This window comes from Diadema setosum, chromosome 16 (assembly GCF_964275005.1).
Source record: "Diadema setosum chromosome 16, eeDiaSeto1, whole genome shotgun sequence".
Classification (NCBI taxonomy): domain Eukaryota; kingdom Metazoa; phylum Echinodermata; class Echinoidea; order Diadematoida; family Diadematidae; genus Diadema; species Diadema setosum.
Genome location: NC_092700.1, coordinates 29,455,685 through 29,597,432, shown reverse-complemented (window position 1 = coordinate 29,597,432; position 141,748 = coordinate 29,455,685). Strand labels below are relative to the sequence as shown.

The 141,748-nt window shown below is 38.4% G+C and overlaps 2 protein-coding genes across 2 annotated transcripts; both read right to left on the bottom strand.

Moving 5' to 3' along the window:
* Window positions 1-5,679: 5,679 nt before the first annotated feature.
* LOC140239800 (uncharacterized) lies at window positions 5,680-18,213 on the bottom strand. The gene is made up of 7 exons (XM_072319619.1): window positions 18,089-18,213; window positions 13,681-13,827; window positions 11,539-11,811; window positions 9,855-9,909; window positions 7,355-7,567; window positions 6,610-6,906; window positions 5,680-6,171 (listed from the first exon to the last, which is right to left on the bottom strand). Exons 1-7 carry the CDS (start codon window positions 18,211-18,213, stop codon window positions 5,680-5,682), a joined length of 1,602 nt encoding a protein of 533 aa, XP_072175720.1.
* A 10,868-nt stretch (window positions 18,214-29,081) lies between these two features.
* LOC140239799 (oxidation resistance protein 1-like) lies at window positions 29,082-87,642 on the bottom strand. The gene is made up of 12 exons (XM_072319618.1): window positions 87,567-87,642; window positions 80,434-80,541; window positions 66,152-66,259; window positions 65,307-65,591; window positions 58,603-58,784; window positions 55,321-56,687; window positions 46,312-46,468; window positions 40,960-41,125; window positions 34,241-34,360; window positions 32,677-32,829; window positions 31,215-31,387; window positions 29,082-30,237 (listed from the first exon to the last, which is right to left on the bottom strand). Exons 2-12 carry the CDS (start codon window positions 80,536-80,538, stop codon window positions 30,099-30,101), a joined length of 2,955 nt encoding a protein of 984 aa, XP_072175719.1. The 5' UTR covers window positions 80,539-80,541; window positions 87,567-87,642; the 3' UTR covers window positions 29,082-30,098.
* Window positions 87,643-141,748: the final 54,106 nt, after the last annotated feature.

Sequence of the window (141,748 nt, the reverse complement as noted above, 5' to 3'; positions counted from 1 at the left end):
TAAAAAACGAAGAAGAAGAAGAAGAAGAAGAAAGTCAGAAAGAAAGAAAGAAAGGCGAAGAAATTCAAGAAAAAAAAAAGGAGAAAAGACTAAAGACGAATTAATGTACGTTTGAGACACTTGCCGGCGAGAACACTGAGGATGCATGTACAACTGTAGAATTGTTCGGTTCCTTTCTTTTGGGGGAGGGGGATGGGGTGGGATCGCGTATACCAGCAGCTAATGTTTATTAGATGAGAATCGGACAAGACTTACCAATAACTACAAATAAATGACAATGCTCTTTTTTTTTTTTACTGTATTTTATCTGCCATGCATAGGAATGACCAACAATCGTAATTCAATATTTTTCCAAAACAGTTGATTTTTTTTAGTTAATACCAAGTGATTCTTCGAAGACGTCGATGTCGCACAGTCAGTGACCCTTATTCTGATTGTTGTAGCTTAATGAACATTGAACTTTTGGACATCGTCTTTCCAAATACAAAACAACAAAACTAATCATGTCGAACTTATATTCTTGTGTTGACATGAGCAAAAATCATGATAGTAATTTTGCCTATGACTTTTTGTTTGTGTGTTCTGTACAGTGTTTCTAAGTGTTGAAATAGTCTGTTAGTGTATAGTCTGTCTGTTAGTGTGTAATATGGAATATTTCGTTACGAAATCAGTCATTTCGTTGATGAAATGATTATTTTGTAACAAAATGACAACATTTTGTAATTGAATAATGAACATTTGTTCACGAAATGATAATTTCGTTAACAAAACGGTCATTTTGTTGACGGAATGACAAATTTCGTTTTGAAATATTCCTTTCGACACTTGGCGCTCTATGGTTTTTGTCCATGGTTTAAACCACGGTTTTATTTGTACCACCTTCGTGAATTCGGGCCATTATGTTAATGTCTGCATTGATTGTTGAGAACATTTTCTTTTCATTCTGTTGATTTCTTGGCTCATTTTCTGTTTTGAATGTGGCGAAAGATAGGGGGAGTTATGAAAGAAACTCGATGTACTCGAATATAATTCTCAGAGACCATTTGAATGGTAATATTAAAGTAACTAGTAATAGCTGCGTATCTGTGAAAGGCGAGAGAAAAGCCCGCTTAAATATGGCAAGTTTACAGTTCTCTGAAAGGCAAATTTATGATTCTGTGAAAAGCGCTTGATCGTTTGACTCAGACCAGCAATTCTACCAACCTGGTATCTCTGTCTAAAGGTTGTGGCGTCAGCAGCTGAGAACGATCAATAATTCGTGTTACCACAGGAGAGAAAATTTGATCCATCCTCAAACGTTACCCCAATGATTTTGCCCAATATACCTCAATGAAAATATATTTACGACAGGTCATCTACAACTGGCGAACATCTACTATATTATATATAATATATAATATATAATATGATATGTAATATATAATATATAATATATAATATATAATATATAATATATAATATACAACATATATCATATGATATGTAATATATGTTAATAATTATAACATATTACGTATTGATATCGTATATTATATGTTACAAAGAATATATTATATCTCACACTATATACATCAAATAATAATACATTCATGTGATATAATAGTGTGTACTTAATTTATCTCTCTTCGAACCTCTGTCTCTATATATATCTTTTGCAAATTGTGCTGCAACTGCTGCTCAAGATTACGAGGAGAATAAAATCCTAATATATTTTGTGAATGTTTGAGCAATGTTTGAGGAAAATCGGACAGTTTGTTGAATAATCATGAATTCTTACGGCTTTGGAACAGCTCTGGATGTGAAGATTACAACACGAAAACTTACCTCTTTCAGAAAGCAGGGCGAATGATACTACCCTTAACCTATTATGTCAGTAACAAGTAGAGATAATGTGTATTTTTCATGAAAACGATTTTTTTTTTTAAATTTTTGAATCCTCTTTGTGCTGTCTTATATCGTTGAATATGCCTGGCATTACGAACTGTGTAGTAGTGTTATCATCCGGCGGTGTCAAAACTTTTTTCTGGCTTGTCCGATTTTCCTCAATCCTCTCTGCTGTGTTCTACTATCATATCACTGCATTCGTCTCAATTCAAAAAGCATTCAATATTCATGTTTTAGCTCTCGCCAATCATTTCTTGTCCTCTGATCGGCTGAGGGCACTGAAAGTGATGACAAATTTGCATATTTCAACCTTGGAAATCCTTGATTATCCCGTCAGAGTCCAACTTTTTTCCTACGGAAATAGTAACATAAACACACACACACACACACACACACACACACACACACACACATATATATATATATATATATATATATATATATATATATATATATATATGCAAATATATGTATATATTTATATATAGTGCATAATAAGTGGTCAGATGTGAGTCAGATAACAGCGATATCACCTCAGTTCTTTTGCGTCATTAGGGAGCTTTAGATTTTAGACGCGCGGACGTTCAAAGAGAAAAAAAAAATATTCTGAGCGTGCGCAGTAGCGCGGATCAAGTTACTGCGCACACTCAGATCATGGTTTTTTTCTCTTTGAACGTCCGCGCGTCTAAAATCTAAAGCTCCCTAATATGTAAGGAAACAACGCCCTATTCGACAGATCTACACTTCGACGGCATTCCGAGCACTCTCACCTTCCTCGCCATTGTGCTCGCCAACATTAATGCAGTTTATTGTTACATGTTGGCAATAAAATCTCTTTCTACTCAATATAGTGACAAGGCATAATTTAAGTATAAGTCACATTATAACTCTGCCCTCGTTATTCGACTAAGAGCCGATGATGAGTGTAATCCAAGTAGGCTATTTCCACATCACCCCCTCCTTCACGAGAAGTTTGTGCTATTACATGCCTATGTGTGGCTCATTAATTGTGATCTACCGGCAAAAATTACTTACTGTGTCGTTTACGAACTATTGTGCATTCACCTCTCCATGATATATGCACAACTGACTTGCAACATTGAGTTAAAGGACAAGTCCACCTTCATATACATGTGGATTGAGTGAATGCAACAATATTAGTAGAACACATCAGTGACAGTTTGGGGGAAATCCGACAATCCGTTCTAAAGTAATGAATTTTTAACGTATCTTCGACTTGTTGCTGACATATCTTAATGGTAATATCATTCCCCTTGCCTGCTGAAAGAGAGAAGTGGAGTGTTATTTTGTTATGCGAGAAAAGTGAAAACATGTCGAATTTCCTTTATTCTTTCTTTATATCTTTGTACACATGTGACATAACAAGCTATAGTAGTCTTCTCATCCAGCCGCGACTGAGCAGAAACTTCAAAAATTCATAACTTTTGAACGGATTGTCTGATTTTCCTCAAACTCTCACTGATGTGTTCTACTAATATTGCTGCATTCACTCAACCTACGTGTCTATGAAGGTGAAGTTGTTCTTTAAAGGTGAAGTCCAGACCGTTTAGAAGTTAGTCCGTAAACACAGAGTAAATCTTATATAGAAGCGAAACCAAATTATAAAATTGTGAAATTCTCCTTACTCACAAACCACTTCTTGAGCAGTAAATATGAATTTGCAAATGAACAAGTTGATCATGTCACCTTATCACAATTTGCACAATAGTTTGTACACACAATCATTTAAATTACTTTTTCTTTTGGTCAATATACACCACAGTCTAAATTCATTAATATATATATATATATATATATATATATATATATATATGTACATATATATATATATATATACACACACACACACACACACACACACACATATGTATTATATAATAATTATGCTTCGCCCCTTTTGGAAAACTGTGAGATAATGACATCAGCAGTTCCCTTGTTTGCGAATTGATATTTCCTGTTCTAGATCTGGTTTGGAAAAAAAAATAGGAAAACTTCACAATTTAGACTTCCCTGATCTTTATTTTGATCAAATTTTTGCTTTTGTACTTACTTATTTTTCATGGTTCTTTCCTGACTAAATTTTAACCGGCCCGGAATTCCCCTTTAAAATGATCGAGATTGACGAGCGTAGGTAAGGAGAGTCACTGCGTTCCTCTTCGGTGAGGGCGTCTTCTTGATTCCGATATGGCCGACAAAATCGGGTATACTTTCAATTCATATGAGTTTACACATTTTTCGTTTAATCAATGTATTTCATCCATATCTTCCTTTTTGTCTTGACGGCAGTGAGTACAAAAACTACAATGGATAAGTTAAACAGTAAGAGATAAAATGTTGATATTATGAGACCAAAATATATTTCAGGAATTCTGATTCACAATACATTCACCAACACCATGTTTTCCGTCAAACCTTTTCTGTCATTATCTCATTGTATACTTTCCTTTTCATTTCCTTGCATTTCACAACTACATAGTAGTGATAAGATATGAACATATAGAATCACAATTCGTACATGTTGCCAAAAAACCCCAGCAACAGCAATGATATCTAAGCATTTCCATCTCATTGAATGATTTACCCATTATAAAAGATCGAGTTGTATCTGACTCTAGGTTTGGAAACTTAATACATTTGTTCTGAAATCCCGACTGCAAAATTAAGGGAAAATAACATGATTTTATACAATCCTTCAAAATTTAGGGTGAGTATCAGAAATTAAAGTGCCAACCTTCTATACACGTTAATGTTAACTTTGGCAATTAGAGTGAAACGTCACGCTCAGACCGGTAGAAATTCTATTAAACTGGGGCATTGAATAAGAAGAGTATGGAATGTTTTAATGATTCGTATTCTAATCGCCAAATATTATGTAAATTAGATGTCGGCTCTCGCACTGTCCTCAACAAAAAGATTCACCAGTTTCTCTTCTGTTTTGTTTCGTTTTGTTGTGTTGTGTTTTGTTTTTGAGTGACATTAAAAGAATCAGAATCAGATACCGAAAATATAGATTCTCATTAAGAAAAATGAGAATGAAGAGAACATTTCACAACAACAAAAAAGAATAAAAAATAAAAATTCCTGTGTGTAGCATTGTCTCTAACCAGCCGGTTCTTTGATTTGAAGGTTTATCACCTTGGTTACAGAATTATCAAACATTGCTTCAAATCTGGCGACCCTGTTCATGCAGTACTGCAGTTTACCCTGTTTTTTACTTGTAGATTAATCATTTTGGCTACGTATTAACGTCCGACCTTGTTGATTGTATCAGTTCATATTATCACTGGGTATTTGAAAGTGTATTGCCACAATAATCAGTGATAATTGTGCTCCGTACATGATTTTCTTTTCTTCCACTTTCTTCTTCTTCTTCTTCTTCTTTTCTTCTTTTGCCACGATCCCTTTCATCACTATAATCATTAATGCGAATACAGCGTACTACTATCATCATCATCAGTACAACTATCGGTATTACTGTTATCAGAACTACTATCATAACAATGATTTTCATTCAAGCATTTTGTTTAACAAGGCGCCTCGAGTACTTGGCGCTTTCCTTTTTTCTGTCTCTTTTGTCAAAAAAAAAAAATATTTGTCATCTGTCTTACCACACACTCAGAACAGTTCCGTTTCTCATGTGAGTAGCTGTTATTTGAGAAAAATCAATGAGTTAGATAACTATATTCATCGTTAGCATAATGTGATTACGCGCGTAAGCTCGAACGCCTTCTCATTAAATGCCCTTTACATATTAATACCTGCGCGACTTACAAGCTACATCCCATTATGCATATTATTCAAATCATTGTTGAGAGTTCCACCATTTAAAACCATGCTCGTGCGGCCAGGAGCGATCAGCGGTATCTCTTCGCTATCATTAGAGACTCCCATTCCGTTCTTCCACTTGTGAAGGACCCTCGCCCGGTGTGTCCATGTCCTCCTTACACTGTCCAGAGCGAGTGCGGTCGTGTTGGACACGGCTGCCCCGGTGAGGACCACTGCGCAGAGCAAGAGCAAGGCGCGGCGAAGACCCAACACCGTGGTCGCAGGTGTGACGAGCAGCGAGAACGAGCCCCCGAACGAAAACAGAAAGAGATAGAACAAGGCGAAGATGACTGTTTTGCAGTTCGCTGGAGCGAGGTCGGAGGTGACAGAAAGAACAAGCACGGCCGACCAGTCGATGAGAGCTATGATGATGCCGTACATGATGATGAAGGCCGAGGAATCAACGACGTAAGCAAAGGGGCTGACGACAGCAGCAGTGACCTAGACATGAAGAAGAAAACAATTTCTACACATTTGACAATATTCTGTTCTTCACACAAAAAAAGAAGACTTGTAGTATTGAATAACCCTTGTAAAGCACGTTATGATCATTGCAGACAATTGATTATGCGGAATCATTTACTTTCCTATGTCTGTATGTAACTAATCCTGGGTCTATGAGTGATCCACGTTTGTGGAGACCAATGTTGTGTTGCACTATTCTTTTTCAAGAATGGACAGGAGGTATATAGCGACCATGCAACAAAATATATCATCCAGATTACAACAGACAAATGACATAGTTGTAGGGATAGACTGATGTACTAGCGGAGACTTCACAAACAATTGATTATTGACGAAAAGGCATCCGCCTGCAACCACCTACTTATACGAACAAAATAAAGAATATGAGATATTCATGGGATCATTACGTCTTACCGATAGACCAGCTAACAGCGACAGCGTTGAACGACGACCATAGTTCTTCCGCAGACGGTCACTCAGAATCCCGCCGAGGATGCAGCCCAGAAATCCGGCCACCACACCGGCGTAAAAGAGGTTTTCCACATTGTAGCTAACGAAGTAGGTGAGGGTGTAGTTGGCGGCATTGTAGGCATTGATGTACCCGTAGGCTGAGCGACACATGCTCCCCAGAAGCACGGGAATCAGTACGAGCCATGCAATCTGGCTGATACAAGCGCGCTGCTGCTCTATGAAGATCTTCAGGTACGTTCTCTGAAATAAACAACGTCACACACACAAAGAGAGAGAGAGACACACACACACACACACGCAAAGACAGCAATATCAATGATGAGTGGTGATGTGATTTTCTTTAAGGTTGTCTTATGGTGGTTTCATATCAAGCAAAGTATCGAGCAACTAATGATTATCATGTTTGGACATGGTCGCGTCCTTCTCTAAGTCCTTGTTTCGTCTGTGAAAGCATATTCTTGCTTATCTTTGACAAAAAAGACGAACCATTAGACTATGAATTTATTTGGATATCGTTTGCAAGATCTTTTTTTTTTTTTTGTTAAACAATAAAACAAATCTTTACAGTCGACAGTATCCAAACAGAAGGAAACAGCTACTTCGGGTCCCTAGCATTTTAGTGGCCATATTTAAGTATCCAAACTGAAAATATACATCCTAACTCCGGTTTTAAAAGCGTGATACCTACCAACGAGGAACCATTGTTTAAAGTACGTTGCTTGTCCCGGGGAGGCTTAGTCATCAACAAGGCTGCCAGTCCGAGGGCGATCCCGGCTGTACCCGCGATGACGTAACACAACCGCCATCCCAACACGTTGCTGGCGGCGACGAAGAGATACCCGACGCTGTTCCCGGCGACCCGGCCGAACGACGCGGCCCCGAAGGCTACCGCAAGCTCCTCCTGAAAATGAAGACCATACAGACGACTAACACCATGACTAACACCAGGAAATAAAGCCCAGAAAATGTCTGATAACATCTTGTTGTAATGGCATGAAACATTCAACGTTTAAGTATCATAGCACCAATTGTGTCAGCATAATCTATTTGCACAAAAGATAGTTCTTCTGAAAGCACTATAAGGTTGTTTATGAGCATATAACGTGAGTGTAATTATTAACAAAACACAATAAATTCCGTACACACACACAAGTGAGTATTGACCCTATATACAACAATGAGCTAAAGAACCGGGCCTGAGAGCAAAATGTACCAATTTACTTAACTTCCAGTCATCAGGTCAATATGATTGTTACTGGTAGCCCCCTAAGTATACACACCCAATTACAACACAACACAGGCATGACCATGCAGCATATCTCCATTCTACGCATGTAGGTTGGAATCGTTAATAACTCACAGTTTGAGTAGGGTGAAAAGGTTTATTCAAAACAACAATAGAGATTTTTCGTCAAGTTTCTACATGCAACTCTGTCGTTTACTATAAACTCTTTTAGAACCATTGTTGATGATAAACCAGTCTGTTTACGATTTCGTCGGAAACGATCAATTTCAAACATAAACCGTGAATGCGAGTTTTCATAATGAACAATGTGCTTTGGGACTGTTGTCATCTTCCATAAATAAACATTCCTTTTTAGAAGAAAAAATAGCAACAATAGACAGAATAATGGCAGTGTTAAAACTCATACATAAGTAATAACTGCAGTGCATGTGTTTGCACGTGTTCATTTTTTTTTTAATTGTGTGTCCTAGTGCTGGATGAACCTATCGAAGACGCACTTGCTTCAATGTTTAAAAATTAACAAACTTCAAATCTCATTTTAATATAACAAAAATCAAATTTCCTTATTAAGAAGTAATGAAGAAAATTACCTCAAATGTTATGTCCTACAAGAAATACAGGAATGGATTAATTTTCATAAAAATCAAAATATTTGCTTAGGTGTATTGTTTCGGTGAAGTTTAATACGGTTTTAATGTGCTGAGCCACTATCTTATAAAGTATTTTACTTATGATCATTATTGTAGTCATGTACTGCTGAGAAGCTAAAACTAATGTACCGTATGTCCCAAAAAAATTACTACGGTACCCTCCGCAATGATATCTTTAAAAATAGTAAATCAATCTAAATAAAAATTCATGGTATGAAACTATAACTCATTGCCCATATCTTACAGAAAACCCCGTTCGATTTGCTTCAGTGGTCAAAGAGAAATGAGGAATTTTATAGAGGATGTCAGGAGTCTCTTCCCTCCAAGTTCTGTCTTTTGTTCACGCACAAGATCATCGAAGTGCTAAACTTGGAAGAATAAGACTCATGACATGCTTTACAACAATTCACATTTCTCTCTGACCGCTTAATCAAATCGGATAGGGTTTTCTGCAAAATAGAGCTAAGATATTATATTTTAAGACCCTGAAGTAGCATTTAGACAGTTTGATCATATTGGGTGTTATCAACGCGAAAATCTGATTGTATTTTTTTTTTTTAGGACATATTATATATATGTTGCAAAAAAAAAACAAACCAGATTTTCGCATTGATAACACCCAATATGATTAAACTGTCCAAATGCTACTTCAGGGTCTTAAAATATAACAGCTTAGCTCTATTTTGCAGAAAACCCCATCCGATTTGGTTAAGCGGTCACAGAAAAATGTGGATTGTTGTAAAGCATCTCATGAGTCTGATTCTTCCAAGTTTAGCACTTCGATGCTCTTGTGTGTGAATACAATACAACTTGGAGGCAAGAGATTCCTGACATCCTCTACAAAATTCCTCATTTCTCGTTGACCACTGAAGCAAATCGACTGGGGTTTTCTATAAGTTGTGGGCGATGAGTTATAGTTTCATACCTTGAAATTGTATTTGGATTGATTCACTATTTTTAAAGCTATCACTGTGGAGGGTACCGTTGAATTTTTTTTTTTGGACATACTGTGCAGTAGAAAGACATTGCTTTATCAAATATTAAAAAAAACACAAAAAGCATTTTAGTCCCCGCGTTTAGAAAAGACCCTATTCTCGCACGCAAACACACAAACCCACACACACACACACACACACAAACACGCTCTCTCATGATGAGACGCACACACACACACACACACACACATAGAGTAATTACTAAGGACAGCAACTGACGTGAACTATTGCAACATTTTGGTTCTGAGTTTGTTTTTGAAGTTTTAACTTTCCCCTTTCTCCTCACGTGTTCCATACCGGTTTGACGATGAGAGCAATGTAAGCCATTATGAAGGTATTGAAGGGACCAGTACTGAAAAGAGAAACAGGATCAAAAGAAATATATATACACCTAAGTATTTTTACATGTATATCGTATAGTTATAGGTGATATTCACATAATATGATACAATGTTCATCAAATATAATAAAGTATATAATCATGATAAGGTGTACGCTCATACTTAGTATGAGCGTACTGGTATAGCGGTCTGGTGGTGACATGATAAAAACGATATATTATATCATATAACTGTATACATACATACATACATGCACACACACACACACACACACACACACACACACACACACACACATATATATATATATATATATATATATATATATATATATATATATATATATATGTATATAGTCGGTCCTTTAGTCAAGGTTAATGGACCTTCATCAGGGCTGTATTATAAGAGAAAATGACGCCATATAAATGAAAAAATACTTACCCTTAGGATTACAATGTAAGTGTAGCACAGTTGAAACCTTAAGCTCTTGACTTAACTACATATTAAACCGTGATGTTTGGGTCTCATACAATAAAAAATATACTAACGTATAACATACACAACCTAGGAGGTACAATTGCATCAAAAGTTTATTGGCATATAGTAAAAACAAACTGACAGCCACGTAATTATGTGTGCAATATCCGAATATTCTATATCCTAATACGTGTAGTTAAGTACTGATATTAGGATATTCCACAGCTTTAAGCTGTCAGCTTGCTTTAAATATGTCAGTAAAGTTTCAACTTATAATATACACTACCTAGGAGGCACATTAACATTTCACCTTTACGCACAATGATTCAAAACAGACTCTGACTGACAGCCTATATAGCTGTAGAATACCCTAACATTGGTAGGTGAATAAATAGCAAAGAAAAGTGGGGAATGTGCAGTATGCAGTTTGTATTGTTTATGACTGCGGCTGTTCTATATGCCAATGAAGATTTACTGTAAATATGGTTCCTACATCAGGTCGTGTATGCTAGTGTGTTTATAATAATCATATTTTAATCCATATGTAAAATATTTAGGGCCTATATTGATTTTGTATTGTATTGTATTGTATTGTATCCCCCCTTCTGCACCCGCCCCCCCCCCCCTTGTTGCGCTCTCTCGCTTGGGCATAGGCCTACTCCCTCTCCCGAAATATTTCTGCGTTCGACCATGGTATACTACCAGACCCTACATATCCCTGTTGATCTCTTCACTCCCTCAAAAAGGTCCTCTTATTTCCGATTTTGACCCTCCCCCCCCCCCCCCCCATAAAAAGAGAAAGAGAAAAATTGGTGGTCGAGTATACACTTTTATGTTTGGGAACCCTGCAACGGAATAACAAAGTACAACAATCTAAACTATACGAAGTAACAAAGCAAGGACATCCCGTTATACATCGAAATATCAAAACAAAATCAATGCAGTGTGTAAGGTGCAAAATAAGTCTTTGATGGTAACAATACGTAAATTCAAATCACTTGAAATAGGATTATACCCATTACACAATGCAGGGATATCAAAATGACCGAATTCTTCCCCAAGTGAGATATGTAAGCAGTCATTGTCTTATGAATATATCTTTGATTCTTTTAGCTAGAGAGAATTTATCCCCAAGAGAATTTACCGTACTTGTATGCACTTACAAAATCCCAAACAGGAATCGGAGGAAGGCAACCATCCAGTACGAGTTAACGAATGCTGTCCCGAGCGTGCACAGACTCCACGCAATGGTCAGCGAGGCTATGGTGGCGATGTGCGGGACCCCAGCGGCCTGAAGGAGGACGGTGATGGGTACAGCGGACACCCCCTCGATGATCAGATAAACCGGCCCGGCTAGGATATCGTATAGAGTACCCATACCCGTGTATTCAATAGTGCATGCATCTGGTGAGAAGCTGGTACTATTGACGTCACATCTGTTAATTGGATTTGATTTGATTCGAATAGATTTAATGCAATGCGACAAGAGGTTTTCAATGTCTTGTTTGTTATTCAAAGTGCACTAACAAATACGACAATGCACGCATGTGATACAATGACTTCACAATGTCTATTCTACAATATTGTATTAATATCGAAAATTGTTCGCCTTTTAACATAGAAATATTAGAAAAATATATTAATGTTTTGTTATTATTACGAGAGGCTAAGTATTGAAAATCAATATATATCGTTTCACTGAAATTTTAGAATTTTATTTCTTTTGCGAGAGCGTTATGACTGATCAGTCAAAAAGTATAGCACATTGTTAGCCAGGAGGAAAAAAGTAATGAACAAAAGAAAAAAAGAATGGAAAAAAAAAATTGCCGCATCGCAATAATATCTGATATTCCATACCATGTGCATTTGTCTGTTTCCCATTGTCCACTATTTTTTATGAGCGTTTATATCAGGTCATCTCAATCAGCAGGTACCTATACTCTTTCCATTTTACAACATCATCATTGTTAAGGAAAAAATATTATGTCTGTTTATACTTGCATTCCATTTTCTACATAATACTTTTTTCCATTCTACAACATCACGAAAGGGAGGATTATTATGACTGTTATATTTACATTATACTCTTTCCATTTTAGACCTATAAAAGGGAGAAATATTATGCCTGTCATATAGATTCCATTTTCTTCATGTTATGCTCTTTCCATTTTACAACATCATCATTGTTAAAGGGAGAAATATTATGCCTGTTAGGATCACATTTACATTCTATTCTTCTTCAATCATAACATTGAAAATCATAATATTGAACTGAATGTATATTGACCGGTTTATTAATTTCTTTTTCTTTCTACTGGTACGGTGCCTACATAATATACTTCATACAATACCATATGCAATACTACAATTCCAATACAATAACATATTAGAGTTGATATGGTATATACATGGTATATCATGTCTTTTCTATTTCAGTATGAAATTCATGATCAGAATCAATATCGCAAAAATAGGAATATCATATTGTATGCAGAGACATACAAGGTATTATCAATGACAAGTGAAAACTCATTGGATGCCTATGTAATGCGTTTTCTTATTTGCATTTGTGGTTGACATTGTTTTCATGTGTATGTGTGTGTGTGTGTGTGTGTGTGTGTGGGTGTGGGTGTGTGTGTATGTGTGTGTGTGTGTGTGTGTGTGTGTGTGTGTGTGTGTGTTATTTCTGCAGGTTGAAGAATTCATTAAAGGTACTGTTTACCATTGGGAGCTGCAGTGGTTTAAAACTGTTCGACTTATCACTATCTTGATGCATATATGTGTAGGTCTGTTGTATCAGAAAACATTCTACCATATAAAAATTCTGCAATAAAGCCTAAGATAGAAGGAGATATCACGATTTTTCTCACAAAACCATAACTGTAGACGGTTTAGTCTAGAAACAATTTTATTATAGCTATTGACTATTGTTCGCATTCTGTATATCTAGCAATACTTAAAACATTGATTACACTGATTAATTCTTTTTACACTCCCATGTTGTTTTCATCTCTAACTCACATTTTAGAACTATTTTGAAGCACTAAAGCTGGGTTTTTGTTTCTTCTGCAAATGGTAAACTATGCTTTTAATATTTGGATCTGGTGATATAACGAAGTGATGAATTACAGTGCATAACGTTTGTTCTGCCAATGCTGAGTAACTCATAAGAGCATAATAATAAATCATTACACAATTACGCCCGGAACAAAAGAGATCTATATTTCTTTCTGTATATGCGTACTTCATAGGTCCAGGAGTGCATTAGTGTCAAAACTATGTCGTTTCACTTTTGAACACCTTACCGTCCAGGCAGAGTGCAGAATTCGTCATACGTGATGTTAAGATTCCTCGCGTAGAAGCTGGCCAAGGTTTCGTTTGTCACCATACAAGCTGTCGCCCCAAATTCCAGGTCATTGGCCATCCCGAATATCGTCCCAACCAGCAGATACCTGTTCGTTAATAGCACTATGAAAATTATCATGATAATGATGCTGACACTACTACTCTTAGTGATAATATCAATAACAATAATATTGATAAATTAATAAGTAATGGACATGAATTAGATACTGGACATAAAAACAAAACTAACGATGATAAGAATAATTAGCTTAATAGTTTTGATCCTAGTGAAAATGAATTAAGTACACGTTGTATGATGATAAACGTGATAATAGTGGTAATACTAATAAATAGTACAATGATATTGAAAGTAGTGGCAAATATCATGCTGCCCATACGGCAATTCCTTTATCACTCTGTGCAATGAATTAGATTACACTGACCTACAATAAAAAGCAAAAACGAGCGGGTAAATTTGATACGAGTAATAAAGGTATAGTGGGGAATGGGCAGTATTATATTTGTTATTACTTCCATCATTTTTATTATTGATATGTAAGTATTGCCCTTTTGTATGTTACAGTTCGTTATAAGGAAGTTTCGTTATTCCATTGTTAATCCGAAAATGAAATAAAGTTCGGCATTCTGAAGAATTGTTTGGCACACATTTTTTTTTCCATTTTCGCATCAAGATTAAGGAAAGTTATGTTATTTTTAGATAAGCAAACCTTCGGAATAACGGCACAAATGTTTTGATTGATAAACCTTAAATTCATTTTTTTTCCCTTAATTATCAAACATCGAAGCATAGCGCGTTTACGTCTTTTTTTTTTCGGAATGACGAGCCTTCGGAATAACGAACATCACCGTTCATCAAAATCGGCGTGACAGTGAGATTGTGCCGAAAGGGACTATAAAATATATCTATTTAACCAGGTCTCCTTTCTCTCCCTAAGAATCATCGATATTGACATTCAAACTAAACATAATCATTACAAATCAAAGCCACATAATAATAGAAGTGAATTAAAGACCGATGTGAAGGGCTTGCAGGATCTCAAATTTGCTATTGTTGGGTTATGTAGGAGACAAAGTTTTTAGAAGGCATAAAAGATATACATGCTCGAAAACAATGTAAGACTCCGAATAGATCCGACAATCATGCCGGAGAGAAAGGACAACTATACTCTCATACAAGATAATTATAAACAAACATAATATTTGATCAGATCAAATGCGCGAAATGATTGAGATGAGAGAAATTCTTTTACAGAATGGTTTTTTTTTTTGAATTGATTTGAAACTTCTTTGCTGTTTTATAGTAAATTGTATTACGTCCAGTCGACTTAACGAAATTACGGACATACAAATACAATATTACACTGTATACATAAGATATGTCTGTGGACCCCTCGAAAGAAAAGAGTAATAATCAATTTTCCAAAATCCTTCATTAGAAATATCCGTTCTGTCACATGTTATAATCTCATGCTCCGTAACTTGAACTGCTTTGTGCCAGAATTGTCATGCAGTGTACCAGGTATTATATACTAAAGCGTGTTTGTAATACAGAACCGGAAATGATCTTGATACTGAGTGATTTATGCATACCTGCACGTCTTACGAATCAGGGTGATGTTTATTTTATTACACACACTCGCAAAATACTGGAATATTTATAGAATTATGTGTACACACACATTCTCAATACGTATATATTTGTCTTTATTTTCTTACCATTGTGACAGAAAACATCAACAATATGGTGTATACGTGAATATATTTTACTGGATTATAGGAGTTGAATAACTTTGACCAAACAAAAACAAAGCTGCTTTCATGAGAGTTGACTGGTAATACAATAATCTCATATTTCATATCTTTTATAGTGTATAATCAAGAATAGTTTAGTACCACGTATTTAGATCTGTTGTTAATACTAATAACGTTGAATGGCTGAGAAAGTGTGTATCACGTGTTACAAAGCTGACCGATTACCCAGCATGTTTTAAGGGTATTGCAAAGCAGACTGAAACTTACATTTTATCTCGAATCTGATATCTCATCTCGTGTTAGTGAAGGCAATCGGAAGTAATAAACTGTCTTTCAATGACAGAAAGAAAAGTTCAAAGTTTTCTTTTTTTTTCAGGCAAAATGTTTATTATTGGAGTATTGCTACGCAAGTTATACATTGTGTTAGTTTTTCGCCCGTTTTTTTCTTTTATCGCAGGATACTTTCAGAGTGTCTAAAATACAATTGTCTTTTTTCTTGTTTGGTTAAATAGAGGATAGTGCTTATATTAACAAGAAAAAACTAATTGTTGAGAGACAACATCTAAATAATGTAGAGATAGATAGCGGAATAGTCAGTCTATTCAATTTGTGTACATTAAAACTACTAGTATGCTTCTTCTCAGTTATGATCAAATTCGAGAACTTGGTGGCAAAGGGTAATCACACGAGCCCGACACCCAGATGCCCAGTAGTCATACGGCCCATGGGTTCGATATTGAAAAAAGATCCATCAGTCATACAGCAGCCCAGGAGTCATACAGTCCAGGAGTCACACAGCCCGTGAGCTCGACACCTATGCCAATAAGGCCTGTGATATGAGTTTGACATTAGGCAAACAAGGCCCACGAGTCCGACACTTGGAAAAAAAAAAAAGAAGACCAACGAGACCGACACTCCAGGCTGTGATGAAATGAGACAAATGATTTGCATAGTGTCGGACTCATGGACCCTTTTTTGCCTAGTGTCGCACTCTTGGGCCTTCTTTGCATAGTGTCGAACTCCTGGGCCTTATTTGCCTAGTGTCGAGCTCGTGGGTTGTATGACTCTTGGGACAGGTCGGACTCGTGACGTGCACCTGGTGGCAATACCCGTGACTCTTAATAGCACACCACACTTCCAACACGTGTAGCAATATACATTCAAAGTGTTCCTATCACTCACTATTTCTTATCTACCTATATAGGCCTACCTACCTATCTATCTATACACAAGTATCTATCTATCTATCTATCTATCTATCAATCTATCTCTAATATATATATATATATATATATATATATATATATATATATATATAGATAGATAGATAGATATACTGTACTAGGTACAGTATAGTGATACTATAGTTTTAATACGTAGTCACATGTCCAAGGAATGTGAATTTCCTATTGTAATAAAACTGCCCTTTTTATAGCTTGTATTTCGTTCCGGATGAACTCTTTCGACTGTCTCCCCTCCCCTTCCTGCGCTGAGAAAGGAAATTAACTGATTCGAAAAATGGAGAATTGATGGAGTCTAAAGAAAAATGTAAATGGGAAGAAATCATCTTTTAAAGACCGATTATCTCCGCGAGAACTTCATTATGACGAAGCTGAAGCTGGGCAACACACATCTTGAGCTTTCAAATTCCATTTAAAAATTACGAGTCGAAAACTTAATCGGATAATACCCCCATGCAATCATCTCAAGCATTTTTTGACTTCCTTTCAGTTTGAAACGAAAGGGAATTTCAAGACATATGATACATTTTTGCTTCTAAATAATTTGTGAGTGGTATACACCAAGGCAGCAGTGATTTTTTCAGCCTATTTTTCAGCGAGATGAAATCGGAAGATATGTCAAAGGAACCATACGTTTTCGATTCTTGTAAACACTTAACTTAGGTCAATATCCAACCGAAATAAACTCATATTATTCTAATAATATTCCTTTTAAAAAAAATCTCAATCTGCACAGCTGCAGCTGCATCAAATGTTTACTGAACTCAAAAGTACAAGATAAAGAAAGAGGTAGCTGGAACTTTCGAGTCAAGGCAACTAACTATACAGACCTACGTTTCGTGAGGAATAAAAGTGCAATAGAATTTCATTGCATATGAAATAATGTGTATGATATGCGTGTAATCATAAAGTTATATATCAATCAACATCGCCTTGGGGAATATACCTCAATTCGGGTACTAATTATTGTGGACCTGTGGGTGTATCATATTTCCCTAGTTTTTGCTACGCTTTAGCTGGAACTTTTCGCCTTCTCACATAATATCCCTGTATTGTTTGACTAGACGCCTGAAAAATACGTCTAAAATTAGATTTAGGCCTATATTGCATCTGGGAATTCAATTAAGGGATATTTTGTGATACGTGTTGTCCATGGGCAAAACTTGTAGTTTATTTTCCACATGATACCAGGTTCGAACCCTGTCTCAGGCAATTTTTTTTCTCATGTCTGTTCCTTGATAAATATCTCCCATAAATGCAACCCCAGTTTAGTTATATACCAAAATGCTGACAACCAAATACTTTGACGAAAAAAAAAAGAGAAGGCGAGCGAGATAGGAAAGAGAGAACTTACTGCTGAGTAAAGTTTGTTAGGTTCAGAATCGTCGCTAGGGTGACGGCATACACCTTCTTGGTCCAGGTAACGTCGTCATACTCATCTTCAATGCTCCTTTCGACACCAGTGGTCTGCCGCTTCATCATCAAAGAAAAACTGCGCACGATGATAACGCCAGCATCCGTAAGAAATACACTTCTCTGTACACAGGATATGCAGACGACCTCCTGTCACATGTATCGATACGTATAGCAATCGATTCCTTTTCGAAAAATCGAGTTCGGTCTGACCGAAGGCCTAGCTGATATTCTTGCCGATAACAATTCCTTTCCTGGTATGATCTCGTATTCGTGCGCTACAATCCAACACGTCTAAATATCCCATAAGACGATTGAAAATATCATCTAGTCAATGCTTGGGGCGAGGCGCATACAGGAACATAAAATTTGTTGGTCGTCAACTGGTCATAGAATCAAAAGGGGGGGGGGGGGGCACGCTAGTCTTCACCAAGGACTTTTACTCGATTTATTTCCGAATATGCGTTTTGCTCATAAATTCCGATTCTAGCAATATTAATGGAAGAGGCTAGAGTCACAACGTCACCTGACGAAAGATCTTATATGCAATAAACGCATGTGCAGTGTCTATCTCTGTCAAGATGTTTTGCTGTTGTTGTCTCTTTTTTCTTCATTTTCTGAACTTTAGCTTTGATCATATCCTTCGTTGAGGACGAGTCCTGAGTATACTCGGGCAAGTGTCTATGGGAAATGAGTGTTGCAGCAAAATCAGCCCGTCCTCAACGGGTTAGTGAACAGGAGGCTGGACAGAAAAAGCTGCAGAGAATTGAAAAAAAAAAAATAAAACTACGTAGATTTGTATGAGGGGATTCCAAGAGAAATTGAACCGCATATCGATAAATTGTCACCCCTTAAACATGCTAGACAAAAACTGGACTGACCAATTTTACTGCAGGCCAACAAGCGATACAGTTTACAAATGAATCCTCGTCATGTTCTCATCTTTGGAATTTATATTCTATTACTACTTTTACTCAAAGAAGCTGGTGTACTTAATGGTTTAAAATAGTACATCGGAAAGGGAAGTGCTGTCAGAGTTGGTGAGGGAAAAAGAACCTAACTTATCTATCAAAGTGGCAGGTTCAATTTCATTTAAAGGACCTGTACAGTACTGGTTGAGGTGGGGATTCATGTTTTGAACATTCTTAAGTGAGATAATGAAAAGCCTCTTATGAAATATGAAAGAGCATGTAATTTTAAGAAGGATTCAACGTTTATTTGATGAAAATTGGTTTTCAAATGGCTGAGATATCCCAAAAAAGTGCTAATAATAAAAGGCGACATGCCACAACTTTATTAGGATCTCTTTGTTTCACCTTGTTTTTGCATACCTCCGCCATTTCAAAGCCGATTTTCATCGAATAAACTTTTGATACCCCTTAGAACTGCATGCTCTTTGACATCTCATAGAGTGGTTTTGGAATATCTCGCAAAACGTTAAAAGCTAAATCCTCACCTCGACCAGAACTGTACACACCCTTTAACATACTTTCCGGAACTTGCCAGAGCTGTTGACTGCAAAATGAAACAATCATATCCGAGGGAAAACCACTATATTACCCAATAACAAAATACTGCCATCTGGAATACATCAAAATTGAATGACAATGGCTGGTTAATTTGATTGTCCCCCCCCCCCCTATGTTTACGGAGGTAAACTTGACCACAGGGCGACTTTTATACTTCAAGATTGAATGGAAATACGTACAATTTCTACTGAGAACGAAAGTAAACTTTATATGAACGCATGGACGCTTTCTCTGCATAAGTTGCAGGTAGTTCGAGCTTGATAGAATGGTTAACTGTGACCTGCAATATTACTTGATTTTTGTGATAAGATGAGTAGCAATTTAACGGATGTTTGAGTGACTCGCGACGAGAGTCAATCATTACACACACACACACACACACAGGTACATTGTGGAACTATCCCGTTGTGTTCGATCTCCCGTAGACGAATAATGTACAATGTACAACTGTACTCCCAAAATGTCAAATTTTACTCACATAGTGCTGAGCGACACACAAGTTGAATACCCCATCACAATGTACCTCTTGCTCGTCCACATCAGACAAACAGACATACACACACACACACACACACACACACACACACACACACACACGCACCAACACACATCTCAGGGGCGGATCCAGGAATTCTGTAAAGGGGAGGCGCCTTTACAAAATTAAAGTGGGGTGCAGTGCCCTCATTTTTTCTTTTTATTTCTTTTGTTAAAAAAAAATAAAGAGGGGGCACAGACCCAGTATGCCCCCCTCTGGATCCGCCACTGCATCCATCCATCTATCTATCTATCTATTTATCTATCTATCTATCTATCTATCTATCTATCTATCTATCTATCTATCTATCTATCTATCTATCTATCTATCTATTTATCTATCTATCTATCTATCTATCTATCTTAATACATACATGTACTTGTGTACGTATTTATACACATTGAAAATAATACGCCTGTAGGCCCTACACTGTTGATACAAATACTACTGCTGGTTGATACTGTCATTGACAAAGATGGTTATGGATGAACTATAAGCTGAAAAGATTGAAATAAAAACCTTGCGTCTGCCAGATCATACCACTAACTGCCCTCTGCCGATGAAACTGTCACGCATGTCATATAACTAATGTACTACCTGCACTTTTCCCTTCACCGTCAATACCACAATATCATAATGGTAACTTTCTCCATCAATGTCAGGGACAACCAGCCTCCTCCCCATTTAACCACCCGTCCCCCCCCCCCCCAAAAAAAAACAAAAACAAAAACAAAAACACACACACACTTTTGGCTAAGAGAAAAGAAAAGGGGGGGGGGGAGGTGTAGACGAATATCATAACCTAGCAAAACCCACGACTTTTGGAGGGTTCTGCATGGAAAATCTCATCTATAAGGTGGGGGGGGGGGGGGTTGGCAATGATCCCTAACCTAGCCACAAACACCCCCCCCCCCCCCACCATGTGCATGAGATTCAATGAAATCCTTATGGTTTTACGTTGACAATCCATAAATGGTAATTACATGTACATGTACTAAATATACAGTGGTTTGATTTGTACTAGTGAAGTGAAGTGAAAAGTGAAAACTTTTACTATTATTATTATTATTATTATTATTATTATTATTACTACCAGTATCCTTTCCCCAAAGACCGTAATACGGACAGTGTGCCAATGATACACAACATGAATCTGAGACAATCTGGTATAGTCTCAATGATGATGTTGTTATGAATGGTAAGGAGGACAAACTGAAAAAAAAAAATAAAGCATGGACTGTGAAGAAAGAGAATGCATGACAAAAGAACAGGGACTCTCATCAAGTATAACGATAAAGCCATGGACAAAATATCACCCAAACCCGAAACAGAGCGCATCACATAAAAAGTATCACGCAGGGCACCTCCACATACATTGTACAATAGATCAGTCATTTATTCCACTACAAAGGATAACAATAGTTAATGATACACTTCTAGTGGCAGGGAAACGTCCATACTCGTCGCTACGGCAACCATTCATAAACAATAAGGGCAGGTAAACTCCTTCACTCCACAGGGGCCTCATCGATATAATTATTATGTAACTTTTCTCTACCAATTCTGGCCACAACCGAATTTGCAAACGTCCTTTTCCCAACTGTTGACACACAGGACCTACCATTCCAACCCTGCGTGCAGTTAAAGAGTTGTCACCTCGTGTGTTGGATGGTGATAGAGACTATAGCAAATACCATCATTACGTAATAGATGTACAAATACAAAATACATTTATGGTTGCAATTTTAACGAGTGGGTGACAATGTACAATATACTTTTCTCCTTACGCTCCACAGTTCTTTCCTTGCTACATTTCAAAAACACATATTGAGATGTCTGTTTCAAAAACTTCAAAAGTCTTCTGCAGTTTACTGTACTCTTATTACAGTCAGCTGATACACTGTGATAAAAATTAAAAAAAATATAAAAAAAATATTGAAATCAATGAGGGAGTATTTTGGGAATGCACACTTTCCTGGACAGCTCACACTGTATACACCATGGACTTTGAACGTTTGTTGCTGTGAGAATACAAGAGTATAGCAATGTTCGCCCGGAGGTGGCATTCATGAAAGGTGAATTGTCGCTTGTGCTTATCCCATCTACTCTGGTTGCCATGACACCAAGTGAGGTGACAAGGCTGAAATGGGGTTAGGATGAGGATTTCATTTCTCTCTGTTTTTGTTGTTGTTGTTGTTGTTGTTGTTGTTGTTTTTGTAAAGATTAATGACTCACATGAGGGTTCAGATAATTGATATGAATTTCAATCGAGGTAAGGATTGGGCGGTGCTGAACGTGATAATGATGATGTATAATTGGGAGAGGAACGAGGAAAACAGGGGAGGAAGGAGGAGGAGGGGGAGGGGGACGAAGGGGCTGGTCTGGTGGTTTGTAGCATTTGGAGTTCAAACTTGGGGCACTCAACCACATAGAACTTGGTTGTAAAGACCAGAAGAGGGAAGGTAAACCCCGCTTTACTTGATCTAGATAGCACAGTCTCTTTGCAAAGGCCTCCGCAAAACATCATATCAATGACCAAAACATAAGTGATTAGTATAATTCACCAATTCTAAAAGTGATGTGCATCTGAATATATATGCAAGCATGGTAAATATCGAGTGATGCATTTGAAAGCCAACACATTGCTTTGAATTCATGTGTCTGCTTATTAAAAAAAAAAAGTCTCCACGATATTGCATCCTCATGGAACATATAAACCATAAGAGCTCGACACTCTGAAACCACTGTTGGCATTGTTGAAGACCTACCAGCTTCTAGCAATGATTGAGTTGACTTGATGGAAAAACAAATCAAATCATGAATCTACTGGAAACTTGAAAGAAAAGTCCCTTAATTCTCCAACTTTCTTTACACATTAATCAGTATTTGTCACCTTGTGTGCTCAGAGCAAGTGATTGAGTATTACTCAAGTGCTCAAAAGAGGAAAAAAAAAATCTCTGCACAAGTCCACCAGTTTCCATGTAAAAAATATAAATAGAGCTTACAGGATTTTATAATGCAAGTTCAGGTGGCTATGAAGTTGTTGAAAGAAGGGGGAATACATTGAGTGCTATTCTCCTGTGACAAACATACAAATCAAGAATTGAGAAATGTCGTGAGTTTAAACGTATGAATCAAGAACAATCCCCTCCAGTAGTGCTGTATGATGACGTAACACTGATGATGTCATAATGGTGCTTGCTAAAGCCTGACAAGCATAGTATGCCCAGCCTTTGTACTGTAGTGATTGGTTGGAACACTTTTTTAGGGGGGGGGGGCAGTGTGTAAGAGCAAAAGAAAGTGAAAATTCTTGTTTGAAAAGTAATGACTATCATTAATTCACGCAAATATCATATTGATTGAGCCAAAGTATAAGAGCTTAAAACTTTATGTCTTACAGCTGTGTTATAGAGAACCACTAACTAACATATGTGGTGAACTTTTTGTTGTACCAGCATTTGACTGGATATAAATGGCATCATCTTCAATGCAAACTTATAATGCCCATTTTCTGTGAAAGTACTAACATTAAACAGAGCATATAACAATACTTTAATATGAAATATACTTGACAGAATGACCAACTAAAATATTCACTCCATCGCATGGAGACATCAAATGCAATGTACATATTCCTGCTTACAAGCTAAAGGATGATTTTATGATTGGTGTTACAGACAAAACAACACTGTAAATTGTTGGGGTTTTTTTTTTCTGCATACTTCACATGCAAGGGCTAAGCACACAAATCATTAAACAATTCTGAACATTAATGAAGGAACCTCCTTCAAAATTAACATGGTGAGAGTACGGTATGACATTTCCAATTCAGATAAACACAACATCAATAACACATTTCCAAGCAGCACCCTGCAGGCTGCTGATATACAAATGCATATAGAAGTGCCAGGAATGCAAGCCACGCTGTACTATTAAAACATATATTGCCATCTTGTGCAGGGAAATAAAGTCTCCACGATTAAACACGTCTGTACTGTTTCTGCCCTTTGAATAATGCCTCACTCCATGCCTATGCCGTTTATAACACTTCCATTCATCAAACACTCATGCCTCCCTACCCCACCCCACCCCCAACATGCATACGGAGCTAGCTTTGTTCACACGAAAATGAATGCTAAATTTATGCATACGTACACATGAAAAGCTCATGGCTTAAGTTATGAAATGCACCTTAAAAAAAAAGAAGAAGAAATTGCACAAATATATCCATGAAGGTCAAACTGTATAACTAAAGGAAAGTATTTATATGTCTGTTAATTTACTTTAATAGTTTTAAGAGTGGGCTCCCTCAACCCTCTTTAACACATCCTCCACTGTAAAGCCCATCCCAAACTACAAGATCCCACAGGTCGCGCAATTCCGGTTGCTAGGTCGTACGATCGCTGATTTTGTGGCACAGTTGTGTCGTGTGCAGTGCCTTTAAGATACTACAGGTAGTATACATATCATAGTTTAGCCCATGGTACTGACAAAGTTAATCTGAGTCCTACTCCCATTTCTCTCTCCCACCCTCCCCTTTCCGCCTTTTCCTTGCCACCAATCCCTGAGAACACATTTTGCACCTGAAGACTGCCCTCTCTTGTTACACATACAGCTACTGTATGCATCACTTTTGCCATGTAATTTGTTTGCAAACCTATCCACACCACACACTTTTCAAGAATCTACACAATAGAATTCATTACCACTGCCTCTGTGGAGTGGGCACAACATTTTGCATACAACACACTCTTCACGGAGACACAAAACACCTGTAGATCATCCCGCACTCAACACAACTCCATTCTTGGGTCTTGCGGGAAAGAATTAAATGACGGATTCTTTATAATGTACTCACAGATAATACCTCAGATGGCATTAAACTTTAGGCTTTGGCTACTTGCTCAGACACATTCTGATTTAAACTCTGCTGTGTGATTACCACATAGATCATCGGGAAAGGAAATGCAAGCTCTATGCTGAAAGCTGGAGAAGCTTTTAAGTACATCTTTGGGTAGAAATATGAAAAAACTAGAAATGTCGCTATGGCGACTGATGCCTCTGCCATAATGCATGATTCTCCCAATAGGGGTATAGTACAATGTCTTCACAATGTGTGATCCATGACAGTTTCACATAACTGGCAAAATATTGAAATGACAGGTTTGTCAGAAATGTCTTGAACTGGGTTTGCTATAATTTCCTAAGAGTGCAGGTACACATATTTGGGGAATTTTGGGAAAGTTTATGCAATGAGTAATTTCCAAGGTACGAAGAAAGAGTGTGATGACGGTACAAAATAGATTTTTTTTTTTTTTTTTTTTTTGGGGGGGGGGGGGCATTGAAACCTGGCCTTTGACCCTTAACCTTTGACCTTCTGGCTGGAAATTTCCTGGAAAATCTCCATTAGGTAATGCATGTATTAAGTTTTGAAACTAATAATGCAAGCATTGCATATACTAGTATATGAGGGAAATAGTAAAGTTTTGAGGAGTTGACCTTGACCTTTGACCCCTGATTATTGACCCATGACCCCTAAATTCCTAGATAATCCCTGCCAGACAGTACATGCATATGTACCAAGTTCCACGAAGATACATTGAAGCATTTGAGAGAAAAGTAATATTGCAACATTTTCACCTAACCTTTGACCTTTTGACCTTTGACCTTATGACATGAAACTCTCTCTGGAGAATCTTTACGCAGTAGTACATGTCCACACCAAGTTTCAAGAAAATACCTTCGGGCATTGCATAGATATGGGGGAAATTGCAACATTTGTCGCATTTGACCTTGACCTTTTGACCTTTGACCTCTTGCCAATGTCACTAAAATCTACTCAACTAATTGTCCCATCATACATCATCCTTGGACCAAGTTTGGTGAAAGCTGCTTCATCCAGTTTTGAGTTATCACGTAAACAGATAAATTTTAGGATTTGACCTTGATCTTTGACCTTTGACCTCTGTCCGATTTCACTGAAAAACTAATCAAGTAATTGTCCCATCATACATCATCCTCCAACAAAGTTTGGTGAAATTTGCTCCATCCAGTCTTGAGTTATCGCGTAAACGGATACAATTTCATGATTTGACCTTGACCTTTGACCTTTGACCTTCAGCCGATTTCACCCAAAATCTAATCAAATAATTGCCCCATCATACTTCATACTTGGACCAAGTTTGGTAAAATTGCAGGAAATATTACTCAAGTTATCGCGTAAACGAAAGCGGACGGACGTACGTACGGACGTACGGACGGACGGACGGACGGACAACCCGAAAACATAATGCCTCCGGCACCACTTCGTGGCGGAGGCATAAAAAAAAAGAAGATCTATACCATCTTCATCATGCATCCTTTCTAGCATGATGATAATGAACATATTATAATGGTTATGTGCAGTTGCAAAGTAACAACATCCACAATTACATTCCACATGGCACCAGCAGAAGAAAAAAATACAAGCTCAACAATCATCTTTGAAATTGAGGAGAAACGTACCTACTGACCATTCAATATTTAAACTTAGCATATCTTGCTGCTGACATGCAGATGAACTATCAACAAAACAAATATGGCCTATGCCATTAAGAAAAAAAAAATTATCAGCTCTGGTCTAAGCTTTTGAATGGTAACCCTCTAAGGACTACAAGAACTACAATGCCACAGACATTGTATGACATGACACATTGTAATTTGCCATCAATTAATGAGAGAGTTTAAGATGACATCTAGAATGGCAAGCGTTGGGAGATTTTCCTTCAATCAATTCAGCTTTCCACCAGAGATTACTATAATTGAGTTAAGGCCATGCCCTCATGACATGATAAATTCAATTGGAATGGAGTTTACTGACATTCATCTGAACATTGTCACACAATGCCAACCTGAAGAGAGGATCAGTGCAGTAGAGTTCTCTTACCTCCCCTTAAAATACATCAAAATAGACAAACCCAGACACTGCCATGTCTTCAAAGTTCTGACAAGTCTGCTGTGAGGGACTGAACCACCCACCAGAGTGTGGAGGGTACAGAGGATGCAATGCCCAATGTAGATTAGCACCCTTATAGACTACCAAACTGTGATGTCAGAGTCATACATCACCACGGAAACTGGTTCTACACAACCTAACCTGGCCTGGTTTGTAAACACTAATGTTGCTATTAACCCTAACTAGGCCGGGCTATACCTGGTTCCAACCCAAGCTATGACGAAAGACCGTGACATCATCATCTCAGTACTGTTTTGTTCATCAATTCTATCCTTCGCAATTACTCTTTGAATTCTCCTCCTTTTTCTCTGAAAATCACAAGAAGCAGGATTGCTGCAATGACAAAAAACCTCAAAAAACACAGAAGTGGAACAGAACAGAAGGGGGAGAAAGATAGTCCAGTGAATAAAGAGTAGCGTATCAGGAAAGATGCAACGGAGACAGACAACCAACTTCACTTTGCCATTTGCCCATTACAACATTTTATCGTCCTGTTGGTTGAGGGGGTAGGGGAGGCGCCAAAAGCTTTCGAACTAGAAAGGATTCAATCGTAAGTCAAATCGGCAACTTATTGCACCATCTGCAGCCAGCACACCATTCAATTCTTGGATACAACGCAAATCTGGACCCCGTTTTATCAAAAGATATAATCGATCATAAATTTCCTTAACACACAGGCTGCCATAGACTTATGATAGAAATCAACTATATAATCAATAATAACTCTTCATAAAACAGGGCCCTGGTGTGAAAGCATACACCCTGTCAGCTTTCAGAACCCTTGTAAAATGCTGTGGGCAATCTCAACAGAACAAAAAGACAGCTAAAGAACAGAAGAAAGAAAGAAAAAAAAGAAGACATGATTGATAAGGGCAAGTTAAGTGATACTTCATTTTGTATTTAATTTCGCTAAACCAAAACTCTTGTATTGTGCCGGCGGATTAATCCTGATCACCAAAAGCTTGCAATAACGGATAACACTTCGATGGATAACTTTCCAAGCATCGCTGCAAATATACACACATACTGTGGGGCACCCTCTTTGATGAACGCAATGAGGTTCACATTGGTCATGTGACATCCATCAATACGCAATTGCCGACAGCCGAAGCAATGGGCGGAGAATGTGATCTGACGCACAAAGGAGAACAACATTGCTAAGAACTCTCATACCAACAGGGTGCAAGATCAGATCTAGGGGAATGTGTAAACAACTGAAAAGATGTCCTCTACAGCTGCTCTAAAGCATATTTCACCTGCCCTGAAATACGGCAGCTCGAGGGTTTGACTCGAGGAGTTACAGAATCACTCATATAGTAGCGAGGTTCTGATTAAAGAATCTTAAAAAATCAGAAAATCTCTTCAGAGTCTTCTCAAGCTACAATGATTCGTACATTCACAGATACGATTTGTAAACACATGGATGTTCAACTACATGTATCATAAAACTTTTAACTTCGCAAAAATGAGACAAAATTTCTCCAAGAAAAAAAAAAGTTATTATATACACTCTCTTGAGGCATTCTTGAGGAGCAATAATTGAAGGGGAAAAAATAGAAATTGAAAATCTTTTGACATGTTTAAAACTCATCTGGATACTAGTATATCTTGTTCTGCAAGTTGGCCACAAATTGCCCACTAATATCTTACTCTCAGTTTACCTGAACAGTTTCTTGTGAGTAAATAAAGACAAAATTTGCATCCTTGGTACGATAGCACACAGGTAAAATTCAAATTTTGACACAAAAGATGACAAAAACAAGTTGCAGGATTGGCTATTACATACGGAGATGCATCTTTTAGGTGGCACAATGAAAAAACAAACAAACAAACAAACAAACAAACAATCAAACCAACCTTGGATTAAGTAGCTTTTAATTCTTTTCACTATTGGTCCACCATAAAACATTTCTCCTGCTAATATATTGTATTTACAACCTGGGCTTACTGTACATCAGAGTTTGAGAATGGCAGCATAATGCACCTAGTAGGTTAGAAGGGTGGGTGATTTGAAGTTATGAAAACTGTCTCCTTAAGCTCACAGAGAAAGCTCTTTCCATCTATTTACTTCCCTTTGTTTTTAGTTTTTTCCTCGCACACGACAGACACTACTGTTAAGTTATGGCAATTTCCATCAGTTTGACGCCTTTAAAGCACACCTTCATGAGGCTATAATTGGACAGGAGGTGTTAGGATAGCACAAGTACAATGACCTGGGCTAGGAGTTTACATCTTAAGGTATGTTTTCCAAGCAAGAAGAAAAAAAAAAATCATTTCATCATCATAAATTCATCATCTCCTATTGTCGTCCCTAACATGTCCACTGAGTTGAAAATGCTTCCGTCTTCCAATTTTCGAGTTTTTTTTCACAGCCTGATTTCACGGCTTCTACTGGCATAGGGCAGACAATGAACATGCTCCTCGGCTAGTAACCACTCTTTGCTCAAATGTGCATCAGCAAGCAAGAAACACACCTCCAACACTGGAGCGGGAATTATTTCGCGAAATAGTCCAGCGAGTTCACCCAGCACACTTTGGCAGTATAGCAGTTGACCTGAAATCAGTATTGCCAGGTAATGTATGTCTCCACAAAAATTAAGCTGGATGTGAAAAAGTCAGAATTCTGTCACCACTTTACTGTTCCTCACAGCACAGCGATAGAGAGGTTGTCATTTCTGGGATCGGTTTATGTATAAGTATATTCATATCTATGTATATATGTACAATAATGTCGAAACGCAAAGCCCAAGCATCAATGTCTGGGTGTTCGTGGCGCCCTCTTTCGAGTTCAACAGCCGACGCAAAATGGCAAAAACTGTCTCTTCCTTCCAACGACCCGTTCTTGTCCAGTTCTGAGTGGGATCATGTGGGTGTTGCCATGGTGACATTGAAATCACATGGCGAAACTCCACGCCTCCATGTCGGCAATGATGAAATCCTCCTTGGATGACAGCGTCTCGTTTCCGAACGTCTTGCAGGCGTGGCTACGGCCGTGGTAGAGGTCGCCGTCCAGCCACAGACCAAAGTCGCCCCTGGATGATACACACACAGACAAAGATCAACATGGCCTTGTGTCATATTTTCTGTACATCAATGGGGGGGGGGGGGGAAGGGGGAGGCTACCTTGAGATGGCAAATCAACGTATGTCGAAAATTCATGAAAATAGACTTAGTCACATATTTCAGCTTATTTTAGCATAATCTAACTCTCGACCAAATCTTGAAATCAGAACCCATTCCACTTAATACTGAGAATTGATGCCCCCTCCCAGTGAGAATGATTGTTCAAATTTTGTTGGCAAAACAACGTAAGCAGCGATACACTTGCCCCTGCTCAACACACGTCGGGCATAGACTTGGCAAAACAACGTATCTACATGCGATATGTTGTTTTGCCATCTACATGTTTACGCAGTAATAGGCTGCACGCCATGCGCGCCTGCAGAAGCATGCGCATATCTACGTTGTAGGACATTATACGCGCGCCAGTGATTGAGACTTATTTGTTTTGCTGTATCAATGGCAACAGCGTGGTTATGTTGAGATGGCAAAACAACATATGTTTTGATTAAATGCAAATTATTCTTGAAATAAATGGTCTTGTGAAATGAATTTGCATGAACTGTATTACTGACATTGTTGGTCCTTCTAGGGTAAGATATAAAATGTTTAACGAAAACAGAAAAAGAGCTGTAGATTTGCAAAACTTCAAATTCGATTTACTGGAAATGATGTTGGATGTAGATATATTGTTTTGCCCTCTCAAGGCTGGACAGTGAACCACATCAATTGAATTCAACTTTTCAGACCAGACACCAAGTGCCCTCATACAGAGATACCATTACCACATCAAAATCAAGGGAAATCACTGTTTGAAGATGTTTTGAGGGGCACCATTTCATAAAACAAATAATGCACATCACTTGGTCAGGCATAGGCGTGTGGTGAAATGTAAAAAAAAAACAAAACAAAACAATAACAACAAAAAAACAAGAGTGGTGACACTTACTCTCCTCCACCGATGCATATTGAGTCCACGTCACCCTTCATGAAGAAGTTATTCTCACCGGTCCACCGATACATCTCCAGCTCGTCCTCGTGGAAGCGGTAGAGGAAGCTCTCGCCGGTGCCGTAGTAGTGGTCGCTGACCTTTAGCGCGCAGGAGGTCAGGGCACCAAACAACTGCAAGGGGGGGGGGGGGAGGTGGGGTCATGAAAGGGGAGGGAAGGGAGGAGGAGGTGACTGTCAGTACAGTGTATTCATGTCACCTTCCTGATTGTCATGTTTACGTCAGTTACGTAGGTGCATCAAGGTATCTCAAAGAGTGAACGATGGGATCGTGTTTCTGATAGTACCCTTTAGGTACATAATATATCATAAATAAACTATTGAATCAAATCAAGGGCCCACACAATGTAGCATTACCCTCCAGTATAACAATGAGAGAAATAGTTGTTGTAGTTGTAATGATGATGTTGATAACATTGACAACATAACAATAATAATAAGTGGTAATGAGTACAGAACAAATAATATAGTTATCATAAGCAGAGGAAAAAGAAGAAGAATATACAGATAGCCATTTTTTTGAAGTGCACAGCACTTTCAAATCTCTGTGCTCTTCCAAGTACAACATGAACATTAGAGTACAAATACACACTGAGCTCTTGACTGAACCTTAGGGGCCTTCCTAGACAAGGACATTTTTGGGAATTTCCCTTTTTTGATCCATCCTACCATTTCACATTCTAAACTTAATCTGTATTTCAACTGCAGCTGACGATTCTAAACTTAATCTGTATTTCAACTGCAGCTGACGCATGTATGCAGTCTGGAAGTGTCTGTAAGTGTGGGTGGGGGGGGGGGGGGGGACAGATAATTTGTATGCATTCTTCTCATTCTCGAATTTGATTTTCAGGCCAAAGATACAAATCATTATTTTTTTGGGTTAAAACTCTATTTGGAAATCTTTTGCTAGTCCCCTGCAATCAGATACCATGGCCCAACATACATGTACACTAGGTACAAAAATGTATGTGTACTACCAGGTTTCTTTTTAAAAAGTTTTCCTCACTGAAAGTGCATAATGTCTCCAGGTGTGCCTTAAGCACGAAAACTGTTCACAACATGATCTTATGATCAAATATATAATATGAACCTAATTGACCAACTGGGAAAGGCACGGAAGGGGTTGAAATCTCAATCCCTCGATAGTTAATTTTGTGACCTCTCAAAGACTGTTGCTAACATTACGTAGCATGGTTCTTTGTAACACTTAATTTGAAAGCCCTGCACAGATTTTGGCATCAAATTCACAAACACTAGATCAAACTAACACATTTCCATACCACTGGTCTCCAACAGGGGTGTTTTCAAAATCCAAGCTCTTCTCCGGAGCCTAAGTTGGTGGTGGTGGGTGGGGGGGGGGGGGGGGGGGGAGAAATGAAGGGGGCGGAAGGAGAAGCACTTACGTGGCCCTCGGAGTCCCTGAGGATGAGGAGCATGGGGCTTTCCCAGCCGCCCATGTTGCGGTAGAGGCTGTGCAGGCTGTAGCCATGGGTGGACGTGCTGAAGACCAGCACCCAGCTGTAGCCCTCGGTCCGTGGTGGCAGGTTCTTGGCAAGCTGGAGTGGGGCAGTGGTGCAGAGCAGGGGTGTGGAGCAGAGGTGTGGAGCAGGTGGGAGGGGCAGGGCAAGGCAGGGGGGCAGGGAGGAAGGAGGAAAAATAGACATTTATTCTTAAAAATGGAAACAAACAAAATCCAGTCCAAAATAAAAAGAGACTTTCCGAAACAGTCTACAAAAAAAGCACTCGATTTTGGGAAAAAATTTGTCAAAAATTGATCCATCAATGTGCAAAAAATGGCTTTTGCTACTGAAAATGCTGCTCCGAGGTTCACTAGAAAGCGAACCCTGGCTGCCCTGCCAGATCTGACACCGGAACAGAATGCCTGATATATATTAATATATCATGTAATCATATATCACATATTCATATATTCATATATTCATATATTCATATATTCATATATTCATATATTCATATATTCATATATTCATATATTCATATGTTCATATATTCATATATTCATATAATAATATAATATTTGTGATTATTTGTAAATATTTGTAATTTTACAGTTACAGACAAGCTTGATTTCACATAGACCATGTACAGAATACAGCCGGGCCAAAGGCGGGGCCTAAGGCCGGACCCAAGGCCACGGGCCTTAGCCCGGAACCAGGGGCCCAGAGCCCAAGTGGGCCCAGGCCCAGGGGCCCATAGCCCAAGTGGGCCCGGGCCCAGTGGCCCAGGGGCCCAAGGCCGGGCCGAGGCCAGGAGCCTAAGTGTGGGCCCAAGGCAGGGGGCCCAGGAGGCTGGGGATACAGGACGCCAGGGGCCACCAGACTGAGACCACAAAGAGTCTCGACTTGCTGTGATAATGATGTGACAGGGCTGTGCATACACATATGTAAATACACTGTATAGGGCTGTGCATACACAAAGTCAAGTATTAAGCAAACAAAGCAAAATGTGAGTACTACAAGCTCCAATTACACAATCATTACCAGAACATTATGCATTGATGCAACCTATGGCAAGACTTAAAATGCAAAATCAAAACTGCTACCTGATTTAATTATTCCCTTGAGGGTGATTCAAAAATCACAAAATTTTGCATGGTTAAAGAATAATGTCTCCCACCATTGTGTATGAAATCTTACAATAATACATCTCAGAGTTTGAAAAAAGAAAATAGGAATGATAACCCCAAGTAACTTGAGGATAGGTTCCACTTCTGTATTGAGAATAACAGTTGGGATTATTTTGGTATCCGAATAAATTCACTGGAAATCTACAGTATTATTTTCTCCCAATCATAATGAGGTTTCCAGTTTTATTATTCTGAGGAGAGGTCTTAATTACCTACTTCTACAAAATACCAGCTCATGAAAGGAATCATAATAATTTTCACAGTTGCAAAAAGGGACACAAAAACTTCAAAGTCATACATCTTTCCCCCTTCCCCCTCACCTTTCTGACGTAGTCGTTGCACAGCAGCGTGCTCTCCCCAATCAGCTCGGGCAGTGGTAGGTTCATCTCGCACTCCAGGATTGTCATGCGACGCTTGCTCGCCTCCTCCCGCGTGATGATCTGCAGCAGAAGTCGGAGATAAAGTAGAGAAGCTAGTCAGAAATTTCCCCAACTTCAACTCCGAGACATTCTTCGCTACAGTGACATTCAAAACCACACACATCATTTCCATCGCAATCATCATTTGTTTGTCAACACTATGACTATAACTATTATCATTATCATAATCATCATCATCATTATCACCATCATTACCATTATCACTCGATGACTATGGTGATAGTTAAACCCATAACATCATTTTTATTGTTGTTATTAATACTTTTATCAATATCAGTACTATTATTATCATCATCATAACCGATATCATTACCATGATTTCTTACTATATTATCATGACCATTATCATTCATTTTTATCACTAAACATGTTAGCAATGTGAACACAAAGTGTAAGATAGCAATCATAAGACCACACACTATCTCTTCATTACAAAGAAGGGAACAAATAGAGAAGTCTGCTGTTACGGAATCATGAGAGAGGCGGGGCTACCCTTCAAAATCAAAAAGATTCCAAAGAGGAATCATTAGTATTCCGAAATCAGGAAGGCTTTCTCATGTTTCGTTGGCAGGGCATGAGGATATATCTAAGTTTGATAAGGAAGATTCCTGCAAAAGTAGAAAGACTAGACAACTATGAAAACAGGGATGGATAGATAGATAGATAGATAGATAGATAGATAGATAGATAGATAGATGGATGTAGATAGATACACTAGACACTGACAGAGAGAGAGAGAGAGATACAATGTATATGTAGAGGTAGATAGAGAGATAAACATGACCCACTACAACAAAAGGATCTGAAAGTCAGGAAGGACAATTTTCTGAAAATGACATGACATTATTCCATTACTATTCTGTTTTGATTTCATATAAAACATGACTCATAAAAGTACTTGGTTGCAGAGATATCGATGATCTTATGAGAGCATGTCGAGTGGTCTAGGAAATTAGCATTTCAAGAAAACTGCCTTCAAAGTTTTCCTTCCGACACAGTTTTCACCTCTTGCTAATAGAAGGTATGCTCTTAATAGCAACCTCCGCGATGTTCATTCAAGTGGTCTATGCATGACCAATCAGTAACCAGGATGCCACATACTGACCAATAAGATCACTCCCCCATTACCGGGGGCGGAGTCTATCTGCGGCGCTAAATCTGAATCTTCAGAAACGTTTCTGTTCTATTCAGAGTCAGAAAATCATGGCCCAGAACGCCCAGAATGCTATTAAGTTCCTGCCTTTCCTTGGATCATTCAGCTTTGAAAATTCTGGGTCTTTGGAACAACTGTGAAAACTTCCGGAAGTAAAGACACAAAGATAGAAGTATTCAGCGGAAAACACAAGAGACAACTTCTACATTATTGTTTTCCAAAGGCATGAAAGATACAATAGTACAACACAATCAACTGAGATACTTGCGGGCATTGCTCTTGTTGTCGGTGGTTTCTTTTAATATATTGTAGAATCCATATACAGAATGGAATGGAACCGTGTAATCCTACTACTCTAAATATTTGATTATCAGGAGTGTCTCGAGAGAGAGTTTGAAACCGGAACCTTTGTAAAGTCATCTCATCTACTCATCCAAGATCTCTTCATGCTTGCAAAAAAACCAAAACAACGGTTCACTAATGGAGTTTTTCTTCGATACCAAAATATGTGAGTCTTTCGTGCCTCCCCCTCACTCTTATTTATTGTTTACAAGAATGGACAGACATGCATTATTCTATACCAGTTTTTATTCTATTTTATTTTTTCAAAAGATTAATTACTTTAAGAGTAGCAGTTGATATCCACCTCACATATATGTGAGGCAAGCATTGATACCCAGTATGTATAGAGAGATACAGAGCAAGGCCTGGGGATATAGATCATGGACATTTCATGCACAGGCATCAATGAAGTACAATTCAACGTATCAATGGACTGCTGAGGTATCCACAGACCATTTCCTTTCTGACATCGAAACCCAAAACATGACGTATGCCTTTGTGTTTGCTGATGTGCCCATCTTATCTACAGCATTCAATGACATTATGAAAAGCACTTTCACATCTACGTGACCAGAACTTCTTCAGACTTTGAATGACAGTGTTCTATCAAAACCATATCACACACTTTAACCATTAGCACCTCCACCTCCATTTCCCTGTCACTCTCTCTTCAACTCCCCTTTCTTCTATCTCTATTCTCCCTCTCTTTTATCAAACACCGTATTTTGTTCTTGTAATTAAGTGCTTCCAATAGTGGCACAATGTAATATGACTTGACTAATATCTGTACCTTAATGACATCTAGTACATCACAAATGTAATGATCATGTGGCCATTTGGTAATGTTCTGTACCACGCTTCTATCTACCTGGTTGTCAGTCAGTTTGTTTGTCACAATCTCTCTCTCTCTATCTCTCTCTTTATCTCTCTCTTTCTTTCTAAAAATACCAATCTATCTAGCTACCAATCTATCCATCTGGGGTATCTACTTATCTATCTATTCATCTAATATCTATCTATCTATCTACACTGTATCTATCTATCCATCTATCTATCTATCTATCTATCCATCTATCTATATATCTATCTATCTATCTATCTATCTATCTATCTAATCTATCTATCTATCTATCTATCTATCTATCTATCTATCTATCTATCTATCTATCTATCTAATCTATCTAATCCATCTATCTATCTATCTATCTATCTATCTATCTATCTATAAATCTATCTATCTTACCTATTAATCTATTCATTTATTTCTCTATCTATGTATCTATGCTACCTACAAGTTTATAGTTATTCTATACAAACTGAGGATTCCTTTATCAGATACTGTGCAGGCAGTCTGTTCTTTTTCTCCTTTTTTTTTTCAAAGGCTTGTATTAGATAGTGACTACAAACCTTAATTTCTGCAGCCTATTTCCTTTCCTTTTTTGTCTTTTCCTTGTTCCTCTTACAAACATGAGGTGAGGCAGAAAATTGTTGAGAAGAAAGTTTGTGCAATGTACGCATTGCAATAACATTGTTGTCTCCCCCCCCCCCCCACCCCCCTTTATTTTGTTGCAGTCACAAAACGTTTGCAAATGAAGTGTAGCAGTGAAATGACACCACTGTACTGTCATCACACTTTGGGTATTTGAGCCAGAATAATGATTCCTAGAAATTGATCTGTTGAACGGTGGTAATTGATCGATGCGCCGGCTGTCACAGCACTCTATAGTTCCAGGCCAGCTGTTTGGTTCTATCAACATACATGTACACACACACACATACACACTCTCTCTCTCTCTCCCACACACGTACACACCTACACACACATACACACACACTCACTTACATACACTAAGACACTAAAATGGACCAATACACATTGCAGACATTCACACATATAAGGTTAATATTCTGCATGTATACACACACACACAAATATCTATCACATAGAAATCTCATATCAAACTCTACATACTATACAATATACATAACACGTTTCATTACAATCATGATGATTTGAAGATGCCACATTTGTAAATTGAGCTATCCGTTCTGTACTGATATTCAATTTCATGTACAGCACAAATTGGGGTATTACACTGCCTTAACCCGTTGAGGATGGACTGATTTTGCTTCAACACACATTTCCCATAAACACCTGCCCGAGTATACTTGGGACTTGAACTCAATGGGTTAAAAACAAACAAACAAAAGACCAAAGGAAATAAAATGAAATCAACTCCGATTTGCAAACTCAGACTGATCTTCTGAGCCCATCTATCATGAATGGCACCATGATTATATTTAGCAAGTTAGTATGAACTACTGAAAAGGCATTACTGAATGATTTATTTTTGTTTTTGCATTATGCATGGCTACAATGCCTATCATTTACCAAATAAGTATACTGTTGCCATGGCAACCAGATAAATCATTCAAATGGACACCAGCACACCATGAAAAGAAAAAATGGATTGGCAGTAAACTACACTTGCATGGAGAAACAATGATGCAATGTAGAACTAGAGGACAAATATGTGGTGACACAACATTTGCTCCTGCGACAGTAACTCCGGTTCTATTTTCTCCAAGGACTTAGGGTTAGAATTGTGATAGGGCTCTAGGTTTGGTTTGATGTGAGGATTAGGATTAAGGTTAAGAGTTATGTTTGTGGGTAGAATTTATGTTTGGCTTAGTGCGCAGATAGAGTATTTCGCGGGAGCAATTGTCGCAGGAGCAAATGTCACGGGAACAAATTTGTTGTGTATGAATTTTGATACTCTTCATTCATTGTAACCCTCTTCCATTCCCATCATGCCAACTTGTAAAAAGTTATTTTACAAATTTTCGATCATTTATTGTTGTTTGGCTTACACTGAGATTTGGGTCAAATCTGCAAACTAAATGATTTAAATTCATAGAGAATAAAACTACGAGGCAGTTCTTGCTACCTTAAATAAAAAGATAATTTTCTAACTGAATCCAACTTCCCCCTTCACATCCTAACCCAACTAATTAAGTATTTGGAATATAATATATCGTCAAATTCATCCTTTCCACTCTTCCCTTTGGCTGATCTCATTTTCGACCGAGTGAGGTTGCTGCCATAGCAATCAAATTCTTCCATTAAGGCCTGTCTCATGGACGATGACACCCTTTCCTTCTCACCCCTCTCATAATACCCTCTTTCTTGGTATCACCCCTAGTATTTTTTAACGACCAAACCCTGATTACAAAACTCAGGACAAACCAAAAATGAAGAAACATACATACACCATCAACAACACAAAGATGATAGTAATCCTGCAGATCCCAATGGGCAAACTACTTTTACTTCGGTCCTCGTTCCACAAAAAAGAAAAAAATCATCACATATTATAAATAACAAGGTAACAGATTAAAAAAAAAAAAAGTTGAGGGGATCTGTAGATGTGCGAGAGAGCAGAAGGAAGAAGAAGAAGAAAAAGAAGACATGTGGATCTTATTCAAAAAGTAAATGACCATTATTGTAAAGACGCGTCATCTTTGGCAGATTCACAGTTCCGTTTCCCTGCCGGCGGTGGGAATGATTAAGTGGCATATTTTCTTGGGACTCGCGTCAACATCTGGAGGGGGTGCGCTTTGTCTGAAAGGGACAATGCTTGTTTGTGCACTAATGGTGTGCAGAAAACGGACGAGGCATTCAACTTTTGTCTGCAGGAAGAATCCGGCTCCAAAATGTCAAGTGTGACTCGAATGGAGATGCCACACAGCGCAGCATCCACGAGGGCAATCGGGCTTTATGCTAACGGAGACTAGTGTCAATCACACATAGGATATGGAGGTTTTTGTTTGTATTTTATAGACATAGAGGGCACCACTTACCAGCGAAATTGAAGCAAAATAAAGTGTTAATATAGTGGATTATTTGTTTTTTTTTATAAACATAAAAGGCATTGTTTACAAGCATAATTTTCAAAGCTTCCGTATGCTGGATTTTTTGATTTCATGAATCTGATTTTCATTATACAGCTTGGTCAGCAAAGTTGAACAGTTTCTCAAAATAAGCCAGCATTGATAAAGTTAAAGAGTGTCTTTAATCCTTTGTGTGCTTTGAGTGTAGATGGCTAAGAAAAACCCATAGCACTGCACACACGGGCCAAAGTCCCTGGCATGGAAAGCAACTTAACACTCATCTCTCAACTCAGAATGAGACACAGAAACAACAAACAAACAAACACAACATAGCAACTGATTGACAAATTGCCCTACATCAACGTAAATAAGCACTGAATTGATCAGTGTTTTAGTAGTAGCCATGATAAAAAAAATCATGGGCGTACATACTCGAGCAGGATTCGAACCTACGACCTCCTGATCACCGGACAGGCGTCATCTCCACTAGACCAGCGAGCTTTCACCCGACAGCAAGTGTTGGTTCTAATCCTTATAGCATGCATAGCATGATTTTTTTATCATGGCTACTACTAAAACACTGATCAATTCAGTGCTTATTTACGTCGATGTAGGGCAATTTGTCAATCAGTTGCAATGAAAACATCTCGACGGAAGAATTTCATGAATTTGAAACACACCATAACTGTTATGAAACTCTTCTCAACAAAATGAGGAAAGAGGTTGCAAATAGACCCCATTCACATCAAATGTTAATCCTGTTCACTATATTCAGTGCAATCCCTGAGGTCTTCAGGTTGTGAATGGGTCACATCCTGTCACCTCCTGATAAAGATCATGTCTGGCTTGACTTGGGTGGGATCCAAAGAAGCACGACTATAATGTGACATGTTTCACAAAATAATAATGTTCCCCCCAAAACTAGATTATAGCCCTGTTTCACTAACATGGGAAACTACATCAAGTCAAACATTGAACCAAAAGTTGGGACAGATTCCAATCAGATCTATTTGGGAAGGATAGATAGACATTCAAGATGTATTCTTGAACGTGGCAACGAGGGCAGAAGTCTTGTTCCCTAATGGCTTTAATAGCGGGACAGTTCCTAACTCCTAAGTACTGACTGGTCCCCAAATTGCCCCTAAGATCAGTTGAATTGAACTCAAGATTGACTCTAAAGCTTTGACAGTGAAACAGCCCCCAGTAAGCTCACCTCCCAGTCCTTGTGAATCGGTTCCTTGAAGAAGTCCTCGATCAACTCCAGCTCCTCGTTCTCCTCATTGTCCCGCACGACAACAAAGCCCGCCTCACTCGGCGACACCTCCTTGCCGTAGACCTCCGGCGACCACTGAAGAAAGAAGGCATACAGGTTGTCCGCCCTACAGAAGTGGGGGAGGATGTGTGTGTGTGTGGGGGGGGGGGGCAGGGTAGCAATACGGAAGTCAAAAGAAAACGGAGAAGGAAATGAGGAGAGAGGGAAAAATGGGGAGGAATGAGCAGAATAAGTACGAAGTAGAATGTGAGAGTTTGAGGGGTAAAGAAAAAGGGGGGGGGAGAGAGATGGGAAAAGAGGAGTGAGAGATGGATGGAGAAGGAGAAAGAAAAGACAGACAGATGAGAAATGAAAAGATATGAGAAGAGATAGATAGACAGAAAGACAGACAGACAGATGTGAGAGAAAACAAGACAGAGAGACAAATGGAGAGAGAGAAGAAGGGAAAATGGAAAAGAAGAAGTGATGTATGGGAGGCAGAGTGGGTCAATTGGAAAATTAGGAAAGGAAGAGGGAAGAAAGATAGAGAGATGAATCAGAGTTTGAGATTGAAACGAAGGGGAGAGATGATACAAGCACAGATGGGGGATGGGAGATGGAGCATGGGATTACATAGCGTACGAAGAGAGGAACAGACGAGGGAACAGCAACAGATGAATGGGAGATGGTGAGGAAGAGAGTGGGGGAGGGAGAGGGAGAACGGGAGATGGGGGGGGGGGGGTAGGGTGAGGAGGAGAAAAAGGAAAGTCTCAATTTAGATTTACACTTGTATGGTATGAATGTGATGGTTGCCCGGGTAACCATGATTGCACACTGGCGGGAGCAGTTGTAGCAATCATGATTAGGAGCGGCGAGTGTCGTGTGTGAGTGCCAAAACAGAAAACGAAGGATTCGTTGGGGGAGAAGTCGCGGCAAAGGCGAAGGATTCCTGCGGCGGGATTTCAATCTCCGGCCAGACGATTCTCTGTCGCAGCGGCGCAGAGTCGACACATTAGGAGGCACTAATGACTCTTGATTCGCTCTCGGAGTGATTTGTCCTTCGACAACTCGCCCGCTTTTCCTCCTGCATAGCCAGACAAGGAGTGGGCGTCCAGGTGTACCTGTGTGTGTGTGTGTGTGTGTGTACATTGTGTGTGTGTGTGTGTGTGTGTGTGTGTGTGTGTGTGTGTGTGTGTATGTGTTCATGTGACTGTGCAATATTGACACAGGGTCGTTACATCTCGAGCTAGCCACAAGTAGATAGAAGAGAGGTTTGCATTCATGAATTCAAGACCGTGGCAACATAGCAACACTTCATCCGCAGCAGAGTGGATAATTCACAATCATGAGAGCGTCTGGGTCTGTATGTAGCTTGCAAATTGACTCTCTATTATGCTCTCTGATAATCGACAGTCTGTTTCACTTCATATTACACTACTCCAACTTCCCCCAGGAATCAAAAGATTCGGCCTAAAAACAAGATAACATGTATGACTTCTTCTCAACCACAACCAAAGTCATCAGAGCATGATAACACTCCACACAGAAAGATTTTTAGTTGAAGCAGGCTTTATAGTGTATGTACCCGATATGTACTGTATAGCTGCAAGGGCGGATCCAGGAATTCTGTAAAGGGGGGGGGGGGGGGGGCGCAACTAATATTTCTGGTGCCACTTCCGGGTTTCATTTCATTTTTTTTTCTTTTTATTTCTTTTATTTTTAACGAAAAATAAAGGGGGGCGTGCACCGGTTGCGCCCCCCCTCTGGATCCGCCACTGAGCTGTTATTTTTGCGTACAGATATTTTCGCAAATGAGCAGATCACGGACATTTTCGCAATATATTAATTTCGCGAGTTGACACAGAGGGGATTGTATAGTGCACTGACAACCCAGCGCATGGCGACATTTTTGTGTGTTGTAAAATTCGCAATTGATTCTTGAAATGCTCTAAAATCAAACCCTAGCAAAAATAACAGCTTATACAGTTCAAGTATATAAGTACATGTCTGTACGATTGTATGTATGCATAACGTATGTATTGTATGTACATGTATGAATGTATTGTATAAAAGTGCAAAATTTGTTTGTATTTATGTTTGTTAATTGCACACAGACACACACACACACACACACACAAGGTATAGTTAATGTCATGAAAAGCATTTACGGAATTGTGCTTTTTCCCTTCTTCATAAACATGAACGTTTTATTACTTTTTTGTAAGATGTTGCTTTGTTGTCAGTTTTGCCCTGCTCGAATATATTTGTCATGTTCATAAAGCAATACCGTGCAACTCTCGTCCATACCACTTTCACTTGGTGTTGAGCAGTGCTGCATCATGTTCAAGGACAAGTTCACCTTCACTAACATAAGGATTGAGAGAATGTAGCAATATTAGTAGAACACATCATTGAAGGTTTGAGGAAAATCGGACAATCCGTTCAAAAGTTATGAATTTTTAAAGTTTTTGTGCAGTCACCGCTGGATGAGAAGACTACTGCAGTGTATGATGTCACATGCGTACAACAATATCAGGAAAATGTAAAGAGAATTTCACAAAACTTCATCTTTTGAAAAAAGTACACATTCACTTGACTCGTTCTAATACAGACATATGTTATGGGTAATATTATTCCCATTGCCTTTAGAAAGAGGCAAGTCAAGAGCTCTTTTATTATGCGAAAAAAGTGAAAATATGTTGAATTTTCTTTATATTTTCTTTATACTGTTGTACTCATATGACATCACTAGCCTTAGTAGTCTCCTCATCCAGCGGTTCCAACACAAAAGTTGTAAAAATTCAAAACTTTTGCATCGATTGTCCAATTTTCCTCAAACTTTCACTGATGTGTTCTACTAATATTGCTGCATTCTCTCATTCCTTACATGTATGTTATAATAATGCAGGTGAACTTGTCCTTTAAGTTTCTTTGCGTGTTATCACAGCGTGTTACTCTATCCATGCTCTGTTATTGGAAGCAACACTGTTTTGATTCAAATGGGGCCTTGGAGGTAAACAAAGCTTTGCCGCTGAAACAGTCAACCAGGACAAAAAACACTGAAAAAAAAAAATGATACATCAAATAAATTGGGACAAACTCCCCGATGGATATCTCGGCAGTACCCTAGAACAGCGATCATAAACAGACAAGTCTGCTCGCAAAATTTAGAGGATTCCACGTGCACGGTTGGTCGACGGCATTAATCATCCTCTAATGCATTTGACAATCTGTGGATGATGACCTTGATTGACAAAGATTCCATGTACCTGCTTGCGGGCAATGACACCGTCTGTTTGTCTGTCTGTCTGTTCGTCCGTCTCGCAAAACTAGCAGCAGCGATGTTTTCTGCCAATTTCTCTACTCCATCTCTCTCCCTCCCACTCAAGAATTATTGGCTCAAAAGACTGATTCTGAGTGGGGTCCAGATTGAAGATGCTATATTGGGAAAGCTATAAAATTTTTGCAGCAGCACCGCAGGCAATCAATGTCTGCTACAAAAAAAAACACATCACTGATGCGCCTCTGTCCTATAAAATGTGTTGTAAAAACAATATTCTAGAACTCGTTTACAAACAAACAAACCTACAGTTTGCTTCATCATGAAATGTTTGAAATACAAAGTTGTCAAAAACTGATTTTCTCCTTTTTTTAATGTGTATGACTGAATTGTAGAGACTTAATTTGTCCAAAGTGTGTATTTGTACTGTAAACATCAATATTTCCATGCGATTAGTTTCTCGCACTGAGAAAAGCACATATTCACGTGGGTTCACGAATTCATGCTGCGCAATTGTCAACCCATATGAAAATGTGCAGAGAATATTGTGAAGATATATATTTTTTTTTTTTGGGGGGGGGGGTTAGAATTCGCACTAGCCAAAATTAACACAAAATACACGAAAATGAATGTATTGCAAAAATTTCCGCATTTACTGTATTTGACCTGTCCCACTGAATATCTAAAAAAAAAAAAAGCTATCACAACTATTGGTATGCAGGCCAGCAACCAGTGAAACAGTTGAGAAAAATCAACTTAGCAGTTTAGATGCAGTCAAGAACAATATTGCACAAAGGACATAAGGTATTCAAACACTATAGCTCCATTTAGAACATTATCATGTTGTATATAGCTACATGCTTTCAAAAAAAGATCAAGAATTTCCAATTTCAAAACATTTCTTGGTATCCAAAATTTGGACAGACAGCAGGTAAGATTGTAGACTTTTCGTCTACTGGCAAACCACAATTCATTTATATCTAATTCTATATTGCACAAGGTGCATCATCACAAAAGCCGTAAAATGCCCAAAAAATATCTTGGGGTTTTTGGGCAGTTCAATGCGAATTTGTCAGATGCTAAGCTTTATATTGATATATAATTTGCCCTATGCCATTACAAGGAAATATTCCCCCCCCCCCCAAAAAAAAAAAAAAAAAAAAATTAAAAGTAAGGGAATTGTACAGATTATATTGCCAATAAAGGCTTTACACAGATTTTTTTTTTCCCTTTTGTGATCTCTGAATTAATACAGGTAACATGATGATGCACTACATATATCTATATTCATATCTCTGTATTTCTCTCGCACTTTTCCTCTCTTTAAACATTGCACATAAAAAAGTAAGAAAGAGATTTTGACCTTTTTTTTATCTACCAAGATTGTCCTTAATAAAAGCAAGAGACTATTAAGCAAAGGCGTGAAGATATAAGGTATGAATATTCTTCAATTTGTCTCCCTCTATACAAATGAAGTTTCTAAGATCGTAACATTTTTTTCTGACATGTTTTTAAAAAATGCAGTTCTATCAGCATAACTCTCAGACTACTCGAGTATTGTTAAAGCATGTAAAACTGTCAATTCCATAACTCTCAGACCTTTGCTTTGTTAAAGCATGGGAAACAATAAATTCCACAACTCCCTAATTTCAGGTCCAATTTTGAAGAATCACCCACATTTTGTTTAGTTTTACAGTTTTTGATTATGCAGCATAAAGACAATGTGAGATTGCACTTGAAAAAGGCCGAGAACAGATTGTTATCAAAATAAAAAGATGATGACATGTCATTACAGCAAAATAGGAAAGTGGATACAAATCAGCCTCTATCAATATCTTTAAATCACTGTTGGACAACACATTTGTATCTAATATAGACATTGTCATAATACGTTTAACCTCAGTAGTTTATGTACTGACAGAGTAAAAAAAAAACCCAAAAGTCCACAGTCAATGGCTTGCTGTCAATTTTCCGCAAATAAGGAAGGGGTACAGTCCCTTTATGCAAAGCAAAGTAGCAAATATTCAACTCACTTGACCCGGGGAATGGCAAACCAGTACTCAGGAACCTTGTTCTTCCTAGCCCGCTGGTCCTGGACGGTGGAAAAGGTCCGCTGCATGGGCCTCTTGGTCCGCAGACACAGGTAGAGGGGCGGGTCCTCGTACGATTTGGCCCGCTTCGGAAGGAGCTCTGTGGCATTAAAAAAGATAATAATAATAATCAACATCAACCACTTCACAGTCAATGTTATGCAATGTCTATGTAATTGCCAAGTATATACTGTGTGCAACACAATGGAATATTTTAAGCTGACTGTAAAGGTATCTCTACGATAAAGTGTTAGCAAAGCATCATACAAACCCCTATATAGCACATCATTGTAAGATGTGAAACTATGGGCAACGGATGGCACCATATTAAGAAAACATGTGTGTCTTTCATTGCTATTTCTCTAGTATTTTTGAGCAACATTTCCACTAGGAATGAACATCTCCACAATTAAAATAAAAATAACCAAAAAACTATGAACTTGGAGCATGAATGTGGTTGATGAAACATTTGACGTCACAAGAACAGACAACATCAGTCATGAATCTGCCGAACTTTCTGCAGCTGGTAGTGATGTATGATTTAGATGATGAGAAAGTATATAATTCCATCTACATTTCATTCACAAATGCACATGATGTGATTTGACTGTTCAGACTTGTGCGGGACCCCTCAGATGCACCCAGTGGTTTCAATGTAAGAAATACCCTGCAGCAGTCTATGAGTTTCGAATAAAAACAATAAACAAAATCCCACAATGTAACAGAACTGTTGATGGGTTGAAAGGGGGAAGGAGTTCTAAATGAATGCCCCCTCCCCACCTTTTAATACAATATCATGCAGCCACAAGCCCTGTTTATGGATCAATGCCAGTGTGCTACATTGTAAATGCACAGAAATGCTCACAGCTTCTGCCTGTATAATGCCTTGTGATGCATCCTATTTCTCCCTTCTCTTTCCTTTTGTTTTTCTCTTTTTTTCTTCTCCCTAAATCTGCTAATCAGTGTTAGCATTTTGCTCTTTCCTTTTGTTTTTCTCTTTTTTTCTTCTCCCTAAATCTGCTAATCAGTGTTAGAATTTTGCTCAGGATAAATCCTTTTGTCGGGTTGACTATCCTTGGAATATCATCAAGAGCTGTAATATTCATGTTAACTCTATTACAATGGAGAATGCATGTATTGTACCTAATCTGGTCTGCTAATCTAAACTGAGTAGAGGTCACCTTTACAATTGTTTACATCACAGTGCAGGATGTAAAATTCTTGATGAGCTTTACAGTGAGTCTCCTTCAGTTAGTCCTGCCACAAAATCCTTGGATGTAAACAGAAGTTTGTAAAAACTTTTTGAGAAAAAACCTTTGATACAGAATGCTTTGAATGGACAAGAAATAATGATATTGATAATAATAATGATAATGATGACGATGATAATACTACTACTACTACTACTACTACTACTACTAATGATAATAATAATAATAATAATAATAATAATAATAATAATAATAATAATAATAATAATAATAACAATAATAATAATAATAATAATAATAATAATGTCTCTTGATGGAACAATTTGCTCACATCCATGCAGCCAAACACACATTCATCTTTAAAAGGGAACTTTAGATTTTTGCGACACTGACGTTGAGGGGAAAAAAAAACCCTTGTTCTGCGTGTGCGCAAGACCGCTTATCAAAATAGATATCGCGTCCTCTGAGTTTTCACAATGATTCTGGGTCATTGGAGCATCCGCTAAAATTCACTATGCAGAGAGTTACTTGACACAATGATCATATGGAGGTGCCATTTCATTTTGTGTAGGCTGCGTCCTCGCGTAATCTAAAGCTACTTTGCAACACGACGCAGGGAGAGTAGCTACAGAACGGCCAATGCAATCAGCATCTTAAATGTCCACGTTGCAAACGTACAGCTCCCTTATATCACATGCAGTATAGGTGCCAATTCCTATTCAGACGGTGTTGTCCGACCCTGGGAACTAAAGACAAGAAAAAGGGATTCCTAGACCGCACCGCTTGATGACAACACAAGACATCAGCTCCCTAGGATAGGCCACACAAGAGAGACGACGATGATCACATTGCGAGGTTTTACTCGATACCATGCTTCTTACTCGATACCATGCTTCTCACTTGATACCATGCTTCTTACTCAATACCATGCTTGTTACTCGATACCGTGCTTGAGCAATTCATAATGGTAACACTCTTATAAAGACTCTGTGATTACTACTACTGGCATACATGTAGAGTTGTACAAGACATAATACCATGTTACTGCTTTCTTGAACAAAACCTTTTATAGAAACATGTAATCTGTCATCTTTGACATATCTCTCTATCTCTCTCTTTGTTTGTTTTTTACTCCTACCAGCACAAAAATTGACAGACATGTCCTCTTTCAAAATCCTCTTGTACAATAAAAATGTGAGGGTAAACAACTGAGATTCAAACAAATCACGTACAAACCGCAAACTACCGGTAGTATTCCAAAAGGTACGGAGAACGGGTGGTGCAGCAGAAAAAAAAAAGAAGAAATATATATGATTATAAAACAAAAACCAAAGATGCACATCATGTGGTTTTCAAGACGGCTGAAAATGTCCTTCCTGCCTATCCACACAGCTGTAGGTCCTTGATTTAGGAGGGAGGATACAGCACTGCTCTCTCACAAACCTCTGGACACATTAGCCCAAACAAAAGAATGGAATACCTGTACTTGTGAGAATGGAGAATGTGCAGCAAAAAACCAACTCATACGCTTCTCTGCACCGAAATCAGATCACGAGGTGGAGGCGTTGAACAAGAAACGCTTGGCATAAAGCAGTATTTTTCAGCAAACTGCCGAGGCCGTCGTTAATGAAATCCACACAGTATTTAATCTCCCTAACGTTGGCTGAATCCGGCGAGGATTTTCACGGCAATCCTTCTGGACGGCAAAGGGCTAGAGCGACATCCCAGAAACCGACGAAGCCAGATTTCGCAAACATCCTGGTAGCTCATTGTATCATGTTTGGAATTCAAGAAGAAAAAAAAAAGAGAAAAACAAAGAGACAAGATGAGCTGAATATCAATGCCGTATCAGTTTACGCTGAAATCTGGCTCAACGTCATCAAATATTGCCGCTCCCGCTAATTAAAAATTCTCGCTGCAGAGTGGCAGGTAATACCACTCTGTGACAGTAGTAGCTATTTTTTTTTTTTCTTTTTTGCTGGATTTCTTTTCATCTCCTTGAACTGAATAATTCTTTTTTTTTCCCTCACGGTTTCTTTGTTTTCATCAAGTCGAGCAAGACAAACCGGGGAGACAGCTGCACCGGCATCAGCTGGCAAATAACAAGATACAACGACACAATTGTGACACACTTTTGATGTAGCGAAACAATTGGAGCCATGTACCGGGAGTGTATGGTGGAAAAAAAAATTAAAGAAATTGGCATATTCAGGACACATACAATGTACATGGTCAATAACACATGAGCACACAATGGACATCTCTCTCTCTCTCTCTCTCTAAGAGTGCTTAATATTTGTCACTCTAGTAAATATTAATCTATCAGGGCTTGACGCTAACATTTTTTTTTCTTTGGTACCCCATTCAAGCCTATGAAATCTTAGAATCTGAAATTTTGGTGGCACAAAAGAAATGTAGTGGCCTAAAATAATGAGAAATATACAAAAATTCATTCTGAATTTTAGCTTCCTGTTCAGGCTATGAAAAGAGAGCCTTTCTGAAAATTTGGTGACCCGACATCAATTCATAGTGGCACTGAGTCAATGTCAGAGACATCTGCATCTCTATCTATCTAATACATGTATATCTTTCTATCTATCTATCTATCTATCTATCTATCTATCTATCTATCTATCTATTTTACCTGTCTTTTTATCTATTATATACTTATCTATGAAATATCTCTCTATCTCCACAAAGGTATACCAATTGATGATCACTCATCTCACTTCTCTCTTGAGACTGTCAGAGAAACCTGCATCTCTAGCTACCTATTCATCAATCTATCTTTCTATCTAATATCTCCTTGTCAAACTCACATATATTTCTCTAACTATCTCCAGGTATATCGATATAATCACTCCATCTTTATGTTTCTATTTAGACTGTCAACAGTGTCAGGAATACCTAAATCTCTATCTTTTCATTTATCTGTCTTTTCATTCATTATCTACTTATCTATCTAAGATATATTTCTCTAACTAACTCCAGGAAAGTATATCAATATAATCACTCATCTCATTTTTCTCTGGAGATTGTCAATTGTGCCAGTGTAAGAGATACCTGCATCTCTATTCATCTATCTCTCTATCTAATATCTTTCTGTCCAACTCATATATATTTCTCTAGCTATCTCCAGTAAGGTATATCAATATAATCACTCCATCTTTATGTTTCTCTTGAGGCTGTCAATAGTGCCGGGGACACCTGCATCACTATCTAAATCTATCTATCTACATGTATCTATTTATCTATCTATCTATCTCTTTATCTATTTAGATTTCTATCTAATATTTACTTATCCGACTCACATATATTTCTCTTGCTATCTCCAGGAAGTATACTAATATAATCACCTCATCTTATGTTTCTCTTAAAACTGCTCATGGTGTCAAGAACACCTGCACCTCTTTGCCATATTCCCACCAATTACATGCATGCATGTGTCTGAAATGAATATCTCATGCTTGGATAGAGAGAAACAGAGTGAGAGAATGAGAGAAAGAGAGAGAGAGAGAGAGACTATGAGAGGGAATAAATGTTTTGCAAATTTCCTGCTTGACACTGCATCGAGAGATTTCTATTATGTCTGGACACTGCCCTCGTCCTTGTTCGATACCGTGATTGGAGGCAAATGCTGCATTGAAAAGCCATCGATCTCCTGTGGAGTGCTATGAAAGAGCTTGACTTGGTGCATTCCTTTACGATTTGCTCGGCCAGATGGGAAAACAAGCTATTAAAACAAGTTCTACAACATTCAACACTGTCTTTGTCACATGACTGAGAAACAAATTAAAGAACCAATCTGAAGGCAAGGGGCTCATGGGAAATTAGTCTACAAAAACAGACTTCATAATCCCACCTCACATAGGATGTGATGAAGGTTCAAGGTAGTTTAAATCTGCATATCTAGGCAATCTACCTCCGCTGCAAAGTAGTGCAAAGTGCATCATCTCCATCAACATCACCATCATCATCATCATCATCTTCATCATTACCATCACCATCATCACTACCACCATCATCATCATCCTCATCATCTTCATCATCATCATCATCATTAGTATCATCATCATCAACTTCATCATCTTCATCATCCAAGCTAAAACACAGTATGATGTGAAGCTTCAAAGGCAGTTAGGATGTACTGTATGTATCGGGTGCTGCAAACTCCTGGATCAGCTTGTCTCTTATAGGCATCTAAGACTCTCTATCAGGCAAATACACTGAATGGATGCCTGCCTGTTCAGATCATGGGTTCTTTGCCCGAATGCCCATTTAAACAAATGGGAGAAGTATCTTAAATTGTATAAATGCCTCATCTCTATTAGAGCAATTTATCTACAAGTTAGTACATCTATCTGCATTGTACAGAAGAAGCCTGGCTGAATTGCTGCCCCAAGGAAATAATAGAGTTTACGCCTTTAAAGGCATAATTTACCATTTGCAGATGAAAGCATTAGTGCTTTAAAATAGTTCTAAAATGTGAGTTAGGGATAGAAACAACCACTGTCAAAATTTGAATCCGTATAATCGATGTTAAGTGTTGTTAAATACACAAAATGTGAACAATAGTTATAATAAAAATGTTTCCAGACTAAACCGTATACAGTTACGGTTTACTGAGAAAAACCCTGATATCTCCATATATTTTAGGTTTTATTGCAAATATTTCATATGGTAGGATGTTTTTGATACAACAGACCTACACATATGCATCAAATGTGATATCTTGAACATTTTTGAAATCACTGCTCCAAAAGGTAAACTGGACCTTTAAGGTACAACTGTGACTCCAGTGAAGGGGTAATAATATGTTTATAATAGAGCACCTCAAGCTCCACAACATAGGCGGCAAAAACTTTAAGAGAAAAGAAAAAAACAAACAAACTACAGCTGTATTCTACATGAAGTATGAAAGCTTTATCTAGAGTATTACTCTCCAGAAATCAAAGACTCCGCGGGAAGAGAGAAAATCCATTACAGAGCGATCTCCAATCGAAACTACTGTATATCATCTACTTCTGTGATTTTCTACAAGATGCTCATCAAAATTGAAGGTCGAAACAAAGCTTCATCTTTCTCCTCTTGCAGAGTAATCCAAACCAATCAAAGACAAAATGCCGCAGAAGGTGGTGAGTATCTTGGATCGACCTTTGCAATTCACATTATCCCCGATGACCAATCAAAGTTTAGGTCAGTTAGTGGTCAACAGTACTCAAGATCACACTTGCAAAGACTGCCGGGAATTCTGTGAAATAGATATTTTGCGCTAATCCGGCCAGCAGCAGTTTTCCTGGACAAAACACTCAATAAAGAGAGGGGAAAAAAGCATCTAAACTACCTCTTCTAGATCACTGCTAATAGCAAATCAAAAGTGACTGCTTCACTTGTTTTAGTTTCTTTTTTGTCTTTTTTTTCTTTCTTAATGTATACAGTTCAATGCTGTAAAACAAATATTTTGCCACTCCCAGCCAACTGCTTTTCCTGGACAAAACTCTTTAAAAAAAGGAGGAAAAAAGCATCTAAACCACCTCTAATTGAATTATTCAAAAGTGACCGTTTCACTCATTTTGTTGCTTTCACAATGTATACAGTACAATACAGTAAAGACAAATATTTCTGAAAAAGATATTTTGCCAATCTCCACCGAACAATTTTTCATGGACAAACACTCAATAAAAAGAGAGGAAAAAAGAATCTAAACTACCTCTTCTAGATCACTGCCAATATCAAATCAAAAAGGACTGTGTCGCTTGTTTTCTGCTTTCACAATGTATACAGTACAATACAGTGAAATAGATGTGTTGCTTGAAGGTTTAGATATTTTGCCACTATCCAGCCAACATGTTTTCCTGGACAAACCACTCAATGAAAAAGAGGGGAAAAGGCATCTAAACTACCTCTTCTAGATCACTGCCAGCGACCAATCAAAAGTGACAGTTTAACTTGTTTTGTTCTGTTTTGTTGCTTTTACAATGTAGACACTACAAGCAAAGAAATTACTCGAATGTGAATGCCAATTCCTTGTACAGATTTCAAAATCCCACATAAAAGCCCTTGTTTATTCTTTGAAATTCTGCACAGGCTCAAGTGATGATTGAAATGTAAAGTTCTCCCTTTAACCCGTTAAAGACTAGTCCCAAGTATAGTCGGGCATGTGTCCATAGAAAATGTGTGTTATAGCAAAATCTGCTCATCCTCAACGGGTTAAAGTTGCTTTCTATCCACTTGGTCCGGTAAATTCTGGCCTTTCTTCATTATTCATTGACATTTCCTCCTGTAAATTAAGCACTGAATTTGTTTAAATTTTTGTGTCCTCCATGAACAAATGTGGAATTACTGTACATCTTGGTCAAATGCACTTTACAGGAGAATATTGTGTAGTGAAGGCTGTAAAATAATAGTAACCTACAATATGCCATTGTTTTTGTATCATCAGTTGGAATCAGGCACTGTAGTCAATACAGTACTTTAAAGTTTGGGAAAAGCACAACTTTGACTTGGTGTTTCACATATGTGACAAATGCTAAATGAATATTTCGGTCATCATTAAAGTACATGTACATGTAAGTATTTGACTTAGAATTTTACTGCTTGGTTTTGGTAAATCACCTACAATTAAGTGAAATAATAGGTCTGATTTTTATAGTTTTCAAAGACTTCAGCTCTGGAATTTGCCTTAACCCGTTGAGTCCTGAGTATACTCGGGCAGGTGTCTATGGGAAATGCGTGTTGTAGCAAATTCAAACCATCATCAACGGGTTAAATTATTAAAGACACCAAGAAAGGACACTTGCGCAGTCATTTCAAGACATCACAGAAACCGTGGTCAAGATAGGTGGTGTGCTAGAAATGGCTATCTTGGTTTACCTGTACCACCATCATCAGCGAGCAGCTTCGCTGATAAACGGTGCATAAATGACAGAGTAACAATTAACGTTAACACAGCAATCCCCACAAACAGGCACTACGTAAATATCTATCGCCTACTGCTCATGCACAGCCCTAGTTTGGAAGATATGACATCAGTGTAGTGTAATACCGATAATGGAAAATTGTTTTTTGCTCTTGCTCTCCGCATCAAGTTAAGATTTCATGTCATAATCTATTTCTCACAAGAGACCATGTAAAAATACACGAGGAAAAAGCCTTAAAACTTGAACCTGTCACAATCTGTTTACTGTTTAAGCACCTGCACTACCAATGGAGCTGAAGCCACATCATGGCAGCATCATGTTGAACCTGTACCCGCCTCACCACTTTTTTGCATGCTGTCTGGTCTGAATAGATTAATTCACCAGCCTCCCGGAAGACAAGCAAAGGTACTGTACATGAAGAAGGATTTTTTTTTTCTTCTCCAAAGGATGTGCAATTATAAAATTAATTATTTAATAATATAATCTACTATTCTTACTCTCACAAGAGGACTATGGAGTCAGTCTAATAGCTACCTACACACTGTATGTCTTGCAGACAAAAGGAGCCAAAAAAAAAATGAAGAAAAAAGAAGCGAGGTACCTCTGTTCAATGCAAATGTCAAAACAAACTTTTTCTGACTTGGAAATTTGTGAGAAGAGAGTATATTCAGTACTCCCCATAGGCAGAGGTACATGTACACTGTAGCATGTACGTGTGGATTTTAAAAACTAATGTAAATGGCATTAAACATTCAACACACTTGAATTGATGCTTGAACAAAATTTCAATTTATCTTCAAACAGATTTCTGTCCCACCCACCTCTGAAGTTGGTTTTATTGTATTCCATCTCCCTGGCGGGTGGCTGGTTGACAGGAGCCCCCGCAGGCTTTGACGCAGAGCCACCATCAGTAGCGTCCTCAGCGGATGAAGCGTTGTCGTTGACCTCCCCATTTGGCTTCACGTCCGCAGCTTCCTCCTTCAGTGCCTCAGACTGGGGGTCCTCAAGGAGTTTGTCCTCTCCGGACAGCTGCCTTATTACATGCCCTTCCTCTTGGATCTCCCTCAAGGTCTCCTCGGAGTCCTCCTTGGTGTGGATGCATTCCTTGAGGTCGGGCACAAGGGAGCACTTCCGGCAGTCACTGACAAAGAGCCCCGAGGAGAAATCGACGAAATTCTGCTTGTCGGACGACTCTGCCTGATCCTCTGAGCTCGCGGGTGTGTCGCCATTGCTGCATTGTCCAGGACAGCCCTCTGCATTGTTCGTCCTATCATTGGCTTCGAGCACTTCACTGTCACTGTTTTTACCGGTTCTCACATGTGAGGTGTTCTCCTCCTTACCTTCATGTGCAGGAGCTGCCGAGTCCGATTCAGAAGAACCTGTCGTTTCCTTCTCCTGGCATGCATCTTCCATTTGCTCATCGCTACTATTGAGGAGCATCTCAATTTCCTGCAGTCGTTCGTCCATCTCCCTGTCTACTGGCTCCAAGGATTTCTCTGAGTCATCAGACCCTACCCTCTTCAGAGTCCTTCCATCCACATCCTCTTTCCCTTCCTCAACGTCACCCGTCTCCCCTTCACCACCATCATCACCGGCGACCTCGCCGTTCCTCTTTGGCGCCTTCATTGAGAGTTCGTTGGCGACGGTTTCGTCCGACACCCTCTTCATTCCCTGCTCCCCCTCCGTTGGGGACTGCAGTCTCTCGTACCCCAGGGACGTGGGTGAAGGGGGTTGGTCCTCCTCCCCACTCTGCTCCTTTTGGGAGTCACTCTGGGACTCCTCTGCGGCTATCCCCACATCTCCACCCTTTAAATTGTCCGTGGCAGCACATTCTCCTGTGTCGGCATTGTCAGCATGCGACTGCGCAACATCACTATCGTCAACATTTGGTTCACTTTTAGCATCGTCAGTTCTCTCTCCGTCTGTCCTGCCATCGCCCGCTGAGTTCGACAGGGACAGGGAGTTCAGAGTCTGAGTTGTGTCTTTGGAATGATTTTCTCTGTTGCCCTCAGAGGACTCGTCGCTGTAACCCTTCAACCGCTTCCTGATGTCCTGAGCAAGAATGATACCGTTCTTCCCTTCTGCGGATGAGTTGCTGGTCGTTTCCTCCTGGATGGAATCCTTGGCCCTCCGCTCCCCTTTCTCCGGGATGTACACAGGGCATGCAGGTTTCTCCTTCTCTTCCGTGCTATGATCGCAATGCATGGAAGAATAGTAGAAGGGCAGGAAAACAATATCATGTATTGTAATGGTAATGAATTGTTGTATAATTATAAAACCTTTACTCAAATTTTGCAATTGGATTATCAAAAACCTTTCCTGAGACATTTTACACAACAAAAAGAGGGGCAATGACTTGAGAACATTCATGATACACAATTTTTATCTTCTGTGAAAAAAAAAAAAAAATTACATTAAATGCTACCTTTATATTTCAAAAACATTATGTGCGTTTGGCTGATGTCTTCAACATCCAGTACACAGAAAAAAAAAAAAAACATGTCCTTCATATCACTGAACACAGAAGCCATTTTGCCAGGGCATTACCAGAAATAACTTTCAAACAAATGCATTCACATTCCTCTGCCTAGAGTTCTGCAAGATGAAACAACAAATGCGTGTCCATCCAGAGTTTGTTTTCTTCCTGACCTCTCATGTGACTTCTATAAAGAACAAAAAGCCCCAAACACCACAGAACACGGCTATCTTAGCCAAAACTATGAACATCGAGAATGCTAACCAATTGAACATCTGAAATTTTAAACACGTGTACCTTCTATCCAAATTCCAGTGTCAAACAACTTTGTGTAGGCTACACTCTTCTTTTTCTTTTTTAAAGAGTGTTGTTTTGCAGTTTCTTAACATTTGACCAGACAACAGAAAAGAGGACATTTTATTGTCAGAAATTATTGGGAGCAACTATAAAATAATGTTGACAATCTGGTCTGACAAATGTTATGATTTGTTATCGCAAATAAAGTAAGACAAATTATAAACCTCTAGAAAACATCGAGTGAACAGCAACGAAAAACAAGCCAATATCAACTACAGGGAAACTAAATGTTTGAAGACTTTATCATGGCTTTTCCAATGACACGTCTCGCACAGACATGCGCATGCTTACATTCAACAATAACTATATGGAAATCCCAATTGGTAAATCCCCAGTATGGATTCCCATATGTCCAAATATGACTGCCCAGCTCAAAATACACAAAAAGTAGGCCAAAATGAATTTCCCCTTTTCTACATGTACACTGTACTTAGTTTGAAAGACTAAGATCTAAGCTTTACTATGTAACTTGTTATAATTGGACTATCCTAAACCATTCAAACAGTGATTGAAATACACAAGAGTGTGTCAGGAGGTGCAGCTTTATAGAAAGGGAGAAAAGAGGATTTAAAGATTACGGTCACTCAGGTGTGCTCTGCATGAAGTAGCAATGAAAACACATTCTATTTCCCAGTGAGAGCAGGGCCTGTCAGAAAAGTATGGTCCTATGAAACTGCATATTTAGATCTCAATTTTTTCATTCTGTTTTAATTAGCAGCCAAATTTTGACAGTATGCAGAGAAAAGTTTATCGTCACTGGGGTGACAAGACAGTGTATCTCAAATTTTGGTGATAATGACTTTTTTTTTAATTAATAGTCAGATAATAAGTTAAGTGACACCCTGTCCAAATTCTAGCTGTTTTACCCCCCAAAATGAAGCCACTACGGCATGCCAGAGATAAGTCTATCCCATTTGATATTAGTGCTTTGGCTGCCATGTTTTTTTTTGCTCTCCAGAACATTTGACATTTTGTAGATACGAGGTCTTGTCACCCCAGTGACGTTATACTCTTTCACCTCTACCTGTACCAAAAACATGGTCCAGGAAAACTGCTAATATCTCAATTTTAATTTAGTTTCAAAAAGCAGCCAAATTTTGACAGTACATAGAGAAAAGATTACTCTTCCAGGTATTTAAGACAAATTCAAAAAAATTTGAGTTGGTCAACATGAATGACTAGTTGGTCCATTTACAGAGAATCCTAATCTACAACTTTTTTTTGTGGGTTTTGAGCCGGGTAGTCACATTACTACATTGTATATCCTCACCTTGTCTGAGTTTTGAGGCTCATGGCGCTGATGTCGTGGTACATCGAGGCACCGAGGACCATGTCCATGTTGGTCATGACGCCGTACGGCCCCGCCCCCCGCTCCTTGACCAGGGGGTCACTGACGTTGGGATCAAACATGATCGCATTGGGCGTGACCAGCATGGTGCCACTGACAACTCCCTGTGGTGTGGGGGTTGGGGTGGGGGAGGATGGGGAAGGGGAAGGGTGCAAAATGAAAAGGAATTGGGACAGAAAAGGGAGGGTGAGAGACCAGAGGAGGAAAAGATAGTGATCAGAGATTGCAAACAATTATCTAAACAGCGTACATCTAACTTATGCTGACAAAAACAAATACATTGTATATTCATTATTTGTGGCGGAACATGTCTTTTTAAATACGACTGAATATTCTTTGTTAAACTGTTAATGGTCGCCACAAAAGGAATACGTGTACCTGCAGATGGCTTCTTTCCTGGAAAAAAATATCACAATGAGGAACTTAAATTAATCTCACCAGTCATAAAAAAGAATGAACACACTAAAGGCCCGGTCACATTGCCCAAAAGTCGCGTAAACGCACGAATCATGCAAGAAATTTGGTAGTGCGTGCTTGTCTGTCGAGAATTTTTGCTGATTTATGCGATGAAAATCACCGATGAATTGCGCAAGAACTACGGAAAGATCATGCAAAAATCATTAAAAAACCACACACTGTCAGCGCATCGGCACGCAATGGTACCAAATAGGGCGAATTCGTGGTTGTGCACAAGGACTGAGGTCCAAGGAACACCACGCATATTCTGCGCTTTATCACTAATGAACTGCATATGAATCGTGCATGATTCGCACAAGAACGCGATAGCAGCAACATTTTCGCTAACGATCACTGATATTCCACGCATTTTTCGCGCATTGTTCGCGTAAGAATTACGCAAACTACGCAAAAATTACGTAAGACAGCGCAATACTGTGTAAACTTTTACGCAAAGCCGAGTTTTGAGCTGCTCAAAACCTGGAATCGCGTAAAGCGCTGATCCGGCGCACATCGGGGGACAATTACGAAGGTTCCACGTCAGACAAACTCCTGAAATGTGCAAATCGCGAATGTATCGCGTAAGGCTTGAATTTCTTACGTGATTCATGCGTTTACACAACTTTTGGGCAGTGTGACCAGGCCTTAAGTAATGTCATTGCAAGGTCTTCACTTCACAAAAAAAGAAGAAAAACATAAATCTTAACTTCATGAGCAAGCATGCCATAGATTTACAAAATAGGCCTACATGTAAACTGTAGAACCAGAGGCTTACATCTTGGCAGACACAACCACCCCCTCCCCCCCCCCCCCAAAAAAAAAAAAAAAAAAAAATGCATTTATATGCATAATGCAATGAAATCATTAAAGGTGCATGGTCCCGGTGTTTTAGTCAAATGCATACGCGGGCGCACGGCGCAAGTTTCCTATAGAGACCTACGCTATCGACTCCTCTTTAGCACTTACGCTTTGGCCCACTTCCCCGAGTCCAAAGAAGTCCGATCCACTGTAGTCAGTGGTCCGATCACAGTTCGGCTCATGATTCGGGTGAGGGGGATGACAGCTTTAGCAAACTTCTTTTGTGATGTCATAATAACAAGCACATATGCACGCACCCTGTCATTACTACAGACTGCGCGATGCGCAGAGAAGACAACGAAGGCAACGTTATTTAGCAACACCTTCGCACTTTACTCTTGATGAAAGCTCAACTTCAGTAATCTTCGTATCAATGCTAATGGTGATCGGCAGTATCATCAACAGCGCCCTCTACACTACCGGGACTATGCCCCTTTAACTAATATTAAAAGGGAAAGAAGAGTAATGTGCCATAATAACTAGAATTTTGCATATGTGGATCAATCTGCTTTTCCAGGTAATGAACACAAATCCGTGCTCTGTGGAAAGTGGAAGGCCTTCAGACACTGAATGTGTTTAACCTTTATACCAATGTCAAACATGCCAAATATACAGGCCTTGTATCTTTGCAGTATAGATTTTTTTCATGCCTTGCACAATTCCTGGGAAGTCCAAGACTCTCAGATTACAAAGTTTACAAAACACAAAAATTGGATTCGATTTGATCCTACAAGTCTTCTGTGTACTGACTAATAGTGAAACCACAGAGGGCATCATGGTCAAATGAAAGGAAGAGATCAGGGCCCCATTTCATAAAAAGCTGATATGATAACAACTCTTGCTGGAATGACTATTGTCATGGTAACGACAAGAATGCAGCTTCCTGATTGGCTGTTGTTATTGGAAGTTTTCATTCCAGCAAGGTTTGACATCCTTACATCTTTTATGAAACGGGGCTCAGATGTCTATCCTGGTATTTATACATGTACCTTGAGAAATATGAAACACACTGATACCTGGTGTTCCGAGGTCCCCCCTCGACGTTTCACGCGACGTTTCACGCAATGTATCGCTATCGCGAAAAGCCATCACCGCGCTGTTTCATGACTTTTTCTTTCGAGTCTCCCACATCTTTTGAGACCAAATTTGTGATGCCCGGGCGCGCGGTTCCGAAGTTGCGCATACGTAAATATGTACATGCATGTCAGACCAAAAATTGCTCAAAAACGTGAATTCGTGTACAATTTCAATGCAAACTGTGTTTACAGGCATATTTCATGAAAGCATGATTATATTGGGGATTTATTGAGTAAAATCAATAAAGAACATATTTTCTTGTTCGGAATAATGTCGCGGAAAAATTTCATCGAAAAAACAATGAAAAACATAAAGTCGAAAAAACAAAGAAATACATAAGAAATTAAAAAAACAATAAAATACTTAAGACATTTTTTCTGATTGCAAAATTTCTTTCTCTTACATTTGCTAAGGACACTAAAGAGAATATTTACACAAAAAATGTACCTGTTTTGAGCTTTATTTAGTGATTTATACCAAATTGTCTGATTTCATGCTTCATTATGCATAAATTAGCATAATTTAGCATAAATGATAGTTTTTTACAAAATCAACTTCACGGTACTTTAGATTACATCATAGGCAATGTGTGTGCCAATTTTCGTCGCTTTCGCGCTGTCGACGGCCGAGATCTGGAGGGGGGCCTGGGAGGCCCCCCCCCCCTCGGCCGTATCATCTACCTATTGTAAATAGCCCGGCCTAGTTAGGGTTAAGTACCATATTATCGAGGCAACCAGGGCTAAGAAAAATTGTGCCTGTTCCCATTTGCTATCGTTAATCCCGGACTACTGGGGCTTCGAAAGAATTGGCCGAGCAAAAGAATGACGGTCCAAAAACAGAAGATGTGAAGGTAGCTGGCTTACTCTGGCTGTATTGTGTATAATGTGTCACAGAATAAGACCAGGTATCGCAAAGCACTTTTCAGCCATCTACCAATAATTTATTGTTTAATATCAATTCAATGTATAACAAAGTCTCCTGCTTCCACTGGCAATGACCATTATACATCCGAGATAGTTTATCTGGGATCAAACGGCTTGGCATCATCGTGATCACGTTAAGGAATTGAACATTATGGCTGTCTCATCTGGGATCGGTTGCAATGCAACCTCTTTCCGTTGACTTCCTTAGCTCTGTACTATTTCGATTCTGTTCTCACTGGCATTCTTGGCATCGCAATTTTGAGCTTAGCGCCGCAATTGCAGTGCCAACCCTACCAATTTGCGGTGCTAGATAGTCCCGTACTATTGGTGAGGCTAGCCCACAAAACCAGTGAGAACAGAAGTGGTGCTAAGCTTAACCCCGGTAAATTGGTGGGGTTAAAGGGGGGGGGTGTCTTAGTCCCAGCAATTGCCAAGGCCAAGCAAAATTTTTGCCAGTGAGAAAAGGCCTTTTCTGTTTTTATCTCCTATTGTAGAGGCAGAAGTAAAATCCTCAAAATGACCATCGTCAAAATGAAAGATTTATTCATTCTCGTCAAATATTCACATTACATCATTTCTTTCACAAAAGCCCCATTTTGTTGTTTTTCTTTTAATGATAAACCATTTGTATGTATATTGACATCACAGATCAAATATCTTTAATAACAAATGCTGGTATGGCTCATCTTGCACAACTGAAAAGTGATACCACACTTTCAAGAGAGAATTATCAATAACAGTAAAGAGTGAGGCAACAAAATAGCAATGATGATGTACTTGAGGGAACATACTTTCAACATACACTCACAGTTAGATGAGGTGTATGTCTCAACTTCCACATTACAACATAAAATAAACAAAAACACTGAATATATTCTACAGTGTACATAAAACCTCACTGGCAATGCCTGTTGATGCTGGTATAAAGGAAGAATCTAAATTCAGTGTTGACTTCCAAGAAAGTTGTCGTGAAAAATCAGACTTTGTGAAAAATGCCTTCTTTTATATCTGTCTACACAACATTGATACCGGCATCAACAGACATTGCTGATATAAAGGTACGTACAATCTATATTTAGACTTCCAAGAAAGTTGTCGGGAAAAACCAGACATTGAGGGAAATGCCTTCTTATGTCCTTCAGCACAATTTCGATCACGTAGCATCTAGGTGAACTCCCTCTAAATATGAAAAGTTTATATCTTCCAAATTAACAAGAAAAAAAAAATCTGACAGCCATCTCCTCCCAAAGATTAAACAAACGCTTGATAAAACGGGTACCATTGTTGTTGAAGACAATATGTCCCAAGGAGACTGAAGAGGTTGATAGTTATGAGCAAAATGCACAGGGAAAATTTTTTATTCATTTTCCTCTTTAAGTGTTTTTTTCTTTAGTTCTGATTATTTAACCTTGCTTAAAGACCTACAAGGAAATGACATATATAATGATATATATAATGATACCGGCATCAACAGACATTGCTGATATAAAGGTATGTACAATCTTTGTAGACTTCCAAGAAAGTTGTCGGGAAAAACCAGACATTGAGGGAATGCCTTCTTATGTCCTTCAGCACAATTTCGATCACGTAGCATCTAGGTGAACTCCCTCTAAATATGAAAAGTTTATATCTTCCAAATTAACAAGAAAAAAAAAAATCTGACAGCCATCTCCTCCAAAAGATTAAACAAACGCTTGATAAAACGGGTACCATTGTTGTTGAAGACAATTTGTCCCAAGGAGACTGAAGAGGTTGATAGTTATGAGCAAAATGCACAGGGTAAATGTTTTATTCATTTTCCTCTTTTTAAAGTGTTTTTTTTCTTTAGTTCTGATTATTTAACCTTGCTTAAAGACCTACAAGGAAATGACATATAATATCCTGTGCATCTAAAGTATACTATTTGAGCAATGGTTTTGCCAACAGTTTTCAATACCTGCCTCCCTTGTGCATGGCCGGCAGAACCATGGGGGTCATGGGGGCTCGGGCCCCCATACTTTTTATGCACCATACAAGGGAATACATAAGGTGTCATCACTTTGGGCCACCACACTTTTTTTAACTCGGAAGTACGTAACTGGCACTAAATAGAAATATAGAGAGATCTTTTCCACTGAATTATTTTTGTTTTTGTTTTTGCTTGTCAGCTGAAAAAACTCGTAAATGGAAGGGGAGAGATGAGCTGAGGAATTTTTTTTTTTATTTATTTATTTTTTTTTTTTGCTTGTTAGCTCATGAAACCCGGAAGTGGGCCCCCTTTTGAAAACGCTCCGCCGGCCCTGTTGTGTGCCATTCAATATCAGTAAATAAAAATGCAAGTGTCTTGGAATACTGTGGAAACTTTTGTGCAATCAATGTTTCATACTGGGAAATGTATGTGAGTGTGCAACTTGTAGCTTGTGTAAATAATTTTGCAAATGAGAGCATTTCTCTACGAACTCCTGTTCACAAAAATCTATTAAAATCTGGTCATATTCACAATTCAGCAGCCTCCAGAAAGGAATGTCACACACCTATAAACAGGAACTAATTGTTTGTTTGTTTTGTGGCCCTGCATCACAAAACCAACAAAAAGTCGCCAAACACAGATTTTTAGTTAAGGGCAGATCTGAAAGAGCAGACTCTAAGCTTTAAAATGATGTATAGCTCAATTGAAATGGGCTCTACTAACCTATCTAAATATTGGAAAGAAAGCACACACTCTGGAAAAGTGTGACCAAGAAAAGAGGCTCTGAAGTACAGGGTCTAATCAAGTGCTTAATCTTCATCAAACCGTGCTAGCGATGAAAGGGACAAATATAGGTCGTAAACCACCGCAGGAGCAACAACGAAGAGATTATCAGATTAGGCTGACATTAAACATGCTCTATTAACACATTCTGTCCATGATTAATGCCATCTTTTAAATCAGTAGCATTATCCCTTCAAAAGTTACAAGACTTGAAAGTGAAGAGCTTGCAAAGGGTTATCAAGAAATGAAAAGGGGCCTCTAAGATATACTTGATCTCACTACTCCACAAAAAAAAAAAAAAGGTTGTAGAAACACTGCTGAAAATGCACTTTCCCATTCACTTTATGATCCCAAGCTTAAAGAATAATGTAGAAGGGTAGCTCTTTCAGAAAATATGAAAAACCCAATATTGAAGGGGTTGACCCGTTTCACCTTTTTCGAGTCCTCATGTTAAATCAAGGGGTGCGACTTTTTGTTCGTTTTGTGATGCATGGTCACATATAGAGCTGCTAAAGACTAATTCTCTTCAGTCATGTCCTTTGCTGGAAGTGGAATGATCTGTCTGGCCCCCCGACCCTCACCTCTCCATCCGTAATGTACTTGACGTCCAGCTTGAGGTACTGCCTGCTGTCTTCGCTGTCCCACTCGGTCGACTTCTGCCGCACGGCCCGGCCTGGCCCCGGCACGCTGGCCGCCTTCTGCAGCGGCGGTCGCCCCCCGCCGGCGGTCCCGTCGTGGTGGTCGCGGGTGAATGACCGGCGCAGGGAGAAGGACCGGCCCGACCCAGAGCGACTCTTCTTGGACGAGGGTGGAGCCTGGCTGACCGTGGGTACATCCCTTGGCTTCATGGAGACTGTCGGCACATCCTGAGACAAGATTTCATTATGAATAGAAAAAGAAAATGGTAGCAGCAAATGATACATCATAAATGCATCATTGTTCTCATCAGCACCGTGACTGCCATGGCAAATTTTAGAACAGTTTAAAAATCTGACATGGCATCCATGGCAATCACAGCCTGTCACATTTGCCCATCCCGTCCCACCACGTTGTCTCGCATCCATCCTGTTTTGTCCCAATTACCTGGAATGTGATATTCGCCGCTGCTAGGAACATGGTGTACACATACCATTAGTAAACTCTGTCCATTGTGACATCACATGTTGTTCAAGATATGCCAGCCACAGAATCTAAGAGCACACAGATCTCAACAAAACATAAAAGAGTTCATATTACTCTTCTTCATGGATTGTTCAAATTTTCCTCCAACTCTTAGAGTATTTTCACTAATACTTTTCTGCATGCATCGAATCTACATAATTTATTTGGTGGTACATGTACATGTATGTTTGGAGAAACTTTCTATCTAATGGTGTCCACTCAGCACCTCTGGCCAGCAAAATACTGACAAGGCGCACACGCTTACCAGTTTCTTTGGCGGTTCCGGAACTAGAGAGGGAGCTGTGGTGGACGTAGGTGACGCCTGAACAGGACTGAGGGGGACTTCAGCATCTGGGTCGGGTACGTACAGCACCTGCAAATATATTTAGGAGGAATCGCAAGATAGTGGAGGAGGGAAGGAAGAAATGCAAATTGATGAAGCAATGTTGTAACTCTGTATCAAATTGAAAGAAATAGAATCTTCTATTTACAACAGTAGGATCACACAGATAAAAATAACCATCAAAAACTTTACACAACATTTCATGATATCTCACCTGATTCAATTCACGAATTCCTATGAGCTCATGATCAAAGTTTAGCTGACCAAGCTCTTTGACTGAACTTTGACATTTTGTTGGAGAAAAGGCCAAGTACAGTCAACCACCACCACTGCCAAGGAAAAAAAAAAGAAAAAAAAAAAGGCCCTCTGCTCCCTCCGATGTAAAGTTACTACTCTGGGTGTGAACAAATACAGTGTTTTGCACACTGCATGCATAAGAGCCTAGCATATGAACAAATACATTGTATTGACACTAAAAGCAAGTTATTGCACGCATCCATTTAACTCTCTCTGCACCAAAAGATCAAATACATTCTTCAAAAAAATCATTCCATCTGCAAAGTTCGGTGACCCCTCTACATTTCAAATAACAGTGCCATAGTCCCATGTGAATGCTAAGGGTGCTACCATTGGTTGGTAGGAGATTGAGTGACCCTTTGATCACTGATAATGATGACGACATCCGTATTCACTGGTGAGCAAAGGCAAGCTATTGACTGGATGCATATTTTAAATAGTAGACTGCCAACTTCAGAGTGTACAATGTACAGTACCTGTTGTAATGCGAGTTTATGGGTAATCCCATGAAGCAATGCTTATTACCATTTTCTACAGTACACAACACATATTTTAGAACATAACTTCATTTTCAATGCCTTAATTTTATAAAGATAAGTCAAGTGGGACGTGGTTTATAAAACGAGTATGGATTGCTTCTTATAGGGTCAAGGTTAAAACTATTTGCCCTCGGTTACCTCTCAACTTTATCTCAGAGACTCTCAGGGGCAAAGCACAACTAAGAAATCACCTCTGAGCAAATAGTTATAACCATGCCTCTAGAAGCAGTCGATATTTGTATACTATACAATGTATCAACAGGATGTATTAGGTTGGTATTGAAAGGGTCAAATGGACAATTGTCTGTGGTAGGTGACATGCTTTATGTACACCAGTATTAATTCCATGGGTAATTTTGCTGTGCAGGAAGCTGAAAGATAAGGCAGGTCACTGCCTTTAGTTGTTAAAAAAGTCCAGCTCCCCCCCCCCCAAAAAAAAAAAAAAAACAAAACACAAACAAACACATACACTATACATGCACACTCAAGTTTCAACAAATCAGGAAGGCAGAAGATCACAAAAAACAAACAAACAAACAAACAAAAACCTGATGACCATTTCCAAGAACTTCCTGCAAGGTCGAACTCTAACCTGTCCTAGAGGCATACAGAATTGATTTTTCATGATAATAGGGGATGATTCGTTCTGACCAGCCCAAAGCCCACCTCTTCACAGTCTGAATCTTAAAACCATGGTAGGCATATATTGGAGTACCATAAAACCAGAAATGTTCGCATATATATGCATTTTGATTTTGCAAATTTTGCGAGCCAAGATTCGGGAAATTCAAATGCATGTGAAAGTTTTTGATATCTACACTACAATACCAGTGTGCATTGAATGCCAGCTAGTGGCAATTCAAGTTGAATTTGTGAAATTCTATGCCACGAAAAAGCCCCTCGGCTCCAATTTGCAAATATTTCATGTCACAGACATGTATTTCTTGCTTCACAGTATTTTGACAATTGTCCAATTCCAAGGTTTATGTCATAGTTCAGAGTAAACAACAAAAACAAAACCCTAACAACATTCATATGACACAGTTTAATATTGTATTAAAGGAATATTCTTTTTAGAGTACTTTTTAAAGTCCAACACACTCTGAGTGATTTGAGTAAACCTACCATGTCGCCTTCTTTTCCAAACTTTGACAGCTTTAACCACTACCACTATATATGCCGAAGAGAGATGACAAAAGCAGTGACACAGAGTTTTGTGAGGAACAACAAATATGGGTAACTCTAAAAAACATGTTAACCCATTGAGGACGAGTCCCGAGTATACTCGGGCAGGTGTCTATGGGAAATGCGTGTTGTAGCAAAATCAAACCGTCCTCAACGGGTTAAAGTTAAACAGCTCATGATATCAGCAAAGGAGGTTCCAATGACGTCATAAAGCCATGGCTCAACTTCCTGCGGGGCAAAAACGATGTTGGGGGGGGGGGGGGGGTGGGCAACCACGTATTAACCATACATCTCACGCATGTTCCATCATCGCGTGCAATGTTATTAGGCCAGCCATGGAGCTACAACTTGTAGCTCCACGGGCCAGCCAACGGGCAGGTACTGTTAGATGCGGTATGCATATTACACGCTAGAACTATGTACTTTTTACTAAAAATACACAAATGATTTGTTTTGCCCCTCAGACAATGCGTTTTTTTATGTTTGAATAAAGAACCTTGAAGTTGTCCATTGGCACAAAACATATACCGTACCGTACTACAATTGTATAAGTGTATGAGATCTGAAACAGGCAGAGTACAATGTACAGAACAAGAACACATAAACAGGTGAGCATGACTTTCATTATTATTTCTGATATGATATGAATGCAACCAAATTGAAAAATCACTGCTTTTAAACTCCTTCGAAAATGTTTGCATGTGGTATAACCTGTACACTGCTGAACTTTGTGGGGTAACACATAAACGTATGGGATGACAATTGATACAAAAACAACATTTAAACAGACATATACAAACAAATGGAACATACAAACAATTCCACAGCATTCATGAAGACGTCCTGTGGCGTGATGCCTTGCACGAGGGCGGCCTCTTCTTTCATGATGGTTTCCGTGAGACAAGTCTAGTGCAATGCTAATTCAGCTGGGGATGGTGCGCATTGCTAGGACTGATGCTGCATCGTGGAATCAAGCCCTTTGGATAACCATCACCAAGAATTCAACGTCTCTCCTTTTTCTTTCGGATATCAAAAGAGAACCCGATGACATCTACGTTTGTATTTGAAAGAGTAACCAACATCGCTCACATATCAGTTATCATTTAACCTGTTGAAGACTAGTCCCAGGTATACTCTAGCAGGTGTCAATGGGAAATGTGTGTTATAGAAAAATGAGCTCGTCCTCAATGGGTTAAGTTTCATTGATTATCAGATCGGCAGGATGGGGGCATGTCTTCTCTGAGGACCTACGTATGCGAGACTTCCTATTACAGGCTCTGCTGAAAAGCTCTGGGTTCAATGGCATACTGATTCCAGTGCACTACGAAGCCTATTTATCCCTTTATTTCAAAAGAGCCATCATCCAGAAATGCATATCGACATCATGCACAAACTTGTTCCCAGACGTAACAGCACCGTCGCAAGTTGAACGGGACTCCAGCCAACCAGAGCTAGCACAGCCAACCAGAGAACGTGGAGTAGCCATCAACATGTGGAAAACGGACGTTTTCTGCCTTCTGCTCTTACTCTTATAGCAGTGTAGTAATGTTCCTGCGCCAAATATAATGATGATTACAGATAAGTGATGCAATGCTTAGAAACACAGGTGTAACTTGTATAAAAAAGCCTGTCTGAGAATGGTTCAACAGACAGGGCTGTCTTATCAATGGCAAAGTTCTGAGATACTTCGTAATGTGGTGGGGATTTCCCAACCACATATGTTTGGTTGTTGTTGCTGTTTCTTTTTTGCATTCTATTGCATCTTTGTCTCATTCCACTACACATGTAATCACTGAAGGATTAAAATCTATACTGCATATCAAACAGTAGCACCACACAGTTTGTATTATCATCCAATCTAACTGTATAGGAATTTTAACTTAGATTTGAACCACACATTGGCCTTCACACTGTGTGGTTGTGGCCAAAAATCATTTTAAATACTTACACCCACACACACACACACACATAAGCATACAACTTCACATCCACACATACTAGTAATATCCATTACAGAGATCCTAGTTATTCATTGCACAGAGGCCACTAACAAAAAAAAAAATAATAATAATAAATGAAATGAAATAAAAAAAAAATGAAAGTTGTAGAAGAACATTAACTGAATCATTTAAAACTAGGCTAAGAAGGTCAATCTTTTGTTCCTATTTTTTTCCTGGAAATGTGATACAGCAATTTAACTAAATTTGATGAGATTGCCCACATACAAACACATAATATGGATGCAGGCATGAATTCATGTGCACACATAGTCTTTAGATGACGCACAAAATGCGTAATGTGCACATCACACAATCACACAAGGCGTACACTGAAACATGGATGACATACAGTAGAAACTGCAAAGTGCAATCTTGATATCTGTGCTGCGGGACGTATGTGGTTTTCATGGAGATGTTCAGGATAGCAATTCAGGGAATCTCTGAAGCATTGGTCTGGTTAATATGCCAATACTAATTTATCTGTCTTTTTTTTTTTTTTTTTTTTTTGGGGGGGGGTTGTTTGTGGGGGGGGGGGGGTTGTTTGTGGGGGGGTCAATCCTCAAAGTACCTATTCACCGTAACTACACTGTAAAGTACTACAACATCGTGTAGTCATGAATGGGCATTTATATAGAACCGTAGATAACGCTATATTTTTGCCTCTTTGTATTTGATTTGACAAGGCGGACTTAAGATACTTGTACACTGTGCAGTACTTTGGACTTTAAAGGGATCGTGTAGTTTTGGTTGAGACCTAATTTCAGGTTTCTAACATTTTTTGGTGAGATAATGAGAAACCTCTTATGAAATATGAAAGAGCATGTAATTCTATGAGGAATTCAACATTTATTTGATGAAAATTGGTTTTGAAATGGCTGAGATATCCAAAAAAGGGCAATTCTAATAAAGTGTGGGACCCACACTTTATTACGATCGCTTTGTTTTACTTTGTTTTTGGATGTTTCACTCATTCCAAGCCCGATTTTCATCAAATAAACTTTGAATTCCTCTTAAAATGGTATGCTCTGTACTATATCATAAGTGTTTTCATGGTATCTCGCAAAAAGTTAAAAGCCTAATTCTCATCTCCACCAATACTGTACCGTGGTACAATCCCTTTAATTCACATAGTGAACCTTGAAGAGGCTGAAGGTTTCTTTGCACAGTGCACAAGGACACAAGTAACCATGACTTGTTCCATTTCAATAGTGCACATTATTACATACAAGCACATGTGAGAAAGGAAACAGCAAGGTACTTTCAACCATATCACGGCTCATGTGAAACACACACTGTGCAACTTTGTGGGGGCTCAACAGATTTACTGTTGAATTCTGCTGACAGGCTGTATGATGTTTTACAAATGTACATGGGTAAAGGAAATGCTCTTGAAAGCAGAACTGAAAGTCACATTACCACTATCAAGATTATGCCGCATTAATGTAAACCAATTTTCTGGATGGTTTATTCTGACACTGCTTGTGCAGGGACAATAGGAACATACAGTAAGAGTACAATGTAACTGTGCTCATTCATAGACTTAAACTTTCAGGCAGCATTTCAGAAACATTTTCCCACTGCAATATTACATAAGTTTTATTTTCACAGAATACTAATGACCAAGGGAGCAATTGTGTAGGACTATGCAGTTACTAAAGACGCTTTCTACACTAGAAATATTGTTTGGATATGGTACCGGTAATGCTTTTGACTGATAAATTTAATTGATGCTGCATTGGGAACACATCTTACAGATTTTGTGATTTACAACGTACAATTTTACAAACTGCAGATGGTGTATAGTATCCTGTTTGGACGAGTAGTGAGTGGGATGAATGGGGGGGGGGGGGGGGGCTGTTGGTGACGAAGCAGCACTTGCACCATGCACTGTAATTTGGCAAAATTTTGACATCACTGAAGGAAATGTCCAATTTAGGGCTTTCGATAAACTAATAGTACCCTTATTTTACTCATCAAGTACATTTGTATGATGAAGTACAGATCCTACACAAGTTTAGTGAATATGTGATTGCACCGGAAACAACAACAACAACAACAACAACAACAAATAGACATGGCTAAAAGCTTGTCACCTTTCATGAGTTTTTATGAACTGAACATATTTGCTTCAGATAGAATAAAGACAAGACCAAAAGGAAATATTGCAATGTATGAACACTCAATGCATACGTACAAATGTATGTGGGCATGGTATGAATTGGTAGTCTGCCAGCAAATCGGGAGATACCGTAAATGCAAATATACACAAATGTCTCGTCCACACGGACAACTGCGGCTGGACTTCCTGCAAACAAACACACACATCACCACGCAGGATAGATACCGATGATTGCAGCGCACGCAACCGCAGACAGACAAGAAGCCAGTCACCACGTCAGATCTCTGGGCCAGAGAAACTTCATTCAACAGGTCCAAAGAGACAAGGAGAAACAGAAGAGGAAGAAGAATTAAAAAAACACAAAGACTTCAAAGACTACATCCTCTCCAAGAGTTGGCAGAGTTTCTGGAGATGCGCATCCAAATGTCATTTCAGCGAGGGAACCGGATCGTCATCGCTATCCCTTGGAAAACTGACAGGACTCCACGCTCACGAGAAATGTACTCCCCCTCCCTGTTCCGCATTCAAAGAGTGCGAGAAGATATTCGCCAAAGCGGCAGGCAGGACCTGGATGAGCCGAGTAGAGCCAGGCGCAACGGGCACAAATAGTGACTATTTGTTTTCAGATGCTTGCCAGATCAAAAGTGAAACTAACTCTGCTAGTAATTCCATGAGTAATTATTTTCCTTGCTGAAATGATGTGACCATTGAATGCAAATGCCTCGAGAGTGCAGCTGCATCAAAGTCTCTATTTACTCTGAACACAATTTTTTTTTCTTTCTCTATTTCTTTTTCTTTTTTTTCTTTTTTTTTGGGGGGTTCGGTGCTGGTGGTGTTTAAAGAATGTTTGGACTTTATATACCGGTACTCCGGAGCAGCGTAACTGAGATAATAGCACATGTGCAATGGAGAAATGATTGACAAAGGAATCGAGTTAACATTATCTGCGGGGGAAGTGGTGAACGTTAGAAGTCAATTAAGCATCATGGGCAAAATCCACTATGCTTCTGTATTTAAAAACTTAACATCTTATTTTTTTCCCCTCTCCTTCTTCTTTACAACTGTGGACAGACAAACAGTCACTCCCAGGGACAAATTGGTTGTACGCAACGTCGTTTTTGGTTCTGTCTTGTTTGTTTGTGCACCAGATAATTCAAGAACAGATGAACAAATTTTCATAAACATTGCAGGGTGTGTTTACAATGAAGTAAGAAAGAAACTGTTTAATTCTGGGGTCATGAGGTCAAAGGTCCAATGTCAATAGCTCAAGAGAGGGTAATCAGATTTTCACCAAACTAGCACAGTGCGTTCATAATGAAGAAAGACACAATTGAATTGGGGTCATGAGGTCAAAGGTCAAAGGTCATAAGGGTCACAAAGAACATGAAATATGCTTAATCTCCCAATAATTCAAGAATAGATAATCAGATTTTTACCAAACATCCAGACTTTGTGTATTTAAAGACTCAATTGAATTTGGAGGTCATGAGGCCAAAGATCATGGGGGTCACAAAAGACATAAATAATACAAGCTTAAAGGGATGGTACAGTATTGGTGGAGATGAGAATTGGGCCTTTACTTCTTGCGAGATATCAAGAAAACACTTATGATATAGTACAGAGCATACCATTTTAAGAGGATTTCAAAGTTTATTTGGTGAAAATCGGGTTTGGAATGACTGAAACATCCAAAAACAAAGTAAAACAAAGCAATTGCAATAAAGTGTGGATCCCACATTTAGAATCGCTCTTTTTTGGATATCTCAGCTATTTCAAAACCAATTTTCATCAAATAAACATTGAATTCCTCATAGAATTACGTACATGCTCTTTCATATTTCATAGGAGGTTTCTCATTATCTCATCAAAAAATGTTAGAAACCTGAAATTAGGTCTCAACCAATACTACACAATCCCTTTAATCTCCCAACAACAACAGATGATCAGGTTTTCCCCAAACTTGCAGGATGTGTTCATAGAACTATTAAAGAAACAATAAAATTTGGGGTCATGAGGTCAAAGGTGATAAGATAAACTTAATCCCCCAATAATTAAACAGTGGATGATCAAATTTTCACCAAATGTATTGTGTAGATGTTCCTATGTATACCCCTAGGTCTGTGTCTATGATACTGCCTACAAAATGGAGATATTTTAATCATGGCTGCTTGGCAGAGGTCTGCTCTCGCTAATAGTGCTCCTCTAGTTTGAGAACACATGTTAAGGAGAAGTGGAATCTAAGTTGTCTTCATTACTTCAGACATTAGAAGATGATTGGCATGAAACATGTATAGAAACACATCTACAGACAAGTGCATACCATCATAAATGTGGAAGTCCCTCATACTCATGGCAGAACACAGAACACAATAACACTGTGTGCACATAACAGAATAAATTGCCATGATTAGTTTCTTGCTTTCTACTTCCCTATTCTTTTCACACCCTCATTGAATGGGGAGGGGGGGGGGGGGGGTATAGTATACAGATATACAATGTATGGACTGCTGCTTTTCAGGGAATTATTAGTATTATTGCCTAAAGGAATTTCAGTTCCCCACACTATGACCAGAGGAGCTTGCTCCAAGAGTCATAGCATGGAGTTGCGATCCCGAGTTAAAGGACAAGTTCACCTTCATTAACATAAGGATTGAGAGAATGTAGCAATATTAGAAGAACACATCAATTGAAGTTTGAGGAAAATCAGACAATCCGTTCAAAAGTTATGAATTTTTGAAGTTTTTGTGCAGTCACCGCTGGATGAGAAGACTACTGCAGTGTATGATATCACATGCGTACAACAATATAAGGAAAATATAAAGAGAATTTCATAAAAATTTCATTTTTTTGAAAAAAGTACACATTCCCTTGACTCGTTACTGACACATCTTATGGGTAATATTATTCCCATTGCCTTTAGATAGAGGCAAGTCAAGTGCTCTTTTATTATGCGAAAAAAGTGAAAATATGTTGAATTTTCTTTACATTTTCTTTATACTGTTGTACTCATATGACATCGCGAGCCTTGGTAGTCTCCTCATCCAGCGGTTCCAACACAAAAGTTTTTAAAATTCATAACTTTTGCATCGATTGTCCAATTTTCCTCAAACTTTCACTGATGTGTTCTACTAATATTGCTGCATTCTCTCAATCTTTATGTTAATGAAGGTGAACTTGTCCTTTAAGACTCACAGATACATTAAAAGGATCGCATAGTTTCGGTTGAGATGGGGCTTCAGGTTTCCAACGTTTCTTGACGATGATTTTTTTTTTAAAAGTTAATGAGAAACCCCTTATGAAATATGAAAGAGCATATAATTCTAAGAGGAATTCACAGTTCATTTGATGAAAATTAGTTTTGAAATGGCTGAGATATCCAAAACAAAGCAATCCTCATAAAAGGTGGGACCCACCTTTTATTAGGATTGCTTTGTTTTATTTTGTTTTTGGATATCTCAGCCATTTCAAAACCAACTTTCATCAAATAAACTTTGAATTCCTCCTAGAATTGTATGCTTTTTAACAAATTTCATAAAGTGATTTCAAAGTATTTTACAAAAAGTTAATACATTGTAGCTGAATCCTCACCTCAGTCAATACTATACCATCCCATCAAATCACTATATATTAAAGAGAGGTTATCATACAAACACTGAACTTCAAACTGTGTTTCAGGAAAAATCTGCCGTTTCTTCAAGCTTAAATACAACATACTCTTAAACACATAAAAACTGAGATATCTTGGATGTAGGATCCCCAGCTGTAATCGTGATTACTTTGGAAGTGTTAATTCACACAGCCATTCCCACTGGCAGCAAAACACTGTGAAATACAAAAACTGTCACACTTCAGTGATGGTTGCTATGCAACAGTGGCTACATCCACCCGAAAAATCACAGAGCTCCAATTGTTGGTGTATTTTTCCTCAGCATTTACTGCTGATGTTCACTACAATATTTTACGATAGTAATGTTCCAAGTGGAAACATTGACTAATTTTGTGACAGTGACTCCACACCATATATTCCTCCTTCCAGCCACAAGTAAAAAAAACAACAACAACAAAGAAAATAATGAATGCATGGTGACAGGTCACAAATCATCATCTTTCAGGTGCTACCACTGAGCTATATACTGCCCTACTTTGGCAAAAGGAAAGAAGTACACAAACCATCCGAATTTGAGTTATTGATGTTTTCATAATTCACATAATGAGCTCTTCTTCCAGGCCAAATTTCATGCAGAAACACTCATCCTACTAAGAGATATATGTTAGATAAGACATCATGATAGTCCATTGACGTCAGTGTAAATGACAGACACATTTTGCTCTTTTACGAGAAATGTCACTTTTGTTACTTGCTTCCTTTTGCCAAAGTAGGGCAGTATTATACAAGGCAATCATATTTTGTGGTCATATGAATGTGTTTCGTTGATGTAACTGTGGCTTTCTTCCTCTTTCAGGGCCCTGGTAGTAAATACACACACAGTCACAGACATGAATAGTAGACACACACACGCTCACATGCATACAGTATGCATGTATGCATGCATGTAAATGCATCGTGTGTGTACGGAAATACATAATACATGAATTTCATACCCTGTGTGTATGAAAGAACATAAGACTACTGTAGGTACCCTGGTATACATGTGTATATGTATCATGTATACATACAGTGTATACCCTACCTAGAGTGCATAATGTACCAGCGTGTGCAGGTGAGTTTTCTATGCATGGATCATAATGAAGGCACTGAGTAAATTTACCCAGAATTACCTTTCCTCTATGCCTTTAATATAAACATTTTAAGGACACGTACACATAACTTGTATACTCCAGTGTACACTCATTCATCAGTACAACTTCAAACATTTCAGACTGTTCAAACATGCATCGAGTCCAAAATACATGTACACTGCCTCATCTATCAATACAGCAGTCTAGTGTTCAGACAAAGAAGGACTGAACATGATTACATACACTAGATTGTCATACCCAGACAGACACTCGTATATGAGGGTCCTGGGGATAGACCCAACCAATAGAGGGCAGTAGACAGCAATGTCCAAATGTCCTGTTTGCAGGAACACGGGGCTTCACAGTACAAATGTACCTAGAGTCACTACCAATTAAAATCAATATACATATATTGTACTTTGCTGTGGATTATTAATACTTTTTGCAGAAATATATTTTTTACGTTCCCACTGAAATTTGTGACATAAACATGGAATTTACACCTGTAATGCCAAAAAACAGGCTCGTACAAACACAAGAGAGAAAAGATATTTCTTATAAAAAAGTTACTTTGTTGTCATCCTTGACAACAAATATGACCACTCGCAACAATGACTTAAAAAAGACCCACGTTGCAAAATATAATGTTCGTAGAATATGTGACATATGAATGTTTTGTTTTGTTGTTTTTTGCTGCTGCCACTGGGTACTCTGCACTCAGTTTATCAAATTTATTGTCAATTTCAGGGAAACTCATACCTCTTCACCTAAACAGAAAGTCTGAAGTAATCAAAGTGAAAAACAAAGACCTTCAGAAATTTGAGTCACTCTAAAGAGTGTCAGCAATGATGTAAATATACATCATTGTCTTGTACTCTACACAAAATTCATCAAATTTATTGTTAGTTGTCAGGAAATTCCATCCAATTCTATCCAAATAGAAGACTCTCTGAAGTAATGAGTATGGCGAAATAAAACAAAAGCCTTCAGAAATTTGAGTCATCTCAGACAATTACCAACAATGAAGCAAACATAACCACTCACTACACGTCTCACAAGCCCCACTACAACGTAAAGTATCATGTTTTTGCTGCCATTGTGTACCCAATGCATGTTTATAAAATCTATTGTCGATTGCAGGGAATTCTATCCACCTAAATTCTAACGAAACCTTTGAAGTGATGAATTCAAATAACATGAAAACCTGCAGAAATTTGAGTCACCAGCGACAAATATCAATAATGAAACAACAGGATAGAATGTCAGTATGCTGTCTTACTCTTAGGCACTGTCCTCTGCATAACCTTGGGACGGCAAACTGATATTACTCGATTGGGTTCCACAGTTTGTCTTGTATTTGCAGTCTCGATCAATATATACCACTTTACTATTAACATATGCACTCAAGTCCTATGGATACAACTCTAGAGAAACAGTGGTCCGTGAGAACCACAAAAAAGCTTGCCCAAAGCTTTGCCAAAGGCTTGTTGGACATTGCAACAACTATAATGGCATGCAAACTCAACTTGAGGTTTTGAGAAGTGCCAAGTATGGACGGGAGAATGGAATACAGTAGCTTATTGAAACTAAGTCCTCAAAAGAAAACATTAAAAAAATTGGACATTAGCAAACCTGACCTATTTGACTTTGATCTCTGAGAGATTGTGCAGCTCCTTATAAAAATGATTAACATTAACACTTTCTCACACTGGGGAGTCATGGTTAAAGGACAAGTCCACTTTTACATGTGGATGGAGTGAATGCAGCAATTTTAGTAGAACAAATCAGTGAAAGTTTGAGGAAAATTGGACAATCCGTTTATAAGTTATTAATTTTTAAAGCTTCAGTGCGGCTAGCCCTGGATGAGAAGACTACTACAGCTTGTGATGTCACACGTGCACATGTGTACAACGATATAAAGAAAATATAAAGAAAGATCAACATACATGTATTTTCACTTTTCTTGCATAATATAAGAGCACTTGACTTGCCTCTTTCAGAAGGCAGGGGGAATAATATCGCCCCTAACATATATCAATTACAAGTCGAGGAAATGTGTACTTTTCAAGAAATTCATTCTTTTTAGATTCTCTTTATATTTTTCTTATATCAGTCTACATATATGTGACATCACATCCAGCAGTAACTGCACAGAAACTTTAAAAATTCATAACTTTTGAATGGATTGTCAAATTTTACTTAAACTTTCACTGATGTGTTCTACTGATATTGCTGCATTCACTTACTCCACATTTATATGAAGGTGAACTTGTCCTTAAAACAGTCCTCACACATCAGCACATTTTCTCACTCATTTTGCCAAATGTTCATCAATCCCCAAAATGATACAAGTCACTGTCATCTTGGCACATGGTGTACTACACTCCCAGTATCAGCCTATATTGTAAGTCACATGTTTTTAAGTTCTTTCCTTTTCTGTGCACAGACTGAAGGTCATTGTTAAACTGCAGACATGCACTGTTTTAGGACAAGAGTGCACAATATGCGTCACTTTTAAATAACTATTAAAGAATTATGAAAGTGTTTTGAAGAGTATTACGACATTTACTATTAGAAATTGTGTGTATTCTACATTATGATCACATAACATGTCTATTCAAGGGGGGGGGGGGGCAACCTTTGATGGTTGCCTTGATAAAATACCTTGGGATAAATGTATGAGTGGATGGATGAATAAATGAAAGGGTGACTGAATTATGGATGGATGGATGGATGGATGGATGGATGGATGGATGGATAAAATGAATGAATGGATGGATGAATAAATGAATGAATGAATGGATGAATGCATGCATGGATGAATGAATGAATGAATGAATGAATGCATGCATGGATGAATGAGTGAATGAATGAATGAATGAATGAATGAATAAAAAAAAGGAATATATGATTGAATGAATAGATGGATAAATGAATGAATGTATGAATGAATGAATATATGATTGAAAGAATGGATGGATGAATGAATAAATGTATGAACGAATGGATGGATGAATGAATAAATCTATGAATGAACGAATGTGTATGAATGAATGAATGAATGAATGAATGAATATCCTACTGTCTCTGAAATTGTTCTTAACAATGCAGTGATTGTAGGTATCAAACAGAATGAACTGAATTTCAGACCAAGAGATAATTTTGAACATGCCAGCTGCACTATGAATCCACAACAACTTTTCTATCACCATAGAAACCAGTACGTTTCACTACTTATAACACACATCTGATATAAAAGATCACATGAAATCAACTATTAAAAAACATTCATATCACATTCACATCACAGGAAAAAGAAATCACCTGTCCAGGAAAAATCATTCTGCTGGTGAGATGGTTCAGTCGCATGAGTTGTGATGGGGAGGAGTCGAAGGAGAGCGCGATGCTGTCCAGGGTGTCTCGGGCCATCACCTGAGGAGAGGTCAAAGGTCAAAGGTCAGCAGTGAGATTGATATTAAAAACTACAACTCTTCTTTTTTTTTTTAATAACAGAACCTTTCTTTACACTTTTCCTCTCTTCATGTTTGAATTTTCAAAGATTAATAAAATGCAAATGTTTCTTCATTTAGCAGAATCTCCAATGGCCCTTAAATACAGTCAAACCTGCCTTAGCGGCCACCTGTCTATAGCGGCCACTGAAAAATCCCCCCGAGAGAAAAGCCCTGTTAAAGACCCTGTGTATAGCGGCCACCTGTCTAACGCGGACAGCGGCCACAGATTTTGTTTCCCGCGGTAGATTTTAACCTGTCTATAGCAGCCACAGAGCCGGTAATTCAGCGTGTTTATCTGATTTGTGGCCGTGCCAGACATTCATGGGCAATTATAACGTTCAGTGATCGCCACCGCTGCATTCATCATTTATTCAGTCATAGTAATGCACTAGTGTTAAGCTTTCTTCACGATTGTACACATGCTACTGTGCAACAATTTCATAAACACCGGCATTGTTCAATCCATGAAACACATTGTGTGCATACGTACGCATGTACATATTGTACATGTACATAAAATACTTATTGATGTATCCAACGATGATACATGTACATGAATAGGCAATGCACATAAAGTTGGATTACCTGTCTATAGCGGCCACCTGTCTATAACGATCACTTTTTCCATTTTCCCTGGGTGGCCGCTATAGACAGGTTTGACTGTACTTGAAAAAACAGAATGTGTGCATGTACATGTATATATATTGTGTGCATGTGTTCCCACTTTGGGACAGATAATTATAAAGATGTAAAAAGTACAATTGTATATGAATGTATATATGCAAATATCAAATAGCAATGATGACAGTGTAAATCATATATAAGCATGTACAGTATGTGTGTATTACCATATATGTACAGCAGAGCCTTTACCATATGTAAATTTGTATCCACAGGAGTGTATTTGAGTAATATTTTCATTGTCCATTGTACGCTGTGTATGTTACCAGTGAAAAATGAATTTCTGTCTTTGTGAAAAACAAACAAGAAATACCAAGGATACTCATAACGTTTCATATCACATACTTAGTGTATGTGTGTATGTGTGTATGTGTGTGTGTGTGCGTGTGTGCGTGTGTGCGTGTGCGTTTGTGTCTGCCTGTCTGTCTCTTTCCTCTCCGCAGCTGGTGACTGTTGGAATCGAGCGCTGATTAGAACTCTGTTGAATTACACATGAACTCTGTCATCAATAGCAGTGCGTGCCTTCAGTAATAAAAGTAAATAATGCCATGTATCGTGATCCCACGCTGTTGCCGTGTGACCGGCATCGCAGGCTGCCATGTATTCATAAGCGGCCCAGGCAGGCTAAATACAATTTTCAGTGCATCTTGCACCACTGTCATTACCTTCTCAGTTCTACGCATCGTATGCCACTGATTAACGTTTGCAGCGCTGTCCCACAGAGAGAGCGATGGGCGGAAAGGTGCGATAATGTCTCCTCGTTCGGAGAGAAAACCATCACACTGCCAATGCAATCAATCGTAAAATCATAGTGTGTGGGACTAACCATAAGGCACACTGTATTGTCTGCTACAGCTCTGAGTCTTTCATATGTTCAGCATTATACAGTTAGACTAAAGAACTGTAATGCACTGTTAAGTGAAAGTAATAGGTAAAGTATTACATAAATGCTTTGGTTTTTATGGTAGGCTCACAAGAAAACCAATCATACGTGGACCAAATAGCTTGAAAATCAACATTTACACATCAGGCGCACAGTTGTCTGTAAGAACTGCTGAAAAAAAAATACAGACAGCCCACCAAATGTAACTTTAAAACTATTGGTATGCATGCATACAGCTAATGTGTATCAGGGCAATTCCCCCCCCCCCCATATCCCCCCCCCACCCTCCATTAGTAATAAGGTTAGAGTATTGTAAATATTAGGGTTAGGGTTAGGTTTGGGGTTTAGAGTTTGGGGTTAGGGCTAGGATTAGGTCCAAGATTAGGATTACGGATAGGGGAAGGGGAAGGGTTCAGGGGTAATTGCCCAGGAGGTAACTGCCCTAGGCCCAGCTCATGTAGTATGTCTTCACCAATTTGTTTTTTCTCATCAATTCTCTCAAATTTATCTCGTCAAAAGAGAATCCCCAAGAAAAGGGTTGTAACACAAGATATGTTTGGGGGACCATCACTATGTAGTATCCAAGGGGCTTGAAACTACCCGTCTACAGTCACTGAAAAACAGCAGCAATTTCTTACGGGCACTGAATTATCAGACATGATGTTTAACGAGGACATCTTTTAGTCATGAGACGCCAAAACGCCTGGACATCTTGAGGAGTAGAGTGGGCGACGAGACGAAGAACATTCTGGGATTTTTTTTTCTAGAAGGGGAAGGCTTTACACAAATCCCCTTCAGAGTTGGGAATGTGAATGTCCTCATACTTGTGGTATGGTATTGCAGCAACAGCGCCAATGGTACTTGAGGAAAGTGGTATATTGTCAATACAGTGACAAAAGGTTGCATCTCTGGTTTTGGTGAAAATCACTTTTTAAGATTAATAGTCAGATAATAACTCAAGTGATGTGCTGTCCACATCCTAGCTGTCTTACCCCAAAACAAACCCACCACAGCATGTCAAAGGAATCTTAACGCGATCCCATTTGTTATTTTATAGTGCTTTGATGCCATGTTTTTTTCACTATCCTGAACATTTGACATCTGAAATACAACATAGGAGGTTTTATCACGCAAACAGCGATTATATTTAATATACAATATGACGAGAATCTGAAAGAGAAAGTACCATCTGATCACCACATTGCAGAGTGTGTAATGTCCCCATTGGTATCGCTCGACTACCGCTTTCAATATGCCTTGTGCCTTCTAAATCGGTTGCCAGGGATGCTAGTACCCTGCTCACTCTTCCAGGCAAACACACCAAAACTGAGCCTTTGAAATTAAAAGTAAGCATTACCACTTCTCCTAACCAGATAATGAAATGTAGCTAATATGACACCTTCTTTAAAATAGACAAGAGAGTGATGAAGGGAGACAACGAGAGCGAGATGGAGAGAGAGAAGGAAGGGGATGGACAGAAGGACGGAAATGGTGAGAAGGAAGACAAAAAGACAAAGACAGGAAAAAAAGAAAGAAGATATTATGGAGAGGGGAAATTGAGGATGGATGCATCAACACAGTTTTGCCTATCATTTTGGTCAATATAAACAGACCAGAGAAGTCTGCATGAGCGGGACGGTATATGTGTTTCTGTATCGTATCAGGTTTATCTTCTTTGTTTCGCTGGGACAGTAAAGTTTTCCATCTGCGGCTCCCTTTCCAATCTCTGCCCTTCACACCCGGGCCTGGTCTTCCCTTTTCCGCACGGTTCGACGACGGATAAAATCCAATTAGCGGAGGGACGCATCGCGGCACCGCCGCAGCCTTAATGACACGAGAATCTCTCCGTCAACGGGACCTAATAGATGGTGGTAAGGCGATACAGCGAAGTGGTCGCAGATATTTAGCACAGCGTTCCTGGTGCACAAACTGCTCTGCAATATCTAGTGCACAGTTTATTTTGGTAGCCTAGATGTAAGACTGTACATACATTTTCTTTTTCTTCTCCAAAACATCAGAATGCACCACATTGACAAGACACAGACACAAAGGAACTTGTATAAAACTGTATGTACTCGCTACAAAGAAATATGAATTAAAATATCCAATGTTCGTTGCAATGCATTATGTAATTACATATCTTTATATGACTGGGACACCATGAACGTGGCTACTTTCGATTGCTCGACCGTGCCTTTTCTCCGTGCATCATCAAGCAGTGTCCACCAAGTGCTGATGCTGATCACAACCGCCCTCAATGAATTCTCATCATTTCAATACAACTAAATCATCTAACGGCGCGTTGACTTTTTGCCACCACCGACGACACTGCCATCACTGTTACAATTTTGATGACACAGGCAACAATCACAATACAAAGTGCAACTGAAGTTCATCCCTTGTGAGAGGGCAGAAGCGATATGATATTGATTAGCACCCCAAATACACATGGCACCAAGTCATTAAAGAGTGACTTCACTTTTTAACGTGATTCCATCCTCCTGGTATAGGGAGGGATCGAATATTAAAACACAAAACTCTCATTTGTGGAAACAGCACATGCAGAGTATATGCTGTGAGCATCTTTGCTGCACCTCGCAATTCTATAGTCTACTGTGGATGTACTGCCTCAATCTATTGCACAGGGCAGTATGATGCACAGCAGTCAAGGAAAATATTCCCTTAATATTGTTTATACTCTACACGGAGGGACATAATCTCACCACTATAAACATGACCCTATGGAGCGCCGACAGGCAGATTTCTTTCTTCTTCTTTTTTTTTTGTGTTTTGGTTGCTTTCACTAAATCCATGTTGCTCATCTTCAAAGAGGAAAATAATTTCACCGAGTTAGACATGACCCTGGTAAGAGCCCTACGGCTGTTTATTTTTGTTCCTTATCTTGTATGTCGGTATAAGGCTGTCCATGTTGTTTATGCTAAATGAGAAGAAATGATTCCATCACTGTGTACATGATCATAAATAGCTCCCTCTAACATTCTCCCCCTTCCCCCATTTACTGTATAAGCTCTTATTTTCGCGAGGGTTTAATTTTTGTGAATTTCGCGAATCACAGTCGGATCGCGAATTTAACAACACGCGAAAATGTCTCCATGCGCCCTGTTGATAGTGCAATAATGTAAGCATCGGCGTCAATTCGCGAAAACAACACCTCGCGAAAATGTCTATGGCCTCGTCATTCGCGAAAATAACAGCGTATACAGTTTTTGTTTTTTTTCTTCCCAATATTCACACTGTTCATTGTTTCTGTGGTAAGATGGGGGGGGGGGACAGAGTCATTCTCATCAAGATACCCTCAAGAGCAGCTTTTGTTTGGCTGTTTTCATGATTAATTTACTATTTTTCTAATGCATCTCCTTCCTCCTCCATTTCTTTTTCTTGCTATCAAACATATTACAATAATTATCATGATTATCACTATGAGTCATTATGATAATTACTTTTATCACCGCTATTATCAGTATTATCCCTACAAGGGTCACTTTTGTAACTTCCAAGGCTAGACATTGCCTAGTATCAACTCTCTCACAGCTAAAATACAATGGAGAATATATTAAGGTAATTTTGTATGCCTTCCCCCTTCCAGAAAAAAAAAAGACAAGAAACACAATTCACGTAAAACAACGGCAGCAATTAATTGATCCGTGCGCTGTACCACGGAGTGCCCTGGATGCCTAGGGTTCCCGAGAAGAGTATTGATCGGCGATGTCCCCTGCATGCCACACCGCTAATTAATTAATCAGCAAGGATCCAATTTCTAAAAAGGTATACTACACCAGTCTTCTTCCTGTGTTGTTATTTTTTGTTTTGCCTTTTTAAATACCTTAAAGGGATGGTACAGTTTCGGTTGAGATAGGGCTTTAGGTTTCCAATGTTTTTTTATGATGATTTGTTGTTGTTGTTGTTGTTGTTGTTGTTGTTGTTGTTGTTGTTGTTGTTGTTGTTGTTGAGATAATGAGAAATCTCTTATGAAGTAAGAAAGAGCATATAATTCTAAGAGGATTCCAAAGTTTATTTGATGAAAATTGGCTTTGAAATGGTTGAGATATCCAAAACAAAGCAATCCTAATAAAAGGTGGGACCTAACTTTTACTAGGATTTATTTGTTTTACTTTGTTTTTGGATGTCTCAGCCACTTCAAAACAGATTTTTTGCCAAATGAACTTTGAATACCTCTTAGAATTGTCATGCTTTTTAACATTTCATAAAGTTGTTTGTCGGTATCTCGCAAAAAGTTAACTCGTTGAGGATGAGTCCCGAGTATACTCGGTTAGGGGTCTATGGGAAATGCGTGTTGTAGCAAAATCAGTCCGTCCTCAATGGGTTAAAAGCTGAATTCTCATCTATACCATCCCTTTAACCCATTGAGGACGAGCTGATTTCCCACATTTCCCACATACACCTGCCCAAGTATACTCGAGACTAGTCTTCAGTGGGTTAATAAGAGGATATTTATAAAGTCATCTCTAAAAGTATATGATGCCTGCCTCTAAGTAACAGAAAATGAAATAATGTTAATTTTAGTTACTGTTTCCTACAATCACATCCATGATTGCTAGTGCCAGGAAGGAAATGGTTTTCAACAGTACATACAATGTACATTTTGTAAGTAGCTGCCAACACTGTCAACACTGCAGAGTTATAGAATTAACCCATGCTACATAACACTTGGAAACACAACTGCTACAATGTATCTATTAAACTTCAAAAGAAAGTGAAAATGAAGTCATAATGGAGTCAGTATCATGACTGTCTGGTACATGAATATGCAAGGAGCTTCTGTGCTACAAAGTTTTGCATTTGACTATATTTTCCATTCACCTATTCAAAAGGGGTTGCAATTACAATGTACTTTCGTACAAAAGCTTATGTACACTATATCACCCATTCAGTAGATTACACATGTGATGCAACTGCACATAATCTTAATTTTCATGCTACCTTCTTTAGACCTTTGGTATGTCATTTAGAGATGCATGATACTGAATATCACACATGAGAAATCAGATATCTCACGAGGGTAGCAAATAATATTTATTTTGCGATTCTACCGATAATGGGGTTTGAGGTTTCCAACATTGCCCCGAAATATCCACTGAAGAAAAATGCCAGCTTCACGCCTAGACGATGCTGTAACTACATTGTACTGCAAAAAAGAAAATCTTTGTGTGAGCAATTTTTATTTTAATTCCACAGAATGATAACAGTTTAACAGTGGTGGATGTAAGAAGTAAAAAATATTCACATGCTTTTATTTTTTGTGCCAGTTTCTGGTCGTGCAAAATTTTCCACACTGTACAAATTTTTACTTTTGCAGTATGTGCCAGTTCTATGGCAAAGGATGACTTCAAGTTCCTCACCCGATATTCCAAGGTGCCATGGGGCTGGCTGAAGAAGCTCTTCCGCTTACTGCCACCATCCTTGGATCCCGTGGAGCCTGAATCTATGGTGAGAGAAAGACAGGGACAGACAGACAGACAAGACAGATGGACGGACAGACAGAATGGAAAAGGGAGAGAAAAACAGAAATAAAAGCAATGGTCATTATAATACGATGTTTGAAGTGTTTAACTCGTAGAGGACGGGCTGATTTTGCTACAACATGCATTTCCCATAGGCACTTGCCCGAGTATACTCGGGACTCATCTTCAATGTGTTAAGGCCACTATTTATCGTTTGCAGATGGAAAAAAAAAAAAAGAAAAAAGATCAGCTTTCATGCTTCAAAATAACTTGTTCTAAAATGTGAGTTTGGATAGAAACACCAAAATAAAGGTGTATAATCAACATTAAGAATATACAAAATGTAAACAACAGTTTTATCAAAATTGTTTCCAAAATAAACCATCTACAGTTCGTTTATTGAGCAAATTATTGAGATCTCCTTATATTTGCAGTGTTACGCTGTATTGCCAAATTTTTATACTTTCTATGGCAGGATGATTTGTGATACAACTGAACTATGTACAATGGATCAAATGTGATAATTCAAACATTTTTTAAATCACTGCTCCCAATGGTGAACAGTACCTTTAGGCAAACACAATCCTCACAGACAGCAGTGTATAGTGGTAATAATCTCACTCCAGATCATACTGCATATTGCAGACTTAAAAGTGTGTGTGTGCATGTGTGTGACTGGAAAGAGTAAGGAGCCAAAAGCCTGGAACCAAGGTCACCATCACTGGCCTTCTCTACTGAGCCACCTTCATGCTCACTGGCAAGGACTCGGGGCTGTGAAAATTTTTTTGACTTTTTTGTATTACTGATGAGTATTTTGTACAACGAATTGTCTTCATCAGGAATTCAAGGAAACCTCAGGATTGGTTAAAACGTTACACGTCAACAAATTCTTCGCAGGAGAGGAAGCCATAACTTATTCTCCGAGTTTCCTTGAAACAACACAGCAGTCGGAACCATAGGACTACGTCACAGTTGGCAGATAGCCTGCCCTCAATGCCTGGTCAGTTTGCAGTTTGAACACAAACCACACTGTACCTTATACCACAGTCTACCTTCATGCACTATTTATACAAGTAATGTTGCTTTACACTCAAAGCACACAAGTATGCATGCTTTGAGATACAGTTTTGATGTCCATATGACATCCATTTATAATACAATTTACAAAGTACCATTAAAAACAATTTTCTACTCAACTTTTCTCTTTTTCATATACATTGTAAATGCAATATGCACCGAGTATGTTTGTGTGATACATTCACATAGTTAATTGAGAAGACAGATCCATTCAAAAGTGATTGCACACACAGAAAATACACAAACAACCCATCTCTTGTACTGTCATCTCTTTTTTTCTTTACAAAAAAAAAACCAACAATACACACTCAACCTCACCCTCCTTCAATGGATCTAAAACGACACCCCAAATGAAGTGGACCATTAACAGGCGGGGCACACATTTAACAGGATTTTCTCCATCTAGCTCCACATCGCAGCACATTGAACATCAATAATATACGGCAGGGTATGTGAAGTGTATGCGTGTGTGTGGTGTGTGTATGTGTCATGTGGTATATATTCGCACCAGACAGATAATGACTGCCATCATTAACCCAGGAGATGAGAATATTGGCTCTCACTCATTCTCTCCCTCTCGCTCTCATCACAAAATATCGGGCGTCACTTTCACCACGATACACATCACCCCATGCTCATGAAGTATACTGCACATATTCTACATTTCTACACATATTACCCCTCTTTACATTGATCATTCTCTCCAGAGAAGGGGGGGGGGGGGTGGAAAGAGAGCAAACATGCACATACACACACACAGACACACACACACACAAACACAAACACACATAATGTAAAACAATACGGAGTAAAACTTAAGGAAAACTTTGTAACGCTGGTTCACGCAATCACAGAAATGAATTGTGAAGTTTATGTCTCTCGGCTAAGCGAGCAGTAATACGACACTAGAAATGCTTCTAACACTGTCAGGTCTGTCTCGTTCATATATCCAAGTGCCAAGCCTTCAGCGTCTGTTAGACTCATTCCGCCAATATCGCATTGGGCTCGGCGCAAAAAAAAAAAAAAAAAAAGAACACAGCTTCATCTGATGCTACGCTTGACGGGCCTCGACTGCCTTACCCCTCCTCCCGATACTTAGCGAGCGATTCGCCATAGCGACGCGCTGCCTGCCACAATCATAAATCATGAGACGCGCTGGAGAAACGAAATACCCGGGGAAGAAAAAAAAAAAAAAAGACTCCACTGCATGCTGTCATTCCAAAGTGAATGAGCGCTCGTAAAAAATCTGCAACTTCAGAACATGGAGAGGACATTTATGCCCCCCATCCAGTCTGTTACTAGGCTCCCCGACAAGAGGCTTGCAAGATTTCTTATAAACTCCAAATGGATAGCACGCAGTGTCACTACATATAAATCCACAAAATTTATCTCCTGCCCTCGTAACACTTCAATAACAACCCACATTCGGTCTCTTCCAGTTGTACATTGCCTAAAGAACTACTTGTACAACAAATTCTGGAACATAAAAAAAGAAAAGAAAAAAAAAAAACAAGCACAAACACACACATGCAGACACAATAACTGCGACAAAATGTACATTACATGGTGAACGAGGAATCAATTAGAAAACAACTATTAATTGCTTCATCCAGAAAATGGACCTCAATGTCAACTCAGCATCCTTTTAATACTGCAAGTTGAATTAGATGCATCTTTTCCAACATATATGAGGGAAAAACCCATCCTTTACTACAGTATCACAGATCAGGGTCAAATGTATGAGCCAATACTGGGAGCGGTTTCTCGCAGAAAACTTCCTGCCATTATGATTTACAGCTCTAAACTCTATTGACTATACATGCACTCTTTATCACCCTTGCTCGGTTGATGCAATATTTTATGGGCAAAATGCCTAGCCATAAAGACGGAAACTGTACTGTAGGTACTATGCTACAATTAAGTGGCAGTATAAAGATCTTTAGCAGTTTGGCCCACATTTGCCAATCTCTTTTGAGAATCAAAAAAAAAAACAAGAAAGAAAGAAAGAATGAAGGATATGGCTTGACAACAGTAGGGAGCCAGCTAGTCCTGAGGTATAGAACAATCAGTTGCAGTGTTTTACTTGCTTTACAATAGTCAGTCCACGGTCGCAGACGAAAATTGATAATTTCTAGTTTTCAAACTGCTTTCATACAACAGATTTCTTTAATTTTCTTCTATCTATATCTGTAACGTTCGGCAACATTTTTGAGAGATGTTAAAATGCATATATATGTAGATATAGTCTCATCCTCAAAATGAATAGCAAGTGATGGTTCACTGAATTTGGCCAAACTCAACAATTAATGGCATAAAAGTTTCACGTTTGTATGAATGGTTGTTCAGGGGCGGATCCAGGAATTCCGTAAGGGGGGGGGGGGGGAGATGCACCCCCTCCATTTTTTTTTCTTTTGTTTTAACAAAAAATAAAGGGGGCGCACACCCGGTGCACCCCTGCCTGGATCCGCCACTGTTGTTCCATAATTATAGTACATGCCATGGTTTCTTATATCTTTAGACATAGTTAGAATTCCAAGCTCTGTGTAGGGCTGATACATGTACCATATCTAGTGCATAAACCTGTCCATGTTTACAGAAAGCAGTGCAGGACACATACCATAATACAGATAGAATAAATCTGAAAAGTCTATACTATGTATATAGACATACCTAACTGGCACAACTACCAAAACAAACCATGTAATTTACTGCATACACCATATTTTTACAATAAATGTCACAAATTCATGTGTATAAAGCCAACTTCGTCAGTGATTGATGTCATGATCGAGAATCACAGTGATAGAATGAGGAGCAAGATGATGAAAGATGCTATCAGTTTGCATGTTTCATGGCTCCCATTAATGCCATTAATTTTGCCGTAGACTCTCCATATTTCTACCTTACAAATCAAAACAGAAAATGGATTCCTTGAGGATAATGCTTTTTTTTTTCTAAGTTGCAAAATTTTTCTCTGTGCTGATACCATGATTTCCATTGTCCTATTCATAAAGCAGTAATTCAGTGTTGTAGAAAAGATGTTATGTAAAATCTTATTGTTGTTTTCACTTATATTGTTCAGGTTTAGACAGATGTATTTAAAATAATTTCATACCGTTACATTTTGTTAATTGTAAGTAATAGCCCATTAATCGTTAAGCACTGTAATTACAGCATTTCGATAAATACCAAGTATGCAGTATCAGCCAGCATCTACATAAGATGTGAAATCCCCCTTTTTGTCTTTCTCAGATGCATTTGTGTTAAATGGTCCATTAATGATCATGGAAATTCTCTGACTGTTAATACTACTAACTATCAGGTTTAAATAAACAGCCCATACACACTGTATGTATACAAGCCTTTAAAAAGTTTCAAACTTGTGGGGGCAGTCTCCATAAAGAATATCTAGTGTAAAAATCAAATTTTGGTACATCACCCTATGGGAATTGCAAATTATCATCCACACATAGACTTGTCTGAGCTACAGGTGCAAGAAGACTTTGCCCTAGTAAATTGTGTTCATAAAAACCTATACAACCATAATGATTCATTTATGAATTTATAATTTGGTACTGTATTTAAATAATAATAAAGGGCCTTTGATTGTATCATATTGTTGCTGTTGAAAAAATTAAAGGTCCTATTTATCTTTGGGAGCAGTGATTAAAAAAATGTTCAAGATATCACTTTTGATGCAGATGTGTAGGTCAGTTGTATCACAAAACATCCTACCATATACAATTTTTGCAATAAAGCCTAAAATATTAGAAGATTTAACTATTTTTCTCATTCAAACATAATTGTAGACGGTTTAGTCTGGAAACATTTTTATCATAACTATTGTTCACATTTTGTATATTTAACAATACTTAACGTCGATTATACTGCTTCAAAATTTTACATTGGTTGTTTCTATCACTAATTCACATTTTAGAACTATTTTAAAGCACTAATGCTAGGTTTTTGTTTCATCTGCAAATGGTAAATTATGCCTTTAAGTTCCAAAAATGAACAAACATGATGTCATATGCTTTATAGCTGTTTGTCTTATATTGAAATCATTTAGCACACAGAACACTGAAGCCCTTGCACACTATGCTACTTAAACCTCAAACTGCTTAGTCCCACTCACTCATTTTGGCATGGGGTTTAAAAAGCATCCGACTGGAGGTGTATGGACATAATTTCAGCTGGAGGCTCATCATCCAATTGAAAAGCGGTGGCACTCTCGTCGTGATGTGACGCGGTATACACGCACTGCTCCCCATTCTCCGGAGATTTAAAACAATGCCCTCGCTGACCTTTGCATTCAGGCTCGTATCTCGGCGATCTTCTACAATTCTCAGACATTTCTCTTAAGGCTGTCCCACTTTTCACAGCGAATTCAACGAGCCCACGATGTGTTGATCAGAGGATGAGGAGCTAGCCAACACTTGCCCGATCTGAAAAAATTCACTTGGGGGCTGCATGCTCTTTGCTCTGACTTCACTGAAAGATGTGATGGATGGAGATGGAAAATGAAAGAAAAGGAAAAGAAGAAGGAAAAGGATGAGAGAAGAGAAGATGGATGGAAGGAAAAATAGTAATAATGGAAGACATAAAGTTGGAAAAGAAAAGAGGGGAGGAAATGGACTGACAGAAAGAAGAAGACCCAAAGAGGAGAAGAATAGTAAGGAGAAAAGGAAGAAAGTGGAAAACTTGAAAGGAGAGAAGGGAAGAAGAAAGACAAAAAAGTAGAAATGGGAAAAAGGTGCAAGGTGTCACACATCAAAAACACTTTCAGACCAGTGTGTGCTTAAACAGGCCGTGCATAATCTCTGGTGTTTAGAAATCCTGGATGATATTTTCACGGAGAATCATTCACCCCATAGGGACCTTCTCTAGACTCAATTCACTCTAAAGGGAGAATACAAATACCACTTTGAAATAGGTACATTTGTACCTTCCTTTGAATAACTGATGTATGGCCATCTTCACTACTTCCTTGTTTTAAAAATAATCAGAATCTATTTACACCGTATACGCATACAACTGCATGAAACAGTGTACACACTCCCTACACCTACAGATTCACCTGGCTGGTACAAAAGGTAGGAGACATGCATGAATAATACTGATGTCATCAATTAATCAGATGACACGTTTGATTAATTTTCATGACCTGGCACTTGACATTGACTCATCAAAACCTCTTGGAAGAAGAAAAGAATAAAAAAAAATGGGAAGAGAAATTGTATGATATATCTTAAAAGTGAAAGAGAAGGAAATCATTAAAAGAGAATGTAAGAATCTAATTCATCATCTTGTCATTCTACAGAGTGAAAGAGCACTCATTATAATAGGAGCAAAGTTCCCTTTTAACAGGAACCATTAAAACAAAATACAATTCTTAAAGGATCAAAGGTTCAGCGCTAATCCTGCATTTGCATCATCAAAGCGTCATCAACGCATCAATCTGTTTGCATGCTGAACTTTGCTCTGACATTGCAAATAGACATGATATCATCGCAGTGAGTGAGGTAATACCTGGCTATCATAAAAAAAAGGGGGAAAAATCACAATGCACGTCATTCACTGATCACATGTGCACAACATTCTGCATGTGAATCATTGCCACATTACAGTGTTTGACCATACTTCATATTCAATGTGTGGGACTATACAGGGTGCTGTATTAAAGGTCTTATTCAATTCAAGAGCCTTGATTAAAAGAGATGGTATACCGACAGTTTTGGTTGAGATGGTGCTTCAGGTTTCCAACTTTTTTTGAGAGATATAATAAGAAAATTCTTATGAAATATGAGAGGGCATACTATTTTAAAAGGAATAGAATGTTTATTTGATGAAAATTTGTTTTGAAATGGCCGAGATATCCAAAAACAAAGAGGTCCTAATAGGAAGGCAGGACCCACCTTTTATAAGGACCACTTTTGTTTCAATTTGTTTCTTGATATCTCTACCATTTCAAAACCGATTTTTAATAAATAAACTTTGAATTCCACTTAGAATTGTATGCTCTTTCATATTTCATAAGTGGTTTTTAATTATCTCGCAAAAATTCAAAGTCTGAATTCCCAACTCAACCAAAACTAAACCATCCCTTCAAGAGTGAAGCAGAGGAGAGTATACAAGAATTATCTGAGACTAATTCTTGCAAGCTGATAAACCTACAAGCTGTAGAAAAAAAAAAAAACACTTGCTGAAGATCATGGGACACTCACAAATAAAATACTATTGGAGCAAATATTTACAAATTTGTAGGTTGTATTCCATAATACATTTCCATGCAGTCAAAACACAGTCCAGGCAGGAGAAATCATACTGCCAGAACGTGGGCTTCAGAGAAACATTGTCACCTGGAGCATCTGGTGCAAACAAGAACACGAACATTTCAACTTTTGGTTCATGTTGCTAATAGCAACGGCAATGCAAGGTGGACTTGACACAGAGAATTCAGGATCCATCCCTGTGCAATTTGTCAAGCATGGACACCATCAATCCTATCAGGATAACTCTTCACTAAGGATCGCTACATAAAAAGGGTCAAATTCCAGGTGCATATCTTGCATTTATTAATCATTCTAAACTAGCAAGATGGAAGACTGAAAGTGGAGGTCACTTGAGAGACAAATAAGCAGAGAGATAGAAATGAGTTGTTTGCTACATGTTGTTGGTGTTTTTTCTATTCAATCTTAAAATCACATGGCCTTAGGCTTTGACCTTCACTTTAAACCACCATGTGGCCAGGTGTGATTTTAATTTCCTCACTCTTAAACCCCATCAAAGGGCTTTTTACACTTGTAAATTTTTGCTTAGCCCCGGACCAACGGTGGGGCTAAGGGGGGGGGGGGGGGGGGGCCTTAGCCCCATCGTTGGTACGGGACTATCCTTAGCCCACTTTCTGTTTACACTCGTTTTTGCCAAAGTGGGCTAGCCCCACCGATAGTACGGTACTATCTGGCCCTGCAAAATAGCAGGGGTTAGCACCGCAATTGCGGTGCCAAGCAAGTGAGTGTAAACAGAACGAAAAAATAATCCTGGGCTAAGCGACGGAGACGAAGTCCGACCCTCACTGACCAATCAGAAATGAGGTAATCAAGTGCTGCTGGTGCGTGCGTGTACGTGTACAGTACACAGCGTAATTATGAATATTCATGTGGTTTGGAAAGTCCGGGGCTAAGAAATACGAGTGTAAAAAGGTCAGTTTTCTCCTTAGCCCCAGACAAGAGATAGTACGGGACTAATTGGCGAGTGTAAAAAGCTGAAAAAATTGGTACGGGACTAACGATAGTCCTGGGTCAGAGAAAGTCCGGGGTTAAGAAACACAAGTGTAAAAAGCCCTTTAGAGTCCCCTTGCCGATGAGGACCACCAGAGGACCTCCAGAAGACATGCCAGAAGAAAACAAGCATTTTGTGTGTGTGTGTGTGTGTGTGCTAATTCAGCAGGAGATGCGAAACACCCCCCTCCCCCCTCCCCCCCCCCCCCATTTAAAGTTCCCTGGTCGTCTAGCACAAGGTCGGCATGTGTTTCTATGGAAACCAGTGGTCGCACGTTTCTCCTCGATAGAGGTGGCAGTTTCTCGTGCACATACTGTATAAGTTTATGCGCACTCCACCACACACCGCACAGGTCACCGGAAGTGTGTGCCCTGTTCACAGAGACCGTTAATAGAGTCCCCTCATCTAGCACAAGTCCAGCACAACCTCCGCAGGTAGTACTCAACTTGCACAATCTTTACCTCAGACTTACACCACACTCACCCCAGAGTTGTGCTTTATAATTGTGCCATGACCATTTAGAGTCTCCATTACCTGAGGTAAACATGGCATGACCTCCAGAGGTTGTGTCATGTTTTGAAGGACTAAAATGAGGTATTCCCTGTGGTTACTGTTTAGTGTTAGTTTACTAGTCCTTCTTGATTACATTAGACATTCAGAAATCAAAAACAAAAACAAAAAATAATAAAAACTAGAGAAGCACTCTGAGAGTGCAGACCACCGCCAAGCATGCAGCTCATTTCCACCACTGATCTTGTTCTTCCATAGAGATCAGTGATTTCCACCCATACGTATGGGTGCTGAAAGTTGCCTGATTTCCCAATATAAAAGCCTTTTGTTATGTCATAAACTTCCAACTGTGCGGCGCGCCTCGCCTTTATACCTAGCAGAATCTACAGAATCTAGAGCATGCACTAATAGTGCGCGCATGCAAACCTCAAATACGCACAGCCTGAACTCACAAGTTCATTGACCCTACCTGCCAAAATATAAAAAATCCTTCATAAATTCCCTAAAAATTCCTAGATCACTACCAAAATTTAGTCATCTGTTACTTGTGTCATTCTCAACCTTTTCTGTAGTTTCATCCAAATCCGTTAACTACTTTTTGAGTTATGTTGCACACGGACAAACTAACAAACAAATCAACAGTAATGAAAACATAACCTCCTCCCTTGGCGGAGGTAATAAATACAAAAGCGAGTGTACAGTGTCTTATTGAGATGCATAAATCACGATGTTGTTAATGACAAACTAAATGCAGCTGTATCACAACTTCATTTCAGAATCAATTTGTTATACTACATCATCAGAATAATAGAAATGACCACTTAGTAGAACCCAAATTAAACAAAAAATGAAATCTAAAATAACAAAAAATATTTAAGCTAAGAACAGTACATCTTAAAAAATTTTAAATTAACACAAAATTAGAAATCTAAACACACTTCCGAATCAGGTGTATTAGACATTTTCTTCAAGGAATCACTATTTCTACCAATTTGGGTAATTTTCTCTTAAAAACAAACCAAACGAACACAGCATGTACGGTATCATACACCCGTACAGCTGTTACGATACTTTAGATAAGTACTATCAGTTTCTTCAGTACGAGAGCAGACAGACAAACAATATTTCAAATCAATACAAGCTTTCCATGAATAAAAACAAGGGAGAAGAAGGAAGAAGAAAGTGAGGAGACCTCAATTCCATTGATTGAATTTGGCCGCTGGGTTGGATTTCAGACTGCTGAGTGCAAGAGACTGACTGCTTCATTCTCTGCTTTAACAACACTTATTTCATCCAGGGCACCTAGCGCAGTAAAAACCATTTGCCACAGACTTTTCTGCACTGCTGCCGTTGTTGAAAATCAGGGCACTGAGTGCGTAACAGTATCTATTCAACTATGCCTGGCCTTATTTTCAGGCTGATGATTCAATTTTTTCTTGTCTTTCTCTTTGAAGAAAAAAAGAAATACTTAACTTCTTGGAATGGTATAGTAAATACTGATACCAAAAGAGAATTGAAAGTTTGTGGCTTGTACTGTTAAATATTTTACCAGCTGGAGCCAAAGGAATTTTTTTTTTTTTTTTTTTTTTTTTTTTGCGGCATGAAACTTTCGCAAATTGCTACTGGCTAATATGGCTATGAAGATGACAAACACAGCCTATTAAAAGGGTGTGTAACGTTTATCAACTCACTTCTGGTGCAAAGGCTTCACGGTGCACCACGTATTCTTTCTAGGGTAAGTGTGTGGCCCTGAAAAGGGCTACACACTTACCCTAGAAAAGGGTAGGCCCTTTTCAGGGCCACACACTAATATATTGTACCCTCGAAAGAATATGTGGTGCATCATGAAGCCTTCTACCACCCAACGTTCTACCGCCACGGAAGCCTTTAAAGATTTCTTCTGATGCAAAATGAATGTTTCAAAGAACTTTCAAGGAATTTTGTGCAGTTGATTAATGCATTTAAAACTGTTTGATTATGGGGTTAGAAATGCATTTCTGAAATGCCCCTCAAAAAGTGCAATTTGTTGCAAACACGTTTGGGCCATAAATGTGTTTCTGCGGTTGATAAATGCAAAGTTGCATTGAAATGCGTTTATAGCTCGGACCTGCCCTCGCCAACCACTGCCAACTACACATCTTCGCTCTTTGAGTCCAACTGTACAATGGAGCTGTGCAGTGACAAGGCCTCCCTCTCCACTCACGACAGACCTTAAATGCAACAACTCAAGAAACGTGATCCATGGTGTTTGCAAACACGTTTGGATAGTGGGTATTAAAACGTCAAACATGGGAAGTTGATAAATGCAGTCTAAATTCTTCAATAGCTATCGAGAGAGGCTCTACATTGTACATTCAAGCATGGGTTTTTACATGTTACAACAGTACATGCCTGATTCCCTTTTGATAAACCACACCTTAATTAATCTAACGGGTAGATATTTACCATACATTGATGTGTGTGATCGTATTGCATATGTTAGCTTTCACTTTCGTATAAAAGATTGGGCCTCTAAGGGTATTGTGAGCACTTTTAATGGCTTCTTCATGTTTATATCAAGTGACATAAATCTGTGAATCATATACCTGGTACTCACTATTCATAGCAGAGAGCATAAGGCCACTTTAAAGGTACATGGTCCCGGTGGTTTAGTCAAATGCGTACGCGGGTGCACGGCGCAAGTTTCCTATAGAGACCTACGCTATCGACTCCTCTTTAGCGCTTTACGCTGTGGCCCACTTCCCCGAGTCCGAAGAAGTCTGATCCACTGTAGTCAGTGGTCTGATCACAGATCAGCTCATGATTTGGCTGAGGGGATGACAGCTTTAGAGAACTTCTTTTGTGATGTCATAATAAATGCACGCACCCTGGCATTAAAATAAAGACTGCGTGATGCGCAGAGAAGACAACAAAGGCAACGTTACTTAGCAACACCTATGCGCTTTACTCTTGATGACAGCTCAACTTCGGCAATTTTCGTATCAACGCTAACGGTGATCGGCAGTATCATCAACAGTGCCCTCTACACTACCGGGACTACGCCCTCTACACTACCGGGACTATGCACCTTTAATACACAAACATAGAATCTGCATTCAGATAGAGTATCATTTACACTCATTATGCTCTCATTTCACCCCCCCCCCCCCAATCAATCATTACAAATCTAAAAGTAATGTAGTGTCATTTGATGTCACATGAAGAGCGGAAACACAGTCTAGAATTTCATGCACATTGGCATGCTTTCTTCTACACCCAGTCCAAGCACTAATATTTAGACCATGTACACTGTACAGTAACGCAGAGAATGGCCAGCACTGCTCTGTGTATAGCATGTCTTCATCATGTAACACATTTTTTTTTTTTTTCAGAAGCTGTAACACATGGAAATAATGCTAGACCAAACATCTGCATCTAACAGATTTGATAAGCTCATCAAATGAGCATTTGAAAGAAATTATAAACGATGCATACAGGTACACTCTACATTTTACAATGGCAACCATGGTGCACACTTGTAAGCAACTATATTTTCCCGGCTCATACAAAAAACACCTGGGAGATCCAGACTTTATTTTTTTTTCTATTCAAACAGGATGCTCTTCAAATCCTTTCTTATTGTTTAAAAGTTGTAATTTACTGACACGACGTCGAACCAAACATCGTGTCTGACATACAAGCCTGGTGTACTTATTACGCTCATCAAGCAAGTAAAAGAAATTATGAGAATGCATAACACATTGTATACACTACTGGTATGCATTCCACAATGTGGACCATGGTGTACAACTACCGGTGTAGCTGTTCCGGACTCGTATAATAATGTGCAGAACCGGAGAGATCAAGATTTGATTCTTCACTATAAGAAAAGAGCAGGATGCTTCCAAAATTACATCCTATTGTGAGAAAAAAAAAATACTGCTATCCTCCCGATCTATAATATGAACACACATACATTGTATAAACAAACACAATCACACGGAGGGGGGGGGGGGGGAGAAAGAAAGTGGAAGGAAGAACAAGCTAACAAACACCTGCTCGGTAGTTCAATAACGGAGCCAGCTGCATGGGCGCCAACGCCATTTTAAATCAGGAAGTCGCCAGTCTCGTCGCTTCAACCTGACAATATGGTGTTACTTCAATCTTTTCTGTTTTTTGGTCAAAACCCGGATCCGCATCTGACTGGCACAAGGGATCCCTTCAGACTAGCCTCAATGGTAATAAAGACAGCTTCCTGTGCTCCGCTATTAAACCCAGACAATAAAAGATGGAATGAAACAAGGATCCCGGAAAACAGCCAAATTGTGATCTGTAAAATCAATTTCTCTATCATAAAACTATCACTGACTTTCCATTAACTTTACTACAGAAAGGGGTATTAAAATGAACATGTAAATAAATGTGTGTCAGCCACCGTGGTTATATTTTCCCGTTCTTCCTTTGTAGTAGATTTTGAAAACAGTGCATTCATGCAAACTTTTACAGAGCTGTCTCCTCCACATTTGTTTTGAATTGATCACAACTACAACAACAAACATTCTTCATTATGTTCTCAAGTGTTCAAAATACACAGTACAGGGTTGTATGTATCATCTGAACCTCTCTCCACAGCACGAACCAGAAATCAAACTGAGATTAAATCACTGCATTCGCTGGTCAATTTATCAACCCAGTGATAATGATGGAAACCAGTCATGCCATGTACTATTACAGCAGGGACTTGCAATACCTTGGAGGTGATGCACATTGTACCATGGACCTACAGGGTAAGTCCATGATTGTACATTCATCCACATTAGGTCCATTCACACACAATGAAAAAGCGTGATTCAAATAGCGATTAAAATCACAATTTTTTATGCACTGGTTCACACATGTACAGGCAAAAAGAAATAAATAAAAAAATCACGACCCAAATCGCACTGGTTCAAGCAAGACCAAACTGTGCATATGTGAGTCCCTGAGTTTGGCCTGACTTTGACTCGACTGTCCCAAGCACCGTTTCATGGGATAGTTAAAAAGAAAAAAAAAAGTATGACTCCGCACACCATTAAAACATACTGTGCACTGCAAATATATAAAAAAATGACTTTTCTATAAAAAAAAAAAAGAAAAAAAAAGCATGACTCAGAAATGTCACACTTCGTGGTGCACAGATCACGATTTGAATTTCACTAAAGTAATGTGCAATTATTATGTCCACATTCTTTAGGTACCTGGTATTTGCTTTGCAATTCAAATCGCCATGCACATAACTGTGACTGTTGGCGGCTGTGTGAATGGGTCAATTATGTTTAAGATTACAATTCTGACATTCTCCCTTGTTTCTATACTAGGCCCGTGCACACACAACGAAAATCGAAATTACAATCACGATCCAAATTTCTATTTTTTTTTTCGACCGTTCATACACAAGGAAAAATCGCACTGCGCAGCAAGGAAAGAATGATCAGTGTTCATGCACTACGAACGATGGGATTAAAAATACTGATTTCCGTATCTCGATCGCGCTCACACACACGACGCTTGGCAAAATAATTGCGATTATTCTGAAAAATCACACTAATAGTGCGAGTTGGATTGCGATTAGGATTGCGAAAATTAGTGAAATTTTTCTGTCCACACTGGAAAAAATTTTGAAATTTTGATCGCGATAGGAAAATCGATTTTTAAATCTCACTTTTTCCCTTGTGTGTGAACAGGCCTATGTATTGCCACACATGCTCTTTCTGAACACCATTCCCCCCCCCCCCCATCTGTCAGATACGTGCAAGCATAATTATTGTAAAGCTGTTGTTTATTCTTTTTTTTCATTACTTTTTCTACATGCTTGTTGTGTTTAAATTACCAATATTCATGTGTGTGTGTGCCAGATCTCTTGAGAAAGTCTATCCCACATTCAATTATTCAGGCTGGTTGTATCGCCGTACCCTGTTGACTGCTCAATACACACGCCGGCTCGGCGAGTGGCTTGTTAATCTCTCTCATCAATGCAGCACTCTCTAAGCTCTAAATTTGATTCAGGAGGAGGGACTGCTGTATGTACTCAAGGATGCAGGGCCGCTCATGACCCAATTCCCCACCTCGATCCAAGGTAGCGGCCATACAAAGGCGCTGGGAGGAAGTGCCGGCTTATCTCGAGCAATGGAAGAAGGTACGACAGAGATCGCAGTCGTTGACCTGACCTGACTATGCATCTTGCTCATCTTGACAAAATAATCCTGACCCTTTTCCCCTTCTATCTGGTATGACGTAATTAGCAGACACAGTTTTATGATCACACATTTCCACAGAGAACTGGTGTACAACACTGTCAATCATATGGCAATATGATATCAACATCAGAAAGTCAGTTGACAGTCAAACTATTGTCTGAAAAAAAATACAACAAAAATTATGGCAGGCTGGTATAAACTGACAAAAGAACTTCATTCATATGCATCCCATTACTGATTTTCGAAAATACTATAGATGCCATATGAATAGATATGCAACGTACACCTCCACAGAGAATTAATGACCACTGCAGGTTGCAAGCATATCCTATCGTAACTAAAATTAATCTATGTACAGTCTGATAATGATGATAGAAGTCACTTGCCTTTTAATAATAAAGGCATTTATAATCTAACAGTTGTTTCCAAAATATTGCTTGACAATCTGAACTGTATGATCTGTATGCTACAAGAGTGTTTGATTTTGAGTCGATCATGAAGCTATGCAATTAAAAAAAAATTGAAATAAATGACAAATGCTTTAATGATATGTGATATCTGTCAGTGACTGGATCTTGATCGAAGTCCTTGGAGAAAAAAATTAAACCGGAGCAATTGTCGCAGGAGCAAATGTCATGTCACCCCCTGAATCAACTAGAGGTTGTATTCACATTCATCCCAACAAACAGAGTTTTCTCTCAAGAGTCAATGACCTTTGCGAGGTCCACGCAAGACATCTTTTATCATGGCTCATGATCTTCCTGTGCTCATCCCAAGGACCTGGGGGTTAGAACTCCTTCACAGGTGTTTGCCTAGGAGCTGGAAGAGGGCAGGGAGTGCACCCTTGGGTTGGCTTGAGGGTCCTAGAAGTGTGACCCAAATCCAGCACCGTCTCCAAAGAGCACACCATGTGAATTTAAAAAAAAGAAAAGAAGAAAAAACAAAGTTGGGAGGTTAACCCTTTGCTCACCATCAGAAACCTGTCCATGGACAGTATCAAGGCGGGTTCATGTTCAGGTGGTGAGAGGGTTTAGACACTGCGACAAGATCTGGTGTCACTCCCGGACATTGTCTCGTTTTGTTGACGTCAACTCACCATTGTGCCCTCGCGTAGCATAATTCTTGAGCAAAAGATGTCCGCTCATGATACAGATGTTAAAGCCACACACAATAAATGCCCTGTGGCATGTGGATTTGAGCTGTGCATGAGGTGTGGATTTTCTTTTTTTAAGAATATTCTATCGAAATGATGTGTGGCAAAATCATCTTTAAGACTAGAAACTGACATAAATTTACCGGTAAATTCAGCCCACTATCAAAGAAAACAAGGTCCACAGCAAGATAATTTCCAAAATTCTGCATAATCCTGAAAAGCTATGAGAAACTAAATTTGTTTGCCCATGCATGGGGAAAAAAAAGAAAGAAAATCCAAATAATTGAAAACACCTCATTCAAATGACCAGATTATTACAGAACACAAAATTGATTTATCTCCATTCCCTCCAGAAAACATGTTTTCCACTCCATCACTGACAGAACATAATTTGATTTACTGAGAAAGGTACCGGCTCACGGGTCCATGTTCCTGCCATTTTTGTGCTATTGTCCCCCCCCCCCCCCAAAAAAAAGATAATAATAATAATAATAACATAGTAATAATGAAAGTATCATTCCACTCAGCAAACTGCAATTATGTTTGCACATAATTCTAGCAGGCTACAAGTCATCACTCAGAGCTGTGCCATTTCTGTCACAGTAGACATACATGTACGGTACATGTACAGTTTTACTGCAATCACTTTTCATCTTAACCAGAACATCAAAAGAAAGCAAAGAAAGAGACATTACTGCTTGCATTTTGTCCAACAATAACAATGGTAGACCAAAACAGCATCTTGTATCCTATGTAGATCAATATCCACATCAAGAACTGAAAATCAAATTAACCACTAACAAAACTGTTTTGCAAACTTGTCCAAATTTATGCCAAAATGAACTCTCCGAGACCGATTTGTGGTTCTTCAGTTTTTGTTATTAAACTGTGATAGATCTCTAGAGTAAATCTAGCTTCAATGGAAGTTGCTCTACACCATGCGTTAATTCGGTTGGCTCCCTATTCCTTTAAAGCCCAAACAAAGTTCTGGTACGCCTGCAAAAGTTGTCAAATTTCGCTCCCAAATGTGAACGTATGCCTAGGAAATGTGCGGAATAAAGCTGTAATAACAAGATATTCGATGGGTAACGACGAAAACGCGAAATATAAACCAAAAAGGTTCAGTCTCAGAACTTACCCGAACAGGGTCAGGCTAAACTCGGACTCGGGGATAACTCGGCCTCGCTTTGACGGCAGGCTGAGTTGTATTGGTTGTCCCTCGGGATTGTACTGTGTTGTACTATGGGAGCGGCCTGTATAAACTACGTTGTAGCGCTTCGCGTTCTGGCTACTCGCAGTAATGATACGAGTTGTTACAACGCGCGCATCAAAAACCTCTTTGGCGCACATGCAAAATTAGTGTGCGCCTATCAATCAAAGACGCTTGATAAACAACATCAAAAACTTCAAAGACCGCGCATCTTAGAAACTGAGGTGATGTGCGTATACACTAGGCTTGAGGACCGCGCGCTGTCCATTTGTTTTATACAGGATTAGCACGCACTTTCCTGTCTGTTCAGTTAGGCCTCATTTGGTATTATACAGTAGAATAAGGCGATCACGAATTGCGTGTAAATTGTCTGAAATAGGGTTGAGTTCTCCCTGAGACCGAGTTAGTCTGGAGCCTTCTGGAATAAAAGTCGGTTTTCCGACTTTTATCATTTTTCTCAAAATACTCCAAAACGACTCATCACTCCGGCAAACCCCGTCAGCCAGGTAAGTTTCTCCGTAGACTCTTTCGATATATTGCAAGCAAATATGAAATGGTGCCAGACGGGTTCTCAAGCCCTTACCAGAACTTTGTTTTCACTTTAAAACCAGAAACATTCTCGGCATCACAACAGCCTTCTTGGCATCATGAAACTTTTGCGAATTGTCACTGGCATTCCGTGCATTGTACAGACAAGTTTTGACTACAGACAACTTTTGTGGGCATTTAACGCATCACAAATCTTGGCTCTTTGTGAAGTCTATTAATATAGCAAAAGTTTCATGCACGTAAAAATTTCTGATCTTAAACAGTACAATGGTCTTCTTCATCCAGGGTAACCTTGGGGACTGCTACGTATGCTGTCACTGCTCTGTCAGAGGGTCGTGCCATTATTAGCACCCTAGCATTGCCAAGATCTTCCATGATCAGTGATCGAAGTTTGATTAATTGTAATTATGCCTTGTGATCTTTGATAGCAAACTACATACATGCTATGGGGCACTATAATCAAACTTGCTGTATACAGCCTTTAACTATAGATACACAGTATCATTGTGCTTTCATGTGAAGAAACCTTCTGTACAGCTACTCCCAAAAAAGTCCAGATAGTTTTGTGGAAGGGGTACTTTTCCCAAATTTCTCTTGTAATGTTTTTGTCAGCGATATGTTCCAATGAGTCAAACGTGTATTAATCTTATAATCATACACAGTAGTATTATAATCAATGTGGTACGCAGGGAGTACAAAACAATGCTCTTGACATTCCTTTCATGCAACATATGGCCAAAGATTTATGGCTGGTACCCGGAGAATTCCCATCAACACAGGTAAATTTAGGACTTTGACATTTATCAAGTTGAAGCTCAAAGGCAGATTGTTTTGTCCATTCCATAGTGGGCAAATTTATCACCATCATCCATGTCACAGACGTACATACGCAAAAAATACAACACTGCTGGCAAAAAAAAAGGGGGGAAGAAATGTCAAATGACAGTCTATAATCTACAATTGTATGTTGTACAGTGTACAACCAGAACTACATGAATGCCATTAGGAAAAGAAACTGCCAGTAAGTTGACGACCGGCAGATCTTGTCCACACACACACCTGCGCCCAGAGAGGTCCTGTAGAGGTGCAATTATCGACCTATCGCTCACTTTACCCATGTACTGAAGGTGTACATGTATCTTCAGAGGCACATGATTACAGCTTGACTGCATTTCTCCACAAGCTGCATGCTATTCACAAACAGAGTCTGGTACATGAAGACTGGTAGCTTTATCTAATAATAAGCTGTACATGCTTCACTCAGCACCACTAACTTACATGTACATCACTGGTATGACACTAGAATCAGAATGATAATAATCCTAACATAACATAAAATGACAAATTTACATATTGAGTGGCACCTTGAAGATGTATAATGCTCTTTGAAGTATAAGGGTAATAGATCATAAACCAGAAAGGAGAAAGAGCAAAATGCACACAATGAAAAATATGTTAAAACAAAGTGTATTGATTTATCTTTTTATTTTTTGGTCATTAATGTTTCAATTTTTTGTTAAATAATTGTTTTTTATTTCAATTGATAAAAGGAAGTTTACTACCGTACATAATACAAAGTGTAATATTTAACGATGCAACTACTAAACAATTTTTTAAACCGCAGCAATGCAATAATGACAATAGAACTCAGCCTGAAATCAAGACAAGTTGATGGACTAGTGGTACAAACCTAGGAGAACTGATCATTTGCATTTCATGACTACCACTGGAGCGGACAGCGAGGAATATAATCAATACATTGCCACGCACAGTCAGGCTGCGTCGCTGCGTTGAAGTCATCTGCTCAATCGTACTGCCAAAAAAAAAATTGTTGTTGTTTTATTTTTCCTTTTGATTCAAAGAGTCTACCTTCTCCCCCATCCCCAACCGACCCATCACCAACTGCCACCAGCAAACCCTCACTATAAACACTGCTGCCCACTCCCCCAAGTATCCCTACACTGTATGTACACTTTGAGTGAAGACGGCTACATGAAATACATGAAACTGAAAATGTAGTGAAGTGTGCGCAAACATGATTTATTTGATTTGGGTAAAACACTGCATTTGTTTGCATGCTAAACAGAAAACTTGCAGTGGGTGCAAAAAAAAAAAAAAAAGTGGTAAAGAAAGAGAAAAATTAATGCGCATAGCAATGGCCTTGCATAATGCAATGAGGGTAAAAAAATAGAAAAAAAAAATCTTACACAACACAATCATGTGCTTTTTCCTTTGAGAGAGACAAGGTAGTAGTGAAATACAGTACTGCATGGACAGAAAGCACTATTCATTGTATGATGGGCACTTGGCCCTTTTCCTAAGAAAACATGGCTGTAATGTTAAACATATTCATTATCGAACAAACCCAATCAGGCATTCAGTGGTTTCTCTGGGAGTTTGGGAGAGGGCTGAATTATCAGGGATTCAAACAGTGGTCCTACAACATTCTATTCTTTGATATATAGATTTCAAAAGTCATAACTGCACATCAATGAAGAAGGCGCCCATGTAATAGCACATTAACTATTCAGGGTAGGAAAAACATGCCTACACGTACGTGTGGAAATACTATACAGGCTGTGTTTCACACCCTTACTAAAACTGCACACTCAAGCAAATTGCTTCAATCCAAGCAGAAATGATTTATGTCTTTAGAAACGCTTTGCTTTCTTATCTTTCTTTCTTTTTTAATTCTCAAGCACACGCAAAGCCGAGAATCAGTTTCTTACCTCAAAGAAGTCTCATCTTTTTTTCCACTCTGCTGCCTCATCACAGGTAAAGATGGAAAAAAAAAATTGGAGCAAAGTATGACAACTTTAGATGCGGATCAGCCATATTGTTTTTCTGTTTAATTTCAGCTTTTTTGATATTGAATTCATTGCACATTGGACCGACATGCCTGAACCATCTATCCTATTTTGACTGTTCAGTGAGGTCCGTGTTCAGTAGAAGTTCCACAGAGCACATCGGTAGACGTAAACTATGGTGAACACACACAATTTTCACTCCATTCGACTGGTTACTCTGAGGTGGAATCAATATGATAATGTATCAATATGATTACTATGACAGGATACTGTCGTCAGTTTTTACACTCCTGATATTTACTGGAGTTTCTTTTTTTTTTTTTCATTACAAAAAAATCATGAAGAGATTCTTACACAAACACACCTTTACTCAATTTATCAAATAGCCAACCGTTACTAGATAACTGAATTATTTGTTGTTTTCACACAATCTAAAATACAATTAATGCCACAACAAAGTCATAAAAAATGCTGACCTTTTCAAGCAATATTTGTATCATACATACTGTATAGAATAAGTGTTACTGATGATATTCACATCTTCAACCAATTAATACAATTTGCAAGTTGCTAAAAGACTTTTAATTTCTAATTCTTTTCAGAGCAGCCCAGCTGCACAGGTACTGTTTGATTTCCAGAGAGAATTAAGGGGATTTTAATGCATTACGTAAAGATGTCTAGTATACCCGTTGAAGTTCAAGCCTAGGAATTTACAGTGCAGAGATTTTGCTACTGATATGAGAAAGAAATGATTTGAACGCTCGTTCGTCAATACCCCTCATCCCCCCTCCTCCAACCCTCATGATCACCATCATCTGCCTGCCACAGGGGATGGAGACTGATGACAAAACTGCGTCAGATGGATACCTCACAAACTGGCAATCTGGGACTGCTGAGCACTGTGCCATGAAGTCAAGGTCATAGCTCATTAGTTCTGCCAGGGTAATGTGTTCCTAACGCGGCATTGGATGAGTGGGACTGTGCAGTAGAAGACGGCATGGGCATTGTGAAGAAGAAAACTCAGCATGCTTTTGCCATTGCTGACATGGACGCAGTGAGCATTCATTTGCAACATTCTACACTGTATGTAGGCAGTGCATGTCATTCATACGTAATTGGAACTCTATACAGACACACTAATCATGAGTGTTAGGCATAGGGGATAACAAACCTGAAAGTACTGGTACATGTAATATGTCTATTCCTTGATTTTTTTTATACAAAAGTAGGTACTCAAACATTGAATATATTTAGTAACAACTTTGAAAATGTTTTGTATAGTGCACTTGAACACTATCAATCAATCAAACAATCAATCAATCAAACAAACAATCTATCAATCAATCAGTTAATCAATCAATCAATCAGTATTCTTGCTCAGAACATAAAGTTATACCAAGAAGTCAGCTTTGATATAAATAGAAGAGTGGGTAACCAAAGAGACTATATTAAACTGTATTCTGGATTCATAAGGCTCATATGGATTAAAGTAAGTCCACATCTACACAAGATATAGAAGGTGTTTCCAAAGATGATAATAGTGGCTCACTAACTACTTTCTCCTAACCACCTCTTTTCAATGCTTGCACTCCTTGACTCAGTTTATAAAGAATTTATATGGTGACATTTTAACTCATGATTCAAGTTTTTCAATTCTTTGAGGTGTAAGATAAGCACTTACATATATTCTCCACCTTCAGTATAAGGAAAGAACATCAGAATATTTACTGTACATGTAACTTGAGCATGTGAATCCTTGTAACATATTATATTATCTGTATCCCACTATCATCAATTAAATGTCTGAATAAACTCACATTTAATCACTGGAAAATGACCCAACCTGATTTTAGACAACTGCTTGCACACATTCATTTAAATTTCCCTGATTCTTGCTCAAACTGCTTAAAATTTCTTAAATCCTTACAATGTAGCAAAAAAAAAAAAAAAAAAACCCACACAAAACAAACAAATAAACAAACAAACAAACTAAATGGGCAGCTTTGCACAGGTCTGTGCATGTTCACCTCAAATACCAGTCGTGCCTACATTGTCTATAAGGACTGAAAATTAAACTCCATACTGGACGAAAGCCAGGCTTCCTTGCCTTATAGATTCATGCATGATGGTCGCCATTGCAATTAGTTGTGTGCATGCAAGACATACAATAAGAAGCCCAGGGAATACTTGGGCATGCTGAACATACAACATGTACCATACATTATGCTGAGCATACAATTTTGTACCATATACACGATCACTTCAAATACATCTTCCTGGAAAGCCAAACACCGGGTCACTTGCAGTATTACAGCCGCGACAAAAGACATGTTTGTACATGTACATTGTACACGTTCGGGATAAAACATTACCCTGTGTTTTCAACAAACATTTCCAATGATGTTGGCATGGCTTTTCATAAACATTTTAAAAGCCATTAAAAGGTGTAATAAAATATGTTATGACATAATATAAATAGCATAAAGCTTGTTTGCATAATTGATTGAAGTGCTCATTGTACAGCAAGCCAAAGTAATAGCCATGTTTATTAGGGCAGTATGCCACATTTTTGTATTGTAATTCTACATCTACAGACAACACTGCCAAACAAAAACAAAACAAAAACCTTACAAACTCTAATAAAGAAAATGATCTGTTTTTCAAGTTAATCTTGCCAGGTGAAAATTTGAGGAGTACATGTATTTGAGGAGTTCTTGGCATCAACTCTTCGCAACTAAAATGAGAGATTACAAAATGCTGGAATCCAAGATACATGAAGAAGATATCCCGTGAGTGTTTTGACATCAAACAGTCACTTTAGACTCACTTTGGTGTCACTGTAGACACCTTGAGAGAAGTTATTGTTTTCCTTTTGCTATCACTTCCCATTTCTTCTTCCTTGTTTTATTATTCCCTCTCATTGACGTTTCAGAGAGTTAAAAATCCAGACCTGTAATGGATCAAATACAAGTATTTATTTCACCACTGCATGTACACTGTACATGGGGCTCTGTATACTGCCTCTAAGCGAATGTTTTAACTCCCGTTGAATTTGGCGGTGCACAAGGGGGGCTCTCTATAAATAGCGAACGTGCAGATGATGTAAATAAGCTACTTAATACACAGTGTACACAAGGGGTCCTCCGTCATGGGCCCAAGGATATGACGGCTTGATCGAGCGGCGGCGGCATTTTATGCGCAATTTTGGAAAGCGGCAGCAGAGAGGCGTGTGGGCAGAAAGATATCTGGCAGTTTTACGGCCCACCTCCGCCGAGCTCCGCGCATATCCCGTTCCGTGTGCCTCCACTTCTAGAATTCTCGGGGTAAACTTCCCTTGCTTGCATGCAGATATCTTGATTACCAGGAAGAAAATCTCAATCAACGACTCGGGACATAAAAATCCTCAAGCGTATATCACATGAACTGTATCCCTTGACAAGTAGTAAGCCTTTTCTAAAATCAGGCAGGGAGGAAAGAAAAGGTAAAAGAGGTTAGCTCTTGAAACCGTACACTCAAAAGCCATGAAGTTTAAACTAACCAAACAGCACATAATTTATTTTTGTAGCACTAATTTCAAGCAATTTTACCCATTGAGGATAAGCTGATATTGGTTAAACACACATTTCACATTTATATCTATAGACATCTGCCTTTACACAGTATACTCAGGACTAATCTTCAATGGTTAGAGGTCAATGAAAAGCTAATCCTTTTAAGACTTCTTTATTTGGTGGGAGTGGTGTACACAGAAAGCTCTTACAATGTACACTGTACTAGTAAAAGTACAATTCAATTCGGTCATTCAAGTGCAATATGGCCCACCCCAACGACTCCCTCTATCCCCTGTTTTTTTCATATCAAGAAACAGAGTAAAGGAATGTATAAAGATAAAGTGAGCATGAGTACAATTTTTACCACTTTCTCTTTCCCCAAACTATAAGTTTTTTTCTCTCACCAACTGTTACCATGGTATTTTGCTTCTATCGGCCAGATAGTGCAAGATTTGGAGGGGGAGGAAGATTTGAAGGTAAATGTATAATCACGATTTAACCCTTTCAGAACCAACAGCCATACATGCCAATGACTTTGTGTGCAAACATGTCACCACTGGCAGTAAGTTTGTTAATTAAAGGACAAGTTCACCTTCATAAACATAAGGATTGAGAGAATGTAGCAATATTACATGTAGTAGAACACATCATTGAAAGTTTGAGGAAAATTGGACAATCCGTTCAAAAGTTATGAATTTTTGAAGTTTTTGTGCATTAACCGCTGGATGAGAAGACTACTGCAGTGTGTGAATAACTTAGATGTCACATGCGTACAACAATATAAGGAAAATATAAAGAGAATTTCACAAAATTTCATCTTTTGAAAAAAAAGTACACATTCCCCAGACTCGTTACCGACAAATGTTATGGGTAATATTATTCCCCCTGCCTTTAGAAAGAGGCAAGTCAAGTGCTCTTTTATTATGTGAAAAAAGTGAAAATATGTTGAATTTTCTTTACATTTTCTATATACGGTTGTACGCATATGACTCACAAGCTGTACACTGTTGTAGTAGTCTCCTCATCCAGCGGTTCAAACACAAAAATTTTAAAAATTCATAACTTTTGCATCGATTGTCCAATTTTCCTCAAACTTTCACTGATGTGTTCTACTAATATTGTTGCATTCTCTCAATCCTTATGTTTATGAAGGTGAACTTGTCCTTTAAACACACACAAATGCAGGTGTATGCATCAGCAGTATGTGAGCAGCCATGTGTGCATGAAAGTCAGTAATTGGTGAAAATCCATTTGTTTGTATGCCTCTGTGTGTGTGTGTGTGTTCATGTGAATACATTTGTGTCCATGAGCACTTGTCATAAGGAGACACGTGCGTAAATGAAATTACAACTGCAATGACCAAAAAAAAAAAAAGAATCATTTTAATATGAATTTCTTGAAAGTATAGGTATATCTTCCTTCCAAGTGATTTAAATCCATACATGCAGTCAAGAGATGAGCCCTCACATAATGACAGTCACCAATCTTTGCTATCATTCAAATTATACATTGTGCACTGGTGCAATGGGGTTATAACAAGCTTCAAGCGTGTGCACTGCAATAATGGGAGGTGGGGAGTTGCATGCTACTCTATGCGCATGCATGGTCATCACGCTGAGTAGAATACAGCACACACAATAATCTACATCTAGTCCTTTCCTTACTGCCGGTACTATGCATACTACATTGTATCTACAGCAGTATAAACAGAAAGGACTGCGCAGGTGCTTGTGTGCACTAATTAATTGATGTCTTTGCTTTCAAGCATCACTGCTGCCTAAGTCATTTGACGGAGCTCTGATTGCTACAAGTATATTACGTACATAGTGTACAACAATTAAGTAACATTAATATTCATAATGTGTACATGTAGATCTCCCATTCCGTCTATTATATAGGCAATACATGAAGGAATGCTACTAAATTCAAAATAAAAGATGATAGGTTATTGGGCTGACAACATTCCCGCATCCAACTCATGGAGATTCCACAGAACGATCAAGGAGATCCTTTTGTGTTATAATCATCTCAATACGCAAAAATAATTCATGAATCAGGGAGATTTTTACATTCAGGGGACCATTTCATGAAGGAACTTGTCGGATAAAATATCTGACAAGTCTCTTCTATCCGACAAGTTTTGAGAAATTCTTTAGTCTGATTGGCTGTTTTCTCTGAACTTGTCGGATATAATTGACTTGTCGGACATTTTATCCGACAAGTTCCTTCATGAAATGCCCCCCAGATCTTCTTCGGATATGAAATGATGTCCAAGTTTTCTGGCAGCCTCCTGTGAAACCAGGGAGGCTTGGTCCTCCGAGGTTATCACCACAGTGCAGATCAAAGAAGCTTTAGACCCCTTTGTGTACAAACAGGGGTCCTAGTCCCAGTTACTATATCATAATCGCATGGTGCCATTTTACAGTAGACAGTGTCATATTATATCACATTTAGAAAGACATGCATTTTGCAGTAGAAGATGAGAATTCAGTACAATGCTCCCACAACACTAACATTTTATCAAATTATATTTCATTTCCCTCCATACACATGGATATGTGGCATACATTTCTAGTTTAAGGGGATCGTATAGTTTTAGTTGAGACCTAATTTCAGGTTTCTAACTTTTTTGGTGAGATACGTAATGAGAAACCTCTAATATGAAAGAGCATGTAATTCCATCAGGAATTCAACGTTTATTTGATGAAAATTGGTTTTGAAATGGCCGAGATATCAAAAAAACAGCGATTCTAATAAAGTGTGGGACCCATATTTTATTACGGTCGCTTTGTTTTACTCTGTTTTTGATTGTTTCAGTCATTCCAAACCCGATTTTCATCAAATAAACTTTGAATTCCTCTTAAAATGGTATGCTCTGTATTATTTCATAAGTGTTTTCTTGGTATCTTGCAAAAAGTTAAAAGCCCAATTCTCATCTCCACCAATACTGTACCATTCATTTATTGTACTTCACTGTGTTTTTATGGTTGCAACTTTAACCCGCTGAGGACGAGTCCCGAGTATACTAGGGCAGGTGTCTATGGAAAATATGTGTTGTAGCAAAATCAGCCCATCCTCAACAGGTTAATGAGTTGACCAATGTTTCCAAAATCAATAACTCATAAATGAAAATATCACTTCCTGTATTAAATTAACTCAAGTGCATGGCATCATTCAAAGTAGAGAACCCTAACTCTTTCCTTTTAAAAACAGTGATAATACTGGCTTTCACATTTTGGCCATGTGGTTCTGGATCTCAAAATTTTGACCACATGCAAAAATACTCTAGAAGTCTAAATTTAAGAAATATTATTCTCCCAAATATATGATATTTTGCACATTGTTTATCTCTGTTGTTTCACTGTTAACTGTTGTCTTTTAAATATCTTTCTTCCTACTTTGGCAATCTCACACAAATGCCGAAATATACATATCGTGCAAACAATAGTAAATCACAGAGCATTTCAATGTACAAAAGTAAGACCCCATCATGACAAGATGTATAGCAACAGCCCCTTGATGATCCACGAAGAACACTCCCACACCAGCCCTACCAAACCACATCAGAGTATTAAACATGTTTTACTTCAGGATGTCTTTCCCAAAAGAAGACACCTTTTTAAAGAGCCCATTAAAACAGAATGTCACTTCCATCCCCCAGACCTTTGAAAATAGTCGTTATTAGAGAGTGGAGTATAAATCCTGATGAAATCAAACTGTCTACAGCTCATCAATCACTCACTACCAAAGCTCCCCCACATATCCACAGAATTTCATACAGATGCATCAGGCGCCATTAACCATCAAAATATATTAGCAGTTTTGAGTCTACATTTTTCATAATCTCTCAACCTCCTACCATCAACATTAACCATCAGAACAGTAGCTTTTGAGTCTTTATCTTCACAATCTTTCAACCTCCCATTGCTGATGTGTGTAACTACAAAAAAAAAAAAAAAAGAAAATACCAGTAGCATTTGAATTTTTCTCTTACTTTTTGAAATGCTGATGTGTGTAACTACAAAAAAAAAAAAAGATAATACCAGTAGCATTTGAATTTTTCCCTTACTTTTTGAAAGTCTATCTACAATCCTACATTAGAAACATATAAAAGGCAGTCATCATGAATTTTTCATGAAGAATAATCTATTTCTGCTCACAAATTTTGAAGGTTATACAATGTCAATTTATTTTAGGGCTGCTTTCTTGGGTTCCCACTAGCACTCATTTTGGAAAGAAAACACAAATAAACAAACAAACAAACAAACAAACTCCATGCACTGGTTATTGCATTGTGAAGATCATTCAGAGATTATGAACAGGCTCTTCAATAGTCCAACCAAGTCCATTCACAAAAACCAAATCTGATTTTTCAAAGTTTTTCTAAAGGAAAGGTACAAAGCTTTTGTAAATGGTGCTTTACCACCCCTTTCCAAAGACTCTCTTCTCAATACTTTGCCCAAAATATTGGAAACTTACAAAATCACATTCAGTTTATTGATTACAAGTTTATGCTAAAGTACTGTATGACTTAATCTCAAGATCCAGCACAATTCAGACAACATTGGCAATTCTGGAGACTTAAAGACCCTGGCTTTAAACGAAATCAAGTGACCAAGGAAATCAATTTTTGGCATCGCAATCCCAAAACAAAGTATTCTTGTGTGTGAATGGGCCTAAATTTGAATACTACACTACTGTACATCTGACCCTCCATCGATCTCACCCCTGTTCTGAACACAATTCCCAACCTCCCCAATACACACAGACAGACAGACAGACAGACAGACAGACACAAACACACACACACACACATTATTACACAAAACACACAAAGCATGTGGCTTGTCTTTTCTTTAATTCTTTTTTTTTTTCTTAGTTTTGTTTTGGCAATCATTCCTCCCAGATGCAGCACACACCATCAATCTCTGATGATGGGGAGAAGAACTTCACGCTGTCCTTTCTGGTCGTGACGCACACAGTGCTGGCTAAAATTACGATATGACGACGTTGATTGGGTTCACCAAGCTCCCCCCACACGGACAGCACTACCGAATCAAAATGACGGCAACACTCGCAGCAGAGAGGGTGCCCTAGGCTTATCTGCAGACTCCATTTTTTTTTTTTTTTTCACTGACAGTGCCGGCCTCCTCTCAGAGATATTGTACTACGTCTTCATACACTGTACGTAGCACTTTTCGGCAATTTACACTCTATAATACAAACATTCACTGAATGGACTTGAAACATTTCACCTCACTTTATAGTCATGGTATGAGCTGGACAAAGTCATGTCATGTACCATACTGGGCAGAACCTAAATTGGATTTGGGTATTTTGGTTATGAATTAATGCATTTCAATGGATCTTTCTCTTTTTTTTTTGGGGGGGGGGGGGGGTAGAATGGAGACACTCTTTGAGGTCAGGGTCAGGTGCAAGATTTTGAAGGTGCCTAAAAGGTGATTTTACATTTGTTCATCGTCAAAATACCTGTGCTTTTAGTATTCACATTGGGTCTGAGGATCGAGACTACTGTATTCATCTCTCTCTCTCTCTCTCTGTACTGCCATGCCATGGACTTCAATCGCATCCTTTGCTAAATGTATTCTGCATCTTCCTGTAATATAAAACACTGACTTGAAATGCCTGCATAGTGTATTTTCTCAAAGCATCGTATAAATTTGCACAGGTAGTACAATTGAACACTCTCGTGTACATTCCGCTGATGTGGTTTTGCTGAGATTGAAGATGTAGTTGTGGAAAATGCAGCGTAAAGAGAGTTTCTCCTTTTGACTGTGGCATACTGTTATTTCCATCATGACACTGCATTTTATTCATCACTTTTAGCTGGGGGAGGACAAAAAACAGAGTATCAATGAAGAAGCTGGGGCAGCAATGATTTTTTTCTTTCTTGTGAGCAAATTTGAAAATCGGTTTCCAATACTGGGACCTACACCAACGTATTTCTTTAGCATTTTAGATTCAAACTTTTATAGAACGACCACCATGTTCTATTACATTTGCAATGATTCTATCGTGCATCCTAGCTGGATATCATGTATCATTTTATTTCATTACATTTGATTTTTTTTTTCATTGAGAAATACAGTATGAAAATAAGATTGAAATGAAATGAAATGAAATGAAATTTCTTGCTTTTTCAGACATAAAACTTCATTTTTTGAACCTTAATCATGTTCCAAATTGATTGAAATGAGATGAAACTGGACAGGTCTGTTGTGATTTTCTTTAACCCCTACCATTCAGCTAAAGATTCTTAAAGTCCAAATAGACTTTGAAACACAACACATTAATTTCTGAAAGGAATGAGTAAAGCTTTTATACATAGTACAATGTATTGATTACCTCCCATAACAAACAAATTTGGGCAGGTACACTTGCACACTGTATCTATAGATACTTGTTCAATGAGGAAACCTCAGATTGTGGCAACTGGGTTTACAAAAAGCAAGATCTGTATTGAGAAGTCAAGGGGGGGGGGGGAGGGGTGGAAGGAAAACTAACCGAAATCTCACGCGAGGCAAGCATTTTGATACAGACTGCAGCTGTGTGTGAGAGAGACTTCAGGCTCAGAGATATCCTCTGGTTTTGTACTGTAAAGTTGTATCATACTGCAGCAGGTACTGTACATCAGATTCAGTGATGCACTTTCCTCCTAGCGCGCACTTTTTAATATCATGTCCAGCTTGAGGTGCATTATTTGCTGACAACACTTCAAGCAATTTCCGTGACAGAAGTACGACGTAATTGCGTCTTCCCCCCGCATCCTTGGATAGCCTTGGCGCCTGCATGGGTTCTCCGGCCAGAATCAATGTTTCTGCTTGGACAATGTCCATTAGAGTCCAGTGTAGTCTCCCCATTGATGTCATACATGTATGTATACACATTTGTACGGATGACCTGAATAAACTCAGCAAATCTGGACTAGATATAAATGCATCACAATGAACCAAGTTGCACAAAACATTTACTGCTACACCACACATGTAACACAATCATTTATCAAGGATTGAGAGTACAATCTGCAGTATTGGAACGATTTTTGCATTGTAAACAAACAAAACAAACGTGCAGAGAGAAAAAAAAAAAAAAATCTTGGGGCCGACCTCCAGACACTTTGCCTTGGAATGCCTTGTACATTGTAGTTACAGAGCAAACATTAGCTCAAGAACCCCAAGTCCCTTTATAGCCCCATTAAAGATAATAAAAAGTTTTGGTACCTCAAAAATTTCCTTGTCTTAGTTTGTGTTTCAGGTTAAAGTACCTTTCATATAACTAACACTGTGAGACTTACTCGCCCCAAAGTGCTCTCATGTCTAATTAATCATGCAATTAACTGCGACCAGCAGCCCCATACGCATAGCGACCAGCAGTCCCATACGCATAGCGTAATCGGGCTTCGCATTGTAGCATTCAGGATCATGATAGATTTAGTATCGCGGGATAAATGTTAACTTAAAATCCCATAAATTCTTCAATTTGAAGACTTACCAATTAAGGTGAAGTATTGAAAACAGGCTTCGGGCAACGTTTGGTTCTGCCTACAGTCCCTTTCTGTTCGAATGGATGACTGAATGTGACTCGGCCGAGAGAACCTTGGTAGAGCTACATTGTACATACACCATGTACACTGAATACTACAGCCAGTGCATGCGAACACATCACATGCGCACAAATTTCAAATCCCATATCAACGGATAAGATGTTTGTGTGCGCATGCGCTGGCCGTAGTAGTCAGTGTATGCATCGGTCCATGGTGTATGTAGCTCTCCCAAGGTCCTCTCGACCAAGTCACATTCAGTCATCAATTCGAAAAGAAAGGAACTATTGGCAGAACCAAACGTTGTTCGAAGCCTGTTTTCAATACTTCAACTTAATTGGTAAGTGTTCAAATCGAAGAAATTTTGGGATTTTAAATTGACATTTACCCGCGATACTAATTCTGTCATGATCCTGAATGTTACAATGCGAAGCCCCATTACGCTATGCGTATGGGGCTGCTGGTCGCAGTTAGCTACGAGTACAATGGGCTGCATGCTGCTGGTCGCAGTCAGTGGTTTCGTACAATATTTGTCGACGCTGTACAGCGACGGCTCTGGTACGAAACCATTATTGCATGATTACTAAGACATGAGAGCACTTTGGGGCGAGTAATTCTCACAGACAACGTACTTTAATGTGAAACACAAACCAAGACAAGGAAATTCAGGGAAACTTTTGAGGTACCAAAACTTTTTATTATCTTTAACTCCTATCAGTCCCACTGATATAAAAACCACATTAATATACACACACCCAAAATAACTGTTTTTTACACCAAACATACTTGCCAACATTTTCATTTGAGAAAGCGGTAGAATCCAGGATGCCTGCGCGAGCAGCGCTAGCTTGAATGCTAATGAAATCTTTCAAAAGCGGTAGTCTACCGCCAAATGTGGTAGAGTTGGCAAGTATGCAATTTTTGCAATGCAATGTGAAAGCTTTTAATTCTTGTGTGTGGACACTAAAAAACTGTTAAATATTGAACATTTGCAGATGAAACAAAATCCCAGCTTTAGTAACTTCAAAATAGCTCTAAACTGTGAGTTAGGGATATCAATAACCCATGTCAAAATGTTGATCAGAATATCAACAATTTGTTTAAATACAAAATTTGAACAATACTTATAATAAAATTGTTTCTAGAATAAACCGTCTACAGTTATGGTTTGAGAAAAATAGTGAAATACCTGTATCCTTATATTTTAGGCATTAATGCACATTTTTTTATATGGTACCCTAGGATATTTTGTGATACAACTGACCTACACATATACATCAAATGTGATAACTTGAACATTTTTTAAATCACTGCTAGAGTGTACCAATGGTAAACAGTAACTTTAACTCCTTTGATGCGAAAATCAATCAAATGACAAGCTTCAAAAAATCTTCCCTCCAGAGTAGAACTTTTTTTTAGTTTTGTTTTCTCGCTTCCATCTACAGTAGGCCTACTGCTGGTTCCTATTCAAAGCAACTTCAAATGAAAAAATAGAATGTGCAAAATACTATGTTTTCTGTGGCAGTGTACATGTAAATGCCCCTAGACCAACATTCATTTTATTGCCCAGGCATTCAATCACAAACCAGTCTGGCTCTGGATTTGTTGGCTGTTTTGGCTCATATTCAAATGTTTCAGCTTGACTGCACACTCCCTGTGTACTATCGCAATGTGCAGTTTAATATCAAACAGAGATGCGCACACAGAGATGGACAAATGATTAAAGAAGTCTGTCTTGTGTAAAAATTTCATGTGACAGCTGAAAGCATTCATGTGAGATCATAAAAGAGCTGATGAAAACGTAGCAATGCGTATACGTATTAAAGGTCATTTGAGGACCAGACGAGACAATACCATCTCATGGCTACATTGTACATACGTATGCAGACCTGTTCATCAACCTGTAGGCCCAAAACCACTATTTCGGCACAATTGGACAATCGCAAAACACGAAAATTAAAGTTTTTATAATAGGTTTCATTTTTATACCAATCCATGGCACAAATATTCAAGTTTGTAGTTGAAAAATATGAACACACAATCTTGCTTTATTTTTGTGGTGTGATGATTTCTTTCATAGGGCGTAGATTTCATCATGTAACATACGTTACCAATGTCATTCTATTTCAAATGCTTTAAGATTGGTGACTACAGTCTATGATTGAGATAATTATGCGTCAGATGTGAAGTATACCATCGGCTGCCATGTTTGTAAATGCTGCCTGCAGATGGGGAGGATGGCAAATGACCTGTATGCTATACTGAACACAGCATGTCCTATTGTGTTAAATCTTATTTCATGTAATGTTCATTTGTTTTCTCGATAATTTGATGTCAGACTTTCCTCAGAAAATATTTTCAACATTTATCAGTCCCAAATTGCCAGCCAATTCTTGAGTATCATCGATGAAACATGTGAATCTATGTGCGCAAAAATATATTCGTCAGATTCCACGTAACGTATGTTTCACGTTAATGTAACGTAAGTTACAAAGATAATACAGCAACTGATTTTGGTACTTGTTCTTTTTGGTTTTGGTATATATTCTTACATTAATTTCTCGTCAACTCTAAGTGAACGTACAATATTATAACAAGATGTCGCAATATCATGGTGATACAATTCTCAAAAATTACAATTGAAATAGTTGTAAAACTGCAAGACTTTATAACATGTCGGCGTATAAACTCTGGAGTAGAACATTAATCCGTTACTGTTGATATTTTGAAGACAATTGGCTTCATACTTATGAATTTATGGCATTGAAATGATAAGAGTTGGGAACATGCTTTCACGTGCCTTCACGGACGAAAATATTGTCATGATGTACGTGTAATATAAAACGAGTGAAGGGTAACGTAGGTTTCACTTCAATTTTATCATAATGGAAGTTTTCGTATGCTTGACGTCTTGTAACGTGTTATATTCATATTGATGTCTTGTAACTTGTTATCTTCAGCTGTCACTTCATGCTGTTGAAGGATATATGTTTCGAATTCATAACTTTTGCAGACTCCATAACTTTGCTGTCGCAACAGTTATTCTATGCAGGAACAGTTTGAAAATAGCAGTTGCAATACAATAGTATTCACAAAATTTTTAACACTTGTATGACACAAGAAACGGCAGAAACGAGATGGTTACTCTATTAAAGTGCTTCATAATGAACAATAACGCCGTATTGCTTGTATTTGAAATTTCTGAACTCGGTAAACAAGAGATAGGGACAGAAGGAACCAAGAAATGTTCTTTGTTAATTAAATAAATGACCACTTTACTAAGTTGACTATGGCAAATGAGGTCGATGAAATAACGTCAAATTACATAGTTGCATTAACACAATACTGGGTAGGATTAATGAAATTGTCATTATTGAACCCTTATGTACTCGATTGTCCTTGTTATGTATGCATAAGACAGTATAATCCACAAGGATAACAAGAATAACAAGTCTTGCATTAATAATTCTTGCCGTATCTGGAAATTGTCTCCTGCATGGAAAAATGTTTTTGAATCTTTCAAAAGAAAAGTGAAAGGACAAGTTGCTATACATGCACAACAAAGGTACTGATAATGATTACAGGCAGGCCCGTAAGTAGGATTTTCATGGGGTGGGGGATGGGGTCAGAGTTAGAAAAAGTCGACTACTTCCAGTTTTAATCACCTGACAGGGAGAAAAATAAAAGCTCCCGTGCCATTTTTTCTTTTGTTTCATTTCTTTTACCGGGTTTCATCGACTGACAAGCAAGAAAAAAAAAGAAAGAAAAGTAAATTGAAGAAATATAAAGAAAGGCTTCAGCTCAATTCTATGCTGCCAGTACAAGCCCAATTTCATGTTTTTTTATTTGTTTATTTCAAACTGGGAGGGAGGATTCTGCGATTCATTTTTTTCTTTTTATTTCCTTTTGTTTATATTTTGACTGCTGGCAAAGGGGCGGGGGACCTCGAACCCCCTCCCCTATAGTTACCCTGGTAGGGTAAATTTAAAAAAAAAAAAAAAAGATGCGTGACTTTGCTTCTTCTTTTTTTTTGTCAACTACGCGACGGGTACATGTTTTTGTTTTTTTTTTCTTGAATCTTTGCTTAGAGATATGATTTTTTGCCAATCTGATTGCAGCTTATACGTTCCCTATATATGGGGTTTTAATCTCAGCACTGCTCTTCCCCATTGCAACTGCATTAACTTCAACGAGAAGAACAAAAAATGTTGATGTCTTAAACATCTTACTGAATCATACATCACTATAATTATTATTAGCATTATTATTATCGTGTAGGCCTGATCAATGATGGTATACTCAGTAATAGTTAAAATTACATTTCTTTAATGCACATGTATTTTTGTCACCTTTTCTTCATTCAAAGTGTGTTTTTCTTCACTTTGAGATCATCAACGATATAACGACACAAATTTGAGTTAATTTTCTCTGTTAAAAATAGTCAGGTAGTAGTAAGTCATCATATTGATTTATGATAACCGAAGATAAATATATTTGAAAAGACTTATTTCCCTATGGAATTCCTTCAACTATAGTTCTAGAACAATTAAATGTTATTTTTATCCACGCACATTCTCTAAAATATCCTTTTTCAATGACATGAATTGATGAAACTTACGTTACCAAAACTAGAAACTTACGTTACTATATTAATGCAGGGACCTGATCCAATAGTTTTGAAGTAGAGATCTGCGTAATCCCTAAGTTTAATAGCTATTCATTGAATTTTCTTAAAACAATGTTAAATTCATTGTTTATACCTGGAATATGACATCATTAAAGCCAAGTTGAACATCAACGCCCACCAAACGATTTTTTTTCAAAGATACTATGATTATGTCCCCTTTTACTGCATCCTCCTAACAAACAAGAACACACAGCTGTAAATGAATTTGATATGTTTTGACGGAGAAACTCATCAACATCATAACTGCAACAATCAAATTGTCTCAAATTAAATGGGCTTTTCTGTGGATTGTCTGTTATCAACATGACAACATCTTGAAACTTACGTTACCAAAATTTGAAACATACATTACGTAATAAATTGAGTGATTTATTTCAAAAGAATAAACCTGTACAGCAAAGCAATAACTGGATTTTTACGGTGGAATCTACTGACTTAATAAAGACACAATAAACAGAAGTAAAGCATGATTCTATGAAAAACAACAACACATTTCCAACAATCAAATACTTACTCAGTTTTTCAACACATCATGTAAAGGTATTTTGCGCGCTGCCAATGCTCAAGATGCCATTGAAAGAAGTTGCTGAGCTATCCCATGACCTCAAATCGACGGCACAGATTCGAGAAATGTACATTTAGGTGGTAATTAATGGTGTAATTAAGCTTTCTGTCACTTGGTGGTAACGTAAGTTACATCACGTATGTTACACTTGTGGATTAAATCGTATAAGTTAGCAACATAATAATGAATCTTTTGCCACCCATGGGTATGACGACAATCTACTCCATTAGTCTCAACTCTAGAACAATCATTCAGAGATATGCACCTTCATACTTTTCACAAAGATGGTAACGTATGTTACTTCTCTTAAATCTACCTTTTTAAAATCTATATTTGCGAGATTAGCAGTCGCATGTCTTTTGAAGCTGAGTGCTGAAATATCTTTTAACATAAACTTACACCCCTTTTGGTCAGAAAAACAATACAATTGTGTAGTACTCACTGTAATAGCATAACCAAGTTGGCAGTACAAAGATGGTAACGTATGTTTCAGCGGATCTGGCGACACATTTCCATCAGTTATTTTGTTGATAAAGAATGGTTAGTTTAAAAAGTTGTGTTAGGTTTTCATAGAACCTTAAGCCACTTTTCTGAAACCGTAAGCTTCCTCTCTATGCTCATATTTTCCCACAAAGTTGAGAAAACATTAAAAATCATCGTTGGCGACATGCACTTTTAAGCCTGTTGGCCAAACTTAACCCTCCACCAATGGCTTAGTGGTATAATTTCGCCTTCGAAATGATTTCAGTTTTTGTTTATATGTCCCTTGGCATCACATAAAATCACAGGGGCATTTTCAAAGAGCTTTTTATCTCTGCTAGGTGAGTAGGAACATAAGCGACACGATTTTTGACCAATTGCGCCGAAATAGTGGTTTTGGGCCTGTATGGAAATGTGCAGGGTTTTTTGGTGTGTTTGTTTGTTTGTTTGGGTTTTTTTTTTTTTTTTGAAGTCTTCATATTATGGATGCCAATCAGATGCTGCAGTTTCATTATAACAGGGAAAAAGAACAAAAGGAGAGATAACAGAATAAAATAAAAGGGAAAAAAAGAAGAAGAATAGCAGGTAGCTCCTGGCATTACCAATGAGAAGACAACCTTTGAAAAGTGTTGGAATACAGCTGAACGTACAGTATACATTGTACATTTTTATGATGGAATCCTGCACAATTCTGCCCTGTGGTGTTTGTTTAATAGCTGATTATAAAGGCCAGAAAAAAAAAGTTACTGCTTCATCTTAAAGTTTGACATTATGATTTTTAATATAACAAGCAAATCAGTCTAAATAAATGTCAAGGTACATTGTATGAGTCTATTTGTTGGATACCTTGGGTTGTTGATTTTTGGGGTGGTTTTTTTGTGTTGTTTTTTTTTTGTGTTGTTGGTTTTTTTTTTGGTTTGCTTTTGTTTTTGTTTTTGTTTTGTTTTTTGTTTTGTTTTGTTTTGTTTTTGTTTTTGTTTTGCTTTGTTTCGTTTTGTTTGTTGTTTTTTTTTTTTTTGGGGGGGGGGGGGGTTGCCATTTCCTCTCTGAGAGTACAGCCTGAGACTGTATGTACACCACTGTATGCGCAACACACACCAAGCTGGATTCTGACAGGTGATGCTAATAACAGCTCAGGTATCAATGTGCACTGTTATGTAAACTATGAAACCAAATCTATTAAATGTTTAAATGATATAAACTGAAAAACATTCCACATGACCCTTTCTAGACGCTGGAGTCACAAACACTACGAAATTCCATGTTGGCAATATTGTGGGTGCCCTTCATGTACAAGGTAATGTACAGTAGGTCACCAAATTTCACTACAATGTAGTAGACTGGGATTCGACTGATTGGCAATCATAAGTTTGGCGACTGCAAGTTTTCAGTATAAGAGGGCATGTCTCCATCAGAATTTTACAGAAATTCAAACATACAGATCTGCTTTAACCCGTTGAGGACGAGTCCCGAGTATACTCGGGCAGCTGTCTATGGGAAATGCGTGTTGTAGCAAAATCAAACCGTCCTCAACGGGTTAAAGAACTTTGGTAGTGAACATTTATGATGTCAAGATGAGAAGTACATTGTAAGCATTCTGTTTTGTTTTGGTTTTTTTCTTTCTTCCTTTTTTTGGGTGTGAGAATACAGCACAGCCAAAACAAGAACTATTTAAAGCAAAAACCAGAATCTTTCAATTGTACAACAGAAAAGGCAAAACAAGAATGATTCCTTTTGAACAACATTCCTGCATATTGTAAATGTAGGCCTACGTGAAGGAATGCACTGAAACTTTGTAAGCAATCTATCTACTGTATCATTGTACTTCGTCCCTTTCCTTTGTGTACATTTTTTTTGTTTGGTTGTTGTCGTTTTGTTTTTGCTTTTTTGGTGTGTGTGTGTGTGTGAGTGTGTATTTTGTGTTGTTGTTGTTGTTTTTGTTACTCTCTTAATTTTAACATACACAAAGTACACTTTATCCCAGTGTTTCTACATTCCCTGCAATACACAAGAGAATCCATCACCAAGATCATTCAGGTTGATTCTTTTAGGGTAGTAATGGATTCCACAGCCAAATAGGCCCTACAGTACTGTACGAGCTGAAATTTTCGCGTACAGATATTTTCGTGAATTGCTTCTTGGAGGACATTTGCGCGTGTTGTTACTTTCGCGGCTGCAACGGTCTAACTGAACGTAACTATTTGTGCTTTGTTATTTTCGCGGTTCAAAGGGGATTCGCGAAATTCGCGAAAATAAAACCACCGTGAAAATTTCAGCTCGTACAGTATACATGTATGTCGTTCTTGCACATTGCTCCTCCATACATGTGTGGACATGTTCAAGTATGTACTTGCACAATCTATTCATGAATACAGAACTGTTCAAAGCAAAAGTTTGAAGCACTGTTGCATCTGTATACATGTATGTATGAACGTTCAGTAATGAATACACTGTAACTTATCTGACATATCTTGAAAACAAAGTATTAAGTTAAAACCAAAATGGCTTCAAGAGAAGGAAAGAAGGACAGATCAGATGAGAGAAACGGAAGAGGGAGGGAGAGAAATAAAATCACTGGACCTTGTCCCCATTTAAAGAGGAATAATATGCTTTCTTGTGAGAAAAAAAAACACAGGTCCTGTATTCCATCTAAAGGGCACTTTATTATGGCATGTTTGTACACTGTACAATGTACGATGTACATGTACATCCAGCGCACGGCTACTACCTCAACTTGTAAACTAACCTGTATAAATGCAGCCATTTGTACTAGTACCTTGTACAAGGATGTCATCATTTGTGGATTTTTAGACCAAAAAAAAAAGAGAAAAAAAAGAACATGAAATATATGAACACAACCTTGCAAAGTCATGCTAAGACGGCATCAAACATTGCTTCCAATTTGTTGTCGCTAATTATTGTAAAACAAGGAATGTTCATAATTTTGCGAATTTTGCAAGAGACAAGATTAGCTAAATTAAAATGTGCACGAAAGGTCTTGTCTACACTATATGCATAGAATAGAATGCCAGTGGCAATTTGCAAAACTTTCATGCCGTGAGAAAGGACATCGCCTCCAATTCGCGAAAATTTCATGCCGCGAATATGTGTTGTATCATGTTTTACAGTATTAAAATCTTCCTTTTCCATGCATCACAAACTTCAATGTTACTGTCTTTATACATTGTACATTATACAGGGCTGCCAACTCTCACTCATTGAGAGTGAGACTCACTCATTTTGGTCCTTTCTCACTCTAAAACTTCATTTCATTTGCATGCACTTCTATTGCAAAGACTCCAACTCTACCGCTTTCGACGGGAGATCTCCCGCCGAAAACCCATTTTTGCAGAATCTCCCGTTCTCCCGCTTGAGATTTAATTTCTCCCGCTTGAAATGATTTCTTACTTAATTTCATTGTATGTTTAAAAATAGGCCTTAAATAGCCCGAGAGAGCATCTAGAACCCTAGACCGCAAGAGACTTTGCGCTCGTGATGTGCGCAATTTTGAGTCTCCCGTTTGCTAGGGGTCTCAGGCGGGAGAATCTCCAGATCAGAAGGTGCTTGGGGTTGGAGTCTCTGCTATTGATCTCACTCATTTTGACTCCTAAATTATAGCATTGGCCTATGGGAATCTCACTCTCAACTAGTTTCCAATGTTGGCAGCCCTGCATTACATGTATTTAATAGTACAACAGTACATTGTATGTGAGTTTTGGACATGTTGGATGTAGAATTACAGTGTGTATACTAGTAGCTGTACATTGTACAGTATATACCAAAAGAAACTTTGCGTTAATCAACAGTAACGTTTCATTAACGCAAGCGGTTTCACCTGAATCGTTAGTAACGCAAAGTAACGATCGGGAAAATTAACGTTTGTAGTAACGATGAGTAACGATGAGTAACGATGAGTAACGATCCCTAACGCAAATTAACGATGTTTCGTTAAAATTAACGATAGGTAACGCAAGAACTCATACGAGATTTTGGTTTTGTAACGAGACCTGGTGAAAGGACGACGTAGCCCCTGCCGAGTGTAGCGATTTAGCGGAGTCTTTTCGCGAATCGAATCACGATTTCGCGAATGGTTAATTTGCGACCGGCGTCACCAAAAACGCACGCCGGGCCGCGTGGCCACCAAAAAAGCCGGATGTTTGCCTTCAGTTTTGAAAATGAACAGCGGTAACTATCGGCTCCGTAAGCTGCTAGAATAAATGTCAGATGTTTGCTCTTAATTTTGGAAATGAATAACGGTAATATTCGACTCCGTATTATACAAAAATAAATGTCGGATGTTTGCTTATACTTTTGGAAATGAATAATGGTAAGATTCAGCTCCGTACGGTGCTGAAATTAACGTCAGATATTTGATTTTGCGTTCGGAAATCAATAGGGATAAAATACGGCTCCGGAAGATGCTGAAATAAATGTCGAATGTTTGCTTTGACGGTCGGATATAAGTGATAGAGAATTTCAACTCCGTATACGATGATAAAATAAATGCCGGAAGTTTACTTTTACGTTCGAAAATAAATAATAATAATATTTAGCTCTGGAAGATGCTAAGGTAAATGTCGAATTATCCCTTTGGCGTTCGGAAATGAATAACAATAATAATAAACTTCGTACAACGACGAGATAAATGTTGGATGTTTGCTTTTACTTTCGAAAGTGAATAGCAATAACATTCGGCTCCAGAAGATGCTGAAATATATGTCAGATGATTGTTTTTACGTTAGGAAGTGAATAACAGTAATATTTTGCTCCATACGATGCTAAATAACTGTCGGATGTTTGCTTTAAAATTTCGAAATGAATAACAGTAACATTTAACTGCGTTTGATGGTGAAGTTAATGTTTGCTTTGACGTTCGGAAATGAATAACAATAGTATTCAACTCCGTCCGATGATGAATAAATGTTTGATGTTTACTTTATGTTCGAAAGTAAATAGCAATAATAATCAGCTCCGGAAGATGCTAAAATAAATGTTGAATGTTTGCTTTGGCGTTCGGAAATGAATAACAATAGTATTCAACTCAGTACGATGATGAAATAATTGCTGGATGTTCGCTTTTACGTTCAAAAGTAAATGGCAATAACATTCAGCTCCGGAAGATACTAAAATATACATATGTATGTCGAATGATCCCTTTGACGTTCGGAAATGAATAACAATGATATTCAGCTCCGTACAACGATGAAATGCCGAATGTTCGCTTTTACGTTCGAAAGTAAATAGTGCTCAATAACATTCGGCTTCGGAAGATGCCAAAATAAATGTCAGATGATTAAAGATTGCTTGAACGTTCGGAAGTGACAAGCAGTAACATTCTGCTCCATAATTAAAATGCTAAAATGAATATCAGACATTTGCTATAAATTTAACATTTCGAAATGAATAACAATAACATTCAGTGGCGTTTGATGGTAAATTTAATGTCGGATGACGTTTGAATGTGAAAAACAGTATAACATTCGGCTCCGTACGATGCTGAAATATGTCAGATGATTCGTTTCACTTTCGGAAGTGGACAGCAGTAACATTCGGCTCCTTCAATCATAAAGTAAATGTCGGGTGTTTGCTTTTGAATTTGGAGATGAATAACGGTAATATTCTGCTCCGTACGATGCTAAAATAAGTAACAGATTGTTGCTTGTACATTTGGAAATTATAAACGGTATCAATCGGCTCAGTTAGATGATAAAATAAAGAGCGGATGTTTGCTTTCACGTTCGGAAATGAATAAGGATGATATTCAGGTCCGTAAGATGATAGAATGAATGTCGGTTGCTTGGTTTTACATTTGAAAATGATTATCGGTAACATTCGGCTCCGGAAGGTGTTAAAATACTTGTAAATGTTGAATGATTGCTTGAATTTCCACCAGAAATAAATAACGGTAATTTTTTGGCTCTTTACGGTGCTAAAACAAATGTCGGATGTTTACAATGTCTGCAAATGCTCCCATTTTCTCATTTCAAACGTAAATTTTGACCAATTTAATAGGCATCAACTTTTATAATAATCTACACGCCTATTTGCGAAATCTTAGAACTCAGAATAACGGTATAAGATGATTAAATTTTCTATTCATTTATTTTAGGCGTGGGTACCTGTATCACGTCAGTAATACTTGATATTTATTTTTCTATGTTTAGTAGGACCGATAGTTTTGCTTGTTTGTTTTTCTTTTCGGGCCACCAAAGAATAAAAATCAATCATTTTGGTGGCCCGATCGGGCCACCGAAATAAAAGTTAGTGTGGAGCTCTGGCCTTTTGTGGATAAAGTGTCTTGCTGAAAGGCAAATAAACTGTCTGTATCGGGCTTCGAAGAGATTGAAACCGCAAACCGGTACCATGGCTAATTGATTCAGATTTTACTGAAGTACATGTATTTGAAGGTCAACTTTAGATAGACTTCTTTTCTTTTCTTTTTTTTTTTTTTTTTTTTTTTTTTTTTTTGCGATACAGCTGGGGCTCCATGCGCATTTATTTACAACAACAGTATAATCGGAAGACGAGCAAAAAGAATGTCAGCACCAGGAGTAATCGCACCGGGCCGAAAGGGGAAAAGGAAAAGTATATCCTGAATCTATACCCCCCACATCGACAAGAAGACAAACGATAGAAAAAAGAAAGAAAATGAATGGACCCACATGACGCATAATTTTGGTAAATCTGCGGGATATTCGTTATATCATTTTGCTGTGTTCAAACTATACACAAGTTTTGCTTTTCGAGTGTGATCTTAATGTGTATGAATGTTCTATGGACTTTAAGTTTATAATGCGAAAGAGGGTAACTATAAAACAATTAACGACATTGATAACGCCAAACAATAGGAAATTTCAGAGTGCAAGAAAAATAAGATGTCCCGGAAGTACGCCAGACGTCATAATTGCTTTTTTTGTTTTGTTCCTTTCTAGCTCCACAGCATCACCTAGGAAAATTGATTTGACCAAGAACAAAAGCGTGTCCCTCTTTTCTTCCTGGGCAATTACCCCGGACCCTTCCCCTGGCCCTAATCCTAACCATAACCCAAACTCCTCGCCCTAAACCTAACCCTAATCTTTACTCTAACCTTACCATTAACCAGTATTTAGCGGGGGAGGGGGTAATTGCCCTCTGGGGTTAATTGCCCGGATTAGGTTGCAACACACAACAAAAACCTCTTCTCAGCCCTACACCTTCCCGATCTCCGTGTGTTGTCAGGTGAAACGACATGTTCAAATACAAGAATAAAACAGCAGTAGGTACTGATTGAAACTCGACACCCATTCATGCCAGCCAGGCCAGGCTGAAATGTAACTTCAAAGCACATTCCGACAGCTGGCTGGCAAAACCACATGGCAAAGGAATTTGCGCGCGCGTGTGGATTGCTCAATTGGAGGGCCTGGGAGCGGGAAAAACAAGGGTGATTTGATAGTCTGTGAGTTATCAAAAGCAGACCTTTCGAACATCGTTGTTTCGTTGTATCACAATTTTTTACATAGCCATGCAAAACGATTACTATACACTCATGTCATGACAAGAAATGAATCAATATTCCAAGACAAATACAAAGCAGCCTCGGGTACGGACGGTGACAAGAAACGCCACGCATTCACGATGCACGTCGGGGAGCAACAGAGAGGTGGGAAGAGACTCTTCCCGCCTCCCTGGGAGCAACATGGAGTTGGCAGGGAGGGGTGATCCTGGAGTTTGTGACAACTTCCCGATACTCCGTGACAACAGGGACTGGGAGGTAGAAGAGAGACACTCCACCTCCCTGGTGACAACACGATTGTAACGATCTCAAAGCATGGACCTTACCACGCCCAGCAAATCTGCGTGCTACTTCTCAAATTTGAAGGAACCTTGTCTCTGATCTGTTGAGTTGTTTTTGCTGAATATCAGGAGCTTTTCATGCCTGAAGTTCAAATGGATGGTTGCCAAAATTTCATAATTTATAAATCTCTCAGTAATTTATCTTAGGCTGTTGATGCTGCCGTACAAAAAAACATTAGAAATTTCATGTGAACTAGTCAGGATAAAGACAAAAAATCTCCGCACAAAACAAATACAAGTATTTCTTCTTATTGTCATTGGTAGTCAAATTTGTGTTTTACAGATATGAATAAAGCAATAGGTATAGTATTAACAGTTGTATTACACGTAGTAACACTTTCATGGTAAGTTTGACGTTTTAAACGGCTACATTAAGTTAACAAAGATCGCAGGAGAGTTTTTTAAAGGAGTGCAACCATTTCTAAACGTGAAGGCATGTTAAATGAAAGGAGAGAAAAAAAAAAATCAACGTTTGTAATCCTGGGTCTTCGACTAGAGCTATCTTTAATTAAACATTCCTTCTCTGTTCATCTCCAAGACCCCAGACTGTTCATCACCTCCGAGAATGCGCCAGTACGCGCGGTTTCTTCTGTTAATTGGTCTCTCTCTCTCTCCACCCCTCCCCATTCCCACTCTGGCACCTTGGCATCGTGGGATTTTTCATGTTTCTGGGTAAACTTTCATATGAAAGCGTGCCTATCAAGTCACCACTTGACTCACCTGCTGGCAGTGTAATAATGAGAGCAGAAAGTGGCAGACATTTTCTTCTGCTGCCCGCTACTTTTACTGCCGAAATAGTCGGCTTTGTCACCACACACTACCACCAGTTATTCGGCGAGACACACGTTGTGTATTGGAATATAATGGACTTTTGCACCTTCCTGAATTGAGTAAGTGTCTGACAGTTAAAAATCGTGACATGATATCACCAGGGAGGTCACCTCCCTGATATCACTAACGTTAGTCAGTCGGCGTTAACAGTCTTTAGTTTTAGGCTTGCGTATGCGTGATTTCATGGGTTCAATGTTCGATGGAAAATGTTGGCTCTGGGGAAAAAGGTGGCTTCGACATTTTTGCTTGCCCGATTCCATTGACTGCGCCCATGAGTACAAATTTGACGACCATGACAATACGACATTGCCAGGGGAGTTCTGCTCAACTATAAAATCTTTTCGGTATTTGTATCGCTATTTTGATGCCCTCCGCCGGCAGGAAATTGTCCGTAGTAAATATAAAGAACGACAGGCATCTCCGAGTCTCGCAATTTCCGAGATTTCTTCCCAGTCCACATGACAAGTCCGCTAACGCAAGATCTAAAAATTAACGCACAGTAACGATCTGTAACGCACAGTAACGATCATTCACGCACAGTAACGATCTGTAACGATCATTCACGCACGGTGATCGTTAATTTTGTAACGCAGAAAGATTAACGCAGTAACGATCGGCGCTTGCGTTACACGTAAATTTAACGCAAAGTTTCTTTTGGTATATACTGTATGTCAACTGCAACCTCAGACATGTTACAAGTAATCAGTATGTAAATGTATAACATAATTTAAGTGCATTGTTGGTTATCACTGTACACTGTACGAGTGCATTAAATTCTACAGTCAAAAGCAACTACTGTATAAGCTGTTATTTTCGCGTACAGATATTTTCGCGAATTAGAAGGTAACAGACATTTTCGCGAGATGTTGATTTCGCGAATAGACATCAACGCTATCTTGCATGTATTGTTACTCTAGTGTATGGCGACATTTTCGCGTGATGTTAAATTCGCGATCCAACTGTGATTCGCGAAATTCGCGAAAATTAAACCCTCGCGAAAATAACCACTTATACAGTATGTATGTGGTGTGCACACACTGTGCATGATTGTGTGTGTTACATAATGTACATGTACGTACACTGTACCATGTGAGTGGTTTAATCACTGCAGATCTAGATGGGCTTTAAATATAGTGATGACACACAATCTATCAAAAATGGATGAAAATGGGAAGAAAGGTTGGTGGCTGAAATTTATCGAAAATACATACAATGTACAACCCTTTGAACTGTCATTCTATGAAAAAAGACAACATAAATAACTTTTTTTTTTAAATCATGACGCACACAAAATCTTTCTGAGGTATGAATTTAGAATTTGTAATATACATCTTTTGACCATTTTTGCAAACATGACATTCAAGCACACATCATTGGGGAGTGCATGAGAATAATCATATAATCAATAATTTTACCATACATGTATATATGCATGAAAATTACTTTGTAATTTAAAACTAAACACATTCTACATTACGTACAGTGTAGATCTCTATATACAATGTAAATGATGAAAATACTAAAACTGCATTATTGCAGAATAGCAAATACTGTATGAATTCTCTAGATTTTTAAATGTGAAATAATGGAAATTTCAAATGAGGAAAATAATGGATACCTAACTATGTCATGGCTTTGTACTCTACTACATTTGTAGTTTGCCTTGGCAATGTCACAAACTGTACTTTACATATGTACGGGTACCCAAAAATAAGCTGATCTCTAATCCATATTGTAATCTTGGCTCCACGTTGATTCTGGCCCATGATGGTGGAAGTTGTACTGTGCAAACCCAAGGTCGGATATGAGCTGGCTGGTTGCAATGTATACAACCTTGACTCCTCTTCACTCCAGCTACGCTGTACATGTATATCAATTTGTCTCTGTCAAAACAAATCTAATCCTTCTCTCTCACATTATCAGACCACTACTCTCTCTCTCTCTCTTTCTTTCTAAACACGGTACATGTGTATGATCTATTTTTTTTTCTCCAAACTACAATTCCTATCAAAATTTTCTCTCACCCCCCCCCCCTTCTCTCTCTCTCTCTTATTCTTTATTGTGTGGTGTATTCAAAAGTCCATTGTTTATATCACAAATGCAAATAGAAGGAAACTGACCAGAAATGAATGAATACTGTATAAACGAGGAATGTTCGCGTGCATTTTAATTTCGCGAATTTCGCGAGCGCCAGGATTCGCAAAATTAAAATGCACGCGAAAGTTCTTGTCTACACTATGTGCATTGAATGCCAGTGGCAGTACGCAAAAATTTCATGCCGCAAAAAAGGCCGTCGGCTCCAATTCACGAAAAATTCATGCCGCGAATATATCATGTTTTACAGTATGGTACTTTATAGTGTTTACATCCACAGGCTGGAGTCTAGATCTAAACTTTTTTTTTATACACATGTATCTCACTCATAATGTTATTAAAACACCTTAATATCATACGTCCCAGGAGAGATGAGAAACAGACAATTCACAGGAACAACGATCTAGCTTCAAACCAATTTTCAAGTCCAAGTTCAGGTTAAAGTTCAAGTTCACTTATTTTACATCTGATATACATGTACTGTAAGCAGGCAGAGATACAGAAACTGGTATAGACAAAATCAGACAAGGGTCACTGAAAGGGCAAGGGCAAAAACATATACAGTGTAGAAGGAAAAAACAGAATAACATCGAATGTGGTGGACAAACAAGTGCCTACGGCCTATTGCTGGATTACTTAATTGTATCTCCACAAAGTTTATTTGCTAACTTTGCTCCTTATGCCTACTTGTTTCTTAAACAATTGAAAATGACATGATAAACAACACAGAGAAGGGCAAATTTGCAGATAAATTGAAATGAGAAAGGTAAGCACTACAGATGTACATGTACCAAGATCAAAATTCTTTCTACCCCCTCAAAGCCTGTTTTTCATTTAATGATATCAGAATTTTTTTCCAATCACAAAAGCTTGACAATATTAGTGCCCCAAGAAATCCCTAAAACTCTTGACACTGTCTAGTCAGTATACTTGTACACACAAAAAAAAAACACACACAAAAGAAAAAAATGATTAAAACAAGTTGCAGCTGGGGAAATGTAAACAAATTGTGAAGTCACAATGAGTATGTTTGACTATTTACTGCTCGCTGAGGAGATCTTGGCCCACTGACCTGAGACATCGCTGTCAGAGCGGATCTTGATGCCGCGTATGGTCACCGGCTCGGAGCGGCCTGTCCCGTCGCCGCGGTAAGGGTAGCCATCGACGAGGCGGCTGGAGAGATCATCCTCTCCACCAACGACCGTCTCCGCCCTTGAGGAGCAAGAGAAATTGAAGAAAAGGGTGATATATAAGATTTATAAGAAAAGCCTTTCTTTACAAACCTGTCACTGCTATCCCAAAAGAACGAGTTCCTGCTAACAGTGAAAGGTCACTTTCATCATAACATGTAGTTTCAACATGGCAAACTTTATGAATCAACACAAAAAATCGTATCAGTGCATCAGTAAGAATTTTCACAGGTGTCTTGTATGTTGACTAGATTCTATGACTGGATTTCAAAGGGTAATGCATTACAACAAAATACTGGCCATCAGTTGTGCAACCAAACTGGAAATCTACATGTGATCATTAGCTGACAACTCTCCACATAGTTTGTGCATAAAAATCATGTTTGTTTGGTTTTTGTTTTTTGTTTTGTTTAATCATGCAGCACAAACAATACCCTCTCCAATTAAACTTATGCCCTCTTTTCAAAGATATTTCATATCCTGCAAGATGTTCTTTGCTATTTAAGAATCTATATCTTTTTTAATCCATTTCAAGAAAGAGAGAATATTTAGTAGAGAATTGTGTGCAGGTATAACATTGAAGACATAACACGGTGAAGACAACATCATCTCTCATTGTTCAATGTGAGAAACTGAAATAAATAATATTTATTCATTTATTTTTTCCACTCCAACAAAACATGCACATGTAACAATATGATTCCTTTTTTTTTAGATGTTTACAAGTGCATTATATATTGACATTACAAAATATTATTGGTGAAATTTATGAATTATATGCCAGTAATGAGGAAGGTGATAATATGAAGGTTTTAATATGGAACCTTATCTGTCAAATTCAATGTCAAAAAAAAAAACCTCTTAAACTGTTCACTTTGTTTCATTTGGTCACATTTCATCTCCAGTCAATTTCTTTTGTAAAGTGGCTTCTACACAGCTCTGAATGTCTTTGACACCGTGAGTCTAGTACAGAACATAGTGTACACTGTTATAGAGGGTTTAAAGGGATGATACAGTTTTGGTGGAGATGAAAACTTGGCTTTAACTTTTTTTGCGAGATACCAAGAAAACACTTATGAAATAGTACAGAGAATACCATTTAAAGAGGAATTCAAAGTTTATTTGATGAAAATGGGGTTTGGATTTGCTAAAACATCCAAAAACAAAGTAAAACAAAACGATCACAATAAAGTGTGGGTCCCACACTTTATTAGGATCACTCTGTTTGGGATATCTCGGCCATTTCAAAATCATTTTTCATCAAATAAACATTGAAATCCTCATGGAATTACATGCTCTTTCATATTTCATACAGAGGTTTCTCACTATCTCACCAAAAAATGATAAAAACCTGAAGTTAAGTCTCAGCCAAAACTATACGATCCCTTTAAGGCAGTGTGAAAGACCTGGTAGAAAACGATGGGTATTCCGTCGGGGTCGAGTACTCAATAGCTCTATTCAAGTAGAATCCTCTGGATACTTCACATTTCAGACAGGTTCACACTATTGATTCCTTGCTTTGATTTCCACATACCATTCATTGAATACAGTGACTTCCTCACTGAACTATGAATAACAGCAGTTTGCCTGTACGAGTCAGTGTATTATGCTGTCATGGAAACCATTACGAAAAAAATTTCTCACAAAAAAAAAAAAAAAGAGTAGAGGTTCTAATAATTCTTTTTTGCTCTGACATGATAAAAGAAATCATGCACACTGTTGTATCATCAGCATCAATAAGTTTCATACATACAAGTATGATCTGAAAGCACTGCATTAAATTTACAGCGTAGTACTAGTACACATATTTGCAGAAACCTGGTCAAACCACGGAGGTTTGAGAGATGGAGTTCCAACTGGCTGTAATTATTCAAACAGCTGTCATTTTTTCTATTGATGCACAAAAGAATTCCACAGGTGCTCTTGTGCCTTTGATAACCGGGTTTCCATGCCACCGTCTTTTTGAGCAATCTGAAGATTCATTTAAAGCTTTAACTTAATATCGGCTATATTTTGTTTGTTTATTTGTTAAATAGAATGAATGTTTACTTTCAATGACAAAGCATATAAAGTAAATCCCGTCCAGGATTATGTGCAAAAGTGTATCCTAAAACCTGAGCTGTATGTCATGAAAGTATTTGAAACTGTACCCTCAATACAAAGCCGATTTTATCATCTTTCCGATCACTTCCGACAAATGAAACTGAAATGGTATAATTTTCAAATATAGTTCTTTTATTTATATGTTAGATTAGTGTAAAGTCATGTAAATTCGAGTAATTTTGATTTTTATTTCATCAATTTTTGAACAATTTTTGTTCGCACATCCCCGTGTCTGTACATATGTATCGCTTAATTTTGTAAGAAGGGACGGCGAAAAGTAATTACCATCATAAAGACATATCTTCCTTTGAGAGTGACTAGTCATGATGCAATGACACAAGAATCAATTGTCTTCCTATCTGTGAGGCAGCTCCAGTTTAGCACATACACGTGTACTTCAAATACATGTATTTCTGAGTGGCGGCATGAAACATGGGATCAAAGAGAATGAGACTGTTGTTACTCCATTTCTCAAACCTCCTTGGTCAAACCTGCACAAAGTTTACACTGTAAGATGAGAAAGCAAGAATCACAGAGCAAACAGGTCAACTTTACGATTTTATTGTTACATGTACATCTTTCAGACAGGTCACAGCACTAGGGTAAAGTACTACAGTGTTTGTACATGTACTGTACTTTGCCCCAAATGGAAGAATACAACTACAGAAATTATTCAATACATATCAAGTATTATTGATAAAAAAAAATAAATAAATAAGAAGAGATAATTAGATTTAAATGAACAAGGCTGGTACATATGTACACATTGTATGAAGAAAAGAAATGACTACAAATTATGGGAAAAAATGAAAAGGCGGGGCATAAAAAAGAAAAAAAATAGAGTAGTACAATGTACGTACACACTGTATTTCCATCTTTAAAGATTGTACATATTGCAAACACTGCATTTAGCTTTCTTTTGTGATGCAGAAGGCCATCACACCACTGAAAAGAACTTTGAATACACTGAAGTCATGAGCATGTACACACAAGGGCTCTACAATAACATCTTGTGCGAGTACAGGTTCACTTTTTGTACATCATTGTGCACTTGGACTAATGATCTTTTGCCATGGTATTGACACTGAGCAACAAATTGTGTTTTTATCTGATCTGCATTCTGAGTGACCATGAAGGACTTTGATAGGGGCCCTCCTTTGCTTCCTGAGAGACACCAGCTCTTAAATCTGTGCCCAGATCCGCCCCAATTTCGGGCTGACCTTTCACCCATGGTGCAAGTACAAATCCTGTTGTGAAAGCAGTTTGCTCATGTACCTCGTACACATTTTAGTCACATCCTGTCGAGCAATTGTCTTCTACTGAGCAGACAGACAAGCATGAACATAAAAAGGACATTTGACTGTCAGAGAGCTCTGCTGTGGCTCATGTGTGTGCATGCACATGTTATTACAAAGTGCATTTGTGATGGTTTAATCATCTGCGCTCAAGTAGTGCACTTATTAAACAGTATGCCAGGGAAGCAAGAAGAAAGAGCTACAGTAGAAAGTGTTGGAAATTTCTTTTCTAGCTGTGTATTATAGGCAGCCATACCACATTGGTACACACTTGCAGATACTCAAAACAAATGTCATGATGTAAATTACAAACTGCTATTTCAACTAGAATCAGCACTACAGGGATTGTACACCATTGTTACCTTGAGCTGTCATTACCAGTGTTTACAAACCCTCTGTGTATGGTATACATTGTACAAAATGTATGTCACTAACTAGTTACAAATGTATAATGCATTTTGACATGGTGGATCTGGAGGAGTTGATCCCCCCCCCCCCCCCAGGTACTCCTACACACCATACCTACAATGTACACATGTATCGGGATTACAGTTGTATTTGCAGTAATGAGGTGATAAATGCACAAAAATATAGGTACAATGTAGCCTACACCATGTACTCTACTCTAGTTATAAAAACCAAATCATGTCAGCATGTGTGCCTTATTGCTAATGAATTTGGAGAGTGGTACATTGTACAGTACATGTAGTTTGCTCCGAAAATTCTTTGATGTGCTTTACCATGGCAGTGGGTGTCATAACACACAAACAAGAAGGGGAAAATTTGACTGGCAAGGCAAGACCTTGTGGTCAACACTTCACAGATTATGTAATATTATGCAGCATCAGTTCTTTTACAATAATTGGCCGAGGAAAAAAACATCTTCACATTATTTTTGTGCCGTCAGTCTGAAAGTCAAGATTAGGTCACTACTCTGGAACCATACCACGGCATTCGCAGCTCCATTTATCACCACATTAACAGGGTAAGATGCTACTAGTACTTTGCTGATGGGTACATCTTGCATTACATTCAATGACAATTAAATTCACAGTAAAGTCACGGGGACACTTTGCATCCACCAAACT

Coding starts and splice junctions, on each gene's coding strand:
- LOC140239800 (XM_072319619.1), bottom strand. CDS start 18,213: ATGAAGCGGCAGACCACTGGTGTCGAAAGGAGCATTGAAGATGAGTAT. Junction 6,907..7,354: donor TAAACAATGGTTCCTCGTTG/GTAGGTATCACG, acceptor TGTTTATTTCAG/AGAACGTACCTGAAGATCTT. Junction 6,172..6,609: donor CGCTGTTAGCTGGTCTATCG/GTAAGACGTAAT, acceptor CTTCATGTCTAG/GTCACTGCTGCTGTCGTCAG.
- LOC140239799 (XM_072319618.1), bottom strand. CDS start 80,538: ATGGCCCGAGACACCCTGGACAGCATCGCGCTCTCCTTCGACTCCTCC. Junction 46,469..55,320: donor CAATAAAACCAACTTCAGAG/GTGGGTGGGACA, acceptor TTAATGCCACAG/AGCTCCTTCCGAAGCGGGCC. Junction 41,126..46,311: donor TTTGCCATTCCCCGGGTCAA/GTGAGTTGAATA, acceptor CCACTTCTGTAG/GGCGGACAACCTGTATGCCT.